The following is a 127614-nucleotide window of genomic DNA, read 5'->3' as shown; positions in this document are numbered from 1 at the left end:
TTATGCATGAAAGGTGCTATATAAATAAAGTTTGATTTGATTTGATATAGGTTCCAAAAACTAGAGCCAGAACGTGTGATAAAGTGGCTGCTGCTGTTCCACAGCGTCACAGTTAGAATCAAGGTTTGGTTTTATCTTTGCCAATCTCCATTTAGACCAATGTAGCCTACAGTATGTACAATCCTGAACTGTATTACCTTATGTCTTAAGCAAATTGAGGATGAGTGTATCCTATCTAATCTGGAGTCCCATACATCCTCAGTAAGTTCTATGTCTAATTCTTCTTCCCATTGGCTTTTTAAACGTGTCAGAGGTTCTAAATTATGGTAATAGAGTGACATGTAAATTATTCCGATAAGCCCTTTATGGTGGAAGCTAAGTTTTAAAAGAGAATCTAGGAGGGAGCTGAGTGGTATCGTTGGAAATTGCACTGATTGTGAGGATACAAAGCTGCGAAGTTGCAGATACTTGAAGAAGTTCGAGTTGGGGAATTTTGTATTTTAATCTGAGCTGCTTGAATAATGCAAAAGAGTATGATTTTTCAGACGTAGATAAAACAGTCAGAAGTTGCCAATCTTCCCAGGAGTGGATGTCCCAGTAAGTTCACCCAAAGGTTACGCTCTGCTACACTCAGTACTCGAGTTGTAAAAATAAATCAGGGGGGATGGTGGATTTGATCATATGGGGACAGATAATTTGTGCTGATTACAAATAATATAATATATTACAAATAATAGCAGTGACCAAAACACCTGCAGAAATACTGCAGGAATGACATAGCAGCAGTTAAATGCAGCCTTCTGTAAGCTTTAAATATCCACTGGGCTTACATCAAATACATCAAAACACAATAAAAAACACTTTTCTGAACTTATCAATATGACTCTGTCCTTCACAGGATAAGTAAAATGGATCACTGCAAAAACTCACAATCTTAACAAGAATATTTGTCTTATTTCTAGTTAAAATGTCTCATTTTAGTAAAAAATCACTGGAAAAAAACAACAATTTTCACCTGTTCCAAGTAGATTTTCACTTCAAATAAGTAGAAAAATCTGCCAGTGGAACAAGATTTTTTTGCTTGTAATAATAAGATAAATCTTGTCCCACTGGCAGATTTTCCTACTTATTTCAAGTGAAAATTTACTTGAAACAGGTGAAAATTGTCAAATAAGTTATTTTTCTGGTGTTATTTTTCTGGTGATGACGCTAAATGTTGAAATAGCAGTAAAACCACATTCATTGATGAAATGACATAAGGGATGGAAAGGGGGGATGGCAGTTTTACAGGGGGGGATGATTTGGACCGTTTTTAATTCAGGGGGAATGATTTGGACCGTTTTTATTTCAGGGGGAATGATTTGGACCGTTTTTATTTCAGGGGGGGATGCCATCCCCCCTCACCCCCCCTCAACTCCAGTACTGGCTGCATCCCAGTACCGGCATCACAGCTCGCTCGTCACAGCAGAACTGGAAAAAGGGCTTTTCTCTTGCCCCTTTCTAACTAAAAACTACTTCTTCACTCTCATGCCATGACACTTGAGACAGAAAGGCCTCGTTTGTCCCAAATGCCCCAGCTGCAGGGCTGTTCCCCAGCTGGAGGGCTGTTCCCCAGCTGGAGGGCCGTTCCCCAGCTGGAGGGCTGTTCCCCAGCTGCAGGGCTGTTCCCCAGCTGGAGGACTGTTCCCCAGCTGGAGGGCTGTTCCCCAGCTGCAGGGCTGTTCCCCAGCTGGAGGACTGTTCCCTAGCTGCAGGGCTGTTCCCCAGCTGGAGGACTGTTCCCCAGCTGCAGGGCTGTTCCCCAGCTGGAGGACTGTTCCCCAGCTGCAGGGCTGTTCCCCAGCTGCAGGGCTGTTCCCTAGCTGCAGGGCTGTTCCACAGCTGCAGGGCTGTTCCCCAGCTGCAGGGCTGTTCCACAGCTGCAGGGCTGTTCCCCAGCTGCAGGGCTGTTCCACAGCTGCAGGACCGGCCCTGCAGTGCAGAACTGGACCATGAACTCCTTCAAGGCCAAGCTGAGTCGTGCAACAGGACAGTGATCCCAAACAAGGTCAAATCAAGGAAATAGTTAAGGTGCCACAATGGTCCAAAGTGCAGACATAAAAAGGACGGAAATTCAATGAACGTTATCAATGTTCAATCAATGATAAAAAGATTTAAAGGGAATCCTGCACCTGTTTAACTGGAAGCCGTAAAGTTAAGCTGAGAGATCTGAGTCTCACTGCTGTAAATGAAACAGGTGGCCATCAGTCCTCGTAGTCAGCTGGTCATATCTCTTATCTTACCCTCTACAATCGCACTGATATAAAACTGCAGGATGCAGACACACTGATAATAGCACGTTTATCATAAATTAATATTTTGGAAGTTGGTTCCATAGTGATGGTGCCTGATAGCAGATAGCGGGCGTTCTGCTATTAGGAACCGTTACTATGGAACAAACTTCCAATCTGGGTTAAGGAGGCTGACACCACCTCCACCTTTAAAACTAAACTTAAAACCTTTCTGTTTAGTAAAGCCTACAGTTAGTAAATCTCTAGTTAGTGTTAGTAAACAGGAACACTGATCAAAGACCGAGGAACATCCAGAACAAAAAGCCACGACGGATTGAAGAGGAGAGACCAGTGCTCCCTGAGGAAGAGGACGTGTAGAGCAGTTCTTGCTACGGCCAACATGACGTGAATGATTGATCCAGGTTGAAGAAGTAACTGGTCCTTACTGACAAAATGATGCTTCCTCTAGTCTAAACCATATTAACTGATGTGGTTACCCATCAACTTGCATGACCTATGAGCTTGTTGCTAGGCAACTGTGGTGAAAGGCTACAATGGGAAGTGTGGGATGACGGTAAATAAAACGGACAGGTTTGTTTCTCCCCAGCCTGTCTTCAGCAGGAGGTTCTCCCTTATGATCCAGGTCCTGGTCCAGGTTTCTACCCCCTTATGATCCAGGTCCTGGTCCAGGTTTCTACCCCCTTATGATCCAGGTCCTGGTCCAGGTTTCTACCCCCTTATGATCCAGGTCCTGGTCCAGGTTTCTTCCCTCCTAAAGGGGAGTTTTTCTTGCCACTGTTTATGTTATGTTTATATAATAATTGCTCAGGGGTTCATGTTCTGGGTCTCTGGAAAGATCCTAGAGACAACTTCTATTGTAATAGACGCTATATAATTAGAGAAGAAATCAACCAGCCGGTTGTAGGTGTTTCTTCAGCTTTAGCGACTTCCCTAGGTTCTGACTTGACTCTAGACTGTTTTGATCCTATAGACCTCCCTGAGCTGACTTCACTCGTTAATAGAGCTAAGTCAACCACATGTATGTTAGACCCCATCCCGACTCGACTATTCAAAAATGTTTTTTCTCTTATTGGTACGACAATACTGGACCAAATTAACCTATCCCTAAGTTTAGGATATGTACCACAGGTTTTCAAAGTCGCAGTAATTAAACCTTTACTTAAAAAACCTTCTCTTGACCCAGACACCTTAGCTAATTATAGACCAATTTCCAACCTTCCATTTGTGTCTAAAATTCTGGAAAAGGCAGTTTCAAGCCAGTTATGTGACTATTTGTATAGAAATGATCTGTTTGAAGTCTTTCAGTCAGTGTTCAGAATGCATCATAGCACAGAGACAGCACTGGTTCGAGTCACGAATGACCTCCTTATGGCCTCAGATAAGGGATTAGTGTCCATACTGGTTCTACTGGACCTCAGTGCTGCTTTTGACACTATAGATCATGGCATTTTACTGCACAGGTTAGAGCATGTTGTTGGGATTAAAGGGACAGCTCTACGTTGGTTTAAATCATATCTATCTGACAGGTTCCAGTTTGTTCATGTACATGAGGTTTCTTCAGAACAGTCGAGGGTCTGTTATGGTGTTCCGCAGGGTTCAGTGCTAGGGCCAATCTTGTTTAGTTTATACATGCAGCCGTTGGGAAGTATAATCCAGAATCACGGCATACACTTTCATTGTTATGCTGATGATACGCAGCTCTACTTGTCTATGAAGCCGGATGAAACAGAACCGTTAGTTAAACTTCAGGCATGTCTTAGGGACATCAAGGACTGGATGTCCAGAAACTTCTTGCTTCTAAATTCAGATAAAACAGAGGTTATCATTCTTGGTCCAGAGCATCTTAGGAAGGGATTAGATGGTGTTGCGATGGCTTCCAGTGCAACTGTGAGAAACCTTGGTGTTATTTTCGATCAGGATTTGTCGTTTAAACCATATGTTAATCAGGTTTGTAAAATAGCCTTTTTCCATCTCCGTAATATTGCAAAGATTAGGAAAATCCTCTCGCAGAGTGATGCAGAAAAACTAGTTCATGCGTTTGTATCTTCTAGACTAGATTACTGTAATGTGTTGTTAGCAGGATGTCCAAGTAATTTGCTGAATAGGCTCCAGCTGATCCAGAATGCAGCAGCACGAGTGCTGACAGGAATCAGCAGGAGAGACCACGTCTCTCCAGTGTTAGCGTCGCTCCATTGGTTACCCGTAAAATTCAGAATCCAATTTAAAATTTTATTACTTGCGTATAAAGCCCAAAACGGCTTAGCTCCGCATTATTTGCAAGACCTGATAGTGCCTTATGTTCCTGTCAGAGCTCTCCGTTCTCAGAGTGCAGGTTTACTCGTAGTTCCTAGAGTATCCAAATGTAGATTTGGAGGGCGGGCGTTCTGCTATCAGGCGCCACTACTATGGAACCAACTTCCAATCTGGGTTAAGGGGGCTGACACCACCTCCACCTTTAAAACTAAACTTAAAACCTTTCTGTTTAGTAAAGCCTATAGTTAGTGTTTAGTAAACCTCTAGCTGGTGTTGGTAAATCTCTAGGTAGTGTAAACTTTAGTGTGTCAGAGTCGCTCCTGTAGTTTCTTGTGCTGGCCCCCCCTTCTCCTCCCTTTTCTCTCTTTTGTCCATGTTGCAGCATCCTTTGCCGGACACCGGAACCTGCAGCGTGGGAGTGAGGGGGGCAGGGTAACAGCCCGGGCAGGCGGGGGAGAAGGTTTGTCCGTCAAGACTCCTCTCCTTGGCCCTGCCCCTTTTCAACCCTTCCCCGACCCTGCACCCCAACCTGGGACTTGATGATTGGGCCGGAGCTTCGGGAGCTGCGTGCTGGCCTGCGGTCCCCACCCCTGGTCATCCCGTTGCTGCTTCCACCTGCCTGCTGTGCTGTTGCCGTCCCTGACCCACCAGTCTGGCCCTCGGCAGGAGGGTCCCCCCTTACGAGCCTGGTCCTGCTCAAGGTTTCTTCCCTCCTAAAGGGGAGTTTTTCCTTGCCACTGTTTGGCTTAAGGTTTTTCTCCCACTAGGGGAGTTTTTACCTGCCATTGTTTATGTAATAACTGCTCGGGGGTCATGTTCTGGGTATGGGTCTCTGGAAAGCGTCTAGAGACAACTCTGTTGTATTAGACGCTATATAAATAAAATTGAATTGAATTGAATTATATAAATAAAATTGAATTGAATTATTCAACACTATTCTACACCATATTTTCAAGGTCATATGGATTTACATTTCTTTTTTCTACATTGTCTTTTAATTTATCATTTTACAAGCAACAACTAGTTAGATCACCCTTTCAAAATGACATGGTTACATTACCAGAGTTTTTTCTTGCAACTGTTTGGCTTAAGGTTTTTCTCCCACTATGGGAGTTTTTACCTGCCATTGTTTATGTAATCCGTTTGGGTCTGCCCGGTCTGTCCAACCTCCTCCTCCGCCAGCGCATCCAACTCACCACCAGGTGGTGATCAGTTGACAGCTCAGCCCCTCTCTCCACCCGAGTGTCCAAGACATGCGGCCGAAGGTCAGATGAAACGACAACAAAGTCGATCATTGACCTCCGGCCTAGGGTCTGTTGGGAACGTCTGGCTGAGCCCTCTGTCAGGGACATCTTCAACTCCCACCTCCGAGAGAGCTTCTTTCAGATCCCGGGGGAGGCGGGGGACATTGAGTCCGAGTGGACCATGTTCTCTGCCTCCATTGTCGACGCGGCGGCTCGAAGTTGTGGACGCAAGGTCTCCGGTGCCTGTCGTGGCGGCAATCCTAGAACCCGGTGGTGGACACCGGAAGTACAGGATGCCGTCAGACTGAAGAAGGAGTCCTACCGGGCTATGTTGGCCGGTGGGACTCCTGACGCAGTAGATGGGTACCGGCAGGCCAAGCGAGCCGCGGCTCGGGCAGTCCTGGAGGCAAAGAAAGGGGAAGCAGTACTCTGCCGGCACCGTTTATGGTGTGGGTGGGGAGCTGTTGACCTCGACTGGGGACATCGTCGGACGGTGGAAGGAATACTTCGAGGATCTCCTCAACCCAACTGACATGCCTTCCACTGAGGAAGCAGAGAGCGGGGACTCTGGGGCGTGCTCATCCATCACCCAAGCCGAGGTCACTGAGGTGGTTCGTAAGCTCCTCGGTGGCAGGGCACCGGGGGTGGATGAGATTAGATGATTTTAGTACCTCAAGTCTCTGGATGTCGTAGGGCTGTCTTGGTTGACACGCCTCTGCGACATTGCATGGAGGAAGGGGACAGTACCGTTGGGGTGGCAAACCGGGGTGGTGGTCCCTCTGTTTAAAAAGGGGGACCGGAGAGTGTGTTCCAACTACAGGGGGATCACACTTCTCAGCCTCCCCGGGAAAGTCTACGCCAGGGTACTGGAGAGGAGAATACGGCCGATAGTTGAACCTCGGATTCAGGAGGAACAATGGTGTTTTCGTCCCGGTCGTGGAACACTGGACCAGCTCTACACCCTCCACAGGGTGCTCAAGGGTTCATGGGAATTTGCCCAACCAGTCTACATGTGCTTTGTGGATCTGGAGAAGGCATTTGACCGCGTCCCTCGTGCCATTCTGTGGGGGGTGCTGAGTGAGTATGGAGTCCGGGGCCCTCTACTAAGGGCTGTCCGGTCTCTGTATGATCGGAGCAGGAGTTTGGTTCGCATTGCCGGCAGTAAGTCAGACTTGTTCCCAGTGCATGTTGGACTCCGGCAGGGCTGCCCTTTGTCACCGGTCCTGTTCATAATTTTTATGGACAGGATTTTTAGGCGTAGCCAGGGGCCGGAGGGGATCCGGTTTGGGAACCTCAGGATTTCATCTCTGCTTTTTGCGGATGACGTTGTCCTGTTGGCTTCTTCGGACCGGGACCTTCAGCATGTGCTGGGGCGGTTTGAGGCCGAGTGCGACGTGGCAGGGATGAGAATCAGCACCTCCAAAACCGAGGCCATGGTTCTCCACCGGGAAAGGGTGGCATGCCTTCTCCGGGTGGGTGGAGAAGTCCTGCCTCAGGTGGAGGAGTTCAAGTATATTGGGGTCTTGTTCACGAGTGAGGGAACGATGGAGCGTGAGATTGACAGACGGATCGGTGCAGCGTTCGCAGTTCTGCGGTCGATGTACCGGACCGTCGTGGTGAAGAAGGAGCTGAGTCGAAAGGCGAAGCTCTCGATTTACCGGTCAATCTACGCACCTACCCTCACCTATGGTCATGAACTTTGGGTAGTGACCGAAAGGACAAGATTGCGGATACAAGCGGCCGAGATGAGTTTCCTCTGCAGGGTGGCTGGACGCTCCCTTAGAGATGAGTTTCCTCCGCAGGGTGGCTGGACGCTCCCTTAGAGATGAGTTTCCTCCGCAGGGTGGCTGGACGCTCCCTTAGAGATGAGTTTCCGCCGCAGGGTGGCTGGACACTCCCTTAGAGATGAGTTTCCTCCGCAGGGTGGCTGGACACTCCCTTAGAGATGAGTTTCCTCCGCAGGCTGGCTGGACACTCCCTTAGAGATGAGTTTCCTCCGCAGGCTGGCTGGACACTCCCTTAGAGATGAGTTTCCTCTGCAGGGTGGCTGGACGCTCCCTTAGAGATAGGGTGAAGAGTTCGGTCACCCGGGAGGAGCTCGGAGTCGAGCCGCTACTCCTTCACATGGAGAGGAGTCAGCTGAGGTGGCTTGGGCATCTGTTCCATCCTCCGGGATCCTCCCTAGGGAGGTCTTCCAGGCATGTCCCTCCTCCCTAGGAAGGTGTTCCAGGCATGTCCCTCCTCCCTAGGGAGGTGTTCCAGGCATGTCCCTCCTCCCTAGGGAGGAGTTCCAGGCATGTCCCACCGGGAGGAGACCCCGGGGAAGACCCAGGACACGCTGGAGAGACTATGTCTCTCAGCTGGCCTGGGAACGCCTCGGACTCCCCTCGGAAGAGCTGCAGGAAGAGATGGAGGAAGAGCTGGAGGAAGTGTCTGGGTTGAAGGAAGTCTGGGCATCTCTGTTGAGGCTGCTGCCCCCACGACCCGGGAACGGATAAGCGGCGGACGATGGATGGATGGATGGATGGATGGATGGATGGATGGATGGATGGATGGATGGATGTTCATGTAATAATTGCTCGGGGTTCATGTTCTGGGTCTCTGGAAAGATCCTAGAGACAACTTCTGTTGTTATAGACGCTATATAAATAAAATTGAATTGAATCATTACTTCGGTATCTCGTACTACAGCCAGGAATTTTGTCCTTAATTTATACAAGTAAGGAACATCCTAACTCAGTGATAGAAAAAAACAGTCCAAGTATTTACTTCAGGGTGGGACTCCTTGTTAGAGGGATGTCCTAAAGTGATGCTCAGAAACCTCCGGCTGGTTCAAAAAGCTGCAGCCAGAGTTGAGGATTAGCAGGAGAGATCAGATTTCCCTAATCACGGCTTCCCTTCATTGTCCTGCTAAGCCCAGGACATCATTTATTTACAACTATTCTTTCCACATATAAAGCCTTTCAAGGGCCAAATCCTTTGTGTTGAAGAAATCCTAGCTCCACGTGATCTGAACAGAGCACTTGTCTCTTGGACTGCAGGTCTTTTTGCGGTTTCTAGAGTTTCAAGCAGTAGAGGAGGAGGAGGAGGAGGAGGAGGCAGCTCCTCCAGTTATCAGACTGGTGGAACCAGCTCCTGGTTAAGAGCACCCAGACACCCGGCATATCTTTAAAACTTTATTTCTTCCACTATAGTTAGGGCACGCTGAAGCCTCTCTTTAGCTCTGCTGCTACACCTCTAGACTGCTATGGGGCCTCCCAAGATGCATTGGTGTCATTCCTTATTCTCCTCCCTTCACTCCTGCTTGCATGCGTCAAGTTGTTAACCGTTTCTCCAATTTGAGTTGATTTGTACAAGTGTCCAGTGTCTCATTTTCAGATGAATCTTGTTTTTGGGTCTTTGTACATTTAGACCGTATAGAAATGTAATTCTCGTCAGTTGAAACAGGAAACAGGCATTGTGACGTAGAATTGCCAAATTGGTTTAATTCACTGTACAAATTGTTACAGATTACTGTTGTAATCCTGTATTTGACCCGGTCTTTGTACGTTTTGACCGTATAGAAAAGTAATTGTTGCCATTGTAAGAATGAGATGTACCTGCTGTATCTACTGCCCTTACTTTTTAACTACTTGTGCTTTTTATTATTTTACCTCTTTTCTTATCATTTTATTTCATTGTATTTGTTATTTACTGTTTAATTATGTCTTGCCGCTTTTAATGTTGATGTAAAGCACTTTGAATTACCTTGTGTTGAATTGTGCTGTACAGATAAACTTGCCTTGCCTACTAAAAACCAATTCAGCACATTAATTCAGGCCCCCGTGTTATTTATCAGCATGTAGCATTTTATAAATCTGATTTAGAAAAGTTCACATGGCAAAATTAAAAAAAAAAAAAAAGAGGCTTATTTATTTCATTGATAAAGTATTGGGGCTACTGGGAGAAAATAACTGTTAAATCACAATAAAAACAACACATTTGTAAGAGTAAAGTACTTAATCTACAATAATAATGTAGAAACATTACAAAAATAAAGTTGTAAATGTAAAAAAGAGTTGTAATTTCTAAAGCTAAAGTTCAGAAAATATAATAAAGTACAAATATCACGAAATTAACTCCTAACATTATGACAACAAGAGAACACGAGAAAACTAAAAATTCAGAAACTTAAGAAAAGTCTGAAGTTTGCAAAAACATCATGAGAATAGTTATAAATTTACAAAAAATTGTTTAAATTGTTGTAATATTATGCGAATTAAATTGTTAATTTTATGGAAAAAGTCTTAATATTAAAAGTATAAAACTAATTAGAGAATAAGCTCATGAATCTAAAGAGAAAAAAGACATATAATGAAATTTAAATCTGAATATTACCAAGAATAAATTAGTATTTTTATTGAATTACCTTGTGTTGAATTGTGCTGTACAAATAAACTTGCCTTGGTTCTTTGTCATCAGTCTGGTTGTTGATTTACAGACAAGCATCAAGAAAATGATTTTCTCTGACAAAGCTAATGTGTAATGTGCTGCTCAGGAAGACGCAGCGTCAGGTCCACCCTCAGACCACGACTCTGGTCTCACTGCCCTGGACATGAACTGCTGCAGCTTTTCAGAGGGTGTCAGGACGCGGCCGGGGTTTGGATCACACACTTACTTCACTTTGACACACACTAGATCAACGTTGGTGAGACTTTACATTCACAAATGTTTAATTTGAACACATTGATGATTCTCTGACAGAGTTGGACACAAAGCGCTCATCACCCCCCCGTCACTAGTTAATCTGGCGGTGTCATGTTGGAGAGGCGATGATGTTCTCTCTTTAGGCCTTTTTTGTCTTTTAATGAGTGAGTTTCTGAAGTTCCGATGGCCAGGAAGAACAGCCCAGGTTCCATGACCAGGATGAATGTCCCATCGGTGTCTGGACCAGCAGTCAAACCCGGACTGAAGCGGCTCCTGTAGAACCGTCCCACGTCTGTGTGGAGGGCACGGTCCGTGTTGGCGTCTGCAGCAGCACGGCTCTTCCTCCGGGTTTCTGCAGGCCAGTTCCAACCCCAGCTCTCTGGTCCAGCTCTGTCCAAGACGCTCTGCAGGAGACAAGACAAAGTCACATTTAACAGTTGCAAAATCCTCCAAAATACAGTCCGAATTGCAAAAATGATGCCCATTTATTACGTACAGTAAACATTGACTGAATTTGCCCCCAGAAGCTTTTAAAAACTCAGCTGGAAATAACATTTGCAGCAGGTTGCTCCTACAGCTGCAGCTTTGTTCAGTACAAACACCAGCTGCCCAACAGCTGATGTGACGGACAACAAAGTCAGCAATGTTCTTATTGCCGCGTTACTGTTAAGACACCGGTCAGGCTTTTGAACCAATCATTTAGTGGCTGTGTCCATCTGACTGTGGTCTTTCCATGGTTTCCATCCACGTTAGACCACATCAGCTGCATTTAGGAGCTGAAGGAAGTCTGGAGCGGATCAACACATTCACTGTTGATGCCAGCTGTGACTATAATGCAAATGTTTTATAATGAAGAATATGAATGTTTTTAACACGAGGCAGGATCACATACATGATACAGGTGTGCAGCTTTGGTGTCATCTGCTGAGAGACTCTTTCAGCTGCTCGTACATCTTCTGATCCTGCAGAGAGACACACAGATACTGCATGTTAGTCATATGTTATCATGTGTACACACACACACACACACACACACACACACACACACACACACACACACACACACACACACACACACACACACACACACACACACACACACACACACACACACACACACACACACACACACACACACACACACACACACACACACACACACACACCTTGGTGCAGCATATTTGTAAAGTCTGTAAAACTCCAAACCAACTAAGCTGATGAAAAAAGTAATGATGGACGTCCAAAAGGCTCATAAAGGTTTACTAAAAAAAACAAAAATAAAACAGTAATTACAAGATGAAATAATTCTTGTAATGGCGGGAAAGTCATTGGAAAAAGTGGTTAAAACCAGGTGGACCGACACTGGAACACTGGACTGATAAAGATTTTTAAAAAAGATAATGACCTTTCCTCCCAGGATGCAACAGGATTTATAGAGGGTCTGCATTGACATCACATTCCCACTGGACCAGCCCCCTTAAGGCTGAGTTATGGTCCTGCGTCAAAACGACGCCGTGCCTATGGCGTGTGGTATGTGTCGACGCAGACCACACGCCGTCACTGACGTGCACCTCCTGAAAATTGTAACTACGCGTCGAGGCGACGCAGACCACACGCAGACGGAGAGGGCTGTGATTGGTTCACTTGGAATCAACGCATTTCCGGTTTCCGGTTTGAATCAGTAGTGAACTTCCAGGGCTCTTTTCTTCGTTTATATGTGATTTTTTTTGTTTAGTTTTTTTGCACAATAGTTGTCCTTATCTCTTTGATTCACTGTGACCGGAAAAAGTCGGATAAACCATTCAGGAAAAGATCGCTAACTAGCGGTGGCACTGCACCGTGATCAAATGGAGAGACGGAGAAGTCCGAAGGTTCATGACGGCGTCACGGTGACGGCGTGTGCTCTGCGTTGGTTTGACGCAGAACCTTAATTCAGCCTTTACTCACACTGAGTGGTAAAAACAGCTGCAACTAGTGGAGAAGACGGGATAACAGCTGATTATCAGCTTAAATTAAAGGCAGTTGGACTTGACAGTGACCCGTACAGTTACCAAGAACCAGTGGTCCATGGACATTAATATTTGGTACAGTTACCCCAAGAACCAGTGGTCCATGGACATTAATATTTGGTACAGTTACCAAGAACCAGTGGTCCATGGACATTAATATTTGGTACAGTTACCCCAAGAACCAGTGGTCCATGGACATTAATATTTGGTACAGTTACCAAGAACCAGTGGTCCATGGACATTAATATTTGGTACAGTTACCAAGAACCAGTGGTCCATGGACATTAATATTCGGTACAGTTACCAAGAACCAGTGGTCCATGGACATTAATATTTGGCCACGAATCCAGTTTCCTGATATTTATATGTACTTAATTTCTACGCCGGGGAAATACACGAAGCAAAGCTTGAAGGCTTACAAAAGTCTTGACGCTTGGTCCTACTTCAAGGCAGGATTTGTTGTAGAAATTAAAGAGATGAGGACACCGAACTTTATGATTTGACCGTTTAACGTTAGCTACCCAAAAATCCAACATTACCTGATACAAAATGGGAACCACAAATCCACGTTTCGGTGCCTGGAATCCAGTTGTTTCTGTGAATTGCAGCGATCCATTTGTCTCTCTTAAGATAATTTTTCGTCAGTCTGTAAAACGATAACTCTGATTTCTTGCTAAATCTATGAGTACAATCAATCGTACAACAGCTCTTTCCCATTTTAGATGTTTTCCAGTTGCTCAAACTGAAAGTTTACGCTGACACTCAGTCTTTCTGACACTCAGTCTTTCTGCGTAACCCGCTGTGAAGTCTCATCTGTGACGTCATGTTCATTCCCTCTATTGCATCTTTCAATGCATCTCTAAAAGTACTCGTAATCTAGAGATGAAAGCCTGAACGCCGATGTTCCCAGATAAGACCTGTGGATGTGCATCATGAACATGATGCCTTTATGGACCTTAAGAACAAAAAGAACAAAAAAAAAAGAAAGAAAATGTAGACGTCTGCAAACAAATATACGCCCCCCCTCCTCCATGGCTCATGGGCGGTCGGTGAACTGAAGCGAGTTCCTACAGGAACATCCACCCACAGATCTGGACCAGTGTTGGGTTACAAACCTCCGGGGATGAAAAGAATCAAAGCATGGAACCCAACGGAGTGGAGTCTGAAGTATCAGCCTCCACAGCTTAGTCAGCTTAGTCTCCCATGCTCTTTTCTTTAGGTGCTGTCTGTCCCACAGGGGTCTCTTACCTTCTTGGTCACAGACGGACGGATGGCCCTGAACCCGTCCTCGAAGTTCTGCCTGCTCACCCTGAGGTCAGATATGCAGCTGCAGGAACCAGCGTGGCCTGAGAGGAGCAAGAAAAACAGCCGTGAGTCCAGACCAGATCCATGCCTGCAGGAACCAGGCCTGGGGGGGTTCAGGGGGTTCAGGGGGGCCTGCAGGATCCCAACTAGGGATGGGAATTGAGAAGATTTTTACGATTCCAATTCCACTTTCGATTCTGCTTAACGATTCGGTTCTGTATCGATTCCCTTATCGATTCCCTTATGGAAAAAAGGACAAAAATGAGGCAAATGGCGCTAATATAATAGGCAGTATTTCTTAGTTAATTAGTTACCTGCAGTGTTATTAGCCAAGGACATGCTAATGTTGCTGCAGCTGGGTTGAGAATTACTGACGTTAGTCCGGAGCCGATCAAAAATTCAAAATTCATTGATTATTGCTGCTGTGTGCGCAAATGTTTTTTGCATGTTGGTAATATTTCCTCCCTTTGATGAAATATTCATTTGGCAAGTATTGAAAGTTGCCCTGCTGTCTTCTTTTACTGAAATGTAACAAGACTTTCAAGCGTTGGTATCGCTTGGGCGCCAGCTATGCAACGTGCCTGATGACGTCATTCGTTCCCACAAAATTTGCAAACGATTCCAAGGAATTGAAACACTGGGAACTGGTTCTGAACAAGAACCGGTTCTCGAGTCCCATCCGTAATCCCAACCCGACCAAAGCCTTTCTACTCTACTAGTGGCTCTAACTGCTAGACTACCGGGAACACTTCCCATGATGCACTGGGCTCTTTGGTCACGCTACTGTGTTTGGTCTTCACGTATGGCAGTAATCAGTGGGGAGAACACACTGCAAAAACTCAAAATCTAACCAGGAATATTTGTCTTATTTCTAGTTAAAATGTCTCATTTTTAGTCAAAAAATCTCATTACACTTAAAACAAGAGTCATCACTGGAAAAAAACAACAAAAAGACTTTTTGAACATCAGATTCAATTTTCATACAGAAAATAATTACAGTACATCTGAAACAAATGATTATAACAATATATTCAAGAGAAAAAGCATGTTATTTTGCCTCATTCAAATCATCATCTTGAAGTTTGCATCATAACTTCTCAGCTGCAGGTTAACCTGCCGATCTTCCACCCATTTTTTCTCGTTTCTCCATTTTCTGTTATCTCTTCTCTCATTATCTCTCTCTTTTCTTATTTTCTTCTCTTTTCTTTCTTAGCGCTATTTTTTATTTTTCTTATTCGTGACAGGGGTTTGCTTTGGCCTGGGGAGTTAAAGGAGCCGTCTGTAAGAAATGTCCAAAACTGGTACTGCAGTCACTTTCAAAATATTGTTGAGCGGCGTGTACCCTCCCCCTCCTCCCCCCGACCAGAGGTTGCCAGGTAGGCTGCAGAATGCAGCAGGAACGTAGGCTGCCATGGCTGCGATAATTAGAGCCGAGCTGGCAACCCGGATGCCGAAACAATACTGACTTGGTGATTGGGAGATAGGTGGAGGGTGGAGCTTCAGAAACAATACTGACTTGGTGATTGGGAGATAGGTGGAGGGTGGAGCTTCAGAAACAATACTGACTTGGTGATTGGGAGATAGGTGGAGGGTGGAGCTTCAGAAACAATACTGACTTGGTGATTGGGAGATAGGTGGAGGGTGGAGCTTCAGAAACAATACTGACTTGGTGATTGGGAGATAGGTGGAGTGTGGAGCTTCAGAAACAATACTGACTTGGTGATTGGGAGATAGGTGGAGGGTGGAGCTTCAGAAACAATACTGACTTGGTGATTGGGAGATAGGTGGAGGGTGGAGCTTCAACATAAACATCAGTTGAGGGCTGCAACTCCTCTTTTTAAACTGGAATATCCTGGCTTGAGTGCTGTTGTCAGTGACATAAGTATTTGAAATGAACATGATTTTTAAATGTCTGTTGACATATCGGGGTCATTTTATGATTCGTTCTATTATTGCTCTTACATACAGCTCCTTTAAGTTCGGCATTCGCTTTAAAGATATCTGGCGCCATGTAGCGGTGTAAATGGGTATAACGTCTAGACCCCGAATGTAAGACGACCCCCACTTTTTCAGTCTTATTTCAATGCAAAAAACACCGTCTTATATTCGGGCCAATACGGTAGATTTTCACGTAAAATAAGTAGAAAAATCTGCCAGTGGAACAAGATTTTTTTGCTTGTAATGAGAAGATAAATCTTGTTAACTGTTATTTTTCTGGTAATGACTCTTGTTTTAAGTGTAATGAGATTTTTTAACAAAAAATTAGACATTTTAACTAGAAATAAGACAAATATTCCTGGTAAGACTTTGAGTTTTTGCAGTGCAAATACTTGATCCACCGCCGGTTGGTCGGGTTTCCCCACTGGCGGACACGTAGAGGTCTGCTGTACGATTGTTCAATAATTAATTAGCATTTTATTGCAGGACATAAGTATTTGATCCCCAACCCAACAGTAGGAGTTCTGTTTCACCTTGGTGTTTATCTGATTTTACTGTTATTTATTGACTTCTGAGTGTAGAGCACTTTCCTTGGCCCTGGGCTTTATATGTTTATTGTTTTAATAAAATAAAGCTGACATTGACGGACGGACGGGAGCGGACACGGACAGCTCATTCAATGCCACCTCCAAGGACAGGTAAGGCTATAAAAACATGTGATTACTTTATTACCGAGGCTCTTAAACCCTGAAAAGGCTGAGGTAGATTCTCACCGCAGTGCTGGGACTTCCTGTAGGCCTTCAGAGCGTTGACGGACGCTTCCCTCACTAGTGCCGTCAGGTCAGCCCCTCTGCAACACACACACAAACACACACACACACACACACAGGTCAGCCCCTCTGCAACACACACACAAACACACACACACACACACAGGTCAGCCCCTCTGCAACACACACACACACAGGTCAGCCCCTCTGCAACACACACACAAACACACACACACACAGGTCAGCCCCTCTGCAACACACACACAAACACACACACACACACACAGGTCAGCCCCTCTGCAACACACACACACACACACACACACACACACACACACACACACACAGGTCAGCCCCTCTGCAACACACACACAAACACACACACACACAGGTCAGCCCCTCTGCAACACACACACAAACACACACACACACAGGTCAGCCCCTCTGCAACACACACACAAACACACACACACACACACACAGGTCAGCCCCTCTGCAACACACACACAAACACACACACACACACACAGGTCAGCCCCTCTGCAACACACACACACACAGGTCAGCCCCTCTGCAACACACACACAAACACACACACACACAGGTCAGCCCCTCTGCAACACACACACACACACACACACACACAACACACACACACACGCTGCAAACATCTGTATGGATTCAAACTGACGCCAGCTGTGTTTCCAGCTGGGACTTACGAGAAGCAGTCGCAGCGCTCGTCGAAGGCGATCTGCTCCAGACTGACGTCCTGGTCCAGCGGGGGTTTGGATCCTCCCTGAAACACATCGATCAGGACGTCAGAACCGACTAAACCCCTGGTTCTTCCTCCATACACCTCCTCTGTAATCTTGTGTGCAGGTGCAGACCAGCTCACCTTGGTGATGGCCAGCAGGATGGCGTGGCGGTCCTCTGGGCCCGGCAGGCCCACGTACAGGGTCTTATCCAGACGGCCGGGCCTCAGGATGGCCGGGTCGATGATGTCTGAGGAGAGAGGAGACACCGGTGACTACGTGAGTCATGAATCTGTGGTTGGGGTCGTTGGACCTGCACGGTTCTCCCTCAGAGAGCCCGGTGCCGGTCGGCCCGGTGCCGGTCGGCCCGGTGCCGGTCGGCCCGGTGCGGCCTCTCACCGGGTCTGTTGGTGGCAGCCATGATGAAGACCTGCCGCCGCGCCTCCAGGCCGTCCATCTCCGTGAGCAGCTGGTTCACCACTCGCACGCTGGCCCCTGACTGGACACAAACACGCAGGTCAGCAGAGGAACCGGCCCGCCGGACCCGGGCCCTGGCCCAACAGAACGACCTCTGACCCCCCGCCCCACAGTCTCCACGGACCCGGGTCGCTTCACGAGTAGCATCACTCTTGGTTGAGAGACCGAAGGTCTTCTTTTTTGTGATTAAATGTGTTTCTTTTCTTTTTTTTATTATAATGCCGTTTATAATCACCACATTGACTACGTTTACATGCAGTCAAAATTGGGGTTATTGCTAATATTCAAGTTACTGAGACATTCAGAATATTCCGTTTACATGGTAATTAATCATTCAGGATATCTGGATCAAACCAGCGACGCACGGAGAACGTCATGACGCAATTCCCGTCATTTCCGCTTCTTATTCCTGTATCCAAATTCAAAACAAATGCTGCTTCGCGCAACTTTTCTCTCACCTTCTTGTAAATCTTCTATCCCGGTACTTTCTAGCGTCTACAAATGCAGAAATGTTCATATCCTTCATTACATTTATGAAGTGATTAGTCTCCTCCTGGTCTTGTGTTTCTCCGTGTTTCTAAGAACTTCCTGGACTCAAAAGACCAGGATTCCTTGTGAACAGAGCATGTGCAGAAAACAAATTCCTGTTCCGTGTGATGGGGATATTCCGTTTGGTGTTTACATGACCCAATATTCAGGTTTTAAAAGGAGTAACCCAGGGCTCATATTGGGGTTTTTAAAAACCGGAATATGAGCAAATTCGGGTTATTCAAAAGGGTTATTAGTGTTTACATGGCCGTGCATGGAAACGCAGTCTATGATGTCAAACAAACATTATACACATCTTTTCACCCCCGTCCAAACCCACCCCTCGGACCTAAGCATTCGATGAAAACAATTAATAACTAATAATAAGGAAAACAAAAAAAAAAAAAGATAATACAACAATAAAAAACAAACAAACCAAAAAAAGGACCAAATAAAACAAAGGCAAAACATAATAATATCAAAAACTGGACAAGGATAGCTGCAACAAGGCAGTCTATGTCCATTTACATCTTTCAAGTTTGGCTTTAATTTGATCTGCTGCCATAAACCAAAATAAAATATTTAGTTGTTTTGCATTATGGATTGGGGCTGTAGATATTTCCAGGTAGATAATTTCAAGGAAGGTCAAATACCAATGGGAGATGTTAAGTGTGTGTGGTGGTTTCCATCTTACTGCAATTATCAAAAAAGATAATTGCAGTAAGATGGAAACCACCACAGGCCAGCTGTTAGGCCAGCAAGCAAAATTTGTTTATGATATAGTGAAAAATTCATTGTGGATAAATTATTTAAAATAAGTGTTTGAGGGTTTACTGGAATATTCTGTACTGTTATTGAGGATAATGCAGTTGAAACCTGTTGCCAGAAGTTTGCAACAGGTTGTCATTCCCAGACCATCTGCATGAAGGTTCTTGGTTTATTCTGAGAGCATCATGTACATAAAGAGCTGACCAGGATCTTCATATGGTAAAGCTTGCCAGGTGTTAAATAGGTTCTGTGTACAAAATGATAATGAAGGTCTTTTCTTTACCGGAGAAAATTAAATCCAGTATGAATAACCCTTGATCTCCTTACCAAGACCTTTGGGTGCTTTGTTTTCTTTGTCAACAACAAAAATAAATCAGTAAAATAATAAAGTAGTAATGTACACTGCAAAAACTCAAAATCTTAACAAGAATATTTGTCTTATTTCTAGTTAAAATGTCTCATTTTTAGCCAAAAAAAATCTCATTACACTTAAAACAAGACTCATCAGTGGAAAAAAAAAAACAATTTTCACCTGTTTCAAGTAGATTTTCACTTAAAATAAGTAGAAAAATCTGCCAGTGGAACAAGATTTTTTTGCTTGTGATGAGTACTGGAGATACTGCTGTTCTGCTGTAATCTGGTCCCACTGGCAGATTTTTCTACTTATTTCAAGTGAAAATTTACTTGAAACAGGTGAAAATTGTTGTTTTTTTTCCAGTGATGACTCTTGTTTTAAGTGTAATGAGATTTTTTGACTAAAAATGAGACATTTTAACTAGAAATAAGACAAATATTCCTGGTAAGATTTGGAGTTTTTGCAGTGTAAATGATCAAATAAAGGCAGATGTGTCTGAGCTGGAGCGTCTTCTCACCTCGTGTCCGGAGCGGCGGGGACACAGAGCGTCCACCTCGTCAAAGAAGATGACACACGGAGCCGAGTTGCGTCCTCTCTGGAAGACCTGCCTGACGGCCCGCTCGCTCTCGCCTACGTACTGCACACACACACACACACACACACACACACACACACACACACACACACACACACACACACACACACACACACACGGCGGGGGTTAGTGCTGGCAGGCTGCCGGGGCTCAGACCAGAGCCAGCAGGGTCTGCAGCGTATCTGACAGCCGGCGGCCTCTCACCATGTTGAGCAGCTCCGGGCCCTTCACAGAGATGAAGTTCAGGCCCGACTCGTTGGCCACGGCCTGTCAGGAGAGAGCAGGGAGGACGGTGATGAGTACTGGAGATGCTGCTGTTCCGCTGACACACTATCCTACATTATCCTGACTGGGAAACGCATCGCGTCACTTCCTGTTGTTTGCAGTCTGTTGCCGTTGCACGGTGTTGCAGGCTCTGATCTCTCCAGACTTTTTTGTCTAAACTTAGATTTGTTTTCTGGTAAAATAATACTATATCTGGTAAACTTCTGTCTTTAATTCAACACTCGCACATTTTTCTCATTAACCTCTAGCTGCAGCTATGGCTACTGACTAACACACTATAGAACAAGACTATAATAGTTAGTGTCAAACATAGCTTGGTGGTAGATATGCTGCTACAGGCCTCTGCTGCAGGGGGCACCGACATGATCCACTGGACGGTGCCTCTCACCCTTCCTCTCTTTTCCTTTTCCATTTTTTATTTATTATAAGCAGTACTCGAGTTGTGAAAAAATAAATCAGGGGGGATGGTGATTTTATCATATGGGGACAGATAATTTGTGCTGATTACAAATAATATAATATATTACAAATAATAGCAGTGACCAAAACACCTGCAGAAATACTGCAGGAATGACATAGCAGCAGTTAAATGCAGCCTTCTGTAAGCTTTAAATATCCACTGGGCTTACATCAAATACATCAAAACACAACAATAAAAAACACTTTTCTGAACTTATCAATATGACTCTGTCCTTCACAGGATAAGTAACATGGATCACTGCAAAAACTCACAATCTTAACAAGAATATTTGTCTCATTTCTAGTTAAAATGTCTCATTTTAGTAAAAAAAATCTCATTACACTTAAAACAAGACTCATCACTGGAAAAAACAACAATTTTCACCTGTTTCAAGTAAATTTTCACTTGAAATAAGTAGAAAAATCTGCCAGTGGAACAAGATTTTTTTGCTTGTAATGAGAAGATAAATCTTGTCCCACTGGCAGATTTTTCTACCTATTTCAAGTGAAAATTTACTTGAAACAGATGAAAATTGTCACATTTTTCTGCTGTTATTTTTCTGGTGATGACTCTAAATGTTGAAATATCAGTAAAACCACATTCATTGATGAAATGACATAAGGGATGGAAAGGAGGGATGGCAGTTTTACAGGGGGGATGATTTTTACTGTTTTTATTTCAGGGGGGATGCCACCCCCCCTCATCCCCCCTCATCCCCCCTCAACTCCAGTACTGATTATCTCATATCTCATATCTGAGTATCTCATAACCATCATTGTTGTCCATCGTTCTTGTAGTTTGTTGGGCTCGTCGTTTCTTTCCTCCTAAAGGGGAGTTTTTCTTGCCACTAGGGGAGTTTTTACATTACATTGTTTATGTAATAATTGCTCTGGGGTTTATGTTCTGGTCTCTGGAAAGATCCTGGAGACAATAGACGTCGTAATAGACGCTATATAAATAAAATTGAATTGAATTGAAATGGAATGGCACACACCTTAGCCAGCAGAGTCTTCCCACACCCCGGAGGGCCGGCCAGCAGCACCCCCGACGGGGCGCTGAGTCCCAGAGCCTTGAACTGCTCTGGGGAGCGGACTGGAGCCTGGAGAGAAGGTGGAGGCAGGAAACACAACCTGGTCATGGTCACTCCTTCATTGTTGGGGGAGATGGGAGAATGGGCTGGGAAGTGTGGCGGTTACCAGAATGGCCATGGTGAGCTCCTCCCGGATGTCGTGCAGGGCTCCCACGCTGTCCCAGCTGACGTCGGGCACCGTGGCGAAGCCCTCCCTCTTGGCCGACGGCTGCACGCTGGACAGAGCCTCCTTGAAGTCGGACATGAGGATGGAGAGACCCTGCAGCTGCTCCTCCGACAGCGTCTCGCTGGCCTTCAGCAGAGCCAGCAGCTGCCACAGCTCCCCCTGATGGACGACACCGCACACGTCAGGCCCACGGCTCTGGGATGAGACGCAGCTAATACAATAAGGGCCAATCCCAATACAGCCCCTACTTTCTACCACTAGCCCTAAAAATGAAGCCACAGGCGTAGGGTCCTTGTAATCTTCCCTAGGGATTGGGACACCACCTGCTACGTCACTGCGTGGTTTACGTTCGGGTACGTAAGCGACTGCGTAGTTACGTTTGCACATACGTCACACCATATCAGGAAGACAGAGCTAAAAGCTGTTTTAATTTCTGCTGTAGCGCTGCTAATATGCCACTTTATTAAGTTTTAATATTTTTTCAGGCGTAAAAGTAACCGTTAAGATCCCCAACCTGGGCTCAGTTTATCCAAATAACGCCTGTTAAGAAATTTGCTCTGAAGTTTTCGGGATGAGAAGAGCCGCCGGCTCAGGAGCTGATTTATGGTTCCGCGTTAAATCGGCGTACCCTAGGACTACGGCGTAGGGTACGCCGTAGGCTCTGCGTCGATTTAACGCGGAACCATAAATCAGCCTTTATTCTGGCGAGATCTGAAAAGACTTCGCAACAACGGGCAAGCGAGTGATTATGTACATTCACTGAGTGAATATCATGAAAGTAAAATATATATTTCTCGCTAGAAATATAATCAAAATGCATTTTTATGCAGAAACTAACTCAAAATATTGATTTTATTCACTAAAAATTTAAAATGTCCGTCATGTTTTTTTGTTTGATTCAGTCTGCAAATGAGGATGTAAAGCATTCTGGGAAATTTTTCTGGCCCTCGGTCAGCGAGTCAGCATCTGAAATCCCTCACTGTGAAGGGCTAGATTCATACACACTAGCCCTCGTTATGTCCACTAGCCCTACATGAAAAGAGGAATTGGGACACCACTACCCTCACGGGAACGTGCAAAATTTAGGGGTAGGGCTGAAAAGTAGGACTAGGGGGGGATTGGGACTGGGCCTAACGGGAACCACCACAGCAGAACTGAACCGAGCCTCTGGACCTGGGGTCTAATGGCACTTTTCCACTAGAACCTATTCAGCTCGGCTCTCCTCCACTTGGTTTGGTTCTTTTCCACTAGGGGTCTAACGTGCAGAGCAGATACTTTTCTGTAACTATTCTGCTGAGGTTCTAAGCTGCTGAGTCGGCTGTATCTGACATCATCACACTACAGGCCACCGATTGGTCGGGGGGTTGGAGTCAGACGTCTGAGTCAGGAGGAGGAAATCAGAGAAAGAGACTCTGACGGATTCTTGTTCATTTTATTCAACAGGCAATGGCGGCAAAAGTCTGTTTCATGATCCAACTCTGAGGTGCAGATGTTCATAAACCTGGTGCTGAGGAGAGAATTAAAAAGGGATCTAGACGGAGATAAGGAACGACCATATCCACCAGGAGCTCTGTCTCTTCATAGCTGCTCACGGCTCCAGCTGACTTTTCAGCAGCACCGAGACAAACAAAAAGCTTTGCCGCTTGAAGTTTCTCTCACTCTCATTTTAAAACTTTATATCAAACACAAGCCACAGACCCAGCAGCACATCTATCATCTCCTCCAGGTTCTACATCTTTAGTGTTGTTGTCTTCTTCCTTTAGATACACAATCAAATACGTCACAGCAGCTTCACTCCAACCTCCTACTTCTGCTCCAGGTGCTGAATTGTTCTGGAACAATTAAGTCGAGCCGAGTAGGTTCTAGTGGAAAAGCGCCATAAGTGACAAAGTTGCTGCTGCTCTTTTTCACTTGGCAGCTACTCAGATTCCCAAATGTTTGCTCTCAAACAAAGAGGAGAGAAAATTATCATATGACCTCCTTAATCAAACAGAAGTTTGAGTCACAGAGGTCCTGGTTGTGAGCGGACCGCAGAACAAATATAGCTTTGTGGTAGATATGCTGCTATAGGCCTATGCTGCAGGGGGCACCGACATGATCCACTGGGCGGTGCCTCTCACCCTTCTTCTCCTCTCCTCTTCCCTTCCTCTCTTCTCCTTTACATTTTTATTTATTATAAGTATGTCATAGCCATCCTGTAGTTTCTTGTGCTGGCCCCCTTTTTTCTCTTTTGTGTATGTTTGCAGGCCAGAGCTTCAGAAGCTGCGTGCTGACCCCCCCTCTTTTCTTTTTTCTTCCTTTTTCATCTCGATATTTCAACTTCTCGAAATTTTGACTTTTTTCTCGACATTTCGACTTTTTGCTCAAAATTTAGATTTTTTTCTCGATATTTCGACTTTTTTCACGAAATCTTGACTATTTCCTCAACATTTGACTTTTTTCTCGACATTTCGACTTTTTTTCTCAAGATTGTACTTTAACATTAATCTTGACATTTCGGCTTTTTTCCTCGAAATTTTGACTTTTTTCTTGACGTGCATAATGAAAAAAAATAAAAATCTTCCCCCAGTTATAACATATATAGAAACATGCAGCATGTGTTACCTTCATTCTAAGGCTGATACAAGACTTTTCATTATTTGCGGCTCCAGACATATTTGTTTTTTGTGTTTTTGTTCCAATATGGCTCTAAAACATTTTGGGTTGCCGACCCCCGTATTAGACACAATTTATACAAATAAAATTGAATTGAATAGAACCAGAACTCAAACCGGTTCCTGCTGTCCTCCAGTGACGACCAGACGTCTCCCGGGAGCTCCTGAGTGGGGTGGAGCCTGAGAACATGTGACTCCCCCGTTCCCTCCCCAGCACGTCTGCATGAGGGTGCAGAACGGTTGCAGGAGGAAGGGGAGGGTTGACTTGTACTATAAAACAGCCGGAGATGGTGGTTGTACCTGCAGCTGAGCTTCCCCAGCCTGGGCCGGCGCTCCGCCTGCCGCTCCGCCTGCCGCTCCGCCTGCCGCTCCGCCTGCCGCTCCGCCTGCCGCTCCGCCTGCCGCTCCGCCTGCCGCTCCACCTGCCGCTCCGCCTGCCGCTCCGCCTGCCGCTCCGCCTGCCGCTCCGCCTGCCGCTCCGCCTGCCGCTCCGCCTGCCGCTCCGCCTGCCGTTCCGCCTGCCGCCAGCTCCTCGTCGGTACTCCGGACCGGCTCCTGCAGACGGGCCCTCAGGTCCAGCAGAACCCGGTTCACCGCGCTCATGGCGGCCTCGCGGCACAGGGCCATCAGGTCGGCGCCCACGTAGCCCGGAGTGAGCCGAGCCAGCTGCTGGAAGTCAAAGTCCTCCGGCAGCTTCAGCTTCCGGCACAACGTCTTCAAGATCCTGCAGAAGCAGAGAGAGTTCAGCACGACGGCAAGAGTGTCCAAACCTGACAAACGCAGCAGATCTGTGGGATTTAGATTTAGATTTATTTATTTGCACATTTTCGAATGGAATGCGCTTAGAGAAAAAAAACCTAAAAAAAACCCAACAACATAAAGAAAATGGGCTGGAAAGGTCAGAAACCTGAGAGGCCTCCGCTCTATGATACACTTCAGACAGTAAAACAAGAAATACTTTAGAGAAAAAAACAACACAAGATGGTTAAATAATAGTTCAAATAGACATCATAAAAAATATGATTAAAGGAGCAGAATGTAGCATAAACCAAAACAAAGAGCATCGCATTCACTTTTCCAAGTCTTTTATGCCCTCTGCTGTCCGGCTATTAAATTTATCCTTATGAATTTGTTTGTGCATTTAGGTTCTGTGTACCTTCTAGGAATGATATCATCTGGTGTTTGTATAGACTGTTTTTAATTAATTAATTTATTGGTATCAGCACTTTTTAATGCAACAAATTGCAGATTTTTGCACACAGCTGCCAACTTTCTCCCTGTTTCTCTATGTTTCTATTGAATGTGTTATGTGTTTGTTATGTGTGTGTTTGGGCGCAAGCTGCCAAATCAAATTGCCCTTCAAGGGATAAATAAAGTTGTCTTGAATCTTGAATATATTGTCATGGTCACAGTTTCATAGGTTTTTTTTACTGTGTTACTGACTCCTGTCATCTAGATCCTGCCACCCTCATCAGCCTCATTCCCTTCACCTGTGCTTCCCCGGCCCAGCTCCACATCTGGTTTCCCTCATCAGTTTCCCCTTCATATACCAGCCCATTTCCTCATACCAGTTGCCAGATTGCCGAGTGTAGTTGCCTCGCTTTCCAGCCACGGATTCTGTTCTGTTTCTGCCTGCCTGCCTGTCTGCGATCTTGCCTGATTCCGGTTTATGGATTTTTGCTTGCCCCTTTTGGTTTTGTTTGCCTGATCTGCCTGTCTGCCCAGTTTTGACCCCTGCCTGCCTTTGACAAAGATTAAAGCCTCTTGGACTGTGATCTGCCTGGTGTTGTGCATTTGGGTTCTCTGTCCTGTCTGAGCCGTGACAGTACAATCTGGCCAAAAGAATGAACCCAGCCAACATGGACCTACCACGTAAGGAAGAGGATTTATGGGATTTTTTTTATGGGGACCAAGTGGCGTTCTACCAGCGTACGGTGAAGGGGACAGGGACATGCCCCCAGTTCCAGCCTGTTGCTGTTCCCGAGGTGGTCCCGGACCCACCCCAGTCTCTTCCCCCTTTCTGGGGAACACGCCTGGCTCTGGGTGGGCCCAGGAGCCTGCAGGCTCAGGGGAGGCAACGACGACGGCATAAGTGCCAGCCCCAGCTTGCTCCAGCTCCAGCTCCTGCTCCCGTTCCTGTTCCAGTGGTGGTCCCGGACGCACCTGTCCCTGTTCCGGTGGTGGTCCCGGACGCACCTGTCCCTGTTCCAGTGGTGGTCCCGGACGCACCTGTCCCTGTTCCGGTGGTAGTCCCGGACGCACCTGTCCCTGTTCCAGTGGTGGTCCCGGACGCACCTGTCCCTGTTCCGGTGGTGGTCCCAGATGCACCTCCCCATGTTCGAGTGGTGGTCCCGGACGCACCTCCCCATGTTCGAGTGGTGGTCCCGGACGCACCTCCCCATGTTCGAGTGGTGGTCCCGGACGCACCTGTCCCTGTTCCAGTGGTGGTCCCGGACGCACCTCCCCATGTTCGAGTGGTGGTCCCGGACGCACCTGTCCCTGTTCCAGTGGTGGTCCCGGACGCACCTCCCCATGTTCGAGTGGTGGTCCCGGACGCACCTGTCCCTGTTCCGGTGGTGGTCCCGGACGCACCTGTCCCTGTTCCAGTGGTGGTCCCGGACGCACCTCCCCATGTTCGAGTGGTGGTCCCGGACGCACCTGTCCCTGTTCCGGTGGTGGTCCCGGACGCACCTGTCCCTGTTCCGGTGGTGGTCCCGGACGCACCTGTCCCTGTTCCGGTGGTGGTCCCAGACGCACCTCCCCATGTTCGAGTGGTGGTCCCGGACGCACCTCCCCATGTTCCGGTGGTGGTCCCGGACGCACCTCCCCATGTTCCGGTGGTGGTCCCGGACGCACCTCCCCATGTTCCGGTGGTGGTCCCGGACGCACCTCCCCATGTTCCAGTGGTGGTCCCGGACGCACCTCCCCATGTTCGAGTGGTGGTCCCGGACGCACCTCCCCATGTTCGAGTGGTGGTCCCGGACGCACCTGTCCCTGTTCCAGTGGTGGTCCCGGACGCACCTGTCCCTGTTCCAGTGGTGGTCCCGGACGCACCTCCCCATGTTCGAGTGGTGGTCCCGGACGCACCTATCCATGTTCCAGTGGTGGTCCCGGACGCACCTCCCCATGTTCCAGTGGTGGTCCCGGACGCACCTGTCCATGTTCCAGTGGTGGTCCCGGACGCACCTCCCCATGTTCCAGTGGTGGTCCCGGACGCACCTGTCCCTGTTCCAGTGGTGGTCCCAGACGCACCTCCCCATGTTCCAGTGGTGGTCCCGGACGCACCTCCCCATGTTCGAGTGGTGGTCCCGGACGCACCTATCCATGTTCCAGTGGTGGTCCCGGACGCACCTCCCCATGTTCCAGTGGTGGTCCCGGACGCACCTGTCCATGTTCCAGTGGTGGTCCCGGACGCACCTCCCCATGTTCCAGTGGTGGTCCCGGACGCACCTGTCCCTGTTCCAGTGGTGGTCCCAGACGCACCTCCCCATGTTCCAGTGGTGGTCCCGGACGCACCTCCCCATGTTCCAGTGGTGATCCCGGACGCACCTCCCCATGTTCCGGTGGTGGTCCCGGACACACCTCCCCATGTTCCGGTGGTGGTCCCGGACACACCTCCCCATGTTCCAGTGGTGGTCCCGGACACACCTCCCCATGTTCCGGTGGCGGTCCCAGACGCACCTCCCCATGTTCCGGTGGTGGTCCCAGACGCACCTCCCCATGTTCCAGTGGTGGTCCCGGACGCACCTCCCCATGTTCCGGTGGTGGTCCCGGACGCACCTCCCCATGTTCCAGTGGTGGTCCCGGACGCACCTCCCCATGTTCGAGTGGTGGTCCCGGACGCACCTCCCCATGTTCGAGTGGTGGTCCCGGACGCACCTGTCCCTGTTCCAGTGGTGGTCCCGGACGCACCTGTCCCTGTTCCAGTGGTGGTCCCGGACGCACCTCCCCATGTTCGAGTGGTGGTCCCGGACGCACCTGTCCATGTTCCAGTGGTGGTCCCGGACGCACCTCCCCATGTTCCAGTGGTGGTCCCGGACGCACCTGTCCATGTTCCAGTGGTGGTCCCGGACGCACCTCCCCATGTTCCAGTGGTGGTCCCGGACGCACCTGTCCCTGTTCCAGTGGTAGTCCCGGACGCACATGTCCCTGTTCCAGTGGTGGTCCCAGACGCACCTCCCCATGTTCCAGTGGTGGTCCCGGACGCACCTCCCCATGTTCCAGTGGTGGTCCCGGACGCACCTCCCCATGTTCCAGTGGTGGTCCCGGACACACCTCCCCATGTTCCGGTGGTGGTCCCGGACACACCTCCCCATGTTCCGGTGGTGGTCCCGGACACACCTCCCCATGTTCCAGTGGTGGTCCCGGACGCACCTCCCCATGTTCCGGTGGCGGTCCCAGACGCACCTCCCCATGTTCCGGTGGTGGTCCCAGACACACCTCCCCATGTTCCAGTGGTGGTCCCGGACGCACCTCCCCATGTTCCGGTGGTGGTCCCAGACACACCTCCCCATGTTCCGGTGGTGGTCCCGGACGCACCTGTCCCTGTTCCAGTGGTGGTCCCGGACGCATCAGCCCCTGCTCTGCAGCCAGCGCCCAGGCCCCCCCCGCCCGCCCTGGGTGTGGACTGTTGGGACATCTGGGATCTGTCCCTTGAGGGGGGGCCAGCGCCACGGACCCGGGCTCCCACCCAGCCAGCTCCGAGGACCCGGGTCGCCCCTCAGCCAGCTCCGAGGACCCGGGTCGCCCCTCAGCCAGCTCCGAGGACCCGGGGTCTTCCCGAACCAGCTCTGGGGATCCTCTTTGCCTGATCTGCCTGTCTGCCCGGTTTTGACCCCTGCCTGCCTTTGACAAAGATTAAAGCCTCTTGGACTCTGGTTCTGCCTGGTGTTGTGCATTTGGGTTCTCTGTCCTGTCTGAGCCGTGACATATATAGTATATAAAGTGTACAGTGTACTTGTATGTACATGTAGAGACAGACAGACGTTGATGGTACTGGGTCAGCAGCTGTTTACATCTCAGCTATGAGTTTGTTTTTCAATCTCTTTTTGAAAACAAGGAGGGACAGAGTTCTAGGTACTAGGTTCCAGATGTTACTCACAGGGCGGCCCCTCTGTATTTAATATTATATTACCCTCTAATGGTGCAACATCGGAGTGGATGGAGATGAGATGCTGATCTAGTTGGATAACTGTTAATATTGGATTTTATACAAAAGTATTGTTGGAAGTGGAGCGGTAGTGATTGGCTTAAATACAGAATTTTGTAAATAAAAATAGAGATTTGCATTTTATTGATATCAAAAATATTTATAATCTTGAGTTTAGAAAAAAGGGGAACAGATGGGGCCTGGAAATCTGACCTTGTGACTAGGGCTAATCGGATAATAAGTAATTTTTTCTTAAATTTAGTATGAGGTTGCTTTAATTGTGGCAAATGATAATAAACACGAGAAAGGTGGGTACTTCAATATAGAAAAAATTGATATTTTATTCAACTTTGCCGCTGTTCATATAAAAAGTGAATAAAATGTCCTATCTAAAACCAAGGACAGGCGCAGTGATCAGTCAGTATAGACATAAATCCATAAATAAATAAACCCTCTGTCCATTGTTTTTTATTTTTTAAGGACAGGCAATTGTGTTATATAAAAAATAAATTATAAAGTAAAAGGTCTGGTATTTTTTCCTCCATCAAGTGGGTAAATGGGTTCTGGATGGCAGGACGTACTGTGGGTTGAACTGGTGTATCATTTGTTGAAACCCATCACCATGGAGAGCTGCTCATATCACAGATCAGCATGTATTGACTCAGGGTGTTTTCAGACCTGTGGCCCATTTGTTTTGTTCCGAATCAGGGGCTAAATCGATACAGTTGTTTGGTTTTTCATTTGTGGAGTTTGTGTTCCCAAGGCAACCGTCTGTAGCGGTTCAAAGCTGTTAGCAAATGCCATGAGAACCAACTGTTCTCTCATTGGTCAGAAATGAACGTGGAAGCTGGTGGAGGCTGCGCCAACTCTTCTCCTTGTGCCGCGGTTGCACATACATGATTAATGGAGTTGTGTCGGTTGCTGTGTGGATTATGTTCTCACTACAAATAAAAAAAACTAACCGCTCCGGGTCTGGAATGGAAGCGAGCTGAGACCACCTCTCCTAGGAGATCTAAGCTCGCTTGTTTTGTCCCGCATCCGAGCACGATTGCTGTGTTCACATGTACCAAACCAACCGATCTTTAGGAGGAAACGCTCCCTGTTCCAGAACAACTGCTCCAAACGGGACAGGTGTGAAAGCACCGTCAGTGAGGGCAGTCGCCTGTTAGGGCTACACATCTGCTTCTTCTGCAGAAAGGGCTCCATGGTGGCTCTTCTTCGGACTGCATGCATTTAATTTTAAATACTTTTGTCATGCACAGTCAGGCATAACGTTAAAGCTCTCTTTTAAAACCAAAATACGCTTAATGTCTTACCAAGGCGATTCTGTTTTCGTTCAACTGTCCAACGTGCTTTCTCTTCAAATACTGCTTTGCAAACCTTGCAAGTCTTCTTTTTATTTGCCGTATCCAGGCTAAAATGCTCCCAAACTTTTGAAGTTTTGTTACATGCAGCTGCTGTACAGGACGCCTCTGATTTTGGTTTACCTGCTACCGCTCGGCTGAGATTGTATTGAAGTGAGACGCCTCACTCCATTGGAAAAACACGTCTGGCGACAATTTTCAACAATGGAATTCTTTGTCGACAATTTTGATTATCGATTTTTGTCGACAACGTCGACGAATCATTGCAGTCCTACTTGTGACTGTTCTAACAAATCTTTTTTGAAGTAAATAAAGTTTGTGGAGATATGTGCGACAGGATCCGATCCAGGAAGGAAGCTCCCGGAGACCAGAGTGGAGGGGAAGTGAACAAGTTTAGGATAAAAGTGCAGTAATGGAGGTGGTTTCCTACCGGAGACGAGCCGCCTCGTCCGGGATGCCCAGGCAGATCTCCCTGTCGAAGCGGCCGGCTCTGCGCAGGGCCGGGTCCAGGGAGTCGGGCCTGTTGGTGGCGCCGATGACCAGGAGCTGAGCCGTCACCGCCGGACTGTTCAGGTCTGAGAGGAGGCAAGCGTCACATCAGTTCACATGAAAACCTCCCAGCATGCACTGCAGCAGCTGACGGGATGATGAGGATCCTGAACCACCAGGTTGTGGGAGGAGCCTGACACGTGTCATAACTGCATGCGATGCGAGCGAGCGTCAGCGACAAAATCAATTCCATTGTTTTATTTTCTATTGGACTGTCCTAACTGACCGCAGTGACGCAGCACGACGCAGCGCTAGGAATGGGCGATATTTTACCGTTCATGATATACCGTCAAAAAAATTCCCCACCGTAAGAATTTGTCATCTCACGGTAAAAACGATAAATTCCCGTTGATGATGTTTTTGTGTAAAGCCTGATTTATGGTTCTGTGTTAAATCAATGCAGAGCCTACGGCGTACGGTGCGTGTCGCCGCGTAACCTACGCCGTAGGCTCTGTATTGATTTAACACAGAACCGTAATTCAGCCTTAACAAACATGGCGGAAGGCGGATCTGAGAGCGAGGAGCTCATTGTTAAACGAGGCTCCAGCTCTGGAACTGGTTTGGATTTAAAAAGAGAGACGAGGAGCAAACATCATCTATTATATGCAGAGTCTGCAAAAAAACAGTGAGTGCAAAGGATGGCAATACAAGTAATTTATTATATATTTTACATTATATATTATTATATATATAACATATTATTATAACAGCTGCTGCTGAGGTTGGTGTAGTTTAGTAGCATTTAGCATTCATTTAGAGCAGTGTTTTGGCTCCAAAGACTGAATGTGGTGATAGATTTATAGTTAAAAAGGTGGAGTTGAATTGGTATTTTTTTTAATCGTCATTTTTATTGTTATCGGGATCCCTACGCGGTGCGCCGTTTGAGCTGAACATTTGTCGGACGTCCTGCTTCTATTTTCCTGCTGCTCGCGTTGAAAGCCGGTTGAAAGCGCTGTAGGAAACAGTCATGATGAGGAACGGCTGATCCAGTTAGTTGAAATGAGAAGTTATCTCTATGATTCCTCCTCATTTCACTACAAAAACCTTAATAAACTTGCTCCTAAAGCTGCCACTTTAGGAGCGCACGGGCGGGTAGTGCGGTGAGTAAAAGGCGAGTTTCAGCCGTCAATCAAAATAACGTGGGGGCCCATAACGCTTTAAGTAGGACAGAGAGCGTCCAATGTCACGCAGCGACGTGATAGTTGGACACTCGCATGCAGTACTCGAGTTGTAAAAAATAAATCAGGGAGGATGTTGGATTTGATCATATGGGGACAGATAATTTGTGCTGATTACAAATAATATAAAATATTACAAATAATAGCAGTGACCAAAACAGCTGCAGAAATACTGCAGGAATGACATAGCAGCAGTTAAATGCAGCCTTCTGTAAGCTTTAAATATCCACTGGGCTTACATCAAATACATCAAAACACAACAATAAAAAACACTTTTCTGAACTTATCAATATGACTCTGTCCTTCACAGGATAAGTAACATGGATCACTGCAAAAACTCTAAATCTTAACAATAGGGGTGTAACGATACACTAATCTCACGATACGGTACGATACACGATATTGAGGTCACGATAACGATACAATATTATAGCAGTATTTTTTTAACAACCTTGAATGAGGAACATATGACTAGAAAATTTTTTATTTTATTTGAAAGACACAAAATACAAAACAATGCTGTGCGTTTGCCCTATTGTTCCAGTTTGTAATGCTTTATAACTGTTTAAGTTTTAAAGAGAAAGCCAGGCCAACCATTTTCCACAAACTGAACTAAAAGTAAATGTCAGGTTTGCATTATGATCTTCAGTTTCATACAAGTACAAATATTTAGCCACAAACTGAATAGTTTCTCTCATGTATGATTTGACTTTTTTCTTTTCCAGAAATTTAACAACTAAAATTAAATAAATAAATACATACAATTTTAAATCATAAAAAGATTCATGCTCACCTTATAAGTGTAAGAGGAGATTTATTTTTGTTAAGAAGGTTATTTCATTATTTTATAAAAATATTCTTTATATTCTGATGTAAATCAGGGACTATAATGACACTAGTCAGTTTATCTGTAGTGATTAGTCTGTTTTAGATTGGGCGGAGTGATACGCCACAGTACGGCACTAGCTGCTGTGTTGATGTTCTAAAATCCTACACTGTTGAGGGACATTAAAGTACACTGGAACTCAGCAGAAGTTGTCCCCGTGTTTATCCTACTCACGACCCCAAAAAGGTTTAATTTAATAAGGTAAGGCTTAACTCTACACCAGACTTAAAAGTTCAGAGCTCAAAACCCTGCAAGAGTCCCGTGATTGGGACCAAAACGGTACTACTTTCTTCTGAGCTAGTCAGATTTTCATCCGCAGGTCGAGGCGTGGTCGGATGCGCGTTACTAGTCAACACAATAGATTAATATTAATAACCCAATATCGTGATACAGTTTGTCACCTCCACGACACGTATTGTGATGTTTTTGTATCGCGGAATTTCGTGGCACGATATATTGTTACACCCCTACTTAACAAGAATATTTGTCTTATTTCTAGTTAAAATGTCTCATTTTAGTAAAAAAATCTCATTACACTTAAAACAAGACTCATCACTGAAAAAAACAACAATTTTCACCTGTTTCAAGTAGATTTTCACTTAAAATAAGTAGAAAAATCTACTTAGAAAAAGATTTTTTTGCTTGTAATAATAAGATAAATCTTGTCCCACTGGCAGATTTTTCTACTTTTTTCAAGTGAAAATTTACTTGAAACAGGTGAAAATTGTCAAATAAATAATTTTTCTGGTGATGTCTCTAAATGTTGAAATAGCAGTAAAACCACATTCATTGATGAAATGGCATAAGGGATGGCAGTTTTACAGGGGGATGATTTGGACCGTTTTTATTACAGGGGGGGGATGCTGTCCCCCTCATCCCCCCTCAACTCCAGTACTGCTCGCATGCAGTTACACGGTGTTAGCGACTGTTCTGGCCCCGTCAGGGGACGGTGAGTGCTGGTGTCCTACCATCCATGCAGGTCAGCAGCTGGGCCACAATCCTCCGCTCCATGTCTTTGGAGGCCACCTCTCTTTTAGGAGTGATGGCATCGATCTCGTCTATGAACAGGATGCACGGTGAGGAGCTCTGCAAGAGACGGAGCAGGAGGTCAGAGGTCAACAGGATCTATGATCACTGACCACTGACCTCAGGAGTGGCTTTGAAAATGTTTTCTATTGCAGGCAGGGCTGAGGATCTATTCAAATGTCAAGAATCGATTCTATTCCGATTCTTAAGATTCAGAATCGGATTCGGAATCAGAATCAGATCAAGATTTGATTCGATTCCGATATTGATTTGGGTTAGTGTTATTAAAACTGTTTTTTGAGCTGTTGCATGAATTATATGACTGTAGTTATGCAAAATATTAATACTAGTATTAATACTCGCGGTTCTCACTGCTGTCTTTGCTTCTGCCGACTCAGAATGAGTGTAAATAAAACCAAAAGTGGGCAGTGGTGGACCGTTGCTGAGACTGTTTTAGCCGTGCTGTCCACGTGAACACATCCTGCCCTTCAGCGCCACCTGCTGGCTGCACTGCCCCATATAACGGATGAACCTGGTAGTAGAGCCCTGCTGTTTTCTTCATCCCGCTGCATTTCTGACCATTACCACTCCCGCCCGCTCCCACAAAACTCTGAGAATTCATGCTTCACAATGAGAGAGATGCATTGATGTTGTGTCTTCTCCCCCCAAGAGAAATGTTGTCCTACACAAATCTATCTGTTTTAATGTTAACATGATCATTGTGTAGCTTGATGGTTAATTGACAGTTCATAGCTCACATGACCGAAAGTTAGATGCAAATCCATCATTGTCATCATTTGCACAAGCTATTTCACCTTTCACACACGCATCAATTATGTGATTGAGGTTATAGCAACGAGGCTGTGAGTGGCTCAAATAACACTAATAAATAACATAAAATAAGCAAAAGTTAATGAATGAAACAAATTAATTTAACAAATGAATCACTTGTCCATTACATATCTGTGGAGGAAGAGAATGCTGCTGACCGACTGAGGTTCCAATCCCTCATCTCTCTTCCAAAATGCTCCACAGACACTAAACACAGTTTCTCCAAATATCTGACTGGCCTTGCTTCGTCTTTGTTTTGTAAAGACCTTGTTTGAGGTTCTTTTCCATCTCATTGATTTCCATCTTGTCTCTGGACTACATCCCGATCCCACAGTGTTGTTTTTAGCCGCCCGCAGCAAAGTTCAAACCGCCCGCTCCCGTCAGATTTGCGTTGGTCCCGTGGGACCCGGCGGGGCCCGATCCCTCTACCTGGTAACTCCTGGCTGCTCCGACTGCTGGTCTGCAGCTCTGTATTGATTATTAGGGTGTAAGGGTGGAGAGTACTGACCACGGCCAGATCAAACAGCTCTCTGAGCTTCTGCTCCGACTCCCCGGACACGCCCGACACCAGCTCCGGGGCCGACACCTTCAGCAGGGGCAGCTGCAGCTCCTGGGACACAAGCACACACAAACACGCTGGGAAATTACTCTTCATTTCTTATTAAATAATAACTTGAAAATGCAAAGAGAAATAACTGGATTTTTTTAGACTCGTATAAAATCACATTTTCAACTATTTAAACAATTCTCATTTCTCTTTCCTTCTCTACATTTTTTATATTCTTTTAGACATTAGATCGGGGGTGGGCAACCCGCGGCTCTAGAGCCGCCCTGGTGGCTCCTGGAGCTTTTTCAAAAATGTTTGACCATTTTTTTCCTTTTTTTCTTCTTTTTTTCCCCCTTTTTCTCTTTTTTTCTTATTTATTCTTTTTTTCTCCCTTTTTCCTTTCCTTTTTAATCTTGACATTTCGACTTTTTTCACAAAATTTTGGCTATTTCCTCGACATTTCGACTTTGTTCTTAAAATTTTTACTTTTTTCTCGACATTTCGACTTTTTTCTCGACATTCCAATTTTTTTCCTCAACATTTCAACTTTTTTCTTTGGTCATTTGTCTTCATTCTAAGGCTGATACAAGACTTTTCATTTTTTGCGGCTCCAGACATATTTGTTTTTTGTGTTTTTGGTCCAATACGGCTCTTTCAACATTTTGGGTTGCCGACCCGTTTTAAACATTAGATCCTTTACGTCTCTGTTTAGCCCCGCCCCTCTAACATTCCTCGCCACCTCGGCAGAGAAAAGCAGCTGAAACGACTCAAGTCAGGTCCTGCAACGCAACAGAGCTCTCTGATTGGCCGCTGCTTCATCGGCGTCCCAGAACCCCCCTGGTCCTCAAACATGTGCAGCAGGTTTCCCTGGCGTGGTGCTGAGCTCACCCCGGCCACGGCCTGCGCCAGCAGCGTCTTCCCGCAGCCCGGAGGCCCGTGCAGGAGGAAGCCCCGGGGGGGAACCATCCCCAGGTGCTGGTACACCTCCGGGTGGCGGATGTGCATCAGCAGCTTACACACCTCCTGCAGATCAGAACACAAACACACATCAACGTGGAAACTCCACCTCCTTCTGGTGCATTATTGATACGGGACATTTAGAGAATAAAAGCAATAATATGATGCCGTATAGCTGCTGCTGCTGCTGGTAAATGTGGGAGGATTTGTGCAGGAACCAACCGTCAACGTGTCTTCGTTACCGCCCACGTCTTCAAACCTCAGAGCCGGGTACTGAAGCTCAAGGGGTTTAGATTTAGCTGCAAAACAGAAACAAACGCTTTACTAACAATAGTGCAGCGCAAAGAGCTGTGGGACCTCCATAAAGGTCTCGGACAAAAAAAAAAAACTTCAAGACAGTAAAGACAGTAAACTCCAGGGGAAAGTCCGGTCTGCAGTATCAGGTCTAGACTATCTGGTCTAGACTAGACCGAGCCGTACCTTTCTTGTTCAGGGTGGGAGTCTCCGCAGGTTCGGCTGAACTTTTGGCTCTTTTTCTGGACTTTTTGTGACTCTTCTCGGGCTCCAGCGCCGCCACGTCCACCTGCACGGGACAAGAGCACGAGGCAGTTTGAGTCTGAACACAAACACGTGCTACACGTCAGGCTGGCCACTCTTTATTCTTCCTTCACTACCCTGCCGTGTTTAAAATTCACCAAAAGTCCAGAGGTGGTTGGACACAGACAGCAAATTAACAAACTGGAGGCATAAAATATAAACTTGAATTTACATAGAAAACATCAATTAAAGACTCAGAAATATACATTTGTTTGTGTCTGTAGGTTCTCCCTGCTTGGAGAAGAAGCAGGATTGCCGGACATAATAGAGATGCGTTGATTTAGTGTCTTCTCCGTCCCACAAGAGGAAGGTCTTTGACAAATCAATCTGATTTAATGTTAACATGATCATTGTGGAGCTTGATGGATAATTGATAGTTCTTAGGAACCTGACCCAAAGTTAGATGCAAATCCATCATTGTCATCATCCACAAGATATTTCTCCTTTCACGCAGCATCAATTATGATTGAGGTTATAGCAACGAGAGTAGCTGTGAGTGGCTCAAATAATACTAATAAATAACATAAAATAAACAAAGTTAACGAATGAAACAAATTAATTTAACAAATTAATCACTTAGCCATTACATTTCTGTGGAGGAAGAGAATGTTTCTGACCGACTGAGGTTCCAATCCCTGTCTCTCTTCCAAGATGCTCCACTGACACTTAACACAGTTTCTCCAAATATCTGACTTGCTTTCTCTTTGTTTATTAAAGACCTTGTTTGAGGTTATTTTCCACGTCATTGATTTCCATCTTGTCTCTAGACTACATCCTGATCCTCCAGTGTTTTTTTTAGCCGCCCGCAGCAAAGTTCAAACCGCCCGCTCCCGCCAGATTTGCGTTAATGCAGCCCTCTAGTCTGCTCCCTCGGTACCGTCGTGGTCCAGTCTGACATTAGAAGAGTCCCCGGACCCCCGGACATCCTCCCACTGACTTTGAACCAGCTCCACATCCAGGTGTTAGGTCAGTAAACGGTCCTGCCCGCGGCGGTTACCTACTTTAGCCGCTGCATGAGCCGGCTCGTCTCCGCACAGGTCGATGCAGATGTTCTTCCTGGGGGGGGGCTTCCCTTTGTCGATGAACCAGCCCCCGGGGGACACCAGGGTCCCTGCAGGGTTGGGGGGGGCGTTGCTCTGGCTGGGACTGCTGGGACCCGCGCCGGCCCTCCGGTACAGAGACGTAACGGAGCTGTTGAGCTGGGAACAGTGAAAACGGGCCATCACAATCTGGTACACACAAGTCACACTTAAAGGGGACCTATTATGGCATCTAATACCTATTTTAAACAGGCCTTGAATGTCTTAAAAACAAGTTTTTGATTGTTTTTTGCTAAATAAATTAGAAATTCAGTCTCTGAGCCATGTCTTTATCATCCCATTCTCTAACCTCATTATCTATGCAGGATTCTGAGTGGGCGGGGCTATGATAATGAGGCTCTGTGCTGATTGGCTGCCTGAATGACGCGATACACCACTACGGAAAAATGGAGGAAGCTCCGGCCGGCGGAGTTAGTTAGTAATCATGAGGCGTTAGCACGCATCACGCCAGTCGTTCCGTAACGACAGGAGCAGAATCTTATTGGCTCGTAGATCCACATCACACTGGACGATCATCCGGGCGGCTGTACAGACACTGCAGAATTTGGTTGTTTCCTCCTTCTCTGAGTTGGCAGGCTGAGGGGAGACCACTTTATATATGTTAAAGCAAGAAAAAACCTGTTTTTCATAATTTTCCTTTAAATATGAAGCTGAGACTGAAGGGGCCGAGGGACGACGCCACGCCAGTCCTCCCCTAACGAGAATATTACGTTTATTTGAAGCACATGAAGCCAGCAGGGCTGGGCCACACGGACATACGGCCCAAAACACAAGATCTCTGAAGTTCTTTAAGAACACACATTTTGATCATTTAAAAAAAAAAGAAAGAAAAAGGAAATAGAATTCAGTCTAAAACTGAGCTTTTCTTAATTATAACAGTGATGAGAAGGAGTAAAGTAATCCCTGGTTTTTGGCGGGGGTTACGTTCCAAAGAACCTGTGATAAGTGAAATCCGCCAAGTAGCAACCTTTAGTTGTTTTTTTTTTACAATTATTATACAAGGCTTCAAATTGCGGTGATCAGCCCCACCACGACCTGATTAATTGGATTTGAACGGGAGAAAATGAAAAATTATTATGAAGAAACTACAATAAGTACAGTAGGATAAATTGTGACTGGTGCGTATTTCACTGCTCTTCTGATGCTGCTGCATCCTGACTCGCTCTGTAGCGTCTTTTCCAGAGAAGAACATAGTTATGGGTTGTTGTTGTTGCTCTTTTTTCTTCTGGGCAAAAAGATGCTTCTAAACCGACACCATGGATTATATCTGAGACTGTAATGAACGATTCATCAAAGGTCCCGTTCTTGAGCTGCTGCTGAAGCTCATTGGCCGTTCTCAGCTTGTTGCTAAGAGACCAACGTTATTGACACAGGAAGTGAAGAAGCGGGAGACTGTTTAGCCAATCAGAATGCAGAACACGATGCACAATGTAAATCCGTGAAGCAGCGAGACGTGAAAGGTGAACCTTTATAGCCAGGGATTACTGTATCTTCATTATTTAAATAAATAAAGTGCATTCCTTCATTTATCCTGAAATAAATCAGTCATATTGAAGTAGTATGGATCTGGGGTTGATCGTACTGAGCGTGTGGATGAATTGGGGCTTTCAACTGTAACTGGTGATGTTCACAGCAGCTGGTTTTAGGGGCGGAGCCTGGCACTGACTCCGCCCCTCCCTTCTGACACATGTGCCTTATCTGAGGTGGGGTTTTCAGCCCTGTGCAGCCCACTCTCTCCCAACGCCCAACGGAGCATGGTGTGAAGCTGGTTGGAGGTACAGGCCCAGTCCCAATCCCCCCCTAGTCCTACTTTTCAGCTCTACCCCTAAATTTTGCGCGTTCCCGTGAGGGTAGTGGTGTCCCAATTCCTCTTTGCATGTAGGGGTAGTGGGGCTAACGAGGGCTAGTGTGTATCAATCTAGCCCTTCACAGTGAGGGATTTCAGATACTGACTCGCTGACCGAGGGCCAGAAAAATTTCCCAGAATGCTTTACGTCATCATTTGCAGACTGAATAAAAAAAAAACATGGCGGACATTTCTCATTTTTAGTGAATAAAATCTATATTTTGAGTTAGTTTCTGCATAAAAATGCGTTTTGATTATATTTCTAGCGAGAAATATATATTTTACTTTCATAATATTCACTCAGTGAATGTACATAATCACTCGCTTGCTCGTTGTTGCGTTGTATCTTCAGATGTCGCCAGAATAAAGGCTGATTTATGGTTCCGCGTTACACAAACGCAGAGCCTACGCCGTAGGCTCTGCGTCGATTTAACGCAGAGCCATAAATCGCCGGCGGCTCTTCTCATCCCCGAATACGTTGGAGCAAATTTCTTAACAGGCGTTATTTGGATAAACTGAGCCCAGGTTGGGGATCTTAACGGTTACTTTTACGCCTGAAAAAATATTAAAACTTAATAAAGTGGCATATTGACAGCGCTACAGCTGAAATTAAAACAGCTTCTATCTCTGGGCTTCCTGATATGGTGTGACGTATGTGCAAACGTAACTACGCAGTCACTTACGTACCCGAACGTAAACCACGCAGTGACGTAGCAAGTGGTGTCCCAATCCCTAGGGAACATTACAAGGACCCTACCCCTTGTGGCTTCATTTTTAGGGCTAGTGGTAGAAAGTAGGGTGAACATTGGGATTGGCCCAAAGATGGGAAGTCCAGATGTTTTCTTACCGTGTTGTCCTGGATGTGGTCGTCTGTGTCGTCGGAGGATCCCTCGGAGCTGCTGCTGCTGCCGTCCCTGCACACACAGCGGGGGAGGATCCGTCACACACGCACCCCCCTCACCTCCACCTCCGCAGGGGAACACACCTTACCCAGCTTCACTGTGGCTGCTCCGGGCCTTCTTGGCCAAGTGTTTGCTCTCCAGCTCATCCAGGTCCGAGTCCTTCCTCACGGCGTCATACGCTTCAGGAACCACATCAGACCAGTCACTCACAACACATCATAATGTTATCTTCATATGTGGCTCATCACATTATGAACTAAACCAGGTACCAGTCTTACCTTTCTCCACTTGGATTCTGAACGCCGTCTTGTTTCTTCTGCCGTAGTCCATTCTGCAGAGACCACACATCAACAATGTTCATGTCCAAACGCTCGGCTCCAACACACCTGGCTCATATTAGAGGCCCCTGGTGCACTTGTGTAGGCAAGGCAAGTTTATTTGTATAGCACAATTTAACACAAGGTTATTCAGTGCTTTACATCAACATTAAAAGCGGCAAGATACAATTAAACCGTAAATAACAAATAATCAAATAAAATGATAAGAAAAGAGGTAAAATAATAAAAAGCACAAGTTGTTAGAGTAAGGGCAGTAGATCCAGCAGGTACATCTCATTCTTACAATGGCAAGAATTACGTTTCTATACGGTCAAAACGTACAAAGAACGGGTCAAATACAGGACTGTGTCAGAAAATTTGAATATTGTATAATAAGTTCTTTATTTTCTGTAATGCAATTAAAAAAAACAAAAATGTCATACATTCTGTAATTTTTTGAGATAGGATATTTGAGTTTTCTTAACATTTTAGTTTTTTGTAATTGCATTACAGAAAATCACAATATTCTAACTTTCTGAGACAGTCCTGTATAGTATTACAAGGTAATCTGTGCCGAATCGTGCGGTGAATCAAACCAATGTGACAATTCTACGTCACAATGCCTGCATTCAGGGTTTATTCATAACGGTTTTCAAAAATCATAAGTATTTAATTTAAGAGTACACTTAAATACCAAATAGGCCTAGATGACGGGCTGACCGGGGTCCAGTCAGGTGTGTCTGTGCAGAGAAACATCTTAGACAGACCAGGGGTTGCAGAGCTCCGTTTTACACCACTATACAACCAGCTCACCTCTCAGCTGCTGTTTGGAAAGTTGCAGTCTGCTTTAGTTTTCAAGTCTAAAATCCATGAAATTGGACCAGAGCAGCAGCTTAGCGGCCTTTTGAACAAGAGTCCAGGGAAACTGAGTTTTCCGTTTCACAAAGCGAGGTTACTTAACCTTGAATAAGAGGGTTCAGTTGAGCTGGTTTCAGAGTCTGTTACCGTGGTAACTGACTCTAAACCTGGTCAAGAGCAAATTTACTTCAACATACCACAAGTTACTTTCAGTCTCCCCCCCTTCACGAAGCTGAAACGCAATCAATTTAATTTTTCTAGCATTTCTGTCAGAATAGTATATTATGGTATATCCATGCATCACAAATATCACGTATGTTCATACTTCACACGAAATATCCTGGGTTATAAACTATATAAGCTGATATTTACTTGTTTACTTGTATTTACTAAATGTCGGTTTTATTAACGACGACGTGGATGTTGAACTACTTTAATCTATTAGAAAGTGAACGAAGAGATCAAGTGATAAGCCCCGCCTCCTTTTTTTCAACTCACATATAAACGTTCCAGTTTTATTTTTTTTCCAGTTGCCATACAGTCATCAAGCAGACGAATTAACATGATTTAAAAGTTGATTCCACTAATTGCTCAACCCGAGTAGTTTCCTGGTCAGACCCTTCAACGTTCAGACTGGATTCACTCGTATTTCTCAGCATGAATGATTTTATCCTTTGATTTTTTCATTCATCTGAAACCGCCTGTTACGTTTGAGTTACCTGTCTGAAATATCTTTTAGCCTACTTCGTGTTCAACCCTTTCAAGTTTTTTTTAATCATCTCCACCAGGATTTGGCCTAGGTGACCCTGAGAGCAACGTACAACATTCAAACGACACTTGTTAACTCTCTTTCCTTCGCTGCAGCAGCCGTGTTTGGACTTTTGTCTCAATGTGTGCTTGTATTCATTGTATGACTGCATTAATATGTTCATTTCTAGCCAACTAAAGAAGGAAGATCACGTCCCCTTACGTCCGTGTCCATGGTGAATCACGGCAACGCGTCTCCACTGATGATGTTTTTATGGTGGCGGTGAGTCAGAGTCAACATGAACAAACTCTAAACATCTTTCCTGAAACCCAAAGCTCAGAGTTTGTGAGACGCGTGGAGTCACCTGCCTGTATAGTCTCTGAAGGTCCAGGGCCATTTCTGACAGGTCGACATATTCCCTGTTGCTGGAGGCCAGATACTGGAGAGAAACACAAAAACACCACCAAACAAAGATCACAAAGGATCCACTTCAGGACAACAATGAGGAAACTTGTTCAGGTGTTCATGTGAACCTTGTGAAAGGTTCTTCGTCTTCCTCTTATGACATAATAAAGAAATGTGTTTGTTATCATGTTGCAGAGCTCCTTGGTCTTCAGTGAGCTTCATACCTTCAGCGGTTTTTATGTGCTGGTGCCCGACTGAGAACCAGTTCTTTGTGTTTCAACAGTACCAGGAACCCGGACCTCCCCAAATACTGAGTCCTGCTTTGTTAAAGAGCCCCCATCATGCTATTCTGACCCCCTTTCATGGATCAAACACCACAATCCAGTCCTTTTACTTTGACTGCGGCTCAAAAACTCTCAAAAACAGCGCCTTTTTTGTCTTCGAAAACTCTCTAAATTCCAGTTGGATTCTTCCCTGATGACTATGTTTTATCGTTCTTTCATCGAATCTGTCATCACTTTTTCTTTTATTTGTTGGTTTCAATCTTTGAAGGTCAAAGACAGAAACTTGTTCAATAAGGTTGTCAGGCTAAGCAGTAAAATCATTGGGTCGGCTCAACAAACTTTACAAGAACTTTATAACAAACAGCTGATCAAGAACTCCATGTTGTCTGATTCTCACATCTGTTACACAAACAGTTTCAGTTTCTACCATTAGTTACTGCTTAGACTCCCTTTTGTAAAGACAAACAGATCCAAACACTCCTTTGTTCCTCCGCTATTGTTCTTTTAAATGCAGGAAGGAAAAGGTAGTGGGTGAAAAAGCCTTCCCTCTTAAAGGGGACATATTATGGCATTTAATGTATATTTTAAACAGGCCTTGAATGTCTTAAAAACAATCTAAAGCTTGTTTTTTCTACATAAATCAGAAATCCAGCCTGTGGGCCATGTCTCTAGTTGTACCCCTTCTCACCTCATTTTCTGTGCTTCATTTTAGGGAAGGGGGGGCTATGATAATGAGGCTCTGCGCTGATTGGCTGTTTGAATGACGTGTAGGAGGGGAGGAGAATAAACCTCGCTCCGCCAGAGCAGCCGGCTGCGTCGTACACAAAACGAGTCCCATGAGAGAAGCTTCTCCGACAAAATAAAATCCATTGCTTTATTTTTTTTGTATTGGACTGTCCTAACTGGCCGCGAGTTTAACAGTTTCAGTGTGGACGGACAGCGTACGATGTCACGCAGCTCGATAGTCGGATGCTCTCATTCAGTTACACGCTGTAAACGGATCGGAGCCTCATTTACGGTTCTGCGTTAAATCGACGCGTACCCTACGCCGTAGGCTCTGCGTTGGTGTAACGCGGAACCATAAATCAGCCTTTAGTCACTGCGCGCTGGCCACGCAACCCCACGGCGGGCGCCCGGCACATGGCTCCGGGCGCATCGCCCGTTACCGGGGATCAAACCGACAGATTTGCCTGAAAATCTCGGAGGGTGAAGCTGGTCCAGCCTGGGACAGACCCCCAAGGACCCAGCTCCCAAACCACCCGGGAACCTGGATGATTTAACCCGGATCCGCTCCGCCGCGGCGCCGCGTCTGACTGGCTCAAGGAAGGACTGCTCCAGCAGCGGAGAGAGCTGGTTGTGGGCGTGGTTTCAGCAGCGGAGGCCGAACCTCTGCGCCTCGGGTGACGTCACCCTAGGCGCAGATTTTAATCAGCTCAAAAAAACCACGTGACACTGGGGGACTCTGTAAGGTGGGGGTCACAGACCTTGCAGAAATTCATGGTATTTTGTCTCCCCTGTGCTGGCAGGGTGAGGGGAGACCACTTTATATATGTTAAAACAAGAAAAAACCTGTTTTTCATAATAGGTCCCCTTTAAGCTTAGATCTATACTATGATGTGTAACCTATTGTAACTTATTATGTATATCGGTATTTAACATTGTGTGCTTCTCCTGTTGCGAAACTGATCGCCCCCTTGGGGACAAATAAAGTAATTGATTGATTGATTGATTGATTGATTGATTGATACATGTACGAAAAACTCTCCGTTTGGTACATGGTGCAGCCTGAAATCTTCATTTTCTGCGTGCTGCTGTGAGCAACATGACAGCCCTCCCCCAATCTGCTTCCTGCTCATTCTTACCGTCATCAGACTTGACGACATTAACCCGGGACAGAAACAACAGGAGGAAGTTTCCTTTAGAAGGTGACGGCATCCGAGGGGGTGGAGCTGACTTTAAGTAAAAATAGATGCATGGATGCATGGGCTGGGTTGATCTGCACTTGGAGTTCAGAGAACCAATCTGCAGATGCTTGTGTGAGCAACAATGTATGTGTGTTTTTATTTATTTAACCCTTGTGCTGTCTTTGGGTCAAAATGACCCAATTCTTCTATCCTTCTTTCCTCCTGCCATGGCATGCCTTTTTTACCCTCCTTTACTCCCTTTTCTTCCTACCTCCCTTTCGTCATTCATTCCTTTATTACCTTCTTTGCTTTTCCTTCCTTCTTTCCTTATTTTCTCCATTCCTTCCTTCTTCCCTCCCTTCTTACTTTCATTTTCTCCCTTCTTTCCTTCCTTTCTCCCTTCTTTCCATATTTTCTCCATTCTTTCCTCCCTTCCATCTTTTCTCCCTTCCTTCATTCCATATTTTCTCCCTTCACCCTCCCCTGACCCAAAGACAACACAAGGGTTAAAACAGAAGCTCCTGCTTTTTCATAACTTTACTGCTTCATCAATTGTGCACCTCTTAAAATGACAAATGGACGGCCGGAAAATTGTGTACATCGTTTAAGTCCATTTTGAACCTCTGAGAGTCACAAAAAGCTCAATAGGAGAGCTTTAAATCCTGCCTGAGTCAAGCTGGTAGAAGTAACTAAGAGAAGTTGATTAACAAAGACAGGAAACCCCAATCAAGCAGCAGTGTGTCGTGAAAGGAGACGTCAACGTTCTGGCTTCACTTGCCAGTGGAGATGAATCCTGTTCAAAGCAGCGTTCATAAATACAAGTCAGCACAGTAACAAACATCATCTACTGTTTCCATTAACCTTTAAAAAACCCACACTGGCAATATTCTGACTCAGGAGTTCATTAAATGTTGGTTGAAACTACACTGAAGAGACAATGATGTGGCTCTGTGTTTGTGGGAAAACATGGCGGTTGTTAAACGCTTCAACCAGCTCTGAGATGGAGCGAGCAAGAGCCCGGCGCCGGGTTCACGTTGGCGGAAAAGTGGCGTCTTTTTAATCCTGATGTTTAAGATAACAGTGAACTTGAGAAGATGCAGAAGGATGAAACCTGTACCTGTTGGACTCTCTGTTTTAACCGGCCGTCCAGCCAGCCTCCCCCTCTGTTATTCATGTTCTCCCGCAGGTCAGCCTGGAAACAAAGCAGTCGCAAGAAGCAAAGATTAGAGCTGAAAAGTTGGTGCACGGGCAACAAAAGGCGATTACAACTAATGAGGTTAACGATGTAAAACAGCATCTTAGAGGTGGACTCTCTAGAAAGTAAACATGGATAGATGCAGGGCCGCCGCAAGGAGTGTGCGAACCGTGCAACCGCACGGGGCCTCGTGCTATGGGCCGTTTTTTTTTTTTTTTTTTTTTCCCTTATAAATATTAACAGTCACGTTCCATTACAGATCTAAATGTGTAGTAGTCTGTGCATATCAATAAATATATGTGCAATGATGCGCGTTGTTCAATACAACTGCGTCAGACCAAGTGCAGACAAAAGCTGCTCTGATCCAGACGGGTGGAGTTGGAACAAACTGTCACACACAATGTCGAGAGAACGAGACAGATTCAGGAAATTTCCATCAGGGGATGAAAAAAGAAAAAAAGAAAAGAAAAATGGAAGAGTTTAATGCCTCTCTGAAAGGCTCAATCCGACCCGAAAAACTCAAAAATGTTGCCTCCCTCAGCCATTTAGCACAGGGCCTCGCAAATCTCCCAGGCGGCTCTGGATAGATGTTCACCGCTCTGCGGAAAGCTGCGTCTACAAATTCTGAAATAATTTAATAATAATGCTTCTTATAATTAAACATTTAAGACTCTAAATATATCATAATCTACAGTAGGCCTGTGTTGAAAAAAAAATCGATTTTCCAATTCTAAATCGATTCTCATGAATTCCTAAAAATCGATTTGTATGTCTAAAGATCCATTTTTTTTTCATCATTACAATTTTGGTATTTTTTTGTTTATGCCCAAAAAAGGATGTTTTGTTGGACATAAAGTTTTTGCCTTTAAATATGTTTAAAGGTATGAAACCATTAAAGTTTTCAGTTATAATTGCATGAATTGTCTATATTTCATTACTTTATATACTGTCTTGGGGTTACATTTTTATAAAATGCTAAAAACCAAATTCTTAAAAATTATAAAATCCAAAAAAACACCGTGATAAAAGTACCTGTGTCATCAACAGAGCTGTGCAGACCGTGATGACAAGCTAATTAGGACCATTAATTAGAATCAGGTGTGACGATGAAGGGAAACATCTAAACATGCAGGACAGTGTAGCCTGGAGGACCAGGGTTGGGAAACACTGGCCTAGATCATGTTTTACTGTATATTGGAATGTTTCATGTATGTTTTTTTTGCTTTAAGATAATGATTTACATGTACGGTAAAGTTTAACGTAGGTTTGTCGTGTTATTTTGTTTTCTTTCTTTATATCTTGTTTTTAACTGTCACCGCAGTATTGTTCATGCACTTTAATTTGTCCAGCTGTGTTTACATTTACAAGACTAGGAGACAGTGAGGAAATATGCAAAATTAAGTTGCTTACTGACTTTTCAGTATTAGAAACAAAGCAGTGCACTGTCCTGGTTTATATAAAACATGTTATTAATGTTCATGCACTTTAATTTGTCCAGCTGTACAGTGTTTACATTTACAAGCCTAGGAGGCAGTGAGGAAATATACAAACGCACTTTCTTTGTACATTGTATGAAGTTTTGGCATTGAATAAATGCATAATTAGTACCGCTGGGGTGGCAAACCGGGGTGGTGGTCCCTCTGTTTAAAAAGGGGGACCGGAGAGTGTGTTCCAACTACAGGGGGATCACACTTCTCAGCCTCCCGGGGAAAGTCTACGCCAGGGTACTGGAGAGGAGAATATGGCCGATAGTCGAACCTCGGATTCAGGAGGAACAATGCGGTTTTCGTCCCGGTCGTGGAACACTGGACGAGCTTTATACCCTCCGCAGGGTACTCAAGGGTTCATGGGAATTTGTCCCACCAGTCCACATGTGTTTTGTGGATCTGGAGAAGGCATTTGACCGTGTCCCTCGTGCCATTCTGTGGGGGGTGCTGAGTGAGTATGGAGTCCGGGGCCCTCTATTAAGGGCTGTCCGGTCTCTGTATGATCGAAGCAGGAGTCTGGTTCGCATTGCCGGCAGTAAGTCAGACTTGTTCCCGGTGCATGTTGGACTCCGGCAGGGCTGCCCTTTGTCACCGGTCCTGTTCATAATTTTTATGGACAGGATTTCTAGGCGCAGCCAGGGGCCGGAGGGGATCCGGTTTGGGAACCTCAGGGTTCATCTCTGCTTTTTGCAGATGATGTTGTCCTGTTGGCTTCATCGGACCGGGACCTCCAGCATGTGCTGGGGCGGTTTGCGGCCGAGTGCGACGCGGCAGGGATGAGAATCAGCACCTCCAAGACCGAGGCCATGGTTCTCCACCGGGAAAGGGTGGCGTGCCTTCTCCGGGTGGGTGGAGAAGTCCTGCCTCAGGTGGAGGAGTTCAAGTATCTCGGGATCTTGTTCACGAGTGAGGGAACGATGGAGCGTGAGATTGACAGACGGATCGGTGCAGCGTCCGCAGTTATGCGGTCGATGTACTGGACCGTCGTGGTGAAGAGGGAGCTGAGTCGAAAGGCGAAGCTCACGATTTACCGGTCAATCTACGCACCTACCCTCACCTATGGTCATGAACTTTAGTTTAGAGTAGTGACCGAAAGGGCAAGATCGCGGATACAAGCGGCCGAGATGAGTTTCCTCCGCAGGGTGGCTGGACGCTCCCTTAGAGATAGGGTGAGGAGTTCGGTCACCCGGGAGGAGCTCGGAGTCGAGCCGCTGCTCCTTCACATTGAAAGGAGTCAGCTGAGGTGGCTTGGGCATCTGTACCGGATCCTCCTGGACGCCTCCCTAGGGAGGAGTTCCAGGCATGTCCCTCCTCCCTAGGGAGGTGTTCCAGGCATGTCCCACCGGGAGGAGACCCCGGGGAAGACCCAGGACACGCTGGAGAGACTATGTCTCTCGGCTGGCCTGGGAACGCCTCGGACTCCCCCCGGAAGAGCTGGAGGAAGTGTCTGGGGTGAGGGAAGTCTGGGCATCCCTGCTGAGGCTGCTGCCCCCGCGACCCGGTAACGGATAAAGCGGGAGAAGATGAGTGAGTGAATGAGTGAGTGAGTAAATGCATAATCACAGACGTTTTCCTTTTTATGGGTATTTTTTCTTTTTCAGTCACATATATCGTTGATGAAATTTCTTACAATATATTGAATATCGTGATATTATCGTTATCGTGGGCCACATATCGCCACAGTATTGAATTGTGAGTTACCCGTATCGTCCCACCCCTAGAATGATGTTCTGGTGGATAAACTAAAGCCAAAGTCTCCACAACACCTGCTTGAAACGTGTGGAGCTACTGAATCATGGTGATACCTGGTATTACCCGCATTTATCCTCTTTTTTGTTTTGTTTTGATTCATTAATGACGCAGTTACAAAAAAAGAGAGATTTATCGATAATTGAGTTGTATTTTCCAACACTAAGAACAGTTTCAAGTAAAGGGACGTACGTTTTTAGCCGGTTCTGAGTTAAAGGAGCTCCTACCTGAAGGAAAACAGCTCCACGTGGGTCCCGGTGCTGGAGAGCAGGGTCGGCTCCACTACCGAGCCGCTGCCGGAAGCCCCGCCCCCCGGAGCCCGCTCCACCAATCACGCAGCTCCCGCGAACCCGCTCCACCAATCACAGCAAGGTCCCCGCCCACTCACCCCGTCTTATCCAATCAGATTAAACTCGCTGACATAACCCGGAAATATGTTGCTTTCCTTTTCGTTTTTTTTTTGGCCAGAAAAAACTTTATTTGTTTTGGCGACTATATGAAAACAGACAGATAAGAGTTAATTTGTGTCTGAAGAGCACATTTTATCAATCCCATAACACTCAAAAATACCTGAATTTCACCACAAAATCACTGGCCAGATAATCCTTAAATGAGAGTGAATGAGGCTAAACAGCTAGAACTAATTATTTACACCCAGATAAAGGTGTCAGTACAAGTCAAGCCCATATTGTATTGTAGTTTTTATTGATGTATCAGAACTGAAACTAAAATGCAAGAATGCCCATTTCATTTGTTTCCAGGGGCAATTACTCTGATAATGTCTTGCATTTTTCTAATCAACACAGCAGTTTATGGCAGTAATTACAGAAGATTACAGGAACAACCACTTCAAGAGCATTCAGAGATATTCTGACAGAGGCCCATCATAAGTCCTGACTCCTGTGGGGAATAGCTAAACTTATTCAATGAAATCCTGCCCTGACAAGACAGATCCGAGTCTGTTTATGGACCAACTAACCTGACAAATGCCAACCTGTGTTGATTAGGAATTTTTTTTTCCCCATAAGTGAATCAATAAAGAAATTTGTAGAAAAACATTTCTTTTTTTTATTGAACTTTTTAGAAAAAACAACATATAATGATAACATAGATACATATAATCAAAGATACACATTATACATTATACATTGTCCCTTTTTTTTCTTTTTGCTAACACACAAAACCTAACCAGGCCCTCACAAGGGAGGCCTAACTAAGGAACAGATGAGTGATCAATGGAGAAAAGTAATGGATGAACAAAAGTGGCATACAGAAAACAAAAACATTGGTAAATGCAAATGCCTATCACTGATATCCCATTAAATGGAAATTAAAAAAAAAAAACAAACATAAAATGCAACAATAATAATAATAATACATAAATAAAGATAGATAAGATCAGTCTGTGGGTAGAGTCTTCAACGAGTTAAAATAATCTATGAAGGATTGCCATTTATGAACAAATTTAGCTGAGTTGCCTTTTACTGAATATCTAAACTTTTCCAATTTGAGAAAAAACATAACATCACTAAGCCAAAGAGCAATAGATGGAGACTTGGGGGATTTCCATGAAAGTAGGATACGACGTCTTGCTAAAAGAGATGTGAAAGCCAATACTTCTGACTGTATGGGGCTGATATGTGAGGAGTCAACAGAGAGTCTGAATATTGCTGTGAGAGCACTGCAAAAACTCAAAATCTTACCAGGAATATTTGTCTTATTTCTAGTTAAAATGTCTCATTTTTAGTCAAAAAAATCTCAATACACTTAAAACAAGAGTCATTACCAGAAAAATAACTTGTTATTTTACAATTTTCACCTGTTTCAAGTAAATTTTCAGTTGAAATAAGTAGAAAAATCTGCCAGTGGGACAAGATTTATCTTCTCATTACAAGCAAAAAAATCTACTTGAAACAGGTGAAAATTGTTGTTGTTTTCCAGTGATGAGTTTTGTTTTAAGTGTAATGAGATTTCTTTTTACTAAAAATTAGTCATTTTAACTAGAAACAAGACAAATATTCTTGTTCAGATTTTGAGTTTTTGCAGTGAGGGGCCATAACAACATTTTTCACCAGAACTTTAGAATAGAAAAACATTTCTTTCAACCCTTTCCAAGTGTAGGTCCTTGCTACTGAAAACTAGGGACATGGTTTTATACATACGGCATAAAGGAAACAAGGTTGTCAGAGAGCAGACCACATAACTCCAGTTCTTAGATCTGTACACCGGCTTCCTGTCTGTCCCAGAACAGATGTTCAGTCCTGCTGTTGGTTTATAAATCTCTGAATGGTCTCGGGCCAAAACACATCTCTGGTCCATCATATAGAGTTAGAACTAAACACACCCGTGGAACAAACTCCCAGAATGCATCAGAGCTGCTGAAACTCTCAGCTAATTTAAATTGAGGTCAAAACCCTTTTCATTTCCTGCTGCATTTCTGCATTCTCTCTCAATGCACTGTAACTGTTATTTCTTGCATTTCTTTTGGTTCATCATTTTTTAAACTGTGTCCGTCTCTATTTTTAAACAATTTTTTACTTTTGAATGTTTTTTGTAAAGCACATTGAATTGTCTTGTGCATGAAATGTGCTATAAATAAACGTGCGTGATCAGCAGCAGGTCTGCAGACCTTTATACAAGCAGATATTTTGGGAGTTTGCAGGTCTGCCAACCACTGCCAAGGGTGAGGCTTTAGCGTTGTTTCACAGCTGCAGAAACTGAGCTTACTATAAATCCTCTGTACACAACAATCTTCCAGAGGGAAATGTGAGGCCGTCTGTCTGACAATGATCTGGGAAACACATGAATATTTATATCAGAGTAGCTAAAAAAATCTAATAATTAAGCGTTTGGAAAGTCTAGTCAAAGTTTACCAGTGGCTACAGAGGCCGACGCTCTCTACGTTTAAGAAGCTTTTGTGCTCTTGGATGAAGCTAATTGATTATTTTTATTGGCTTTATATTAAATGGACTCATTTGGAGTTTAACTCTTATTTTTGGTGGTGTTCAAAGCTGAATTGACTTCTGTTGATGTGTTCAGCACTTTGTAACTTTGTATTAGGTGCTAATACAGCTTATTATTGTTGTTTTATTCTAAATAACTATAGCAAAAAAAAATAAATAAATAAATAAAAAAAAAAAATATATATATATACAGTATATATAATATAATTAATATATATATATATATATATATATATATATATATATATATATATATATATATATATATATATATATATATATATATATATATATATCTCATTGCTACACACAAGAGATATGGTTTAAAAAGAAACTACACACTTTTCCTATGAATATATCGAGATAAAAATGAGACTGCAACAACTAGCTATTGTACCCCGTTTCCAGAGGTATATAGTAACGAAGTAGATGTTGTTACACTACTTAAGTCGTTTTTTTGAGGATTTGTACTTTACTTGCATTTTTTTTTTATCAGGACTTTTACTTTTACTTCACTATATTTAAAAGTTAAAAAATATAGTTTTACTTCATTACTTTGACATTTGCCAACTCGTTACTCGTTACAAATTAAAATAATCAAAGAATTATATTTTGCAAGAAAGAGTTTATTTTTTTAATTTATTGTATTCTATACCACATTTCATTCACCTGAAAGTGAAATAAAAAAAACAAGGGAAGGATCATTTTTTGTTGTGTTGCTTCTTTTCATGCGTACTATAAAATACTTGTACTTTTACTTTTGACACTTGAGTATATTTTTTTCACAAGATACTTTTGATACTTTTGATTTAATGTGAGCTACACTGATACAAATATTGTGCTTGATCTACTTAAAAAAAATAAGTGTACTTTTTGCATGAGATTATTATGTAGATCAAGAAAGACTAGTCTTTGTATAAACTACTTAATTTTTTGTATGTAAATAATACATTTTGCAAGTACAGTCAACTTAATTGTGTTAAGTTTGCTTTTTTTATCAAAATTAAGTTGACTTTACTTGCAAATGAATTTTGTACATACTAAAAATGAAGTAGTTTATACAAAGACTAGTCTTTATGATCTGCATAAAAATCTCATGCGAAAAAGCTGCCTTAATTTTTTTAAAGCAGATCAAGCAAGATATTTTTACTGTGGTGTTCTACCTAAACAAATAAAGCATGTTTCATCTAAACGTTGGTCAATCTGCCCAATAGATTAAAATTGTTAAAGGAATAGTAAATACAACAAGATCATTGCTTGTTGTTTGTGTGTAAATGAAAAGATTGCCTGGGATTACATAAATACTGCTTGTTAGGGTAAAAATGCACAATGTCACAATGTTTTTTGAACAAATGCAGATTAAGTTCAAAACTAGATGTATTCATAAAGCAACAAACTTAATTTTTAATTGTTAATATCACAGATTTAAATATGTTATATTTACATGCGCTTAGATTTATTTTTTTCAGTGTACTTTTACTTTTACTTTCACTCAAGTCATTTTCTTATGGGTGACTTTAACTTTTACCAAAGTCTTTTTCAGTTATGGTATTTCTACTTTAACTTAGTTACTTTTTCCAAGTACTTTATCCACCTCTGTCCGTTTTTAAAGTGTTTATTGTGATTCTAACCCCCCCCCCCCTTTAAAACTGCCACCCCCCCCTTTCCATCCCTTATGTCATTTCATCAATGAATGTGGTTTTACTGCTATTTCAACATTTAGAGTCATCACCAGAAAAATAACTTATTTGACAATTTTCACCTGTTTCAAGTACATTTTCACCTGAAATAAGTAGTAAAATCTGCCAGTGGGACAAGATTTATCTTCTCATTACAAGCGAAAAAATCTTGTTCCACTGGCAGATTTTTATACTTATTTCAAGTGAAAATCTACTTGAAACAGGTGAAAATTGTTGTTTTTTCCAGTGATGAGTCTTGTTTTAAGTGTAATGAGATTTCTTTACTAAAATGAGACATTTTAACTAGAAATAAGACAAATATTCTTGTTAAGATTGTGAGTTTTTGCAGTGATCCATTTTACTTATCCTGTGAAGGACAGAGTCATATTGATACGTTCAGAAAAGTGTTTTTTATTGTTGTGTTTTGATGTATTTGATGTAAGCCCAGTGGATATTTAAAGCTTACAGAAGGCTGCATTTAACTGCTGCTATGTCATTCCTGCAGTATTTCTGCAGCTGTTTTGGTCACTGCTATTATTTGTAATATATTATATTATTTGTAATCAGCACAAATTATCTGTCCCCATATGATAAAATCCACCATCCCCCCTGATTTCTTTTACAACCAGAGTACTGGTTGTGACGCCTTTTCTATTTCAGGCCGCTCTGCTTTCACTTCCTCGTTGTGCTGAATGAGGAACTTCCTCATCCCGGTCGGACCTGCGGCTCCTGCTCGCTGTGACAGCCATGAGGGACGGGGTGGGTGCTGGTGCCGGGGCCGGGGCTGATCCCGGGCCGGAGCCGGCTCGGGTGTCCCGCCTGGCCCTGTGTGAGGACTACCGGAGCTGGCACCGGCAGCTGGCCGCCGAGGTGCGGCCGTGCCGCGCCGGGCCCCTGCTGCAGCAGGCGGCCCGGTTCCTGCGGGCGGAGCCGGACCTCAGCCACACCTTCACCGTGTTCCCCTTCCAGCAGGCGCTGGCCGAGCTGGCGGTGCCCCCGGGGGGCCCGCCGGGGGTCCAGCAGCAGCTGCGGGGCCTCATCAGAGCCGCGGAGACCCTGGAGACCGTCTGCCTGCACCTGTTCCTGCAGCCCTGGAGGAAGGAGATCCGCACGCTCAAGGTGCATTATCTATTTTTATTAATTTTTCACTTTTACAAGTAAAGAATGGATACATAATATGATCCACAGAAATCACAAGCAAAACAGACAAACAAACAAACAGAACAAAAAGAAACAAAAACCAAACACCAGCTCAGATCCATATCAGAGGTTTTTCAACTGGTTTTATTCCAGGAACCACAAGAAGCAACTCGGGGACCAACTGCTTTTGGGGATGTTTGTTTTATTTTGCACCTTGCTTTTAAATAATAGTATGGGCCTATATAGGCTATTTATTTGCATCAGTGTATATTTTTATTTGCACCTTATGCTATAGAAAAAAACAAAAAACAAAAAAACAGTCAATGAAAAATGAACAATAGGAAGCCAAGAGGGCTTATAATATTAGTAAATATATATATATATATATATATATATATATATATATATATATATATATATATATATATATATATATATATATATATAATAAATTATTCACAAAAATGAATAGTAAATGGAATATAAATTGAGTCTAAAGAATACAATTTATATTTTTTAAATTATTTTTGTTTTTCCATTTACAATTTCACGGACAACCTGCAATACGGCCACAGACCACGAGAGGGCCACGGACCACCGGTTGACAATCCCTGATATAGATAACCCTGGTTACAGTAAAAATGTACAGTAGGACAGTCAAGAAAATTCCTGCAACATGATATTAGAGACATCAGGCTCTACATAGTTCAAGTAGGGCTCCCAAACTTTATAGAATTGGTCTGTTTTTGAATGTAATACATGTAAGTTTCTCTAATGGCACCAGATCAAACACCACTCTTTGCCAGCCTTTAACTGTTGGTACTTTTTCATTGATGCACTGCAATAAAATATTCTTCCTCGCTGCATAAGTAAGAATGCAATACAGCCTCCTATTATGTTTTGATGTTGAGTGTTGTCTTGGGACGTCCAATACAAGAGATACGGGCTCCATCTCCAGTTTTAAACCCAATATCTTTTATATTTCAGATAGCACATCAGACCAATACATTTGCAGTTTACAACATGACCAAAAACAACGAGTTAGGGTACCAATTTATATCTATCTATATATCTATATGAAATGTACAGTATGACCAGTCAAGAAAATTCCTGTAACATGATATTAGAGACATCAGGCTCTACATAGTTCAAGTAGGGCTCCCAAACTTTATACAATTGGTCTGTTTTTGAAAGTAATATACATGTAAAGTACAATAATGGCACCAGATCAAACACCACTCTTTACCAGCCTTTAACAGTTGGTATCGGGGGATATCTGCATTCTGTGTATAATTTTTAACTATTGCTTGGGCGCGATTGCAAACTAAAATTAATTTAGCATGTCTCCCTACATCCTTCCATTTTTCATCATCAATTTATGATGTTTAGCTCCTTCTCCCATGTGCCTTTAGGCTTGATCAACCCAACTGGGGGTGTGAAACACAGAGCTTTATAAAATAGGCTTGCAGATATCGCTCTTCCTGTTAAAAATAATCATTTCTTAATAGGAGAGCTTTCATGATTCTCAACCAAGGTAGTACTGTGCAACATATAATATATATTATATTATATAATGCCTTATCTGTAAATAACGAAAGAAGTCATGTCTGGGGATAGAATATCTCTATAACTATATTATCAGAGAGTTAGTCCCTCAGTCTATGAACACCATTATCAGCCCACTGAAGGTGCCTTATCTTAACATTATCTATTATCATTGCAGCACTAATCTGTGTTTTAAGACGCCCTGAACATGAAACAACATTTTAGTGGTTTGGATGTTTCTTTTGTCACCTGTTGAAGTAAAGTCTCTAAAACTGCTGTTTGTGGTTAAAAACAGGACAAAAATGTGTCTTACATTGGCTTTTCAAATGAAAAGCGATATCTTGGTATCACATTCAAGAGTTCCTGAACTACCGTTGACCTAATGTCATATTTGTCTTGCAGACTTTTACAGGTCCATTTGTCTACTTTCTCCTGCCGGTTCTCAGCAGGGCTACTCTCCAGTCTGTCCTGGCTTCTATCGGCTACCTGCCCCATGAGGAGGACTCGTGTAGGTAGGTGACAACGAGACATCCACACACACAGAAAACTGCACAAACTACAAACAGAGAATACGTCTAATCAAACTCCCTGATATTGCAAAAATGTCTTTATAGTCATATGAGGTGTTTCGTCCGGCAGTTTCAAAAACTAAAATGTCTTTTTATCGTCTACATCAGGGGTTCCCAACCTTTTTTGAGCCAAGGACCAGCAGAAGTATAAACAAAAAGCTCAGGGACCGGTTGACAATTTATGTCAATTTTAATAAACATTTTAGAAAAAAACTATGCATTTTAAAATGCAGGCTATCATCAGCGACGTTAGCTGATGTTGTGGCCTTTAAAACTTGCTTCTGCAAATGTAACTCACGTTTTTTCCTTTCGAAAAAATCCACTGGTTTGTCTTTGAGAGAAGGATGTTTTGTATTTAAGTGTCTTTGAAGCTTGGATGGCTTCATTGCTTCGTTGGCGAGCGTTTCTCCACATAAAACATGGTGGGTTTGGCGCCTCCAAATCGCCCGTTGCAACAATATACAAGTTTTGGATGAAATTATATGACAAAAAAATGCAAAAATTGTTTTCTTAAATTTAGTATGAGGTTGCTTTAATTATGTGGCAAATGATAATAAACACGAGAAAGATGGGTACTTCAATGAAAAATAGATATTTTATTCAACTTTGCTGCTGTTCATACAAAAAGTAAATAAAAAACAACAATTTTTTTTCAAAGATTTTCACTTGAAATAAGTAGAAAAATCTGAGATTTTTTTGCTTGTAATGAGAAGATAAATCTTGTTCCACTGGCAGATTTTCCTACTTATTTCAAGTGAAAATTGACTTGAAACAGGTGAAAATGGTCAAACAAGTTATTTCTCTTGTGTTATTTTTCTGGTGATGACTCCAAATGTTGAAATAGCAGTAAAACCACATTCATTGATGAAATGACATAAGGGATGGAAAGGAGGGATGGCAGTTTTACAGGGGAATGATTTGGACTTTTTTTTATTTCAGGGGGGATAATTCTGACCGTTTTTATTTCGGGGGGGGGATGATTTGGACCGTTTTTATTTCAGGGGGGGATGATTCTGACCGTTTTTATTTCAGGGGGATGATTTGGACCGTTTTTATTCCAGGGGGGATGATTTGGACCGTTTTTATTTCAGGGGGGGATGATTTGGACCGTTTTTATTTCGGGGGGGGATGATTCTGACCGTTTTTATTTCAGGGGGGATGATTTGGACCGTTTTTATTTCGGGGGGGATGATTTGGACCGTTTTTATTTCGGGGGGGGATGATTCTGACCGTTTTTATTTCAGGGGGGATGATTTGGACCGTTTTTATTTCGGGGGGGGATGATTCTGACCGTTTTTATTTCAGGGGGGATGATTTGGACCGTTTTTATTTCGGGGGGGATGATTTGGACCGTTTTTATTTCAGGGGGGGGATGATTTGGACCGTTTTTATTTCAGGGGGGGGATGATTCTAACCGTTTTTATTTCAGGGGGGGATGATTCTGACCGTTTTTATTTCCGGGGGGGATGATTTGGACCGTTTTTATTTCAGGGGGGGGATGATTTGGACCGTTTTTATTTCAGGGGGGGGATGATTCTAACCGTTTTTATTTCAGGGGGGGGATGATTTGGACCGTTTTTATTTCAGGGGGGGGATGATTCTAACCGTTTTTATTTCAGGGGGGGGATGATTTGGACCGTTTTTATTTCAGGGGGGGGATGATTTGGACCGTTTTTATTTCAGGGGGGGGATGATTCTAACCGTTTTTATTTCAGGGGGGGATGATTCTGACCGTTTTTATTTCAGGGGGGGGATGATTTGGACCGTTTTTATTTCAGGGGGGGGATGATTTGGACCGTTTTTATTTCAGGGGGGGGATGATTCTAACCGTTTTTATTTCAGGGGGGGATGATTTGGACCGTTTTTATTTCGGGGGGGGGGGTGATTTGGACCGTTTTTATTTCAGGGGGGATGCTGGCTTTAGTTCTTCTGAGGAGGAGACGAGCAGCAGCAGCAAGGAGGGTCCATGAAATCCTCATGAGAAGACTTGAGAAGATTTGGGGGAATCCAGGCTCGTTGGAGCTACAGCTCCATGATGACCAGGTCTACTTCAGATTGAACAGGGAGCAGTTTGACAGCCTGTTGGGGAGTGGGTCCTCAGCAGGATGACAACCACCTTCTCTCCTATTGGTCGCACCGAGATGCCCTCACAGCGCGATGAAATTAAAAAATGTTCAATTCAGACGCAGGCAGGTGAAACGCCCGTGGCAGGTGCCCTCGCGCGCCGCCAAGCTCACCAGCAAAGCGGTCCACTCTTGCGCTGCGGTAGCACATACACAATGAATGGGAAAGCCGGCTGCGGTCCCGCTTTGCGCCCTCTATGTGAAAGGGGCTTAATACTGTTGGCCCGTGAAGGTTACATTTGGCCCCATAATGGCCCCTGTTTCAGAAAAATCCTAGAACCCCCAGTGCCAAGTTTTGTTACCCGCAGCTGCGCTGACACGCAAAAAAAAGAAAAGCTGCTGAGACCCTGTCGTGCAGCGCTGCTCTCGGCAGAGATTGTATGAGGTGAAGTGAAGTGAGATGCCTCACTCCATTGGGAAAAAAACGTCTGGTGACAATTTTGATTATCGCTTTTTTGTCGACAACGTCGGCGAATCATTGCAGCCCTAATTATGATCGGAACACAAGCCATTCCACGGCCCGGTAGTAACAGCTCTACGGACCGGTACCGGTCCGGGGACCGGGGGTTGGGAATCACGGGTCTACATGACGTAGAAAAAAGTCCCATTCGCTTTTCTTTAGAAACTAGCTCCTTTGGTCAATAATTAAATTACATTTTATTTATTTATCTATTACAGGGGTCGGCAACCCGCGGCTCTAGAGCCGCATGTGGCTCTTTAGCGCCGCCCTAGTGGCTCCTGGAGCTTTTTCAAAAATGTTTGACCTTTTTTTTCTTTTTTTCCTTCTTTTTTTCTTCTTTTTTCTTTTTTTCTCTTTTTTTTCCTTTTTTCTCTTTTTTTCTTTTTTTTCTTCTTTTTTTCTTTTTTTTCTCTCTTTTTTCTTCCTTTTTCCTTTCCTATTTAATCTCGACATTTCGACTTTTTTCTCGAAATGTTGACTTTTTTCTCAACATTTCAACTTTTTTCCCAACATTTCGACTTTTTTCACGAAATTTTGACTTTTTTCTTGACATTTCAACTTTTTTCTCGACATTCAACTTTTTTCTCGACATTTCGACTTTTTTCTCAAGATCACTTCAACATTAATCTTGACATTTCGACTTTTTTCTCAAGATTGAACTTCAACATTAATCTTAATTCGACTTTTTTCTCGAAATTTTGACTTTTTTCTCAACATTTCGACTTTTTTCTCGACATTTCGACTTTTTTCTCAAGATCACTTCAACATTAATCTTGACATTTCGACTTTTTTCTCGACATTTCGACTTTTTTCCCGAAATTTCGATTTTTTCTCGACATTTTGACTTTTTTCTCGAAGTGCATAATGAAAAAAAAATCTTCCCCCAATTATAGCTAATATAGATACATGCAGCATGTGTTGTCTTCATTCTAAGGTTTATATAAGACTTTTCAGTTTTTGCGGCTCCAGACATATTTGTTTTTTGTGTTTTTGGTCCAATATGGCTCTAAGACATTTTGGGTTGCCGACCCCTGATCTATTAGAACACAAGTTGTCTCTAAGCGCTTTCCAGACCCAGAACATGACCCCCGAGCAATTATTACACAAACATAAACATAAACAATGGCAGGTAAAAACCACGGAAAAGTAATGCATTCAAAATCTGCTCTGTTTTTCTGAATTAATAATAATAATAATAATTCATTTTATTTAACGGCGCCTTTCATGTCACCCAAGGTCACCTTACAGAATAAAAACAAAACAATACAATAAAGGAAATACAATAATAATACAGTAGAAATTATAATACATACACACATACACAATACATACAATTAGACAATCAAGGAGCAACAGTACAGATAACAGAACAGTATGCTGGGAGGTAGTGTGTGGAGACCGGTCAAAGTGAATGGGCAAGTTTAAACAGGTGGGTTTTGAGTTGTGTTTTGAATGTGGTGATGGAGTCTATTTGTCTTATGTGTGGGGGGAGGGAGTTCCAGAGTCTGGGTGCCGTACAACTGAAAGCTCGGGCACCCATGCTGCTAAGGTGTGAGGTGGGAGTGGAAAGAAATCCAGCAGAGGTTGAGCGGAGGGTACGGGAGGGGGTGTATTCTTTCAGTAGGTCACAGAGGTAAGTGGGGGCTAGGTTGTGAAGGGCTTTGTGGGTGAGGAGGAGGTTTTTATAAATTATACGGTATTGGACTGGGAGCCAGTGGAGTTGGATAAGAACGGGGGTGATGTGGTCAGATGACTTGATGCGGGTGATGATCCGGGCGGCCGAGTTCTGAATGAGTTGTAGTTTGTTGGTGAGTTTGGTTGGGAGTCCAGTGAGGAGAGCATTACAGTAATCGATACGGGATGTGACGAATGAGTGGACCAGAATTTCGGTGCTGGATTGGGACAGTGCTGGACGGAGTCTGGAGATGTTGCGGAGGTGAAAGAATGCAGTCCGGGTGATGTTGTGGATGTGAGGTGCAAATGAGAGTGTATTGTCCAGAATGACGCCGAGGCTCTTGACGTGGGGGGAAAAGGGTACCGGGAAGCCGTCGATGATGATGGGAGGGGCGGGAGAGGGTTGTGACTTGGTGAGGGTGGATTTGGAGCCGATGAGAAGAGCCTCAGTTTTATTGCCGTTGAGTTTTAGGAAGTTATTGCTCATCCAGGTATTGATGTCGTGTAGGCAGGTGGTGAGGGAAGCGGGAGGAATGGCAGTGGTGGGGTTGGAGGAGATATATATCTGAGTGTCATCGGCGTAAGTGTGAAAATGGACCCCATGGTGACGGAGAATTGAACCTAGGGGTAGGAGGTAGATGGTGAAGAGAAGTGGACCCAGTACTGACCCCTGGGGGACACCCATTGTGACACCCGTGCACCCGGATTTATGGTTCTGTAGTTGGACAAACTGTTGACGGTCAGTGAGGTAAGATGAAAGCCAGGAGAGTGCAACACCAGTGATCCCAATGCCAGCCAGGCGGTCCAGGAGTATTGGGTGAGAAATGGTGTCGAAAGCTGCGCTGAGGTCCAGGAGGATGAGGATGGTGAGTAGGCCAGAGTCAGCTGCACGGAGGAGGTCGTTAGTGATTTTAACCAGGGCTGTTTCAGTGCTGTGATTGGGGCGGAAACCGGATTGGAAGGGTTCGTGGAGTTTATTTGAATTTAGGTGGGACTGTAATTGTGCTGCTACCACCTTTTCCAGAGTTTTGGAGATGAAGGGAAGGTTGGAGATGGGCCTGTAGTGATTGAGGTCAGATGGGTCTGCACCTGGTTTTTTTAGGGTGGGTGTGATGGCAGCTAGTTTGAGGATTGGGGGAACGGTTCCAGTGGTGAGGGAAGAATTAATTATTTTGGTAATCATGGGGGAAATGGATGGCAGACATGCTTTGACAAGCAGGGTGGGGAGGGGATCGAGCTGACAGGTGGTGGTTTTGGCTTTACGAATGAGTTCTGAAATTAACAAGATAATTATCTCAGAATTCCGAGAAAAAATTTAATAAAAAAAAATCTGCTCTGTTTTTCTGAATTAATGAGATAATTATCTCAGAATTGTGAGGAAAAAAGTTAATAAAAAAAAAATCTGCTCTGTTTTTCTGAATTAATGAGTTAATTATTTGTTTATTATTCTTTATTTCATTCATTAAAAGAAAAACAAAACAGTTCAATATAATTACAGCAAATCTCTTTCCTTGAATGAAAGGGAACAGAAAGAAGACTAAGCTTATTTTATCTGTCCCTTTTTCCTAAGAAATCAAATTTAAATTAATGTAATAATAAAAAACAAAAACAAATTACGCAATTTAGAAAAAAAAACACTTTCCAATAAACACAAAAAAACAAACAAACAAAAAAATAAAACCAAAACTACAACAAAATAGCTGTCGTCAAACACAGATAGTAGCAAAGAAAAAAAATATGACAATGGTGCTAAAAAGAGAGAGAGGAAAAAGAAAACCCACCTAACTTAACAATTATCATGATATTTCTTCACCAAACTAGCTTTTATTATTCTTTTAAATGTAATGTTTTATTTTCATTCTTTGGTTTCTGTATCCAGATTGTTCCATAAGCTGATACCTTTTACAGAAACACAACGTTCCATTAATTTTGTCCTGAATTTAGTTTTATTTTTAAAGATCTCTGTTCCTTTTAAGTTATACTTATTTTCTCTTTTTTTTCCACATTTTTTCTGTATATTGGTTGGCAAAATTTTCTTATGAGCTTTCCTCATAATTTACAGTATTCTGTGGTCCACTAATTCAAGAAATGTCAACAGTTTTAACTGAAGGAATAATGGATTTGAAGGATGACTATATTGTTTTCTACTAATTACGGTATTCTTATGGCTGAGGATATGTGGATTGTGGATTAGCATTTTGATCGTTGCAGAATTAGTATTTCCAAACAGATCTGTCCAGGTAATTCCTGTAAATCATCAATTTTCCATGTTACAATATAATGCAGATAAATACCAGGTCAGTGTGAGTTTGTTGTGATGTTCTTTTCTCTGTCTGACCTTTTCCAGCGAGTACAGACTGAGCGCGGACGCTGACCCAGACGCAGCCATGCTGGTGGGGTTTGAGCTGCTCCTGGCCCGGGTGGAGTGTAACCGTCTCCTGGAAGTCCTGGTCCAGGACCAGGGGGGACCACAAGTACGTCCACACTTCCACCACAGTTCACATTTGCTTTGCTCACTGCAAAGAATTTAAATCTTAACAAGAATATTTGTCTTATTTCTAGTTAAAATGTCTCATTTTTAGTCAAAAAAATCTCATTACACTTAAAACAAGACTCATCACTGGAAAAATAACTTATTTGACAATTTTCACCTGTTTCAAGTAGATTTTCACTTGAAATAAGTAGAAAAATCTGCCAGTGGAACAAGATTTTTTTGCTTGTAATGAGAAGATAAATCTTGTTCCACTGACAGATTTTTTCTACTTATTTCAAGTGAAAATTTACTTGAAACAGGTGGAAATTGTCAAATAACAAGTTATTTTTCTGGTAATGACTCTTGTTTTAAACCAGCACTATGTAACTTTTCCACCTTAATATCATATTTCCAGGGTCATTGTGATGGAACATCAACTTCCAACAGGTTTAATGAACCTCTGTCATGGTCTGAGGGGTCTGTATCGCCTTCACTGGCACTATGTAACTTTGAGGAGCATGGTAGGAACCCTGCCACACTAAAAAACTACACATTTTTACAGCTTTGACTGTTTTACGGCATACGTCACTTCCCCCTCCTTCCCGATTCGTAGTCGAGACGAAAATGGGCGGGGCGTGGAGCGAGAGCTCAGCAGAAGCTGGTAACCCGTTGTGGCTGCAGCAGCTCCACACAACAGACGTGGGGAAAAGATCAATAATGGTATAACTTTTCTCCGCTTTCCTGCTTGGAGGCAGAACCACGGAGCCCAAGTATCTGAGATAACAAATTAAAAGAGTAAAAGAGTCGTCGGCTCGGTTGGATCGCGGCTGTAACGACCAAACATAACGTTCCACAGTAAACAAACTAACACGCACACAGACAGGCGTCGGATCAAAACACGGGTTTATTAAACCACAAACAAACAAACACACAGACCGGGGTCGGATCATTCAAACGGGTTTTATTCCCCACTTCTCCAGCTAAACGCAGTTGCTGGCCAGCTCTCTGCGGTGCAATTAACCCCAATCTTCAGATAAAACTAGTTTGTTGAGGAAAAAATATTAACTCTATTTGTAGCTGCAGAGGAAAAAAATAATCTCACGAGGAAAACAAAAATATTGCTCACGCCTCGGAGCCTCTTCAGCATAATATAGCAGTCAAAAAAAAAGAAAAAGAAAAGAGAAGTAAGAGTGATACAAAACATGTACTGTATGTTGTACTATTGTACGACGTGGGTTGTGCAGAACTGCGGCAGTAAATCCCTACTAAAGAGTGCAGCTCCGACGAGGAGCTTCATTCTTTAGGGATTTCATATGGATCCAGACCGTTAATAATCATTATTTTCTCCATATACCGCTCCCTGGCTTCCTTGTTTAAGGTATCCCGGTAAATTCCAGTTCCTTTCCAGCAGTTTAACATCTTTTTTTGCGTTCCATTTGTTCACTTGGTGAAACAGAAAAGTAGTTTAGAAAGTCTGTCCCATCTTCATTCGCTATCAACACAACTGTGAGCGACGGGACAGGATCTTTCTGGCAGTACGCGCTGGTGCTCATGGGAAACGTAGTGTTCTTTCTGGTAAAGCACTACTGCTTTTGTCCAAAAGATGCCGCCAAACTCAACAAAACCTGAAAGTTACGTTGTGCTGCTTTAAGTGTAATGGGATTTTTTTGACTAAAAATGAGACATTTTGAAATAAGACAAATATTCTTGATAAGATTTTGATTTTGCCATCAATATTACATCTGGTGTGCAAAAGAGGCTCAAGTCTAAGGTCAGTATGGAAGTTGTGATGTTATTTTTGCAGGAGTGGTTAGAGGTTCTGCAGAAAAGACAGCAGCATCCAAAATATATGGAGCATACAGAGGAGAGGAAGCCAGTGGTGGGACAAGAGGAGGAGCAGGAGCAGAAGAAGAAAGAGTTGGATACAAATGAGGTAAAAACCTATGTATTTAAAAGAAGATGGGTATGGAGGAAATGTTGACTGGAGGTGTCAAGAAAACAGGGTCTCATAGGAAAGTAGTGCGACCAAGGAACATTTTCAACGGTGCTTCTGCAATTATTTCATCGATGAATACATTTCAAACAGTGGCATGTTAGGGCAACTGGTCTATAGTGGCAACTCCAAATTAACGAGAAACTAAAATCCAATAGCAAGCAAAGATGGAAAGACATTTTTCTTTCAAAACCTAAGATAAAACAGGCTGGAGTTTAAAGATGCAATGTCTTCCTCAGACCTCAGACTCTGTCAGGGTGTTCCACAGGGTTCTGTACTTGGACCAATAGATGTTTCTGCTAGGAAACATTATTTGTCTCTGCAATATACAGTGGGGACAACAAGTATTTAGTCAGACATCATTTGTGCAAGTTCTCTCACTTAAAAAGATAAGAGAGGCCTGTAATTTTCATCACAGGTATCTCAACTATGAGAGACAAAAGAGAGACAAAATTAAAAAAAAAAAAGAATATATTTGCAAATTATAGTGGAAAATAAGTATTTGGCCAATAACAAAAGTTCATCTCAATACTCTATATACCTTTGTTGGCAATGACAGAGGTCAGATGTTTCCTGTAAGTCTTCACAAGGTTTTGTACACTGTTGCTGGTATTTTGGTCCGTTCCTCCATGATCTCCTCTAGAGCAGTGATTGGTCCGTTCCTCCATGATCTCCTCTAGAGCAGTGATTGGTCCGTTCCTCCATGATCTCCTCTAGAGCAGTGATTGGTCCGTTCCTCCATGATCTCCTTTAGAGCAGTGATTGGTCCGTTCCTCCATGCAGATCTCCTCTAGAGCAGTGATTGGTCCGTTCCTCCATGATCTCCTCTAGAGCAGTGATTGGTCCGTTCCTCCATGATCTCCTCTAGAGCAGTGATTGGTCCGTTCCTCCATGCAGATCTCCTCTAGAGCAGTGATTGGTCCGTTCCTCCATGCAGATCTCCTCTAGAGCAGTGATTGGTCCGTTCCTCCATGATCTCCTCTAGAGCAGTGATTGGTCCGTTCCTCCATGATCTCCTCTAGAGCAGTGATTGGTCTGTTCCTCCATGATCTCCTCTAGAGCAGTGATTGGTCCGTTCCTCCATGCAGATCTCCTCTAGAGCAGTGATTGGTCCGTTCCTCCATGATCTCCTCTAGAGCAGGGATTGGTCCGTTCCTCCATGATCTCCTCTAGATCAGTGATTGGTCCGTTCCTCCATGCAGATCTCCTCTAGATCAGTGATTGGTCCGTTCCTCCATGCAGATCTCCTCTAGAGCAGTGATTGGTCCGTTCCTCCATGATCTCCTCTAGAGCAGTGATTGGTCCGTTCCTCCATGATCTCCTCTAGAGCAGTGATTGGTCCGTTCCTCCATGATCTCCTCTAGAGCAGTGATTGGTCCGTTCCTTCATGATCTCCTCTAGAGCAGTGATTGGTCCGTTCCTCCATGATCTCCTCTAGAGCAGTGATTGGTCCGTTCCTTCATGATCTCCTCTAGAGCATTGATTGGTCCGTTCCTTCATGATCTCCTCTAGAGCAGTGATTGGTCCGTTCCTCCATGCAGATCTCCTCTAGAGCAGTGATTGGTCCGTACCTCTGTGATCTCCTCTAGAGCAGTGATTGGTCCGTTCCTCCATGACCTCCTCTAGAGCAGTGATTGATCAGTTCCTCCATGATCTCCTCTAGAGCAGTGATTGGTCCGTTCCTCCATGATCTCCTCTAGAGCAGTGATTGGTCCGTACCTCCGTGATCTCCTCTAGAGCAGTGATTGGTCCGTTCCTCCGTGATCTCCTCTAGAGCAGTGATTGATCCGTTCCTCCATGATCTCCTCTAGAGCAGTGATTGGTCCGTTCCTCCATGATCTCCTCTAGAGCAGTGATTGGTCCGTTCCTCCGTGATCTCCTCTAGAGCAGTGATTGGTCCGTTCCTCCATGATCTCCTCTAGAGCAGTGATTGGTCCGTTCCTCCATGATCTCCTCTAGAGCAGTGATTGGTCCGTTCCTCCATGATCTCCTCTAGAGCAGTGATTGGTCCGTTCCTCCGTGATCTCCTCTAGAGCAGTGATTGGTCCGTTCCTCCATGCAGATCTCCTCTAGAGCAGTGATTGGTCCGTTCCTCCGTGATCTCCTCTAGAGCAGTGATGTTTTGGGGCTGTCGCTGGGAAACACAGACTTTCAACTCCCTCCAAAGATTTTCTATGGGGTTGAGATCTGGAGACTGGCTAGGTCACTCCAGGACCTTGAAATGTTTCTTACGAAGCCACTCCTTCGTTGCCGTGGCGATGTGTTTGGATCATTGTCCTGCTGAAAGAACCAGCCACGTTTCATCTTCAATGCTGCTGATGGAAGGAGGTTTTCACTCAAAATCTCACCATACATGGCCCCATTCATTCTTTCCCTACACGGATCAGTCGTCCTGGTCCCTTTGCAGAAAAACATCCCCAGAGCATGACGTTCCCACCCCCGTGCTTCACAGTAGGTTTGGTGTTCTTTGGATGCAACTCAGCTTTCTTTCTCCTCCAAACACAACAAGTTGTGTTTCTACCAAAAGGTTCTATTTTGGTTTCATCTGACCATATCACATTCTCCCAATCCTCCTGTGCATCCTCCAAATGCTCTTTAGCAAACTTCAGAGCTGGACATGTCCTGTCTTCAGCAGGAACGTCTGGCCCTGCAGGATCTGAGTCCCTGATCGTAGTGTGTTACTGATGGTTCCTTTGTTACTCTGGTCCCAGCTCTCTGCAGGTCATTCACTAGGTCCCTGTGTGGTTCTGGGATCTTTACTCACCGTTCTAGTGATAATTTTTACCCCCCGGGGTGAGATCTTGGTGGAGCCCCAGATGGAGGGAGATTATCAGTGTCTTGTATGTCTTCCATTTTCTAATAATTGCTCCCACAGGTGATTTCTTCACCAAGCTGTTACCTACTGCAGATTCAGTCTTCCCAGCTGGTGCAGGTCTGAGTCCTGGTCCTGGTGCAGGTCTACATGTTTAGTTTCTCACGTCCTTTGACAGCTCTTTGGTCTTGGCCATAGTGGAGTTTGGAGTGAGACTGTTTGAGTTTGTGGACAGGTGTATTTTATACTGATAACCAGTTAAAACAGGTGTATTTTATACTGATAACCAGTTAAAACAGGTGTCTTTTATACTGATAACCAGTTAAAACAGGTGTGTTTTATACTGATAACCAGTTAAAACAGCTGCATTAATACAGGTAATGAGTGGAGGACAGAGGAGCCTCTTAAAGAAGTTAGAGGTCTGTGAAAGACAGAAATCTTGGTTGTTTGTAGGTTTGTATTATTATTTTAACGAGGAATTTACCAATTAATTCAGTAAAAATCCTACAATGTGATTTCCTGGATTCTTTCCCCCCATTCTGTCTCTCATAGTTGAAGTTACCTATGATGATATTTACAGGCCTCTCATCTTTTTAAGTGGGAGAACTTGAACAATTGGTGGCTGACTAAATACTTTTTTGCCCCACTATATTTTCTCACACATTTTTTAGCTCTAGGTTGGACTATTATTAGTGTTGGCACCCAGCTTGGCTTGCAGTAAGGGGGTAAGATGAAAGAACAAACAAAGTTAGGGTGAAACAGCATTAACTGTCATCGATTAAGGCACTTACTGTGAGAAACAGAAACAATAAATCATCACCAGCAAAGAAACTGGGATTAATGTGAGGCACCTCTAAGGTTGATACAGTTGCAGACACATAGCTGATCATACATTATTTCTCTCTCATGTATTAACTGTTGTTTAAGGACCTGTATTTCTGAAATACAAATCATCCGTGCAGAGGTGGTATTAATGAGTTACATTTACTCCGTTACATTTACTTGAGTAAGTTTTGGGAAATGTTGTACTTTTAGGAGTAGTTTTGAATCACTATACTTTGTACTTTTACTTGAGTAGATTTGTGAAGAAGAAACTGTTCCTCTTACTCCGCTACATTAGGCTACGTTGAGCTGTTACTTTTCTTTTATCCCTTTTATCCGCGTACGCGTCAATCTCATGACATCACTGGGTGATTCTTTGGGAAAAATGTTTGTTTTTGCATGTTTTGTCACATTTACACAGACTCAAACACACAGAGTTTCTATGAGTTCATGTTTGTTCTAGTTCTGCTGGTTAAAAAAGAAAAGTACAAAGGCTTGACATTTTGTGCTACTTGTGCTTAATTTATTTTTTATTCTATTATTATTTTATTATTTATTAAAGCACTTGAATTTACTTTAAGGTTATTTTAATTTAAGCTATTTTTATTTTTTATTAATTTTAATTAATTTTATTATTTTATTGATTTAATTTTCCTGAAGACGATTATTTTGTACTTTTATCTGTTTGAATGGTTGTGTTAAATAAATAAATCAGACGTTACTCAACAGTTACTCAGTACTTGAGTAGTTTTTTCACCAAGTACTTTTTTACTTTTACTCAAGTAATTATTTGGATGACTACTTTTTACTTGTACTTGAGTCATATTATTCTGAAGTAACAGTACTTTTACTTGAGTACAGTTTTTGGCTACTCTACCCAGCTCTGCATGTGTGTGAATATGAAAAAGCCGACTGCAGTCTCTGCTTCATTCCTGCAGGCGTCTCAGGTCTTGGAGAGAAGGCTTGCGGTGAAGGCCCAGCCCAAGTCTCGACACAACCCTCTCTCCAGTGTACCGGTAGACCAATCCATTATGGAGATGCAGAGGATCTACCCCGACCTGGCCTTCAGGGGCCGCCGTCTGCTGCAGGAACAACCTCACAAATCACCCCAAACCCTCAGCAGCAGTAAAGCTGAATGTCAAGCTGAGCCTTCTACAAAAGTCTGTTCTAAAGGGAATGAAGCTGCTGCTCCAGCCGTCTCCAGTCAAGACGACTGCAGCAAATCGGAGCAGGCGTTTGGTGATACCAGAACCAGTGGTAGGACCAGTGGTGGGACCGTTGACCTCGTAGACGCCAGCAGCAGTTCCAGTAACTCTGAGCGGAGCAGAGTTGGAGAGTTGGAGAGCGGGCCTCAGGCCATTTCCCTGCACATCACGCTGAGAGCTGAGCCCAAAGCAGAGCCACGGCCGAGGCCGGAGAAGCTGGAAAACCCTGTGGACCAGGCAGAGGAGCGCTCTGGTAGAAACACACGCATGCACTCACTGCTTTAGGGCCGATCCCAATACACCCCCTACTTTCTACCACTAGCCCTAAAATTGAGTAGGGCCCTTGTAATGTTCCCTAGGGATTGGGACACCACTTGCTACGTCACTGCGTGGTTTACGTTCGGGTACGTAAGAGACTGTGTAGTTACGTTTGCACAAACGTCACACCATATAGGGAAGCCCAGAGATAAAAGCTGTTTTAATTTCTGCTGTAGCGCTGTTAATATGCCACTTTATTAAGTTTTAATATTTTTTCAGGCGTAAAAGTAACCGTTAAGATCCCCAACCTGGGCTCAGTTTATCCAAATAACGCCTGTTAAGAAATTTGCTCTGAAGTTTTCGGGGATGAGAAGAGCCGCCGGTGATTTATGGTTCCGCGTTAAATTGGTGGTTGGTGTAACGCAGAACCATAAATCAGCCTTTATTCTGACGGGATCTGAAGATACAACGCAACAACGGGCAAGCGAGTAATTATGTACATTGACTGAATGAATAATATGAAAGTAAAATATATATTTCTCGCTAGAAATGTAATCAAAACGCATTTTTATGCAGAAACTAACTAAAAATATTTTAGATTATTTTTTACTAAAAAATAAGAAATGTCCGCAATGTTTTTTTGTTTAATTCAGTCTGCAAATGATGACGTAAAGCATTCTGGGAAATTTTTCTGGCCATCAGTCAGTGAGTCAGTATCTGAAATCCCTCTCTCTGAAGGGCGAGATTGATACACACTAGCCCTCGTTATGTCCACTAGTCCTACATGCAAAGAGGAATTTGGACACCACTACCCTCACGGGAACACGCAAAATTTAGGGGTAGGGCTGAAAAGTAGGACTGGGGGGGGATTGGGACTGGCCCTTATTCTTCTCAGAAAATTTCAAAACCACATGAAATCCCTGTGAAATGACGTCAGTCGTTCCATCTTCAAGAAAATTAGTTTGGTTGCAAAAGAACAAAGACCATTGAGTTCATTAAAGGGAACCCTGGCTATTAAGACATGTAGGTCTTAAAAGATAAATGTTGGTATCAATTATAACAATGTGATATAAAAAACCTTTTTTATGTCTTCGTTTTTATAAAATTTGAAAATATAATTTAACTCGTAGGTCGCCATTGTTGTTTACACCGCAATGCATTCTGGGTAGTGACGTCACACGGTTGCACCTGCTGGCCCCCGTACACTGTTTTGACTGTTCAACGAGATAATCCAGAGGATAAACATGTCATCTGTTCAGCCATTTCAATTTGAACCCGAGCACAAGGTCAAGGAGGAAGACAACACTGAAAACATATCTCAAAACGAGCCAAATGAAGACCAAAAAGGATGAGGCGAGAGTGGGACAAAATCCCAGCAACTGTGTCTCAATGCAAACAGAGGAGGAGAGCGTTTGCTGTCAAGAGCTCGTGTTTTTGTCAGCAGCTGTTCACTTTAAGCTATTATGTGATAAAACGTATTCCAATATCAATAATTTTGGAGATTATTAGCATCCACCGCTGTCCTATGCTTTATAAATCATTAGGACAGGTGGCGCCGCCAGGATTCAATTTCGTAATAGGCACAGAAACAGTCCGTCCACTGCTCTATTAGGGCTAATTTCAGAGTCTCACTCGGCCTGAATATTACACTATCCATTAGGGAGAGGATAGGTTGGTTGGCTATTCAGAGTTCAATAAGTATTTCAAAGATCTTTTTTCCTCAAACAAAACTTTGCAGTGACAAATTGGATAAAGTGCGCACGGCGCACTACAGATATGGTGACATTATTATGCGCACCAGAAACACAGATGCAAACATAAACATTAAGGTGTCAGCGCATCAGAAACACAGATGAAAACACAGCTAAACAGGTGCACCTGTTTAGCTGTGTTTTCATCTGGGTTTCTGATGGCGGCGCAACAAAAACCCAGATGAAAATGCAGCTAAAAACATTAAGGTGACGGCGCACCTACAAAAAAGTAAAAAAAAAAAAAAAAGATCAAGTCGTGCGCATATTACCAGTGCATTAAACTGTATATAATGCAGCGGCGCAGCCAGCCGGAATCCTGTACGCACTGTGCATACCCTTTTTTTGAAGGATTTATTTTTGGTACGTGCTGGGTCCATCGTTTGATGACAGACCAGAGGCTGAGGGGACTGGCCCGGCACTTTGACGAAACGGGAGGCGCAGACTTCGCGTCAAATAGGCAAGAACATCTTTATTTAATTTAATGACGCCAGATCTGGCTGGGGTTTTTATTGTAGCATCGGCTATCTGCTAGTTGAAACGTGTGGTCGGTTAGTCTATCTGAGTTTTATGGTGTTTTTATAGTTCATGCTTTATGGTGTGGTACTTTTTTTTTTTTTTTTTTTTACTTTTTTGTAGGTGCGTCGTCACCTTAATGTTTTTAGCTGCATTTTCATCTGTGTTTCTGATGCGCTGACACCATAATGTTTATGTTTGCATCTGTGTTTCTGGTGCGCATAATAATGTCACCATATCTGTAGTGCGCCGTGCGCACTTTATCCAATTTGTCACTGCAAAGTTTTGTTTGAGGAAAAAAGATCTTTGAAATACTTATTGAACTCTGAATAGCCAACCAACCTATCCTCTCCCTAATGGATAGTGTAATATTCAGGCCGAGTGAGACTCTGAAATTAGCCCTAATAGAGCAGTGGACGGACTGTTTCTGTGCCTATTACGAAATTGAATCCTGGCGGCGCCACCTGTCCTAATGATTTATAAAGCATAGGACAGCGGTGGATGCTAATAATCTCCAGAATTATTGATATTGGAATACGTTTTATCACATAATAGCTTAAAGTGAACAGCTGCTGACAAAAACACAGCTCTTGACAGCAAACGCTCTCCTCCTCTGTTTGCATTGAGACACAGTTGCTGGGATTTTGTCCCACTCTCGCCTCATCCTTTTTGGTCTTCATTTGGCTCGTTTTGAGATATGTTTTCAGTGTTGTCTTCCTCCTTGACCTTGTGCTCGGGTTCAAATTGAAATGGCTGAACAGATGACATGTTTATCCTCTGGATTATCTCGTTGAACAGTCAAAACAGTGTACGGGGGCCAGCAGGTGCAACCGTGTGACGTCACTACCCAGAATGCATTGCGGTGTAAACAACAATGGCGACCTACGAGTTAAATTATATTTTCAAATTTTATAAAAACGAAGACATCAAAAAGGTTTTTTATATCACATTGTTATAATTGATAACAACATTTATCTTTTAAGACCTACATGTCTTAATAGCCAGGGTTCCCTTTAAAGATATACCGTATATAACAAATGTATTTCTTTGAAGCAAATATGGCAAAAGCCAAAATGATTATCCCTCTGAAAAGGATTATCAATAGTGCAGATTTAGTGTTTTACAACTAACAACAGCTTCTTGTTGTAGTTCCTGGCTAAAGTTGACGTGCATCTCTAGAGTGATGTTTGCGGTTTCTGAGCATCAACCTTGAGCCTCCATGTTTTCTTTTCCAGGATTAAGGTCTGGGCTCTGATTGGGCAACACCAGGATCTGGATTTTTGTGTCCCTGTGTGGAGGAATTGAGATATATGTTTGAGTCATTGTCTTGTTAGACGACCCAAAAGTGACCTAAAGCTGGACTGGCAACAGATTTCTTTATTATTCCTCAGAATAACAGATTAATCATCTCTTTATTGTCTTATTATTACATTTTTCCTATAAATATATATATGATATATATACTGTATATATGAGTTTGATTTCATACCATCAAACTCCCCTCATTTTTACTCTGATGGCACTATGTTGGTTCAACTGTTTTATTTTCTGTCTGATAACTGATATAAATCCCTTCTCTGTTCTGACTTCTCCCTCCAGTTCTTTTGTGAAACCTGCCTCCATCTCCATCTCCTCCACCTGTGGACTGTTGTCAGAAGGCTCTGCTTACCCCCACCCCCCCCACCCCTACAATAAAATGTGTGCATCTTTTCAACTGATCTCTCTTTATTCAAATACCAACAAAGATGTGTTTTTAAACAGAATTCATGGTAACAGTTTCTATGAAGGCCACATCTATAATGCATCATAAGTGCATTATAATGCTTATCATAACCAATCATAATGCATTATGACTACACTCATAAACACATAATGCTTTATAAAAAATATCCTTAACAGAGGAACGGTGGCTAAAAGCTAAAAAATGTTAGGGTGTAGTTTTCATGGGCCACATGTTTGCATTTCAGAGCTGCTAACCCAAGTGCTTAAGTTTTTATTATGAAAATAAAGCTGCTGGACAAAATGTATTTTGTCTTTTTTCTTACTTTTAGTGTATCATTCATGTTTTATACCTTAATGTCCTATTCCTAAAGCAGTCTAATCTTATTGTAATTCTCTATATTTTTGTATCTGACATAATAATCACTTTGATGCATCATAAACTCTAATACCATACAATACAATACTCTTAATACCAACAATGAAGCATTATGATTAAGTATGCCTCATTATAGATGCATCCATATGAACATCACTTTACTTAATGCATACAATGATCACTTATGATCCTTCATGGAGTATTATAGCATCATATGAGTCCTTATAACAGTGAATTGTTGAGGTGCTTGTATAGAGGGGTATAAGTAGTTATAATGTATTATAAGCAGTCAAGAGCACCTATAAGACCCCTGCACTTATAAGTCTTAAGCTAGATTTATAATGCTTCATAACTGTTGATATATTTAAAGCATTATGTGTGTTTATGAGTGTAGTCATAATGCATTATGATTGGTTATGATGAGCATTATAATGCACTTCTGATGCAATATAGATGTGGTCTTCATAGAAAGTGTTACCGAATCCTGCACTTTTCCTGACAATGTGACCCAATCAATCAGTATGAATAAGAATAAGCTGCCACTTTATCTTTAAAGTATGACAAACAATCTGAGGCAGCAGTTGATGCTGCTATTTTAAACTATTCTTAGAGGATTGTAGTGTTTACTTTTATTGTAAACATTTTTATTTGGGTTTTTTTCTTTTTGAGTGCTGCTGGCCTTTTTATTCAGTGGAGAGGGATGATCTGCAGACCAGAGGACTGGAACCTGGACCAGCTGTGATGAGGAACTTCTGGTTTTTAAACTTTATCCCAAAAAGTTTTGCTTCTTGTGTTATTGAAACTGTGTCACACATCTGTTCGTGTGGATCAGTTGGAATTAAAACCAAGAACTGACTGCAAGGTATTTAATGTCTGTGACAAGGTTGCAGATCTCCAACAGCCTGGATGACGTGTATAATGTGAGGATATTGAAGATGACTATGCAGTCGTCTGAGCCGTCATCTGGCCTGTTTTTATAAAAAGTAAACTTTATGTATTATCTAATTTGACATGTTTATATACTGTACAGATGTGGGCACATCTGTTGTCCTTCGACTGAAGAAAGAAGAAAACACAACTATTATGCAAAAAACTTAAAACTGACAAAAATAGTAAGAAATTACAATGTGCTGAGAATTTACTAATGCACATCAGATATTGCTTTTGACTTGTGGTGCAAAGACATCACATTAGAAAAAACAAACAATAAAGAACTGCAAGATGGGTACTAACACGTTTGTCCACATGTGTATTTGGGCACATCAACCAACAACTCAAACAAAATAACTCAAAACAACCTTGCTTCTTTTTAGCCAGAAAACTCTAAAATCAAGGTACTGTTACTTCACACATCCCCGTTTCATCTCTACCAACCTTTATATCAGTGGTTCTCAAATGGGGGTACGCATACCCCTGGGGGTACGTGAAGGCACTCCAGGGGGTACGTGAGATTTTAAAATATACATATATTTAAAAATTAGCATCCATGCAAAAATCCTTTGAAAATAAATATTTCATAAATAATTCAGGAAAATATAAGTCTAAATTCATCAAATGAATTTTATCTTCAGGAGTAGGCTATTCAACTTATTATCCTAAAACCGCAGAGTATCCCCCACACCAGGATGGTTCCACCTAACCTGTCAATCACCTGGCTTCACCTGTCAATCACTTGGACCAACGATGGAGTCGTGGTTGAAGCATAGCAGCAATATTTTTATGTTTAATAAATCAGTTACTGATGGCACAGTGCTCTGTTTTAGGTCTTTTTTTTACAACCAAAAGTGCTTTGCATTGGTTAGGGGGTACTTGGCTGAAAAAATATTTCACAGGGGGTACATCACTGAAAAAAGGTTGAGGACCACTGCTTTATATAATGCTTTTTTTCTTTTTTTTTTTTGTGCAGTTATAAGAGGGCAAGCCTAAACAGAGATTTTAAAATGAGGCCCATCCTCTGTAAAGAGAGAGCTGGGGTGGAGATAAGTATCTGAATCTGCCTCCTAAAACTACCTATCATGAAAGAAGGTGTAAAAACAGGGCTGGAAAGGAGCTCTTGTTCCGTATTCCTGTTAATTACCCAAAACATGTCATAGACCTCAGTCATTTGTCAATAATTGGGGAAAAAGAGAGCATAATATGTCTCCTTGAACAAAGGGATGTGAGGTTTTTCATATTCAATGTCATATAGTGGCTGTTTTGTTTATTTGTTGTGGTCGAAAAAAGTAGTTATTTTATCGTCGTATGCAGTTACTGAAAAGTGGGCGTGATCGCCGGTGCTTTGCCAAAAAATGCTACCTAATGGTTTCCTACCTTTGTAGAGCTATTTTTGCTGTGTTTTACTCCATGGTTTTACTCCCTAGCCCACTTCCTTTCCCCCCAAGTGGTCCTTGTCGTTTGCCAGGCCGTCATTGTAAATAAGAATGTTCTTAATGACCTGCCTGGCTAAATAAAGGCCAATGACTGAATGAATATCAAATAAAGCGATAGAATTGTTTGTTTTTTTCTCTTTATCGTATAATGTTCACAAAGTGTAATGCAATTCATGTCATGGGTAGTGTATTTTGAAGGATCAAATACTCAACATCCCATATTATCAATTTTACATCGTGCAAGAAATGATGGACGGTCCCAATCAAACTTTGAAAATAGACTGTGCGCATGAGCAGAACCACAAAGTAGCATTTCTCGGCAGGGAGCAAGGATTGGCAAAACACCGGTGTTCTGCCAATTTCTGCTGCTTTGCCAAACAATGCTACCTAATGGTTTTCTACCTTTGTAGAGCTACAATTTTACTGTGTTTTACTCCCTAGCCCACTTTTCCCCCAAGTGGTCCTTGTCGTTTGCCAGGCCGTCATTGTAAATAAGAATGTGTTCTTAATGACCAATCAAACTTTGAAAATCGACTGTGCGCATGCGCAGAACCACAAAGTAGCATTTCTCGGCAGGGAGCAGAAATGGTCAGAACACAGGCCTTCGTCGCGGTGACAGACTCCACCCCCGAGCGCCTGCGGTTGCTAGGGGCAACTGACAACAACGTTCGCAACCGCCGGAGGGAGACGACTACAGCCGGAGTCAACTCTTATATCGACAGTAACACAGAGTTGTGCTTTGCTGCTTATATTTGTTTTTTAAGCAAGGGAAAATGTCGGACTTTATTCAGACAGTTTTATCGGAGATCGGCTGGGATAAGGGCATGGCCATCCCCGGGTTCAACGACACGAACCTCGCTCTCCTGGAGCAGGTGAGTAGTGCGGATGGATGTCTGGGATCTGGGAGGTTTTATTTAAATACAGGGCCAGCAAAAGTATTTCTCAACTAAAGAATGAGAATTTAACGTTGAAGGTTTAAATCCTTGTTATTGGTAGCATTTTATTTTCTCTTTTCATGTTTCTTTATTCAATGCCAGGATGCTCATGATCCCCTGCTGTGTGAAGTAACTGCCATGGCAGAACATGTATTGTTTTTGTGTGGTGTGGGTTCAATAACAACACCGTTACTTGAAGGTGCAGGCAGGTTTATGTAGTTCTGTAGTTAGTTATGTTGTTCTCCAAAGCAGTTCCAGGCAGGACGACTCTAACGGTTCTACTTCATCAGTTGATCTGCTCCCTACTGTCTGGGTTTATAAGCAGTATTCCATAACCAACAGATACCAAGCAAATCTAATTTGCTGTTATCATTACAGAACATTTCTTCTTCTGCTGTCAGCCTTTTCTCTACATCAGTGGTCCTCAACCTTTTTTCAGTGAAATATTTTTTCAGCCAAGTACCCCCTAACCAGCGCAAAGCACTTTTGGTTGTAAAAAAAAGACCTAAAACAGAGCACTGTGCCATCAGTAACTGATTTATGATACATAAAAATATTGCTGCTATGCTTCAACCACGACTCCATTGTTGGTCCAAGTGATTGACAGGTGAAGCCAGGTGATTGACAGGTTAGGTGGAACCATCCTGGTGTGGGGGATACTCTGGGGTTTTAGGATAATAAGTTGAATAGCCTACTCCTGAAGATAGAATTAATTTTATGAATTTAGACTTATATTTTCCTCAATTATTTATTAAATATTTATTTTTAAAGGATTTTTGCATGGATGCTACTTTTTAAATATATGTATATTTTAAAATCTCATGTACCCCCAGGGGTACGCGTACCCCCATTTGAGAACCACTGCTCTAGGGATCACCAAAGGTTGTCTTTCATCCGACCCCGTCCTCTTCCTCTCCCCCTCCCACACCAATCAGCTGCATGTCCATAACTCTCCCTGGGTAGCTCCATCTCTTCTTCCATCTTCCATCTTCTCCATCTTCTATCAATATATTCATCGTCCGTCCTCTCCTCTGCACATTTCCAAACCATCTATAGCCCCTGTAACCTTTTCTCTAAACCAGCCAGCCTGAGCTGCCCCGCTCATTCCTAGTCCTGTCCATCCTGTCACTCCCAAGGAGACCCCCAGCATCTTCAGCTCTGTCTCCGGCCTCATCGTCAGTGCCACCGTCTCTAGAGAGCTGCTCTCACCTCCGTCTTTAGATCGCTGGTCTCTCCTCCGTCTTGACATGCTGAAAATGCATGAAGGACATGCTGCCATTGTGGCAGGGTGGAGGAGCTGCAGCCACTCAGGTTGATTGGGGCACAGGTGGCCCTAATCAACCTCTCCACCCTGCCAGCCTTGATAAGGCATGACTGCACAGCAGAAAGGGGCTCCCTGGGTCTGCTGTGAAGGAGCTGAAGCACGTGTGTCTTGGGTGAAGGGAGAAAATAAAAGGTTCCTGCACTAAACCTGTGTCCTCTGTCCTGTCGGTCGGCCCCCGTAGCACTCGCCGTGCTACAGCCATGAAACCACAAAGTTGATAAAAAAAAAATGTTTTAAATCCCATGAACTTCACAATTAGACCATGCACTTTTTAAAGAATGGTGGATGAGAAGCTGTTAATGTTTTTTTAAATAAGACTAATTTAGATGATGTTTGTGACCTGTCTGTGAAATGTACAATGTATGTGACATCAGCCACCGCACTGACCAGGCTATGACTGTTAGAACAATTACAAGCAACTCTACCTACATCATGGTGCAGTAATAACCTTTAAAGGCTTGAATCAAGACATCTGGATATCCCTTTTCCTTGTTCTGGAGATGATACTCATCAGATGGAAGGTGGAAATGAACATTTCTCAAAAATGTGATTTTATGTTAAATGACATAAACGTAACATACTGCTAAAGTCAGTTTATAATTGTTCAAATGATTGTGATTTCAATGTTCATCCAACAAGTGCTGATGATTTCTTTCCACAACGTAGCAGCCACATGATCTCAGAATCTGCAGGCCATATATCCTATATTTATTTTGAATGACCGATATAATGATCATTTTGTCAACAACAGATTCGCCAAAAAGAGGCAGAGCTGGTGCAACTGGACAACACAATTGGAGGAAACAAAAATAAAAAGGAAGTTGTGGCTAGTCTTCTCAAAAATGCCCAACAAGAAGTGGAAAATCTTGAGGTAAGTCTTTCAGAACATTTAGTTTAGTAGATGTGTACCAGGCAGGGGCGAAAATCCCGTTTCATAGTTGGGGGGGACAATAAACAGTAAAATTTTAGAGAATAAATCCAGGGGGGGGACAAGGAATAAAAGTTTTAGCCTTCCTTTAATACAGCATTTTGACATTTTCAACTCTATCTCGCAAACAGGCAGAAGACCTTTCTTAGAGCAATACAAAACAATGGTATTAGGTGGAAGGTGCAATAATACACACATCTGACATAATACACTGATACAAAAACCCACAATCTTAACAAGAATATTTGTCTTATTTCTAGTTAAAATGTCTAATTTTTAGTTAAAAAAAATCTCATTATACTCAAAACAAGACTCATCACTGGAAAGAACAACAATTTTCACCTGTTTCAAGTAGATTTTCACTTAAAATAAGTAGAAACATCTGCAAGTGGAACAAGATTGTTTTGCTTAGAAGATAAATCTTGTATCACTGGCAGATTTTTCTACTTATTTCAATTGAAAATTTACTTGAAACAGGTGAAAATTGTCAAATAAGTTATTTTTCTGGTGATGAGTCTTATTTTAAGTGTAATGAGATTTTACTGTTTATTATTATTTTCGATTTCGGTTTCGGCCACAAATTTTCATTTTGGTGCATCACTACTAAATACTACTGCATTTTTCCAAAATTATTAATTCTCTCTCAAATTATTCTAGGGGGGGACAGCTTTACTAATGGGGGGGACTTGTCCCCCCTGTCCCCCCCGGGATTTTCGCCCCTGGTACCAGGCTGGCGTGGTTCTCTTCGTATAACAAGATCTTAGACTGCATGAGTGGGTGTTTCTTTGTCTTTTCCATGTTCTTTCTGCAGGCTCTGTCGAAGGCAAAGCAAAGAGAGATAGAGTTGGAGAAACACCGGACTGCCCTCGCAGAGAGAGAGTTGAGTCGCTTGAATCAGCAGATTGCCAAGTTTGAAAATGAGATTGAATCTTCGGAAGAAAGAAAATACACGATTGAGGTCTAAACCTTTATATGTACACTTTTCAAAAAAATTATTGCAAGTTTTTGGGGAAAAATCTGCTTCTCATGCTTCTTTACCCTTGATCCATATGTTTAGAAAAACCTGAGCCAGGCGAAAGAAAAGCTGGAGAAGTTCAGGAACCAGATGAACTGGAACCAGCAGAACATGGAGCTCTTCTTGGAGGAGTCGGCACAGAAAGATGAGGACACGATGACCATTATCAAATACTCTCAGCAAGATGAGAAGAAAATCAAGGTAAAGAAGAAAAAGACCAGTAAAATGACAATAATCTGGGTCTCTTGTTGCAGCAGCTTAACCCTGGTACTGTCTGTGGGTCAAAATGACCTCATTCTCCTGTCCTTCTTTCCTCCTGCTCTCTCCTTCCTTCTCCCTTCCCCTTTCTCCCCTCCTACATTCTTTCCTTGTTTTCCCCTTTCCTTCCTTCCTTCTTTTCTCCCTTCTTTCCTCCCTTCCTTCTTTCCTCCCTTCCTTCTTTCCTCCCTTCTTTCCTCCCTTCCTTCTTTCCTCCCTTCCTTCCTTCTTTTCTCCCTTCCTCCCTTCCTTCCTTCCTTCCTTCCTTCCTTCCTTCCTTCCTTCCTTCCTTCCTTCCTTCCTTCCTTCCTTCCTTCCTTCCTTCCTTCTTTTCTCCCTTCCTCCCTTCTTTCCTTCCTTTCTTCTTTTTTCCCTTCCTTCCTTCTTTCCTCCCTTCCTTCCTTCCTTCCTTCCTTCCTTCCTTCCTTCCGTCCTTCCTTCCTTCCTTCCTTCCTTCCTTCCTTCCTTCCTTCCTTCCTCCCTCCCTCCCTCCCTTCCTTCCTTCCTTCCTTCCTTCCTTCCTTCCTTCCTTCCTTCCTTCCTTCCTTCCTTCCTTCCTTCCTTCTTTTCTCCCTTCCTCCCTTCTTTCCTTCCTTTCTTCTTTTTTCCCTTCCTTCCTTCTTTCCTCCCTTCCTTCCTTCCTTCCTTCCTTCCGTCCTTCCTTCCTTCCTTCCTTCCTTCCTTCCTTCCTTCCTTCCTTCCTTCCTTCCTCCCTTCCTTCCTTCCTTCCTTCCTTCCTTCCTTCCTTCCTTCCTTCCTTCCTTCCTTCCTTCCTTCCTTCTTCCTTCCCTTCTTTCCTTCCTTCCTTCCTTCCTTCCTTCCTTCCTTCCTTCCTTCCTTCCTTCCTTCCTTCCTTCCTTCCTTCCTTCCTTCCTTCCTTCCTTCCTTCCTTCCTTCCTTCCTTCCTTCCTTCTTTCCTCCCTTCTTCTCTTCCTCCTTCCTTGACCTGAAGACAGCACAAGGGTTAAAGCTCCAAGCAACAATAGTCTACAAGTGAACAACCCAAACCTGATTGATTGTCAGTTAACTCTTTACTCTGTCTTTACTCTGTCCTTCTGCAGTCACTCACGCTGACTGTAGACAAGTTGAAGATGGAGGCCAACGAAAAACGCAGAGCACTTGACAAAGAATTGACAGAGACTATGTCGGCGCAGGTAATGTACAAATATTCCAGCCACACAGTTTAGGTGGAACATGTGGAACAACAAAGTTAAGAAATGTTTCTAGTTTTGGGTTTATTATGATGCTTAGGATTTCCTATTTTGTTTTATTTGTAAAAGAAATAATGAAAGAGATTTTATTTTGTTTGGCAGGATTGTTTTCAGCTGTATAAATGTAGCCTAATAATAATAATTTATTCAGATTTTTCCATGCTTTCGTGCAACAAAGCCTTAAAACACATTCACAGATGTCTCTCTGACAAAGTCATGTCAGTTAGCCTCATAGAAACCTGTTGGAAGATTTGAAAGAACAATATAATTTTGAAAGTATGCGTTCAAAAGTGTCAGCTTTTTCCTTCCTACTTGGATCAAAGTTGACGCCCCCAGAATCCGTCTTTCAGAGCACAGAAACACATGAATACTGTACGCTACTGCTCATTATTGAGGCCTGGGGTGTAACGGGAGCCGTTTCTCCGTTCCAAGTACATCCAGGTTGGACTTGTGTACTTGGTGGTACATGTACATAACAACCGCTCAGTCTTTCTGTAACTGGCACGGGAGTGTACCTGTGTACTGGACTACAATTAACAGGCTAGCATGTAATAACAACAGCTACGGGTTAAATCCATGGATGTATTATAGAACTGGATGGAACATCGAAAATGGCCGCCCATTCATTTCAATGCATTCTGCTCAGCCAGCGCATACGGCGAAAAAATTTCTGACTTCCGGGTTTACTTCCGCGTTAACGGCCCATAGAGCATGCGCAGTTGAGTCACCTCCCATGATGCTCTGGGGCCTCCCATCATGCCCCGGGGTAATGACGCAAATATTAATATAATATGTATTAATATAATATATGAATTAATGTATATTATTACATGTATAGTATTACATATATTATGAATGTATTAATATAATATAATTACATAATATATATTAATATAAAACATCCGTGGAATGCACGGACACGGCTGTGACGTCGGCCGTGACGTCACGCCCAGAAAGAGACTTTTCTTTGACTTTTCTGGCCGTTATAAAACATTTTTGACAGATATAATGTCCATGACTTAAGAATATAGAATACAAAGATTAGTAATTGCCGGTGATTACAGCTGGAGGTGTCCTGTGAACAGTTTTAGAGGCTTCTCTTTTACTATTGCGGTCTATGGGAAAAAAGCTTTCTGGGCCCCCGTGGGATTTTTTGTTGCAGTACCGCGGCTGGCCACTGGGAAAAATCGGCGTGGCTTCTGAGCGCGAGGCTGGGGGGCTGGTTAAATCAGGGCTCGGCAATCCGTGGCTCTAGAGCCGCATGCGGCTCTTTAGCGCCGCCCTAGTGGCTCCCTGGAGCTTTTTCAAAAATGTTTGACCTTTTTTTTTTCTTTCTTCTCTTTTTCTTTTTTCCTTTTTTCTCTTTTTTTCTCTTTTTTCTCCTTTTTTTCTCTTTTTTTCTTTTTCCTTTTTTAATTTCGATATTTCTACTTTTTTCTTGAAATTTTGACAATTTTCTCAACATTTTGAGTTTTTTCTTGACATTTCGACTTTTTTCTCGAGATTTGGACTTTTTTCTCGACTTTTTTCTTGAGATTGTACTTCAACATTGATCTCGACATTTCGACTTTTTTCTCGAAATTTGGACTTTTTTCTCAACATTTCAACTTTTTTCTTGAGATTGTACTTCAACATTAATCTCGATATTACATAGACACATAATTTAAATTTCAACCTTCAATGTATGAGACAGGTTTAACTTTAAAAACTTGAAACTTGCTCTCTAATGTAAAAGAATGGAAAATAGTATTTCATTTGTGAGAACTTGTTTAATACACACCACTGTCAAAAGCCCAAGTACTTTTATCTGTTGCAGGAGATCAAGTACAAAGAAGAATGAAATTCTATTTTATTTTTTACTAATTACTAATTAAGTAAAGTGAGCTGGTAGTTATTTCCTGTGCAAGACCAAAACCTAGCAACAATCTGAACTTTTCAAGTTTCAATGCACATCCCCGCTCCAGAAGACAGCTCTTAGTCTGATGTTCTTAGTTTTTTTTTTTTTATAGTTTAGTTTAGTTTATTTCGGTCATGACATCACTAAAAAAAAAGAATAAAAATGACAACAAGAAAACTAATATACTGTTCAAAGAAAACATTACAAAAAATTTCCAATATACAAATACCATCTAGACCGAAAAAGGTGTAGGCTGAAGCAAAGCTTATTATTTGCCTACCCTCAAAAAGATTAATTAAAGTAATGAAATGAAAGCAAGAAGTAAGAGAAAAGACTGACAGTAAAACAAATTGCCTCCATGGGGATAACAAAATTTCCTCAAGAAATACAAAAAATTTTAAATAAAGGTGCAGTCTACATGTTTCCTTCATCCTTAAAAAATCAAATCAAATCACTAATTAAATAAATACCCAACTCAACATAGCAAGCATCACCACTCATTAATTTGTTATAAAGAAATCATCCTTCTTTTCAGTGTTTTTTTAAATAAGGTTAAGGTTGGGCCGCTCGGTGGCGCAGTGAGTTAAGCAGTGGCTCATATACTGAGGCTACAGTCCTCCTCCTGCAGCGGTCACGGGTTCGAATCCAGCCCGCGCACCTTTGCTGCATGTCTTCCCCGTTCTCTCTCTCTCTACCCCTTTCCAGTCTGCATCTCAATAAAGGGCCACTAGAGCCCAAAAAAAATCTTTAAAAAAAATAAGGTTAAAGTTCTACATAATTTAAAATCCCTATCTAATTTATTCCATACATCCACCTTCTTCATGAAACGCTGGGCTGTCCACACAGGTGGCTCTGGATAAGACAGCTGAGAATCTGCAGCAGGCTCACCTGGAGACGCAGCAGCTCACCGACCAGCTGGAAAACACCGTCAAGCAGATGAAGCAGCAAGACGCTGAGATGCAGCAGGGTTCCCTGGTAACACGCCCTGCATCCAGTCTCCCGCCTCCAGCTGAGAAACCTCACCCTCACACCTGGACAACAGCAGTTAAATGCACAATAAAACGTACGCACACTTGAGTAACAACGCTCTAGTTTCTTTATCATTCCAGCAACTTGAACAAGGTAATCGGGACATCGCAGAGAGGAACTCCACCATTCTGGAGATGAAGCAGCTGATGGATGCTCAGATTAAAAACAACAAGGAATGTGAGAGGGTGGTGACGAGAGCAAAGAAACAGCTGGCCAAACTGCAGCAGGATCTGAAGGACAGGGACGACAACTGCATGAGGCTGCAGGATGAGGTCAGCTTCTCCAAGTCTACTGAATATCTCCTCGGGGAACGTTGGCACTAGGGATGGGCGGTACGGACTAAAAAATGTATCACGATCATTTCTGGCATTTATCCCGATAACGATAAAAATGACGATAAAAAAAATTCCAATTCAACTCCACCTTTTTAACTATAAATCTATCACAAAATTTAGTCTTTAGAGCCCCCAAATCACTGCTCTAAAAGAATACTAAATGCTACTAAACTACACAAATTACATTGAATTAATAAAAAACAATTAAATTAGTTACACCTGTACTGCAAAACTGTAATGACTCAAATGAAACAAGTTTGAAATGTAAGAACAGATTCAACATTTATTCAAACTGTAAGGCTTAAACAGTGGGATAACCGAGCAAACAGCTAAAGTCCCATTGTCCTTCAAGTTTTCTTAGCTTATAAAATCACAAAGTAGAAAAAAATACAACCTGATAAATAAAGAAATAGTATTGCCATCCTTTGCACTCACTGTTTTATTGCAGACTCTGCATATAATAGGTGATGTTTGCTCCTCGTCACTCTTTTTAAACTCTTTTTAAACCAGTTCCAGAGCTGGAGCCTCGTTTAACAACGAGCTCCTCGTTCTCAGATCCGCCTTTCGCCATGTTTGTTACACAAAAACGTCATCAACGGGAATTTATCCTTTTTACCGCGCAATGACAAATTCTTACCGTGGGGAATTTTTTTGACGGTGCATCGTGAACGGTAAAATATCGCCCATTCCTAGTTGGCACAAACCTGCTTTATGTGGTAAAAGATTGGACCTTGTCTGCCACGCAGCTGGACAGTTGCAAATACACGCTGAACAGAACCAACTCCAACGTGAAGTCTCTAACGGCCCAAAAGTCCAAGATGAAGGACAACATCGTGGATAACGACAAAAAGTCAGTAAAGTATGGGCACATCTTTGAGTATACGTTATTGCTGTAGGCTTTAGCGCACATCTTTTATCTGCAGATTAAAGGAGGCCAAGAGCTACAACGCTGCACTGGAGGAGAAGCTGAGAGTGGTGACTCAGACCGCCCTCACGGAGGAGGAGCGGTCAGCGCAGATGGAGCTCATGCTCAAGGAAGAGGAGCAGTCCATCAAGGTGAAGATCCACAACTGCACATTAAGAGCTGAAAGCTGAAGGAGTTTTTATCATCACTTAGGGCTGGGTAGAGGAGCCAAAAATTGTACTCAAGTAAAAGTACCATTACTTCAGAATAATATGACTCAAGTAGAAGTAAAAAGTAGTCATCCAAATAATTACTTGAGTAAAAGTAAAAAAGTACTTGGTGAAAAAACTGTTGAGGTAACGTCTGATTTATTTATTAACACAACCATTCAAACAGACAAAAGTACAAAATAATCATCTTCAGGCAAATTAAATCAATAAAAGAATAAAATAAATTAATAAAGAATAAAAAATAGCTTAAATTAAAATAATCTTAAAGTAAATTCAAGTACTTTAATAAATATAAAATAAATAAAATAATAACAGAATAAAAAAATAAATTAAGCACAAGTAGCACAAAATTTCCAGCCTTTGTACTTTTCTTTTTTAACCAGAACTAGAAACAATTCCAGCCTTTGTACTTTTCTTTTTTAACCAGAACTAGAACAACATGAACTCATAGAAACTCTGTGTGTGTTTGAGTCTGTGTAAATGTGACAAAACATGCAAAAAACAAACATTTTCCCCAAAGAATCACCCAGTGATGTCATGAAATCACTGGGTACGCGGATAAAAGGGATAAAAGAAAAGTAACAGCTCAACGTAGCCTAATGTAGCGGAGTAAGAGGAACAGTTTCTTCTTCACAAATCTACTCAAGTAAAAGTACAAAGTATAGTGATTCAAAACTACTCCTAAAAGTACAACATTTCCCAAAAATGTACTCAAGTAAATGTAACAGAGTAAATGTAACTCGTTACTACCACCTCTGGGTAATTCCTGTCTCCAGTGCTCTGAAATCCCAAACCATTGAGCTTCAAATCATCTGTCCTAATGCTTTTCTGCAGGAGCTGGAGACTCAGTTCCGCGACCGCATGGAGGAGCTACGTCTTGAGAAAGCACGATTCCAGGAACTGAAGTCTAAGGAGAAGATTGCCATGTCAAATATTTCGAGCAGCAAAACTAACATTACCGGCCTGCAGAGCAAATGCAGAAAACTGGAGAAGGAGTTGGCAAAACAGGAGACGACCATTTACAGACAGGCATGTTTACCAGGATCAGACGTGGACGTGTTTCTCTGCAGTGGTGCCTGTTTCTTCAGTACCAACATGTATATTTGGATTCTCCTTTCACTTTCCTGTGCGTAGGATAATGAGATACATGAGCTGAATGGAAAACTGGCACGGCTGGAGGATGACTCTTCCTCACCGGAAAGACAGATGTGGGTCACAAAGATTACCGAGCTGAGACAAGACCTAGAGGAGAAGAAAAAGAAAGCCAGGGTGCTTACCAGTAGGCTCAAGACGTGTGAGGTCAGTTTGAAACCTGGTTTCACTATTCAGCATGTCTTTCCCCTCATTCTAACAGTGCAATAGTTTCCTCTCATGTAACTGTATTATTACAGGAGGATGCTCACCAAATGAGTAAGATGAAGGAGAAGATAGAGGCTCAGAAGAATGATCTGAAGGATAAGGTGGAGGGGCTCACGGTTTACATCAATACTAGTGAAAAGGAGCTGAAGAAACTGAAGCTGAGGAAAACAGGTGAGTAGTGATGTCATGGAGTCACATTTCACTGCATGCACCTGGTTACTAGTCTGAAAACTTACTCTGAAAGTCACAATTCAACTCTACTGAACCCTGTGGAGTTCTCATGCTCCTACAACCTGAGTTGAGTTCCTCCTTTCTTAACCCTGGTACTGTCACCGGGTCTCTTTTCTCCCCTCGTACATTCTTTCCTTGTTTTCTACTTTCCTTCCTTCCTTCCTTCCTTCCTTCCTTCCTTCCTTCCTTCCTTCCTTCCTTCCTTCCTTCCTTCCTTCCTTCCTTCCTTCCTTCCTTCCTTCCTTTTATCCTCCCTTCTTTCTTTCTTTCTTTCTTTCTTCTTTCTTTCTTTCTTTCTTTCTTTCTTTCTTTCCTTCCTTCCTTCCTTCCTTCCTTCCTTCCTTCCTTCCTTCCTTCCTTCCTTCCTTCTTCCTTCCTTTCCTTCCTTCCTTTCTTCCCTTCTTCTTTCCTTCCTTCCTTCCTTCTTTCCTTCTTTTTTTCCTTCCTTCCTTCTTTTCTCCCTTCTTTCTCCTTTCCTTCCTTCTTTTCTTCCTTCCTTCCTTCTTTTCTTCCTTCCTTCCTTCTTTTCTTCTTCCTTCCGTCTTTTCTCCCTTCCTTCCTTCTTTCTCCCTTCCTTCTTTCTTTCCTCCCTTCTTTCTCCCTTCCTTCCTTCTTTTCTCCCTTCCTTCCTTCTTTCCTTCCTTCTTTCTCCCTTCCTTCCTTCTTTTCTCCCTTCCTTCCTTCTTTTCTCCCTTCTTTTCTCCCTTCCTTCCTCCTTTCCTTCCTTCTTTCCTTCCTTCTTTTCTCCCTTCCTCCCTTCTTTTCTCCCTTCCTTCCTTCTTTTCTCCCTTCTTTTCTTCCTTCCTTCCTTCTTTTCTTCCTTCCTTCCTTCTTTTCTCCTTCCTTCCTTCTTTACACCCTTCCATCCTCCTTTCCATCCTTCTTTTCTCCCTTCCTCCCCTTCTTTTCTTCCTTCCTTCCTCCTTTCCTTCCTTCTTTTCTTCCTTCCTTCCTTCTTTTCTTCCTTCCTTCCTTCTTTTCTTCCTTCTTCCTTCTTTTCTCCCTTCCTTCCTCCTTTCCTTCCTTCTTTCCTTCCTTCTTCTCCCTTCTTTCTTCCTTCCATCCTTCTTTCTTCCTTCCTTCCTTCTTTTCTCCCTTCCTTCCTCCTTCCTTCCTTCTTTTCTTCCTTCCTTCCTTCTTTCCTTCCTTCTTTCTCCCTTCCTTCCTTCTTTTCTTCCTTCCTTCCTTCTTTTCTTCCTTCCTTCCTTCTTTCTTCCTTCCTTCCTTCTTTTCTTCCTTCCTTCCTTCTTTCCTTCCTTCTTTTCTCCTTTCCTTCCTTCTTTCTTCCTTCCTTCCTTCTTTCTTCCTTCCTTCCTTCTTTCTTCCTTCCTTCCTTCTTTTCTCCCTTCCTTCCTTCTTTTCTCCCTTCCTTCTTTCATCCCTTCATTTCTCCCTTCCTTCCTTCTTCTCCCTTCCTTCCTTCTTTCCTTCCTTCTTTTCTCCCTTCCTTCCTTCTTTTCTCCCTTCCTTCCTTCTTTCCTCCCTCTTTCTCCCTTCCTTCCTCTTTCCTTCCTTCTTTCCTTCCTTCTTTTCTCCCTTCCTCCCTTCTTTCTTCCTTCCTTCCTTCTTTTCTTCTTCCTTCTTCTTTTCTTCCTTCCTTCCTTCTTTCCTCCCTTCCTTCCTCCTTTCCTTCCTTCTTTTCTCCCTTCCACCCTTCTTTCATCCTTCCTTCCCCTTCCTTCCTTCTTTTCTTCCTTCCTTCCTTCTTTCTTCCCTTCCTTCCTTCTTTTCTTCCTTCCTTCCTTCTTTCTCCCTTCCTTCCTCCTTTCCTTCCTTCTTTCCTTCCTTCTTTTCTCCCTTCTTTCTTCCTTCCTTCCTTCTTTTCTTCCTTCCTTCCTTCTTTTCTCCCTTCCTTCCTCCTTTCCTTCCTTCTTTTCTTCCTTCCTTCCTTCTTTCCTTCCTTCTTTTCTCCCTTCCTTCCTTCTTTTCTTCCTTCCTTCCTTCTTTCTCCCTTCCTCCCTTCTTTTCTCCCTTCCTTCCTTCTTTTCTCCCTTCTTTTCTCTTCCTTCCTCCTTTCCTTCCTTCTTTTCTTCCTTCCTTCCTTCTTTTCTCCCTTCCTTCTTTTCTCCCTTCTTTTCTCCCTTCCTTCCTCCTTTCCTTCCTTCTTTTCTCCCTTCCTTCCTCCTTTCCTTCCTTCTTTTCTTCCTTCCTTCCTTCTTTCCTTCCTTCTTTTCTCCCTTCCTTCCTTCTTTTCTCCCTTCTTTTCTCCCTTCCTTCCTCCTTTCCTTCCTTCTTTTCTTCCTTCCTTCCTTCTTTTCTTCCTTCCTTCCTTCTTTTCTTCCTTCCTTCCTTCTTTTCTCCCTTCCTTCCTTCTTTTCTCCCTTCCTTCCTCCTTTCCTTCCTTCTTTTCTCCCTTCCTTCCTTCTTTTCTCCCTTCCTTCCTTCTTTTCTCCCTTCCTTCCTCCTTTCCTTCCTTCTTTTCTCCCTTCCTTCCTCCTTTCCTTCCTTCTTTCCTTCCTTCTTTTCTCCTTTCCTTCCTTCTTTTCTCCCTTCCTTCCTTCTTTTCTTCCTTCCTTCCTTCTTTTCTCCCTTCCTTCCTTCTTTCCTTCCTTCTTTTCTCCCTTCCTTCCTTCTTTTCTTCCTTCCTTCCTTCTTTTCTCCCTTCCTTCCTCCTTTCCTTCCTTCTTTTCTTCCTTCCTTCCTTCTTTCCTTCCTTCTTTTCTCCCTTCCTTCCTTCTTTTCTTCCTTCCTTCCTTCTTTTCTTCCTTCCTTCCTTCTTTTCTCCCTTCCTTCCTCCTTTCCTTCCTTCTTTTCTTCCTTCCTTCCTTCTTTCCTTCCTTCTTTTCTCCCTTCCTTCCTTCTTTTCTTCCTTCCTTCTTTTCTCCCTTCCTTCCTCCTTTCCTTCCTTCTTTTCTTCCTTCCTTCCTCCTTTCCTTCCTTCTTTTCTCCCTTCCTTCCTTCTTTTCTCCCTGCCTTCTTTCTTTCCTCCCTTCTTTTCTCCCTTCCTTCCTCCTTTCCTTCCTTCTTTTCTTCCTTCCTTCCTTCTTTCCTTCCTTCTTTTCTCCCTTCCTTCCTTCTTTTCTTCCTTCCTTCCTTCTTTTCTCCCTTCCTTCCTTCTTTTCTCCCTTCCTTCCTCCTTTCCTTCCTTCTTTTCTCCCTTCTTTTCTTCCTTCCTTCCTCCTTTCCTTCCTTCCTTCCTTCTTTCCTTCCTTCTTTTCTCCCTTCTTTTCTCCCTTCCTTCCTTCTTTCCTCCCTTCTTCCCTTCCTCCCTTCCTTGACCTGAAGACAGCTAGGGTTAAATTCCTATGACATGTTCAGAAAAGGCACATACCGGTCTTTGACAGGTCTCATAGCTGATCATGTATGTCAGAACCCCCCCCCCTCCCCTTCAGGTTTATCACCAGAGTCCATGTTCAGGAATGCTCTTCAGGATTTACTGCCATCTCTCCCATCTTCTCTAACGACAGCAGCCGCTAACACTGGACCAAAATCATGCAGATATTCTAATAGCCTGAGCTGACACTTGATCTTAAACCCAAAACTCTGAACTAATGCAGTTGCTCTGCTTCTATCTCTGGTGACTGTAATAAACTTCAGTCATCATGGAACTGTTGTTTACACGTGTGCACAAGCTTGATGAATGGATGCTGACTCGCACCTATTTTGCAATGTCAGTATATGAATCATTTTTGCACCAACATGAAATGTGTATGAGAATGAAAGCAGCAGCAAAGAAGAAGTGCAGCTTCACCAAGTTATTGTTTGGTGTCAGTTCTCCAATTGCAATCAGACAAATGTTCTGCATATGCATTTGTGTCCGATCCAGTTAGTAGAAATTAGCATGTGACATGTTTGCATATTGGATGGAAATGGATTTAATCCTGGAAGAAAAAGGTTTGCTCCAACATTTGTTTCTGGAGTTACGGTTACAGCGGCGTGCACGCTGTAACATTAGACAAATGTGTCTGGAGCCGCAAAAAATGAAAAGTCTTGTATAAGCCTTAGAATGAAGACAATACATGCTACATGTATCTATATTAGTTATAACTGGGGGAAGATTTTGTTTTAAATTATGCACTTCGAGAAAAAAGTCGAAATGTCGAGAAAAAAGTCGAAATTTCCAGAAAAAGTCGAAATGTCGAGAAAAAAGTCGAAATATCGAGATTAAAAAGGAAAGGAAAAAGTAAGAAAAAAAGAGAAAAAAAAGAAGAAAAAAGAAAAAGGAAAAAAAGAAAAGAAAAAAAGAAAAGAAAAATAAGAAAAGAAAGAAAGGAAAAAAGAGAAAAAAATAGAAAAAAGGAAAAAAAGGAAAAAGAAGAAAAGAAAAAAAAAGAAAAAAAAGAGGAAAAAAAGGAAAAAAAAGGTCAAACATTTTTGAAAAAGCTCCAGGGAGCCACTAGGGCGGCGCTAAAGAGCCTCATGCAGCTCTAGAGCCGCGGGCTGCCGACCCCTGGATTAGACCATGTCATCTCTTTCTCATCAGGACAAGAGGGTGCAGCACAAGATTGTGCTGTTAGAAGTCAAGCGTATGAGGGACCTGCTGTACAACAAGGCTGACAGCATGCTGTCGTTGGAGAAGAGGAAATTAGAGCTGCAGAAAACCATGAAGCAGAGGGATCATGAGATCAGGACCTACATGGATATGATCGGCAAGCAGCTTAAGATGTGTGAGAAGGAGAGGAAGAGACTCAGGTAAGAAGCTCCCCTGGGGTTTCATGCAGCCTTGCTGTCAGTTACGGGTCGTGTCATTGTTTCACAGCAGCCCCGCACGACTACAGATGTACCATATTTTCCGCACTATAAGGTGCATCGTATTATAAGGCGCACCTTCAATAAATGGCCCCTTTTAAAACACCCTCCATATATAAGGCGCACTGCATTATAAGGCGCACTAAATATCTGGTAAAATACCGACTATAGTGGCTGGGGTTGAGTTACATATCTAGCTGATGGAGCTGTGCTGCAGGAAATGCTACAAAATCCTACAGCAAATGCAAAAAAAAAAAAAAACAAGAAGAAAAGTACCGTATGTCAAACTTTATTAACAAAATAAAAACCAGCTTTGCTCCGTCTCGTCAAAGTCACCATTATGCGAGTCAGCATCGCTGTTGTTTTAAACGTCTGTGACGATTCCTGACGTTTTTAGCGCTGTTACTTCGGCGACACCAACTACAGTAGCTACAATCCCCCTGACTACAGTAACAGAAATTACCGTAATGATCATATATAAGGCGCACTGCCGGTTTTTGAGAAAATGAAAGGCTTTTAGGTGCGCCTTATAGTGCGGAAAATACGGTAAGTATCGTTCCAAAGAAAAGCTGTTGGTTCTGTCTTAGTGCTGAACTTGGCGAGTCCTTGAAGAAGATCGACTTTATGAAGACACGTTTTGATGATTTGGCCCAGACTGTGGCTCCTGACGTGGATCAAGAGAAAGCGCAGGCCCACTACATCACTAAGGTGAGCCTTCCTCCACACACACTGGAACAGGTCTGCACTGTTCCTGCAGGACACTAACACCCCGACTGCTGCTGTGTTCATGTCACTAGGCTGCTCTAGAGAAAGAGGAGCTTCAGCGGAAAGGAGATGATCTGGATGCTAAACTTCGTAGGATGGAGTTGGAAACCAGAGCTTTTCAGAACACCATCCAGGTGTATAAAAAGGCTAACTCTGAGTATCGTGAATCCCTCAGCGGGGTAGACAAATCTAGTATGTATGAAGATAATTCAACTCAGACAGAAACAGAGCAGCTTCATCACGGCTCATCAGCTGATGATGAAACAGAAACTAACACTGACTGTGTTGTTAAGGTCCAGAGTACAAGACAAAGCTGGAGCTGGAGAAGGGGCTGATGTCGACCCAGGAGACACTCACGTTTAAGAGACGGCAGGTCCAGCAGCTCCAAGAGGACATGCAGGTTATTCCTTTCATAAAGTTACTTTTGTCCATGGTCTTACAATTTAAAGACTGACTCTGATGAAGGCAAAGGAATTGCCGAAACCTGTCAGGTATTTTAAAAAACCTAAAGATTTCTTGTCCGACAAAAATAATTAGCAAATTAAAATGCAGGTTATTGGTTATTACGGAGTATTAGGGCCATGCAGGAGAAAAAATATTTGAGAGGGGAAGATTTTTCAGGGAAAGAATATAACCCTTTCTATGTAAGAAACATAGAAAGGGTCTCCTGCTCTCTCCTTCCTTCCTTCCTTCCTTCCTTCCTTCCTTCCTTCCTTCCTTCCTTCCTTCCTTCCTTCCTTCCTTCCTTCCTTCCTTCCTTCCTTCCTCCCTCCCTCCCTCCCTCCCTCCCTCCCTCCCTCCCTCCCTCCCTCCCTTCCTTCCTTCCTTCCTTCCTTCCTTCCTTCCTTCCTTCCTTCTTTCCTCCCTTCTTTCCTTCCTTCCTTCTTTACTTCCTTCCTTCCTTCTTTTTTCCCTTCCTTCCTTCTTTCCTCCCTTCCTTCCTTCCTTCCTTCCTTCCTTCCTTCCTTCCTTCCTTCCTTCCTTCCTTCCTTCCTTCCTTCCTTCCTTCCTTCCTTCCTCCCTCCCTCCCTCCCTCCCTCCCTCCCTCCCTCCCTCCCTCCCTCCCTCCCTCCCTCCCTTCCTTCCTTCCTTCCTTCCTTCCTTCCTTCCTTCCTTCCTTCCTTCCTTCCTTCCTTCCTTCCTTCCTTCCTTCCTTCCTTCCTTCCTTCCTTCTTTACTTCCTTCCTTCTTTCTTTTTTCCCTTCCTTCCTTCTTTCCTCCCTTCTTTCCTTCCTTCCTTCTTTCCTCCCTTCTCCCATTTCTTCCTTCTTTTCTTTCTTCCTTCCTTCTTTCATCCATTCCTTCCTTCTTTTCTCCCTTCCTTCCTTCTTTTCTTTCTTCCTTCCTTCTTTCATCCATTCCTTCCTTCTTTTCTCCCTTCCTTCCTTCTTTCATCCATTCCTTCCTTCTTTTCTCCCTTCCTTCCTTCTTTTCTTTCTTCCTTCCTTCTTTCATCCATTCCTTCCTTCTTTTCTCCCTTCCTTCCTTCTTTCATCCATTCCTTCCTTCTTTTCTTCCTTCCTTCCTTCTTTTCTCCCTTCCTTCCTTCTTTTCTTTCTTCCTTCCTTCTTTCATCCATTCCTTCCTTCCTTCTTTCCTTCCTTCCTTCTTTTCTTCCATCCTTCTTTCCTCCCTTCTTCCCTTCTTCCTTCCTTGACCTGAAGACAGCACAAGGGGTAAAACAGAAATACACTGGACTGTATATGAAAGCCGTCCTGTGAAAGTGTGTGTTTTGCATCCATGCCGTGCTTCTGTGCATCTGTGAGAGTCCTCGTGTGCTGCTCTCCATTTCCAGGAAATGAAAGACACCTTGGAGGACCTACTGCAACAACAGGAAGAGAAGAAAGATGAGATAGAAATGAAACACACTCAAATCGTTAAACTGAACAAAGAGCTGGCCGCTCTGCAAGAGAAAATTAACCGAGCCGCCAAACAGGTTTGCTTTGCAGTCGTGTAAATATATTGACAACATCTCACAACCTTGCGTTCAAGAAAATGTTATGTATAAGTTCCAGATGGCTTGACCACTGTCTCTTTGTTTTGCCGTGCTGTTTGCTAGTGCTCTACTCTGACCAAAGAGATCCGCTCAGCAAAGTCCACCAAAGCAGAGACGCATGAAGAAAAAGATATTAAGCTTAAGGAGTTGAAAGAATTCAACAAAAACATCAACAAGATGTTGACTGAGGCCACGGAGGAGCGACCTGACCTCAGATCGGATCTGGAGAAACACTTCCTACAGGTGCAAACGTATTCATATTTATAAGAAATGTATCCATATCCAAAACCCCGCAAGTTCTACACAGAAAACTATGTTACAGCTCAGAAAATCACAGCTATAGCACAAGACGCTGCCAGAGGTCATTTTTCACTGCCAAAAACAAAGACCAACTATAGTGAGAGAACGGTGATGTACAGAGCTATGTATGAATGGAACTTACTTCCCAAACACTTTGAGCAAACTACTAGCATAAAAGAATTAAAATTATTAGTAAAGAAACATCTCTTAAATAAATACATATAAAACTTATTTAATTATTATTAAATGGTTATTGGTTTACTAAAAATGGTCATGGGTTCAAGTTACGATAAGTGATTATAACTTAAACGCATTGTTGATATGATTTTGTATTGTAAATGCATTATATCTAAATGTTTAACGGAATGACTGTAACCTTAATGTGAGTGTCAAAAGGAGCACTGGTCTTATTTGACAGAAATCTACAATATATTTTGTAGTAGAATTTCCTTTTTTTTTTTTTTTTTTTTACTTTTTTTCTTTTCTATGTTTCTTTTCTTTTTCTTCTACTACCTCTTTAGGTTTGCTTTTCATTTTTGTCTTGTATTGTATATTATGTGTCGGACCTCAGGAAGAATAGCTGCAGTTTTGCTGCAGCTAATGGGGATCCAAATAAAACTATAAACTATAAACTCCCACCTCGCCCTTTAAGAGGCAGTGATTACAGATCCTGCTTAAATCTAATGTTTCGACTTCCGGTGACGTCATGGTAGGAGAAGCTGCCTGATTCTCACGCTGCGGGGGAAAAACCCTTAAAGGCTAGCCAAATCAATATTTAAAACTTGCATCTCCGACCAAAAATAGTCCAAGATGTCCACCTCAAGAAAGAATGTCGAAAAGAAGAATAACTTGTCCCAAAAAGACGGGAAACGAGATAAGACGGACGCCGAAACGTGTACGGAGGAAAACATGGCGGCGGTGCTTGCAGAACTACGGGACCTGCGAAGAGAGCATGCGGAGGCCTCCCAAGACACGAAAGTAAGCTTATCCAGGGTGGAATCCACCCTGGGGGATGTTCTGGAGCGCACGACTATGTTGGAGCAGCGGGTCACCGACGTGGAACAGAGGGTGAGCGATGTGGATGATAAAACGCTGCGTCATGAGAGGGCCATCCACCATTTACTTCAGAGAGAGGCTAAACTGTCTGCCAAATGCGATGATCTTGAGTCAAGAGCACGAAGGAACAACCTGCGCATATACGGTGTGAAAGAGGGCGAGGAAAAGAATGATATGGCCAAGTTCGTTACGGACTTTTTGCGCACCTCATTTGAACTACCGGAGGAGACGGACCTGTGTGTGGAGAGAGCGCACCGCGCACTAACCATGAAACCAAAGGACCCCGCTCCTCCGAGATCTATCATTGTCAGATTCTCTGACTACAGGATTAAGGACAAGATACTTCAATTTGCCTGGAAAAAACGTGGGGTGACTCATCAGGGACAGAAGATTTTCTTTGATCAGGACTACACATCAGACGTGCAGAAGAAGCGCAAGCAGGTGCGAGAGGTGATCAAACAACTGAAGGAGAGAAACGTCAGAGCGCAATCCCCGTTCCCTGCCCAGCTGAGAATACATCTGGACTCCGGCGTCAGGACCTTCTCCACCCTCGCAGACGCGGCCCCCGTTCTCAAGGAGATGGGAATACATGTTAAGGTGGATGAATGGGAGCTTCTTCAGGAGAAGCTGCTGCAGCGCGGCTCTTCATCTAAGGCGCCGGCATCATCAAAGGAGCCGCAAAGGATGACAAACGCGGACCTGCGGACTTTTGTTCAGGGTGAAAAATAAAAAACTCGGATGTAAGTTAACTGTTTCAGAAAAAAATAAGACTGCGCTGGCTATGGACCAGGCATCTAAGAGATACATTTGGCTAGACTGTTAAATATTAAAAAAAAAAAAAAAAAAAAAAAAAAAAAAAAAAAATGAAGAAACATTTTTAAGAAGTAACAGGGTTTGTTTTTTTTTTTTTCTCCCCCCCTCGGTTGAGAAAGGGCTTTTATTGTTTTGTTTTATTTTGCTATAGCAAATATGCAACTCTAATCACCAATTTGGCTGTTAGATAGTTGCAGCAGCACTACGTGCGTTTACCCAGAGAGGTTATAGTCACAACTCTCTGTCCTCAGGGAAACTGGTTAGTAGGCTATGTGTTTTCAACCAGTTGGATGTTTGGAAGTCAATTTTTGCCTTTCTATGTGTGTATGTTCATTATTTACATCATGTTCGATGTTTGTTCTTATTACTTTAAGTGTGCAGTCAGATGCCGTATTGCAGACATTCAATAGGTGCATTATGTTGAAGCTGAAGATTTGTGGGGGAACAAAACTGAGAGACAAACTTAACTTTTTCTCATATGTAAATGAATAACTTGATCATTGTCTCCTATAATGTCCGTGGATTGAATCATCCCATCAAAAGAAAAAAGATACATAACCAGCTAAAAAAAATGCATTGCTCAATTGCCTTACTACAGGAAACTCACCTATCAGAAGGAGAACATAGAAAATTAAAGAGGGAGTGGGTAAATCAAGTATATAGTGCTTCATCAGGAAAAAAGAGGGGGGTAGCTATCTTAATTAATAGGACACTGGCCTTTTCTTTAGAAAAAGTTATTGAGGATAAAATGGGGAGGTTTGTCATGATAGTAGGTACAATAGGGGAGATGGAGATATCCATTTTGAACGTGTATGCTCCAAACGAATGCGATCAAAATTTTTTCAGGGAAATAGCAAACGTTATTGCTAGCAACGCAAAGGGCATGCTAATAGTCGGGGGCGATTTTAATTCCATACAAGATGGAAGATTAGATAGAATACCTGCGGAGGGCGGTCCCCAAACTAAAAAAACAAAGATACTTAACAATGTAATTTCAGAATCAGGACTCGTTGACCCTTGGAGATTTAAAAATCCAAAAGGGAGAGATTTCTGTTTTTTTTCAAATGTTCATAACAGCTATTCCAGGATCGATTTCTTTTGTGTATCCCGACAACATTTATATAAAATAACAGATTGCCACATGGAACCAATAACACTGAGCGACCATGCACCTGTTGTTTTAAGTGTGGATCTAGGTAGAGAAAACTTTTTTAGGTATTGGAGACTAAATGTTTCGTTACTGACTGATACAGGCGTAGTACAAGAGCTGAAACGTGACCTAGAAGAATATTTTGAGATAAATGATAATGGAGAGGTAACACCATCAATCCTGTGGGGGGGAGCTAAAACAGTAATAAGGGGGAAAATGATTCAAATTGCATCAAGACTAAAGAAAATGCGATTGGAAGAACAACTTAAGTTAGAAAGCAAAATAAAGCGGCTGGAATTGGAACATAAAACCACTGGGGCACATAATATCCTATTAGAACTTAAAGAAACTAGGAAGGCCTTAGATAAACTGCTCACATATAAAGCGGAGGGGGCTTTAAGATTTTCTAAACAACGCTATTATGAAATGGGCAACAGAGCTAGCCGCTTGTTAGCTTTTCAACTCCGGAAATCTCAGGCTAGCCGTGTGGTATCCAAGATTATGCACCCCTCAATGAAAAAAATAGTATCTCATCCAAAAGAAATAACAGATGCTTTTGCATCATTCTATAAAAACCTCTATGCAGAGCCTAAATTACAAACAAAAGATGACAATGCTGAATCTTTTCTGGCCAGTTTACACTTACCCTCACTGTCAGAAGAAGAAGCATCACACATGATATCAGATATAACAGAATTGGAAATTCGGGAAGCCATCAAAAAACTAAAAAACAACAAATCCCCAGGGAGCGACGGACTCCCTGGAGAATTTTATAAATGCTTCATAGATGACTTAGTGCCAGTACTAACAAAAGTTTTTAACCACTCTCTCTCCAAAGGCGATCCACCAAATACATGGTCGGAAGCTATTATTTCAGTGATCCACAAAGATGGTAAGGACCCGACACTTTGTGAAGGATATAGACCCATTAGTTTAATATGTAATGACCAAAAATTATTAACCAGTATTCTGGCAAAGAGGATGCAGAAGATTATAACAAAATTGATTGACGTGGATCAGACAGGCTTCATACCTGAAAGACAGGGAACCAATAATATAAGGAGAACACTGAATATTATAACATGTGCTAAGAAGCACATGCAAACTTCTATGCTAATCAGTTTTGACGCACAGAAAGCGTTTGACACCGTTAACTGGCAATTTCTGTACAAAACATTAGCCGCAATGGGATTCCACCAGAAGTTTGTAGAATGGGTAAGGGTGATATATACAAACCCAAGGTCGCGAGTTAGAGTGAACGGTTGTTGTTCAGACTTTTTTAACCTTGAGAGAGGGGTCCGGCAGGGGGACTGCCTCAGTCCCCTGCTTTTTGCCATAAATATAGAACCCCTAGCGGCATCAATTAGGCAAAATGAAACTATAAAAGGCATAAAAGATGAAGGTCAGACAGAACACAAAATTTCGCTCTACGCGGATGACCTATTAGCATACATCAGTGACCCAATCTCCTCTGTCCCTGCATTGATAAAAAATTTAAAGGAATATGGTGAAGTGTCCGGTTATCAGATTAATCAATCTAAGTCTGAGGCAATGATGTTGGTAGGGGATTGGCCAGCAAGTTTGGCAGGAAGCTTTAAATTTCGATGGTCTAACCAAGGGTTCAGATATCTAGGAATCATTTTAACTTCTGATGTATCGCAATTGTTTAAGGCTAATTATGGTAAATTGTTGGGTGAAATTAAAAACGATCTTACACGATGGGAAATCCTCCCTCTGTCCATAATAGGAAGAGTGGAAACTGTACGAATGAATGTGCTACCCAGGCTGCTCTTTATGTTTCAGTCCCTCCCCATAGAGGTCCCCATTTCTACATTTAAAAAAATTAACAGCTGGCTATCTAAATTTATTTGGCAAAATAAAAGACCCAGAATTAAATTTAAAAGACTGTTATGCTCAATCGCCCCTGGTAGGGACTCCCATGGCAAACAGGTCCTGGGTGACGGGCCAGACTAAGAGCGGTTCACAAAGCCTACCATGAAGAAGAAAAGACCAAGGACCGTTACGTCGCCCGGATCGGCGTCACCGGGGCCCCGCCCTGGAGCCAGGCCTGGGGTCGGGGCTCGTAGGCGAGCGCCTGGTGGCCGGGTCTTTGCCCGTGGGACCCGGACGGGCTCAGCCCGAAACGGCGACGCGGGTCCGCCTTCCAGTAGGCCCACCACCCGCAGGAAGGACCATGGCAGGCCGGTGCATTGTGGGCTGGGTAGCAGTCGTGGCGGGGTGCCTCGACGACCCAATCCCTGGACATCAACCCTCACAGTGGGGACATGGAATGTCACCTCGCTGGGGGGGAAGGAGCCGGAGCTTGTGCGTGAGGTTGAGAGATACCGGCTAGAGATAGTCGGGCTCACCTCCACACATAGCTTGGGCTCTGGAACCCAGCTCCTTGAAAGGGGCTGGACCCTCCACTACTCTGGAGTTGCCCATGGTGAGAGGCGGCGGGCTGGTGTGGGCTTGGTTATAGCCCCCCAGCTCAGCCGCCATGTGTTGGAGTTCACCCCGGTGAACGAGAGGGTCGCTTCCCTGCGCCTTCGGGTCGGGGATAGGTCTCTCACTGTTGTTTGTGCCTACGGGCCGAACAGCAGTGGGGAGTACCCGGCCTTCTTGGAGTCCCTGGGAGGGGTACTTGATAGTGCTCCAACTGGGGACTCCATTGTTCTACTGGGGGACTTCAACGCTCACGTGGGTAATGACAGTGATACCTGGAGAGGCGTGATTGGGAGGAACGGCCTCCCCGATCTGAACCCGAGTGGTGTTTTGTTGTTGGACTTCTGTGCGAGTCACAGCTTGTCCATCACGAACACCATGTTCAGGCATAAGGGTGTCCATCAGTGCACGTGGCACCAGGACACCCTAGGCCGGAGGTCAATGATCGACTTTGTTGTCGTTTCATCTGACCTTCGGCCGCATGTCTTGGACACTCGGGTGAAGAGAGGGGCTGAGCTGTCAACTGATCACCACCTGGTGGTGAGTTGGATGCGCTGGCGGAGGAGGAGGCTGGACAGACCGGGCAGACCCAAACGGATTGTGAGGGTCTGTTGGGAACGTCTGGCTGAGCCCTCTGTCAGGGACATCTTCAACTCCCACCTCCGGGAGAGCTTCTCTCGGATCCCGGGGGAGGCGGGGGACATCGAGTCCGAGTGGACCATGTTCTCTGCCTCCATTGTCAGCGCGGCGGCTCGAAGCTGCGGACGCAAGGTCTCCGGTGCCTGTCGTGGCGGCAATCCTAGAACCCGGTGGTGGACACCGGAAGTACAGGATGCCGTCAGACTGAAGAAGGAGTTTGGGTCTGGGAGGAGTTCGGGGAGGCCATGGAGGAGGACTTTCGGTCGGCCTTGAGGAAATTCTGGAGGACCGTTCGGCGCCTCAGAAGGGGGAAGCAGTACTCTGCCGGCACCATTTATGGTGCTGGTGGGGAGCTGTTGACCTCGACTGGGGACATTGTCGGACGGTGGAAGGAATACTTTGAGGATCTCCTTAACCCGACTGACATGCCTTCCACTGAGGAAGCAGAGGGTTGGGGCTCGGAGGCGTGCTCATCCATCACCCAAGCCGAGGTCACCGAGGTGGTTCGTAAGCTCCTCGGTGGCCGGGCACCGGGGGTGGATGAGATTCGCCCTGAGTACCTCAAGTCTCTGGATGTCGTAGGGCTGTCTTGGCTGACACGCCTGTGCGACATTGCATGGAGGAAGGGGACAGTACCGCTGGGGTGGCAAACCGGGGTGGTGGTCCCTCTGTTCAAAAAGGGGGACCGGAGAGTGTGTTCCAACTACAGGGGGATCACACTTCTCAGCCTTCCGGGGAAAGTCTACGCCAGGGTACTGGAGAGGAGATTACGGCCGATAGTCGAACCTCGGATTCAGGAGGAACAATGCGGTTTTCGTCCCGGTCGTGGAACACTGGACCAGCTCTATACCCTCCGCAGGGTGCTCGAGGGTTCATGGGAATTTGCCCAACCAGTCTACATGTGTTTTGTGGATCTGGAGAAGGCATTTGACCGTGTCCCTCGTGCCATTCTGTGGGGGGTGCTGAGTGAGTATGGAGTCCGGGGCCCTCTACTAAGGGCTGTCCGGTCTCTGTATGATCGAAGCAGGAGTCTGGTTCGCATTGCCGGCAGTAAGTCAGACTTGTTCCCGGTGCATGTTGGACTCCGGCAGGGCTGCCCTTTGTCACCGGTCCTGTTCATAATTTTTATGGACAGGATTTCTAGGCGCAGCCAGGGGCCGGAGGGGATCCGGTTTGGGAACCTCAGGATTTCATCTCTGCTTTTTGCAGATGATGTTGTCCTGTTGGCTTCATCAGACCGGGACCTCCAGCATGTGCTGGGGCGGTTTGCGGCCGAGTGCGACGCGGCAGGGATGAGAATCAGCACCTCCAAGACCGAGGCCATGGTTCTCGACCGGAAAAGGGTGGCATGCCTTCTCCGGGTGGGTGGAGAAGTCCTGCCTCAGGTGGAGGAGTTCAAGTATCTCGGGATCTTGTTCACGAGTGAGGGAACAATGGAGCGTGAGATTGACAGGCGGATCGGTGCAGCGTCCGCAGTAATGCGGTCGATGTACTGGACCGTCGTGGTGAAGAGGGAGCTGAGTCGAAAGGCGAAGCTCTCGATTTACAGGTCAATCTACGCCCCTACCCTCACCTATGGTCATGAACTTTGGGTAGTGACCGAAAGGACAAGATCGCGGATACAAGCGGCCGAGATGAGTTTCCTCCGCAGGGTGGCTGGACGCTCCCTTAGAGATAGGGTGAGGAGTTCGGTCACCCGGGAGGAGCTCGGAGTCGAGCCGCTACTCCTCCACATTGAGAGGAGTCAGCTGAGGTGGCTTGGGCATCTGTACCGGATGCCTCCTGGACGCCTCCCTAGGGAGGTGTTCCAGGCATGTCCCACCGGGAGGAGACCCCGGGGAAGACCCAGGACACGCTGGAGAGACTATGTCTCTCGGCTGGCCTGGGAACGCCTCGGGGGAGGAGGTGTCTGGGGTGAGGGAAGTCTGGGCATCCCTGCTGAGGCTGCTGCCCCCGCGACCCGGTAACGGATAAAGCGGGAGAAGATGAGTGAGTGAGTGAGTGTTATGCTCAAAACAAGATGGAGGCCTAAATCTTCCTAACCTGAAAAAATATTACTGGGCAGCCCAGATCAGATCAATGGTCGCATGGATAACTCAGGATAAGGACACCATTTGGGTCGAGATGGAACGGAGTGTGTGCCCAAAACTGCCCTTAGATACATTTCCATTCACGAGTTGTGAAATCTGGGGGAAGAACAAAATGCCAAACCAGTGGGTGAAAACTACTTTAAAAGTATGGTCAAGGGTGAGAAAAAAGATGAAACTCCCCACCTCGATATCTAGAGTAATGAGAATTGCACATAATGTGGATTTTCTCCCCTCTACACTAGACATAAGGTTCAAGAAGTGGGAAGAGAATGGTTTAATCTTACTGGATCAACTATTTGAAGGAGAAGTCCTGATGTCTTTTGAACAGCTACAACGCAAACACAATCTTCCAACCCATGACTTTTTTAAGTACCTTCAACTAAGGCACTATTTACAGAAACACAAAGAATGGGATGCAATAACTGCTTTGCCATCCAATATAGAACAGTTTTTTATGCAAACGATTAAGGGGAAAATTAAGAAAAAGATAATATCACACCTATATAGAATACTACAGGAAGAACTAACAGATAACAGCCTGGACATCAAGGAAAAATGGGAATTAGAGATGAACACCATAATTTCAGATGAAAATTGGGAAACATCATGCAGGGAGGGACATAAAACGACAAATAGCCCCATGTGGAAGGAATTTGAGTGGAAAATTAAGATGAGATTCTTTAGGACCCCTCTTATCACGTCGAAATTTGCTCGCACCTCAGATCAGTGTTGGAGGGGCTGTGGGCTAGTAGGAGATCATACCCACATTCTATTTGATTGCCCAAAACTACTAGGATTCTGGCAAAACGTAAAAGATGAAATTAAGGGATGTCTAAATGTTGAACTACCTTTAGAGCCATCTTATTTTATACTAGAAATATTACCAGAAGATCTAGATGATAATCAAAGATTGTTATTGAGAGTCCTTCTTGTTTCTGCTAAGAAGATGATCACGGTCTCATGGCTGAAGCCCCAGCCCCCCACAGTGACCCAATGGAAGGAGAAGGTTAAGGAGATTTTCTACATGGAAAACATAACAGCAAGGCTACATTTAAAAATGGATGTCTTCTCGATTAAATGGTCGCCAATTATTTCATATTTCCTCAACTGATGTGATCTGCTATATGTGAGAAGTGACTTTCTTTTGTTGTGGTATTCTTGATTTTTTTTTTATTAATTTTTTTTTATTTGTGGTTTTTCTCTCTTAATTGTGCACTGTGGTACATGTGCACTCATACCCCCTCTGCCTATGGACTACTCATCCTCATAGGGATTATGTGACACACGGACAATGAACAGATGCAGAAACCCACGGACTACTTCATGCTGACACCCTTGCTGTATTTTTGGCTTTAAGACTGCACTATATGTCTAAACTTGTTAAAAGAAATAAAAAGAAGTTAAAAAAAAAAAATCTAATGTTTCTTTCTGCTGCTCCTCTCAGGCCGGTCTGCCTCCTCCGTTTCCTCCCCCCACTCCTGCCGGCCGCCGGAGCTCCACCATGAACTCGGCCCCCAGCTCGGCCTCTCTCAGGTCAGACTCAGTACATTCATGAGGAAACATTTATGATGAAACCTCTGCTCCAGCCTGGAGCCTTTTCAAAAATGTTTGACCTTTTTTTTTCTTTTTTTCTTCCTTTTTAATCTCGACATTTCGACTTTTTTCTCGACATTTCAAACTTTTTCCTGACATTTCGACTTTTTTCTCGAAATTGTACTTCAACATTAATCTCAAAATTTCGACTTTTTTCTCGACATTTCGACTTTTTTCTCGACATTTCCACTTTTTTCTCGACATTTCCACTTTTTTCTTGGAAGTGCACAATGAAAAAAAAAACTTCTCCCAGTTATAACTAATATAGAAACATGCAGCATGTGTTTCTTCATTCTAAGGCTTATACAAGACTTTTCATTATTTGCGGCTCCAGACATATTTGTTTTTTGTGTTTTTGGTCCAATATGGCTCTTTCAACATTTTGGGTTGCAGACCGCTGCTCTAGACCCCATTTTTGAGAGCTGAATTTTGCTTGTTGCAAAAGTATTACTGGTTTTTGAGAGTTTTTTTGTTGTCTTTTTATCCTTGAAAATGTTTTAAATTACTCTCTATTCCGGTTTGGACGCTGTGCCCCTCTAGCAGTTTCCACTGGAAATTTGGAAACCTTTTGCCACCAGTTAGGATTAGTAACCATAGTAACGAGAGGTTTTTTGACGAGTGGGAGCCGCAGAGCGACATTTCTAAAAGTCAGATAATACCGAGATTGAAACCCCAAATCCCAGATGAGTTGAAGAGGAGACATCATGTATGTTGCAAGAGGAAAAACAGAGAGAGAGAAAGAGGAAGTTTAAAAAATGTTTTCCCTTGATCAATGTGGGCAACAAATTAGACGGATGGGTTTAGAGCACCAACTAACACCCAGCCAGAGCGTCAGGAATTCAGTTTTATGTGTTTCACTGAGCAGCATCCAACATTTAAACAGTTAGTCAGTTGTCGAGAAAAAGGTCAACATGTCAAGAAAAAAGTCGAAATGTTGAGAAAAAAGTCAAAATGTCGAGGAAATAGTCAAAATTTTGAGGAAAAAGTCAAACGTCGAGAAAAAAGTCTAAATGTCGAGAAAAAAGTCAAAATGTCGAGATTAATGTTGAAGTACAATCTCGAGAAAAAAGTTGAAATGTTGAGAAAAAAGTACAAATGTCGAGAAAAAAGTCAAAATTTTGAGAAAAAAGTCGAAATGTCGAGAAAAAAGTCGAAATGTCGAGAAAAAAGTCGAAATGTCATTAAAAAAGGAAAGGAAAAAGGAAGAAAAAAAGAGAAAAAAAGGAAAAAAGAAGAAAAAAAGAAGAAAAAAGAAGAGAAAAAAGGAAAAAAAGAGAAAAAAAGAAGAAAAAAAGGGAAAAAAAAGGTCAAACATTTTTGAAAAAGCTCCAGGAGCCACTAGGGCGGCGCTAAAGAGCCGCATGCGGCTCTAGAGCCGCGGGTTGCTGATCCCTGTTCTCCAATAATAAACCCTGAATCACCAGGGACCTGAGTGAGCGAATCAACACGAAGACAAGAGCCTTCAGGGAGGGAACTAGTACTAAAGGGAGGTGTGCAGGAAAATCTGGAGAGCAAGTCCAACAGAACAGTGGACTAGATGTGTGATCAGAGATGACAAAGAGCACAGGCTTCAGGCAGGAGGAGGATCAGGTGGATGGAAGTGTGGAGCCTGAACCTGGTTCTCAGCTCCTCCTCACCTCAGCCAAACGGACCTCCCAGCTGTCTCCTCCTTCACCTCCATGGTGGATCTTACTGCTGCTCTATCGTTGTCTCTAACCACATCAAACTGAAGGGAAGTGAAGACTGTACATTTGAATCTTTGGTGTCTTTGTACTGCAGGTATCCTGGTTCCTCTGCCAGTGGCAGCCCCCGGGTCTCTCCACTCTCCCCCCCCGCGCTGAAGGTGGTAGACCTGGGCTTGGATATATCTGTCACCCCCCCGCGCTCTCACACTACGTCCAGGAGTTCCAGCCTTGCAGGCAGCGGCAGCAGCAGCAGCAGCAGCAGCTGGAGGACGCCAGACAAGTCCTAGTTGTTGCTTCAGTTTTTTTTTCTTTTCACTTTTACATTTTCTTTTTCTCCCACTATATACTTAAAAATATTTTGTGTTCATATGGAATTCAGTTTCTGATGTTAAAGACAGTTATTTATAATCTTAAACTTTTCTGACACAAATGATAAAAGCATAACTTTAAAGAAAACATTTGGTTCTTTTCCCTTATGGTTCCCGATGGTTTGCCAGTTTTCCCTGTTCAGAGTTCAGAGTTCTATTAAGCTGATATGCATTTTTGTTTGGGGGCGTAAACATGTTTAACTGTGAGACTTTATGTTGGTGGGCTCAGCAATATGTGGACATGACATGTGGTATGACTGCCCAATGTTCCCAGCACCAATAAAGTTATTTACATCAAAGCTAAAGCGTTCCTGAAGTTTAAAAATAAAAAAAACAAACATACTAAATAGAAAAAACATGCTGCAACGCAATCACAAATTCCTCTTCTACGAATCATGTCATCAATATATATATATATATATGTATATATATATATATATATATATATATATATATATATATATATATATATATATATATATATATATATATATATATATATTAAGGGAATATAGCTAATGTCTAAGCTTTATCAAAAAGGATCGTTTTGAATCTAGTCTTGAGATAGTTATAATAATAATGGATTACATTTATATTGCACTTTTCTTGGACACTTAGGGCCTGATTTACTAAAGGTTTGCGTGCGTAAAAACGTGTGCAAACTTGACAGCACCCGCAAACCAAAGTGCCAGCTGATCTACTAACAGCGTGCAAAGAGGACTGCGCCTCTCAAATGCGCAAAATAGCACACGCAATTCATTTAGTACTTTTGCCCTGATGAATAATCAATATGGGGCGTACCCGCCAGAAATCGCTAAATACTGGGAGGGGAAGATGCAAATTGGTCCATTTACCACGCGCAATGAGATTTACCAAGCCTGAAAGTAATTGCGGGGATTGTGATTGCGTCTGTATTTAATACGTTCAAAAGGAAGGTGCTAATCTCCACATGCAAAAGGAGAAATATTTTATTTGAATGTTAAATCGAGTATTATTCAGCAAAAGGTTGCCACAGGAGGCACATTCATTTTTTTATTTGTGATAATAAATAAATCACGTGTTTTCATGGAGAAAAAAGTGTTTCTTATTGTGCGCCTATACTTGTTCTGCAGTTGTCATACCCCGGTGTTGTGCCGTATTCAGCACCCCTGCCGTGAAAAGCACCCCCTCGTCTGACAAAAATTATATTCTCATTCCGTGTCACGTTTTGTTTAGCGTCCAGTTTTGTGTTAATGATTCATGTTTAAATGCGCTCATTGATTCCACAATAGTCATACTTTCCCACAATCACAGTCACAGATAACAAAAATCGGGTAAATGGTTATTGATGTCATTAATTAATAGCCTGCTTACTGTGTTGTCTTCCATAATATTTGTAAATATATATAATATAAACTCCTAAGTATGTGTTTGTGTGAGTGTATATATAAATATATTGAAGTGTCAGTGTGTTGTTTTTTTGCTTGGTCTACTTATCATTGAATATACGAGGGGGTGCTTTTCACGGCAGGGGTGCTGAATACGGCACAACAATTTGCCTCTTCCACTAATATCTCTGTAACTCCAACTCATCAAATTTCATTTTGCGCTTGCGACTTTATCCTGCTTTCCATCCAGACTCTCCATGGCGCAAAGTTTGCGCCGCAAACCGTAAGACACGCAACACCTCATTTAAATACTGAGGTTTGCACCTGTTATCAATTGCGCACGCAATCTTAGTTGATCTCCCGCAAAACACACAACAACAGCACGTGCAAACTTTTTCAGTGCACACGCAATTTAGTACTTTTTATTTAGGATCTTAGTAAATCGGGCCCTTAAAGCGCTAGTCAGTGTATTTAAAAAAAAATTGTCCATCCATCCATCCATCCATCGTCCGCCGCTTATCCGTTCGCGGGGGCAGCAGCCTCAGCAGAGATGCCCAGACTTCCCTCACCCCAGACACTTCCTCCAGCTCCTCCGGGGGGAGTCCGAGGCGTTCCCAGGCCAGACATAGTCTCTCCAGCGTGTCCTGGGTCTTCCCCGGGGTCTCCTCCCGGTGGGACATGCCTGGAACACCTCCCTAGGGAGGAGGGACATGCCTGGAACTCCTCCCTAGGGAGGAGGGACATGCCTGGAACACCTCCCTAGGGAGGAGGGACATGCCTGGAACACCTCCCTAGGGAGGAGGGACATGCCTGGAACTCCTCCCTTTCTAGAAAGTGTTACCAAATATTCTTACCCGCTGCATAAGTAAGAATACAATACAGCCTCTGATTATGTTTTGATGTTGAGTGTTGTCTTGGGAAGCCCAATATGAGAGATATGGGGTCCATCTCCAGTTTTAAACCCTATCTTTTCTATTTCATATAGCACATTAGACCAATACATTTGCAGTTTACAACATGACCAAAAACAAGGAGTTAGGGTACCAATTTCTATCTTGCACATGGTTGAGAGAGTAGGATTGAATTGATGTCTTTGGATACCCATACAGCTAATAAAATGCACTGAGTGGTCAGCAGATACAACACATACAGATACAAGACATTTATTCAGTGCCGACAACCTGCTGAATCTTTCCGCTCCTCCTCTGACGAGTGGTACAGGTCCACTGATGAACACAGAGACCTCACAGTCCGATGAAGTCCTGTTTCAGAACCTCAGTTGCCTAGACACATCGTTTGACCCTGTGTATATATACATATGTGTATACAGGACTGTCTCAGAAAATTAGAATATTGTGATAAAGTTCTTTATTTTCTGTAATGCAATTAAAAAAACTAAAACCTCATACATTCTGGATTCATTACAAATCAACTGAAATATTGCAAGACTTTTATTATTTTAATATTGCTGATCATGGCTTACAGTTTAAGATTAAGATTCTCAGAATATTCAAATTTTTTGAGATAGGATATTTTAGTTTTCTTAAACTGTAAACCACGATCAGCAATATTAAAATAATAAAAGGCTTGCAATATTTCAGTTGATTTGTAATGAATCCAGAATGTATGACATTTTTGTTTTTGTAATTGCATTACAGAAAATCACAATATTCTAATTTTCTGAGACAGTCCTGTAAACACATGTATATGGAGGAGGGCGGGGGTGTATTGAAGTTTGCAGATGACTTTACTCTGAAGTGAATAACAAAACCCCCAAGCTGCACGTCTTGGCTCCTGCAACAACCGGTTCTACTAGTAGTTACCTGAACGGGAAACCTTCAAGAATTTCCTTCAGGGAAGACTTTGGATAAACTTCCTGTTCATTAGTTAAACAATAACATGAACATACCAGATAAAACATCTCCAAACATCAAATGTATAGTTTCACGTACAGAAACGTTGTATTGGTATGTCTTTAATTTCCTTTTACGTTGCAACAAGCAGGAGCAGTCAAGTGATTAAACAAGATCATGTGTGAACACAAAACGAATGGAAAGATGGTTCATTTTCAGCATTACATAACAGCTGGTAAATACCAGAACTCAGATGAAACAGTTTCCAGCCTAACCACCTGTCTGCTGGGTACAGCATATTATTTTCAGAAGGAATGCAGCGAGGTGAAACTAACACAGGTGGTTTCTCAGCGGTTTATTGGAACAACATAAAGGCAAGGCAAGTTTATTTGTATAGCACATTTCACGACTCTGGCGGCAGCGTTCTGGATCAGCTGCAGCTGCCTGAGAGATTTCTTGTTCAGGCCTGTAAAGATGCCATTGCAATAATCCAACCTACTGAAAATGAATGCATGAATAAGTTTTTCCATGTCTTGTTTAGACAGAAACCCCTTAATTCTAGCAATGTTTTTCAGGTGGTAATAGGCAGATTTAGTGATAAACTTTAGATGGCTGTTGAAGTTCAGGTCTGAGTCAATAATTACACCAAGATTTCTGGCTTGATTTGTAGCTGTCAATGACATGGAGCCAAGGTGAGCGCTGATCTTTCCCTTTCATTGTTAGGGCCAAAAATGATCACCTCTGTCTTTTCTGCATTTAGCTGGAGAAAATTCTGGCACATCCACTCATTGATTTGATGAATACAGTTACTCAATGAGAGTAGGGGACTGTAGTCATGTGGTGACACTGAAATATAGAGCTGTGTGTCATCGGTATAAGTATGGTAGGAAATGTTATGATGTTCCATAATCTGAGCTAGGGGTAACATATAGATGTTGAATAGAAGCGGTCCGAGAATGGACCCTTGAGGAACCCCACATGAGATGTTGGTTCTCTTAGACTCATGGTTTCCAATTGACACAAAAAAGGCCCTATCTTGCAAGTAAGATTTGAGAAGGAAGAAGGAAGAAGGAACAAGGAGTATTAGCTGAAGCAAAAGTATGATGATCATATGATGCGCAGCACGGGTTTGGTTGAAGCCTCATCTGGTGTCAGGCAGCGTAGATCCAGATTTCATTGTGATGAGTAAGTGAGAAATATGAGTCATAGGCAGCTCCGACAAAAGAGTTGGAATTGTAAGCTTTTCCAGCTTCAGCCAAGGCCTCACGAAGAATCTTGGCATTTTCCCGACCGCTTTCTATGCTTGGCATCCCACCGAACGACCTTAAAGAAGAAGAAGAACCTTTATGGTTAGAGTTGTCATTTACTTTCATGTCTGTCTTGCCTGTACCATTCTTGTCCATCCTCAAATCTTCACTGGACCTCACCTGACATACACGGTGGTTGCATCTCTGTGCTGAAGAGTGACTGATGTGTCAAGGATTTCTGGTTTTAATCCCGGATGGACGAACCAGGACATGGACACGTCAGGGTTATCTTCATCGCCTGTCACCGTGAGCAGTGCAGGCCAGGCGTCCTGGATCTCCTGACCTGCAAGACACAAACAGGGTTGGACACGATGGGTAGACTTTATACACCGATGGGCGTGAGGTTGAACCCAAGAATAGCACAGGTCGAGGTCGGGGGAACAGTTCAATATATTAGCCAAAAATAAGGTGGTACAAGCCAAAGCTGAACGTGGTAGTCCACAACCTGAGCAGGCCAAAAATCAGTCCTTCTTAAGCCTGAATTATGGTTCTGCGTCAACCCAACGCAGAGCACACGCCGTCACCGTGACACCGTCATGAACCCTTCGGACTTCTCCGTCACTCCATTTTGCCGCGGTGCAGTACCCCCCGTGACCGCTAGTTAGCGATCTTTTCCTGAATGGTTTATCCGACTTTTTCCGGTCACAGTAAATCAAAGAGATAGGGACAACTATTGTGCAAAAAAAAACAAAACAAAAAAAAATCACACATACACGAAGAAAAGAGCCCTGAAAGTTCACGACTGCTTCAAACCGGAAACCGGAAATGCGTTGCTACCAAGCGAACCAATCACAGCCCTCTCCGTCTGCGTGTGGTCTGCGTCGCCTCGAAGCGTAGTTACAATTTTTGGGAGGTGACGTCAGTGACGGCGTCAGTGACGGCGTGTGGTCTGCGTCGACGCGTACCACACGCCGTAGGCACGGCGTCGTTTTGACACAGAACCATAACTCAATCTTTAGAAACCTTCAGGCACGAAAGGAGTAGTAAGGAACAGGCAGGGTCGAAACCAACAAGACAATCCAGAGAAAACGGGTAGAAGGCTTTGCATGGAGCTAAAACAGACAATCAGGGTGGAAGAAGTGGGTTTATATCTGGTGAAGGAGCACAGGTGGCAGGTAGGGGCTCAGGTGTGTCACACCATGGTGGGCTTGTCTTGTCTTGGGTCTTTTTTGTCTTGTTATTTCCTGTTTTATTTTGAGAGAAGTAACTCTCTTCTCGTTTCAGGTCACTTGCCCTTCCTCATGTGTCACCGGTCTGATTGTCTTTCCTGATTCCTGATTGTGTTCACCGGCTCCTCATTGCCCTCATGTGTTCATATAGTCGGCGTCTCCCCTGGTTTTGTGCCAGTGTGTTGGTCTTGGTTCAAAACCAAAACAAGGTCAAACTGGTTTAAACTAAACAAAAGAAGACACGTTAGCTCTGATACTTCCAAGGTCTGAACAGAAAACGAAAGCTCGTGTTACTGGAAAATTAAACCCGTTTTAAGAAAACAAACCAGGATATATTGTTTAAAGAAATAAAATATTTCTGACAAAGAAAAATCATATATCCAATATGCTTTCAGACTTTAGTCTCAACACATTGAATATTTTTTCTTTAGGAATACTGAGAGTAAATCTATCCTTTTACATACTATCTTTCCCCCTGAGGTCATGTGTTTCACAGTAATACAGTTACTCCTGCAGTGCTGAGTGATGTCAATCTTCACATCACAAACACAAATATTAAGACTTCCAAAGCAGAGTTAGCCAATATGAACTAAGAGGAACATTTATGTTCAGGAAAACAAAGACAAGAACCAACGTTAAACAACGATGATCTCAGTGACAGTAAATCTGTGGAACAGCTGAGATACAGAAATGAAAATATGTAGCATGTTATTACAATTCAAAAGCTCCTATAAATACAAACTGATTAATACATATAAAACTAAGTTTGATATGTATATGTATGTATGTATGTATGTATGTATGTATGTATGTATGTATGTATATATATATATATATATATATATATATATATATATACATATGTATATATATATATATATATATATATATATATACAGTATGCGTGTGTTTGTGTAAGTACAGTATGTGTATGTGTTTATATGTGCTTATATATATATATATATATATATATATATATATATATATATATATATATACTGTATGGAATGATATTTAGTAATGATACTTGGAATATGCTGTATGTTTGTGTTCAGTTATTTTGTTTATACTCGGACAACTTGTCATATGGATTTATTTATGTATTTTGTTTCATTCTCTAAACCCCAAATGCATTAGTTTATAAAAGCTAACTTTTTTTTTCTTGTGTAAAGGGTAGGCGTCATAAGCTTAGGCTTCAGTCTACACCTTTTGGTCCTTGGTTTTTAGTTAAAATTGTATATACAGGACTGTCTCAGAAAATTAGAATATTGTGATAAAGTTCTTTATTTTTTGTAATGCAATTAAAAAAACAAAAATGTCATACATTCTGGATTCATTACAAATCAACTGAAATATTGCAAGCCTTTTATTATTTTAATATTGCTGAATATTGTAATTTTTTTAGATAGGATATTTGAGTTTCCTTAAACTGTAAGCCATGATCAGCAATATTAAAATAATAAAAGGCTTGTAATATTTCAGTTGATTTGTAATGAATCCAGAATGTACGACATTTTTGTTTTTTTAATTGCATTACAGAAAATCACAATATTTAAATTTTCTGAGACAGTCCTATATATATATATATATATATATATATATATATATATATATATATATATATATACATATATATATGTATGTATATATATATATATATATATATATATATATATATTTACACCTGTACTTTGGGTTATTTGTTTTGTGTAAATTGAAAGGAACAATAAACTAAACTAAATAGTCTGAGGTTACAGATCTTGACCCACCTGCTTCCTTCTGTCTTTCACAGAAATTCTTCAGTCTCTGGCTCGCAGCAACGACTTCAGTGGCTGCTTTCCCGTCCACTTTGGTGGTAATCCAGTCAGTGGCGGCGTAAAGACGCACCTCAAAATCCTGCACACAGGAGGAGCAAATCTCTTAATAATACTCCTAAAGGAAGGCACCGTGAGCACTGGCGTGTGAGCTCACCTTGTTGGTCTCCTCAACTTGGTAGGAAGGACACTTCTTCTGATGGCAAAAGTCTTGTCCACTGGAGAAAGAAACTAGGACAAGAGCTACGAGCACAAACAGCAGCTGCTCCATCTTTGCAGCCTCTCCAGAAGTACTGCAGCCTTCGTCCTGATGCATGAAACCCATCATCATATCTCACGTTACCAGATTATCAGGTTTTACGGACCCTCCCACATTGCTCCTCTTCTGCCTTCAGGGCAGATGAAGGTGTTTGCTGGCAGACTTTCACCTGGGCGTCTTTCCAAAAACACTACAGACACGACTTTATCAATATTGGCATTTGAATGAAGCATTAATCAATGAAATTCAAGTGAATTTGTTTTATACCACCCTAATTTAGTCTAGTTTCTGGTAGAACCCGAGTCATCAAGGGCAGACCACAGCCTCTGTCAGCCTGACACAAAATACAGAGAGAAACCAACAAACACAGAGATTAGTCCAAAGATAAGATGTGCCAGTGAGAGATACATAGACACTAATGCAAATTAGCCTCCCCTCCCTTTCTTGTTGCGGTGCAATTATTTGTCTAGCAGATGGCGACATTTCCCCGAACCGCTCCCCGCCTCCCCCCACAGAGAAGAACAGCGGTCGGCGGGGAGGCGGCTGATTCGGGAAAATGTCGCCATCTGCTGGACGAATAATTGCACTGCAACAACAAACGGAGGGGAAACGCGTTCCAGATAAAACCATAATAAACCATATTAAATGTGTTTCTCTTTCAGGTACGTGGACCCGGAGAACAACTAGACAACGTACTTGCCAAGAATCTGACCTCTCTGAATAGTAAAGCTGCAAAAATAAATAATATAAATAAACCAGATCCTGCTTCCACTCAGTCATCCTGGGGGGTATTAATCCAAGAAGGAGGTTTACTGGCTAAACTGGATATGTTACCCCAGGGTAAATGGTAAACCTGGGTTTTTCGTTCCAAAAGGGTCAGGTTACGTAAGTTACCATGGTAACATAGGCTCTGAACCTAACCTGGTAGGGGGTAGCCTAGCTTTTATGCCGGTTTTGTTCAGGTTTTGTTCAGATAACCCCGCTATGTTCGGGTATTTAAGCGCAACTTCAGGAGGGCTGCTGCAACTTGTTACACATAGAAGCCCAAATTGTCCGTGAAATTCACCGTGAGAGGGTGATAAGACCACGGTATGACATTTTATCTTTCCCCGATGAGTATTTGCGAGAGCGCTACCGTTTTTCAGCAGAATCCCTGATTTATTTGAGTAACCTTCTCCATCCATACACTGTAAACCCTAATAAGTTGTAACTGATTACCCGAAAATATTTTACTGATATTTTTAAATGTTTTAAGTTTAGATAAAATAAAAATTAAACTTATAGTTGCCTTAAATTATCTTAATATAATCCTTAAAAAAGTAATATTCCAAAACTTATAGTTTGGGAGAAATACACACAATTTTCACTTCAGCTTTCAGGTTTAAAATAGATGCATCTCGTTGGAGCATGACAATAAAAGGCCCATATGGGAGACATGATATCCGAAAAAAATACATTTTGACCTCTTTCCAGGTTCTTTTCTGCCCACCTGGGTAACATAATAAATAAATCATTCAGTGACAAGTAGTCTGTATTGGAAAGCATCATATTAATAAGAAAATGGATGTGAAGCCAGTTTCCCCAAACTATTTAATTTAATATAAAATTCACATAATGGCCTAAACTTACGCACTGACGCGATCAGTAAAGGCTGATTTATGGCTCCGCGTTACACCAACGCAGAGCCTACGGCGTAGGGTACGCGGTATATGCATAAAGCCCTATAAGAGGCGTCTGTGGTTCAGGAGCTAGAGTGGGTCATCCACTAATCAGAAGATTAAGAATAAGAATAAGAATAAGAATAAGAAATCCTTTAATAGTCCCCCAGAGGGGAAATTTCCAGATTACAGCAGCAAAGGGGATAGTGCAAAACACAAGAGGCATCAATATCACACAATAATAATAATAATAGAAAGTAAAAAACACTATAAACAGTATATACAATAATAATAATAATTAAAGCTGCAAGCAGCGATGAACGGGCCCTCGCACTCACGGCCACCGCCCCCCATAAGCATATCAGAAAAGACACCACCCACGACTTCCTATGTCAAACCATTCAAAAGTTATAGCAGAAAAAAGGGACAACCAATCAGAAGAAGGGGCGGGGCTAATTCAGGCCAATGAAGGTCAAGGACTCCATAAAGAATCTGATGACACCACTCAGGACTCTCTATGTCAAACCATTCAAAAGTTATAGCAGAAAATCGGGACAACCAATCAGAAGAAGGGGCGGGGCTAATTAAGGCCAACAAAGCTTAAGGACTCATTATAGAGTCCTATGACACCACCCACAACTTCCTATGTCAAACCATTCAAAAGTTATGGCAGATAAAAGTATTCTAGGGGGCGCTGTTGAGCCGTTAGGCCACGCCCATTAATGCAAACCATGAAATATCAAATTTATCGCCAAGTCTGGCTTGCATGCAAAATTTGGTGACTTTTGGAGAACTATCAAATATGGACCAATCACATGAAGGGGGGGGCGCGCCTTTTGGCGTCTAGCGTCGCCACGGTAACACTTTTGAAAGAGAAAAGTAATGCGTGGTGTCGCAGGATGTACACGCACATTTTGATGTATAACACACCTGGGTGCACGTTACGGTTCGGGCTGAATTAACTGCCGAAGGAATGGCATAAATTTCGCCAAAATGACACAATTTATTCAAAATGGCCGACATCCTGTTCGGTTTCGGCCATGGCTCCAAGAGACTTTTCTTTAAGTTGTGCCATGATACAGGTGTGTAGCGATTTTCGTGCATGTACGTCAAACCGTATTGTGGGGCTTGAGGCACAAAGTTTTCCGGGGGGCGCTGTTGAGCCATTTTGCCACGCCCATTAATGCAAACCATGAAATATCAAATTTATCGCCAGGCCTGGCTTGCATGCCAAATTTGGTGCCTTTTGGGGAACTATCAAATATGGACCAATCAGATGAAGGGGGGGTGCGCTTGTTGGCGTCTAGCGTCGCCACGGTAACACTTTTGAAAGAGAAAAGTAATGCGTGTAGTCGCAGGATGGAGACGCACATTTTGATGTATAACACATCTGGGTTCACGATACGGTTCGGGCTGAATTAACTCTCGAAGGAATGGCATATATTGCTCCAAAATTACGCAATTAATTCAGAATGTTCAAAATGGCCGACTTCCTGTTCGGTTTCGGCCATGGCGCCAAGAGAATTTTCTTTTAGTTGCGATGATACAGGAGTGTACTAATTTTCGTTCATGTACATCAAACCGTATTATGGGGCTTGAGGCGCAAAGTTTTTTCTGTCTAAACCAACCAGATGAAGGTTGGGCGCGCTTTTTGGCGTCTAGCGTCGCCACGGTAACGCTTTTGAAAGAGAAAAGTAATGCGTGTGGTCGCAGGAGGGAGACGCACATTTTGATGTATAACACACTTGGGGGAACGTTACGGTTCGGGCCGTATTAACTGCCGAAGGAATGGCATAAATTGCGCCAAAGTGACACGATTAATTCAAAATGGCCGACTTCCTTTTCGGTTTCGGGCATGACGCCAAGAGACTTTTCTTTAAGTTGTGCATTGATACAGGTGTGTAGCGATTTTCGTGCATGTACGTCAAACCGTATTGTGGGGCTTGAGGCACAAAGTTTTCCGGGGGGCGCTGTTGAGCCATTTTTCCACGCCCATTAATGTAAACCATTAAATATCAAATTTTTCGCCAGGCCTGGCTTGGGTGCAAAATTTGGTGACTTTTTGGGCACGTTTAGGGGGGCAAAAAGGCCTTCCTTTTGTCAGAAGAAAAAGAAAAAGAAAAAGAAAAAAAAAAAATTCCTACAGATACAATAGGGCCTTCGCACTGAAGGTGCTCGGGCCCTAATAATAAGAAGAAGGAGAATAAAAATAGTAATAAATAAGAAAATACTAGTTTACAAAAAGAAAAACAGATGGGTATTTACAGATGTTATTTATGCACGTTGCAGAGAATGGTATTGCACATTTTTTTTTTTTTTTTTTTTTCCGGTTTGTACATTTATTGTCAGGTTGTTTGTGGTCTACTGTGAGCAGTGCTGGTTGTGTAGTCTCACAGCTGCAGGGAGGAAGGACCTTCTGTAGCGTTCCTTCACACACCTAGGGTGAAGGAGCCTGTCGCTGAAGGAGCTCTCTAGCGCTCTGAAGGTGTCCTTCATGGGGTGGGAGTCCTTCTCCATCATGGATGACAGCTTAGCCATCATCCTCCTCTCTCCCACCACCTGCACTGTGTCCAGAGAGCAGCCCACGACAGAGCCGGCCCTTTTGATGGTTTTGTCCAGCCTCCTTCTGTCTGCAGCTGTGATGTTGCTGCCCCAGCAGACCACTCCGTAAAAAATGGCTGATGCCACCACAGTGTTATAAAATGTTTTCAGGAGTGTTTCCTCCACACCAAAGGCCCTCAGCCTCCTGAGCAGATAGAGTCTGCTCTGGCCTTTTTGTGGAGTGCAGAGGAATTAGTAGTCCAGTCCAGTTTATTGTTGAGGTGAACACCCAGGTACTTATAAGATGTCACCATCTCAATGTCCTTTCCCTGGATGTTCACCGGTGTCGGGGGGGATTTATTACACCTGCGGAAATCCACCACCAGTTCTTTGGTTTTCCCCGCGTTGATCTGGAGGTGGTTCTGCAGGCACCAGTCCACAAAGTCCTGGGACAGTTCTCTGTACTCGCTATCATCTTCATCAGTGATGAGGCCAACGATAGCAGAGTCATCAGAGAACTTTTGAAGGTGACAGGTTGGTGAGTTGTAGGAGAAGTCAGCAGTGTAAAGAGTGAAGAGGAACGGCGCCAGGGCCGTTCCCTGAAATGAGTGAGTTCCCTGAGTGAAATAATTACTATTTCAATTAAAATTCAGTTTTTATTTATATAGCATCAATTACAATACAAGAATCCTAACATCTTCAACTCTGCTTAAGAATATTTGTCTTATTTCTAGTTAAAATGTCTAATTTTTTTGTCTTCTATATCATATATATCATTATACTTAAAACAAGACTCATCACTGGAGAAAACAACAATTTTCTCCTGTTTCAAGTAGATTTTCACTTAAAATACCGGTAAGTAGAAAAATCTGCCAGTGGAACAAGATTATTTTGCTTGTAATGAGAAGATAAATGTAATTTATCTTCTTATTACAAGCAAAATAATACAAGATTTATCTGATAAATCTTGTTCCACTGGCAGATTTTTCTACTTATTTCAAGTGTAAATGTACTTGAAACAGGTGAAAATAGTCAAATAACAAGTTATTTTTCTGGTAATGACTCTTGTTTTAAATGCAATGAGATTTTTTTACTAAAAATGAGACATTTTAACTAGAAATAAGATGAATATTCTTGTTAGGATTTAGAGTTTTTGCAGTGTGAGAGCAGGTTTTCTGACACTGGGCAGTATGAATGTCTTGATGTATTCACAGGGATTCAATATTAGTTGTAAATGTTCCTGTGTACGGATTCTTTTTCATATTAACGTTCAAAAGCGACCCCACTGCTGTCTGTCCCATAGACTTAAGCCTGATTTATGGTTCCGCGTTAAATCGTCGGCGTTGCCTACGGCGTAGGTTGCGCGTCGCCGCGTACACTACGCCGTAGTTCTGCGTTGGTGTGACGCGGAACCATAAATCAGCCATAACGCGACAGCGCGGCTCGGAACTTTCGAGGCTGACAGCGAACCACGTGACCAGTCACGTGTAGGTCACGTGTACAATTTCACGTGTAGGGAACTTTTTTTTTTGTTTTTATTTAAATTTGTAACATTTGAAACAAAACAAAAAGCACAACACATTAACGTGTAGGGAACGTTTTTTTTTGTTTTTATTTAAAATTTGCAACATTTGAAACAAAACAAAAAGCACAGAGCAGGTGTTCATTGACGTCACGCCGGACGTCACGTCGGACCAATGACGTCACCACTATATAAAGGCTGCTCGGGGTTTCGACGCTCATTCTGCATCAACGCTGATACAGGACGGGTTTTTGGATATTTTACCGAAACAAAGATACCAATTTCTGATTAATTTACAACTTTTTGTTTACAATGGTTGTAGAGGAAATCATCAATAAAGATATGGAGAATTGCCAACAAAAATCTCACAGAAGAGGAGCCTTTGGTAAGATGAGGAGGTTTTTTAAGAAAAGCAACAAGGTTCAGCCAGGTAACATAATTCATGAAGCAGTTGTGTCTCAACCGAACGACGACCTCCGTTCTGTGGAAGAACATAAAGAAATGGAAAAAGAAGAGAAATTCAGGATGTCTGTTAAACTTGTGATGAAGGAACTGACTGAGCTAGCCTCTATGAATTCATCTATATCTTGCGGCGCAGAAGAATTCACATCAATATCGGATCTGCTCTTTGAAAATGTCTGGGCTCAAGTAAAGGACCAACATTTTGACATCCCTGAAAAAGCGTTCAAAAAACTACACAGGAAAATTTTCAAGAGTCTTTGCACTGAACTTTCCTGCACAAAAAGCGATATTCTTTTTTTCATGGTTCTACAAAGGTCGACTTTCATCAACATTATTGCAGCCTGTGCTGAGCAGCACTTCAAGAAGTCTTCCCTCTTGGAAACGGTCTCTTTGTCGACACGTCAAGCCCCAAGAAAAGAAAAAAGTCCCTCAATAGTCACATCCTGTACCCGAAGAGAGGCTTGGGTGGAAGAATCTCAACAGGTCCAGGAAAAAATCAAAACATCAGTCGAACAAGTGGTTGAGAAGGTGATCGCACACCTCCTTTCAATGTCAGATCTGTCAGACGGCAACCTTGACATTTTTGATCGGTTGTTTGTGAAAGTCTGGGATAAAATAAACGGAGAATATTTTGACATTCCCGAAGATTTATGGAAAAAACTACCAATGAAGATTCTACGATATCTTGTCATCTCACTTAACGTTAGAAAAGAGGAAGTCATGCAAGCCGTGTCAGAATCAGCTGTAAGTGAAATTGTTGCCAGATGTATTCTCGTACACCTGAAGAGCTATAGCAAGAAAAATTCCAGATTGGCAAGAGTTGTTGGACGTGAATTTGGACCTTTATGGGAGGAATGGAAGATCATTTATGATCAATAGTTGGTCTACTGTCATAAAGATTGGATAGTGTGTTGCAAGTACAGTACACCGTAGAACTCTTTTAAGATCCGAGTACTTACTTGTGATGCAGGAAAGACAAAAGTGGACAAGGCAGAGAAGAAAGTTTTGTTATCATCAAAGATTAGGAAAATCCTTTTTTTAACATGTGCAACATTTGAAACAAAACAAAAAGCACAACACATTAACGTGTAGGGAAAGTCCCGCCCAGAGCAGGTGTTCATTGACGTCACGCCGGACGTCACGTCGGACCAATGACGTCACCACTATATAAAGGCTGCTCGGGGTTTCGACGCTCATTCTGCATCAACGCTGATACAGGACGGGTTTTTGGATATTTTACCGAAACAAAGATACCAATTTCTGATTAATTTACAACTTTTTGTTTACAATGGTTGTAGAGGAAATCATAAAAAAAGATATGGAGAATTGCCAACAAAAATCTCACAGAAGAGGAGCCTTTGGTAAGATGAGGAGGTTTTTTAAGAAAAGCAACAAGGTTCAGCCAGGTAACATAATTCATGAAGCAGTTGTGTCTCAACCGAACGACGACCTCCGTTCTGTGGAAAAACAAAAAGACATGGAAAAAGAAGAGAAATTCAAGATGTGTGTTAAACTTGTGATGAAGGAACTGACTGAGCTAGCCTCTATGAATTCATCTATATCTTGCGGCGCAGAAGAATTCACATCAGTATCGGATCTGCTCTTTGAAAATGTCTGGGCTCAAGTAAAGGACCAACATTTTGACATTCCTGAAACAGCGTTCAAAAAACTACACAGGAAAATTTTCAAGAGTCTTTGCACTGAACTTTCCTGCACAAAAAGCGATATTCTTTTTTTCATGGTTCTACAAAGGTCGACTTTCATCAAAATTATTGCAGCCTGTGCTGAGCAGCACTTCAAGAAGTCTTCCCTCTTGGAAACGGTCTCTTTGTCGGCACGTCAAGCCCCAAGAAAAGAAAAAAGTCCCTCAATGATCACATCCTGTACCCGAAGAGAGGCTTGGGTGGAAGAATCTCAACAGGTCCCGGAAAAAATCAAAACATCGGTCGAACAAGTGGTTGAGAAGGTGATCGCACACCTCCTTTCAATGTCAGATCTGTCAGACGGCAACCTTGACATTTTTGATCGGTTGTTTGTGAAAGTCTGGGATAAAATAAATGGAGAATATTTTGACATTCCCGAAGATTTATGGAAAAAACTACCAATGAAAATTCTACAATATCTTGTCATCTCACTTAACGTTAGAAAAGAGGAAGTCATGCAAGCCGTGTCAGAATCAGCTGTAAGTGAAATAGTTGCCAGATGTATTCTCGTACACCTGAAGAGCTATAGCAAGAAAAATTCCCGATTGGCAAGAATTGTTGGACGTGAATTTGGACCTTTATGGGAGGAATGGAAGATCATTTATGATCAATAGTTGGTCTACTGTCATAAAGATTGGATAGTGTGTTGCAAGTACAGTACATTGTAGAACTCTTTTAAGATCCGAGTACTTACTTGTGATGCAGGAAAGACAAAAGTGGACAAGGCAGAGAAGAAAGTTTTGTTATCATCAAAGATTAGGAAAATCCTTTTTTTTTATTTTATTTATTTTATTTTTGTACACAAGAAGAAGATGGAGACAAGTACAGTACATCGTAGAACTCTTTTAAGATCCGAGTACTTACTTGTGATGCAGGAAAGACAAAAGTGGACAAGAAAGTTTTGTTATCATCAAAGATTAGGAAAATCCTTTTTTTAAATTTTATTTATTTTATTTTTGTACACAAGGAGAAGATGGAGACAAGTACAGTACATTGTAGAACTCTTTTAAGATCCGAGTACTTACTTGTGATGCAGGAAAAACAAAGGTGGACAAGAAAGTTTTGTTATCATCAAAGATTAGGAAAATCCTGCTTCCACATGCCTGCGGTATCCCCCCCTGGTCATCCGGCTGCTGCTTCCACATACCTTTTCTTTCCCTTGCAGAAAAAAAAAAACTTTGTCTTTAGTAATGTTAAGATTGTATGAAGGTAAGTGAATGATTGATTGTATGAAGGTAAGTGAATGATTGTAGATGAATTTGATTAGGACTGTAGATTACTTTAAAGTAGAAAAATACAGAGCTTTAGGAGGGTCTCCTGACAATGTTCTATCCAGCTGTTATTTACTGCAGTTCATGTATGAGTTTTACTACTGAAATAATCCTTCTCTTTGATACTTTAATCAGTTTGACTAATTCAATTATTGTTTTCTTTAATTGAACAATTGTATACATTATTCCAACTGATGTATCTTGTAGTGAACGTGAGCAGTAGTAAACATAGCTGGATGGATCATTGTCAGAGGGCGGGTTAGGGAGGGTTGACCCTCCTAAAGACATTTTATTCCTTAAAATTGGGACAAATGTTGATGTGTTTCCTTTTTTAAACTACCTTTTCTTTCTATTGCAGAAAAAAACAAAAAAACTTTGTCTTTAGTAAAGTTAAGATTGTATGAAGGTAAGTGAATTATTGTATTTTTTAAACTACCTTTTCTTTCTCTTGCAGAAAAAACCAACAAAAAAATGTGTCTTTAGTAAAGTTA

General features: G+C 43.0%; 4 protein-coding genes across 5 annotated transcripts; 2 read left to right on the top strand and 2 right to left on the bottom strand.

The window, feature by feature from the left end:
* Positions 1 to 10067: 10067 nt before the first annotated feature.
* nvl (nuclear VCP like) lies at positions 10068 to 50791 on the bottom strand. 2 transcript variants are annotated; one of them, XM_061745532.1, is made up of 25 exons: positions 50733 to 50791; positions 47192 to 47266; positions 43850 to 43920; positions 41837 to 41889; positions 41647 to 41737; positions 41504 to 41570; positions 38712 to 38909; positions 37594 to 37696; positions 37336 to 37412; positions 37045 to 37179; positions 36118 to 36219; positions 34721 to 34838; positions 31570 to 31714; positions 24927 to 25350; positions 21913 to 22134; positions 21711 to 21815; positions 20176 to 20238; positions 19894 to 20013; positions 17648 to 17747; positions 17392 to 17498; positions 17216 to 17292; positions 16500 to 16576; positions 13732 to 13829; positions 11367 to 11436; positions 10068 to 10878 (listed from the first exon to the last, which is right to left on the bottom strand). In XM_061745532.1, the coding sequence occupies exons 2-24, from the start codon at positions 47246 to 47248 to the stop codon at positions 11392 to 11394; spliced, it is 2655 nt and encodes an 884-aa protein (XP_061601516.1). In that variant the 5' UTR covers positions 47249 to 47266; positions 50733 to 50791; the 3' UTR covers positions 10068 to 10878; positions 11367 to 11391. The 2 variants fall into 2 exon arrangements, with proteins under 2 accessions (XP_061601516.1, XP_061601517.1); XM_061745533.1 differs by having other exon boundaries at positions 10069 to 10878; positions 21913 to 22131.
* A 5051-nt stretch (positions 50792 to 55842) lies between these two features.
* Positions 55843 to 76508, top strand: si:ch211-189a15.5 (uncharacterized). The gene is made up of 6 exons (XM_061745659.1): positions 55843 to 56266; positions 58235 to 58344; positions 65006 to 65132; positions 66936 to 67064; positions 71697 to 72216; positions 76085 to 76508. Exons 1-6 carry the CDS (start codon positions 55895 to 55897, stop codon positions 76093 to 76095), a joined length of 1269 nt encoding a protein of 422 aa, XP_061601643.1. The 5' UTR covers positions 55843 to 55894; the 3' UTR covers positions 76096 to 76508.
* A 3217-nt stretch (positions 76509 to 79725) lies between these two features.
* On the top strand, positions 79726 to 110116 carry ccdc39 (coiled-coil domain containing 39). The gene is given in 20 exon segments (XM_061745174.1): positions 79726 to 79824; positions 81963 to 82082; positions 82951 to 83097; positions 83197 to 83355; positions 84474 to 84566; positions 87367 to 87495; positions 87630 to 87821; positions 88631 to 88734; positions 88808 to 88940; positions 89853 to 90047; positions 90153 to 90317; positions 90410 to 90555; positions 95040 to 95240; positions 95885 to 96005; positions 96095 to 96254; positions 96356 to 96462; positions 97858 to 97998; positions 98122 to 98301; positions 107996 to 108084; positions 109924 to 110116. Coding segments are annotated over 20 exon segments (2874 nt in total).
* A 3146-nt stretch (positions 110117 to 113262) lies between these two features.
* On the bottom strand, positions 113263 to 117999 carry soul2 (heme-binding protein soul2). Its single transcript, XM_061745099.1, has 4 exons — positions 117865 to 117999; positions 117663 to 117789; positions 114845 to 115007; positions 113263 to 114740 (listed from the first exon to the last, which is right to left on the bottom strand). Exons 1-4 carry the CDS (start codon positions 117976 to 117978, stop codon positions 114569 to 114571), a joined length of 576 nt encoding a protein of 191 aa, XP_061601083.1. The 5' UTR covers positions 117979 to 117999; the 3' UTR covers positions 113263 to 114568.
* Positions 118000 to 127614: the final 9615 nt, after the last annotated feature.

This window comes from Cololabis saira, chromosome 17, assembly GCF_033807715.1.
Source record: "Cololabis saira isolate AMF1-May2022 chromosome 17, fColSai1.1, whole genome shotgun sequence".
Taxonomy (NCBI): Eukaryota; Metazoa; Chordata; class Actinopteri; order Beloniformes; family Belonidae; genus Cololabis; species Cololabis saira.
The sequence above is the reverse complement of the archived record's forward strand: the minus strand, read 5'-3'. Positions and strand labels throughout refer to the sequence as shown.

Excerpts from the sequence above, each read along its gene's own strand:
- nvl (XM_061745532.1), bottom strand. The coding sequence starts at position 47,248 with ATGAATAACAGAGGGGGAGGCTGGCTGGACGGCCGGTTAAAACAGAGA. Across the intron at positions 41,738-41,836 it reads CAGAATCCAAGTGGAGAAAG|CGTATGACGCCGTGAGGAAG; the intron begins GTAAGACTGGTA and ends TGGTTCCTGAAG. Across the intron at positions 38,910-41,503 it reads ACCACATCCAGGACAACACG|CTCAACAGCTCCGTTACGTC; the intron begins GTAAGAAAACAT and ends CACTGTTCCCAG.
- si:ch211-189a15.5 (XM_061745659.1), top strand. The coding sequence starts at position 55,895 with ATGAGGGACGGGGTGGGTGCTGGTGCCGGGGCCGGGGCTGATCCCGGG. Across the intron at positions 65,133-66,935 it reads AGGACCAGGGGGGACCACAA|GAGTGGTTAGAGGTTCTGCA; the intron begins GTACGTCCACAC and ends TTATTTTTGCAG. Across the intron at positions 67,065-71,696 it reads AAGAGTTGGATACAAATGAG|GCGTCTCAGGTCTTGGAGAG; the intron begins GTAAAAACCTAT and ends TCATTCCTGCAG.
- soul2 (XM_061745099.1), bottom strand. The coding sequence starts at position 117,978 with ATGGAGCAGCTGCTGTTTGTGCTCGTAGCTCTTGTCCTAGTTTCTTTC. Across the intron at positions 115,008-117,662 it reads TGAAAGACAGAAGGAAGCAG|GTCAGGAGATCCAGGACGCC; the intron begins GTGGGTCAAGAT and ends TGTGTCTTGCAG. Across the intron at positions 114,741-114,844 it reads GCAACCACCGTGTATGTCAG|GTCGTTCGGTGGGATGCCAA; the intron begins GTGAGGTCCAGT and ends TTCTTCTTTAAG.